Source organism: Bombus vancouverensis, chromosome 5, assembly GCF_051014615.1.
Source record: "Bombus vancouverensis nearcticus chromosome 5, iyBomVanc1_principal, whole genome shotgun sequence".
Taxonomy (NCBI): domain Eukaryota; kingdom Metazoa; phylum Arthropoda; class Insecta; order Hymenoptera; family Apidae; genus Bombus; species Bombus vancouverensis.
Genome location: NC_134915.1, coordinates 7334757 through 7456652, shown reverse-complemented (window position 1 = coordinate 7456652; position 121896 = coordinate 7334757). Strand labels below are relative to the sequence as shown.

At 34.3% G+C, this 121896-nt stretch overlaps 6 protein-coding genes and 2 long non-coding RNA genes across 22 annotated transcripts; 3 read left to right on the top strand and 5 right to left on the bottom strand.

The window, feature by feature from the left end:
- Window positions 1–1093: 1093 nt before the first annotated feature.
- Window positions 1094–67217, top strand: LOC117159676 (putative G-protein coupled receptor CG31760). Of its 8 annotated transcripts, XM_076618973.1 has the most exons (19): window positions 1095–1380; window positions 35203–35417; window positions 36200–36357; window positions 38047–38214; window positions 44906–45110; window positions 48711–48945; window positions 58118–58252; window positions 58897–59047; window positions 59327–59471; window positions 59554–59686; window positions 59917–60070; window positions 60157–60266; window positions 61164–61378; window positions 61562–61700; window positions 61781–61886; window positions 62016–62159; window positions 64513–64695; window positions 64803–65180; window positions 65326–67217. In XM_076618973.1, exons 4-18 carry the CDS (start codon window positions 38068–38070, stop codon window positions 65157–65159), a joined length of 2559 nt encoding a protein of 852 aa, XP_076475088.1. In that variant the 5' UTR covers window positions 1095–1380; window positions 35203–35417; window positions 36200–36357; window positions 38047–38067; the 3' UTR covers window positions 65160–65180; window positions 65326–67217. The 8 variants fall into 8 exon arrangements, with proteins under 8 accessions (XP_076475092.1, XP_076475088.1, XP_076475089.1 ...); XM_076618974.1 differs by lacking the exon at window positions 35203–35417 and having other exon boundaries at window positions 64806–65180; XM_033339738.2 differs by lacking the exon at window positions 35203–35417 and having other exon boundaries at window positions 66322–67217.
- A 5012-nt stretch (window positions 67218–72229) lies between these two features.
- LOC117159691 (uncharacterized) lies at window positions 72230–91642 on the bottom strand. Of its 8 annotated transcripts, none has more exons than XM_076618980.1 (6): window positions 91624–91642; window positions 81610–81852; window positions 80633–81024; window positions 76373–76639; window positions 75720–76109; window positions 72230–75345 (listed from the first exon to the last, which is right to left on the bottom strand). In XM_076618980.1, the coding sequence occupies exons 2-6, from the start codon at window positions 81827–81829 to the stop codon at window positions 75097–75099; spliced, it is 1518 nt and encodes a 505-aa protein (XP_076475095.1). In that variant the 5' UTR covers window positions 81830–81852; window positions 91624–91642; the 3' UTR covers window positions 72230–75096. The 8 variants fall into 8 exon arrangements, with proteins under 8 accessions (XP_076475095.1, XP_033195664.1, XP_033195662.1 ...); XM_033339773.2 differs by lacking the exon at window positions 91624–91642 and adding an exon at window positions 91111–91252; XM_033339771.2 differs by lacking the exon at window positions 91624–91642 and adding an exon at window positions 84934–85064.
- On the top strand, window positions 90079–92300 carry LOC143302754 (uncharacterized). Its single transcript, XR_013058549.1, has 3 exons — window positions 90079–90466; window positions 90541–91206; window positions 92119–92300. It is a non-coding gene; the product is annotated as an uncharacterized LOC143302754 (long non-coding RNA).
- A 905-nt stretch (window positions 92301–93205) lies between these two features.
- Window positions 93206–96541, bottom strand: hd (humpty dumpty). Its single transcript, XM_033339762.2, has 7 exons — window positions 96408–96541; window positions 95502–96129; window positions 95058–95386; window positions 94743–94948; window positions 94469–94672; window positions 94215–94401; window positions 93206–94135 (listed from the first exon to the last, which is right to left on the bottom strand). The coding sequence occupies exons 2-7, from the start codon at window positions 96101–96103 to the stop codon at window positions 93960–93962; spliced, it is 1704 nt and encodes a 567-aa protein (XP_033195653.1). The 5' UTR covers window positions 96104–96129; window positions 96408–96541; the 3' UTR covers window positions 93206–93959.
- Window positions 96542–96612: 71 nt separating this feature from the next.
- LOC117159715 (uncharacterized) lies at window positions 96613–98862 on the top strand. Its single transcript, XR_013058550.1, has 3 exons — window positions 96613–97084; window positions 97482–98301; window positions 98394–98862. It is a non-coding gene; the product is annotated as an uncharacterized LOC117159715 (long non-coding RNA).
- An 11289-nt stretch (window positions 98863–110151) lies between these two features.
- LOC117159655 (uncharacterized) lies at window positions 110152–111579 on the bottom strand. The gene has a single exon (XM_033339672.2). It carries the CDS (start codon window positions 111577–111579, stop codon window positions 110152–110154), a length of 1428 nt encoding a protein of 475 aa, XP_033195563.2.
- A 15-nt stretch (window positions 111580–111594) lies between these two features.
- On the bottom strand, window positions 111595–113946 carry LOC117159656 (uncharacterized). The gene has a single exon (XM_033339673.2). It carries the CDS (start codon window positions 113944–113946, stop codon window positions 111595–111597), a length of 2352 nt encoding a protein of 783 aa, XP_033195564.2.
- Window positions 113947–120388: 6442 nt separating this feature from the next.
- LOC143302709 (uncharacterized) lies at window positions 120389–121153 on the bottom strand. Its single transcript, XM_076618686.1, has one exon. The coding sequence runs from the start codon at window positions 121151–121153 to the stop codon at window positions 120389–120391; it is 765 nt and encodes a 254-aa protein (XP_076474801.1).
- Window positions 121154–121896: the final 743 nt, after the last annotated feature.

Sequence of the window (121896 nt, the reverse complement as noted above, 5' to 3'; positions counted from 1 at the left end):
GAAATAGTTATAAGTAGTATTTAATATTAAAAGAAGAAAAAGAAAGGAGAATGAAACTATGAATGTTAAAAAAAGAAGAAGAAAGAAGAATGAAACTATGAAGCAAGATTAAAACATTGGATTAAAGATAAGGTTCAAAATATCAGTTATTGGTTAAAAAATGAACTTATCAAAGTTTGAACGTGCTTTGTATAAAATCATAATCCATTTCCGAATATTGTCCTTTATTCGGTGATTAAATTTTGTCAGCAGTGCTGGTTATATAATGCGATTTTCGTTATTTCTAATTAGTTTTCATATATCTTGCAAACTATTTAATTTACTGCGCAATTAATTGTGCAATTAGAATTCTATAAATCCTACAAGAATCTTCCGACTGTCAAGGACCAATCCAGACATAGTTAAACATTAAATTAGAGTTCAATTTGCAAGGATATCATGCGTTTATAAAATTAGGAGTGGACTAATTAATGATACTATACTAGTGTAAGATAAACTTATAACTTAAGATACACCAATTAGTGGATAAGCCGTACTAGTTTGCATAAAATGGAATGTAAATATTTCAGCGTGAGAAATATCGAGAAATTGCAAAATAATTATCAGTTCTGTTGTATATGAACGAATTTTAATTCATACCATATATATATATACTCAACTGAATTAGAATAGATTAGAACGCAACTGAAAGCTGTTCTTTTAATTCAAGCGTAAAACCATTAACGAATGGTTTTTCGAAATGACTATCTATAAACAACGACTTTTATTTCGAATAATAAAAACGAACACAAAATCGATCTCCATATAGAAGAAACGAAAAAATTCTGCAATTCACCGTCGTATTGAGGGGCAACGTTTTATCATAGAACGATAGAGCTTTTCAAATCGTTTCAACGTTTTCATCTAATTGCAATCAAACAAGAAATGTGCTAGTTGCTCCAAACCACCCTATAGAGAGACGATGGGCCACGTAGCTAGGAGATCCGTGGTTATGGGCGGCGTGGCGAGGCGAAGAGAAGCGACGCAGCCCGTACCCGTGGTGAATTTCCTCGAGTGGAGGCAAAGTTTGATTTTGCGGAGGGCGCACGCCCCGCTTCCAGCTGCACAACCGACTGGCCTTTAAGCAGTCACGAACGAACCCTCGTTCGTTGCAGCCGTAGAAAACCTCTTCGTTTCTGCGCGACTTCCTCCTTTTTCTTCACTCTCGTCAGTGAAAACGAATCGCCTCGAATCTCGAGATCGCTATCCATAAATATCAGTTACGTGTGTGATATTCTCAATATTAACAGTGTGACTGTGATCCATTTTCTGTTTGGGTTTCTCTAACGTTCTATCGCTGCAAGAGATGCTGCTGGAAATAGAGGGCAAGGGCTACTTCTCGTAAGTATATTCCTATGTTACGACGCTCGTCGAAAGATGATAAGCTTAGCCAGTTTAGACGGATCTTGCTTCGATTCGATCCTCGCCGCGATTAATCCATTAAGAATTTCGTTAGTAGCGAAATTTGTCGTCGCTGGATGCAGGCGAGCTTATTGAATTAGCTCGGCAGGACGGAGATTGGGATACCAGGATCGTGAATTAGGATGCGAATACACGGAATACCCTGACAGATAGACGCTGTAAATTAGTGTTTGAGAAATCCTCGCTAATTCGGACCGTTTGCTCGAACGATATTTACCCACTCGCTCCTTTTCTTCTTCTTCTTTCTTTTTTTTTTTTTTTTTTTTAAGACCACGGATTTCTACCTTTCAATATTCGCGCGAGGGGAATAACTTTAGATCTAGTGATACGTACATTTATCGTGCATGTATATTTGTAATTTTGATGTACTTGTAATTGCTAGAAATTTGTATTTGCGTAGAACATTCTACTTGTACGTCCTTCCGTACGACACTCGAGATTTTGTCAAGATCAAAATATATTCTTCGCGTTGAAAGGAACAAGAGGCTTTTATGTGGTTGAATGGACGAACATATTTCGTAAGCGAGAGGCAACATTTATCGACATTTAACGATAAACGACCGATTGTGTCAGCTATTAATCGTGTTGCTAAGCGCGTATCTTATTGTCGATGCAACATGTTTTCTGCTTTAAATTGTATATTGATCATTATAAAATATCCGCGTACACGCGTCGCACAAGATCATTACTTTCTGATTCTGCGTGATGTGATTGAATACCAAAAATAGGTGAATACATATTTTCTAATTATAGCGATAATTAAGAAAACCTCAACGACAAGGCCTAAAATATGAAATGATATTATTACAGATCATGCTAAATGAAACGTTTGTCTCTGGCTGTGTATCGTCTTTATGTATATAGAATAATATTACATCTGAAAAATCCTCAAACCATAACAATTTTATGTATTTTAGGGTGAAACGGAGAAATTCTGTTAATTCCAGTAATTAAAATTGAATATGTTCATTCTTATTCATTGAACGCATTATTATTTCAATGCTTAATTTTAATATTTAAATAACATTTATACACCGAGAAACCATGTTACACAGAGAAAGCTGTATTATAGAAATTTACTATATTTCCAGCAATACAAACAAATAATTTCTAAGCTTAGAAATAAACATACTTAATAACTTTGTTGAATAATATTTTATGGTTTTATAAAATATTAAATATAGTTTTTTAACATTCAATTTGCTGTTATTTACTTGAAGATAGATTTTATCTGATCGAACATTGGCTTGACTTTAATTGGCTTGAAATCGTTTGTGTTATATTATTATAAGGTCATGGCTATTGTCATTATATAAATAAACATGATACCTACAACCCTTAGATACAATGATACGCAAACGATACATTATAGTCTTAATAAGTTTCAACGTTAGTATGCAAACAAGAACACAGGCTGTCTAAATAAAAACATTCACAGTGATTAGACTCCTTTGTTTTTATACGAATTGAATTAATTCTTCATAAAAATTTATGCAAATAAAATTTTCATCCCGTCTGTTGGAAATCTCCGCCTCGAACGTGAATTACAAACAATTTTTTCATAAGAAATATATGAAGATATTATATTGAAAAGACATCTGACAAAATAGATTTTCAAATGCATTGTATATAAAATACATAGAGTGAAAATTTAATAAGGATCTTATGAATTTGCGTTGAATGTGTATATGTTTGATGTTTAAATAACATATGACACAAATATGTTCTCAAACCAGAGTTTTATTAAGAAGATATAATATCGTTTACACAGTTCAGTAAATATGTTAAAATTTTGCGTTAATTAACATATGTAAAACCAAACTATTGGTCATTTACCTTCAAACGTTAATTTGTTTCTTTTCTCATGGATTTCTAATTCGCAAAAATTATCGCATATATTCAGTGGTTTATACAAATTATTTCGTACATGAAAATATGTACTGTTGGATATTGTCAAAATCTTCTAACTGAAACAAAAAGATCAAAATCTCTAAACTAGAAATTTGAAAATAAATAAAATATTTTAAATTAGTTACACGGCGTTTAAGCTTAGATTCTTATAAAAACGATCACTGGTAACAGTAACTTGCATTATCAAAGATCTATTAATCACAATTAAAATACGTCAAATGAAATAAATGCTTTTTGGACAAAAATACTAGTAGCTTTTCGTCAGGCGCTCTGCTTGATTGATCTACTATGATTTTCAAATATTCGAGCTAATTGGTGGTTTGTTGACAAGTGGTAATTTTTTCTATTTTTTCCTGTTATACGTATACTTCTCATTAATAATATTTAAAATAGATATATATTTCAAATGAAGATATTAGTCATCGATATTTATGTGACATTCGTAAGCCGTAACTACCTTTAGATGTAAATATAATATTTATAATTTATAACGTGCTGTCACACGTGCAACAATTAACCATAATAGGTTACTGTTTAATATAAAATGACATCATCCGAAGGCTTGCAAGTTTTCTGCAAATTTGTGAATTCCATATATTTCAAATAAACCATTTGAATAATCCATTAAATTAAAATTATTCTGTATAATTTCGTAAACGAAGGTAAACTAGATTTTGCATAATTCGACGTTCAGTTGATGTTGCGAAACGTAATTAAACAAATACGTGTAAAATGTAAAAAATTTGGACAAATGAAAGTAGATATTCCACAGTTTACTGTTATTATTATGAACGTTCACGTTCTCGAAAAATGTGGCAGCTTTAAATACGAAGTGTATACCTACGTACGTATGTGCAATTATTAACATGAAGATGAATATACAATTATTATAAATAAGATATACCTGTATGTCTTATTTTTCGCGTGTTACATAAAAAAATAATATCACCAATTAGAAACAAATTTTATTAACGATTGTTTCAATGACATTGATATTGTTTATCTCAAAATTATGGTACCTGTATTTTTTAAAAACCCTACCGTAACATTGTGATAACGCATTATAATAATGCGATGAATACGTTACACAGAAACTAACTAAGCGTAGATAGTGTAGCTAGTGGAAACTATCTACGTGTCAAGTCTAAGAATCATTATTAATAAATTATCATTAGATCTGCTAAAACAGTAGCGAACAGCTGCTATCGCAGTTGCGAGTTTTAAATGTCTGTTTGTATAAAAAGAAATTCGAAGTTTATTCAGAAGTTATTTAGAAGAGTGAGAAATTATCGTATAAGAAGTTTAAAAACCAACCAATTCCAACTGAACTTCATTTACCTAAGGATTAAGTTCGGCTTTAATGCAACAAAGAGACTAATCCTTGTAATTGTAGAACGACTAGACAACGGAAAAGCTCGATGAAATCCTGTTTAGTAGTTCAGTGCTTTTAAATATCATATATTTGCTCATCGCAGGTTCTACTTTTGACGTTGGCGATTCCTGAATTTCTGGTTCAATACAGCGTCTAAAATGTATGTTTCTTTGACGTAATAAATACATATAAAACGTTGTTGCAGTTACGTTATAAAAATTTCAATCATCAAACCAATGCAATAAACATTTTAATTAGAAACCTAAGTCAACGATATACATAAAAGGATCTTCATTTCCCTTAGCTTTGTAATTATTTAAAGTCTTGTACAACGTTTATGTACGTGGGGGGGAAATGATAGTCTGAAAGTTAAATCTTTACTTTTAAATCTAAAAACAAATTAAAATATACTTTATCGATCGGAATTTAATTTCAAGGGAATATTTTGCCGAAAGGTAATTAAAGATTTTATTTTTTATTTCAATGATTTTAATCGCTTCGGTTACAATGTTTATTCATCTTTATCCGCCTACATTGTAAGATTTCGGTAACGCTGTTTAAGTAAAACGAGATTTTCATTGCATAATGCCTCAACTGCTTTATTGTTTTCTGGTAGTCGAGCTATTTCCAGCTTTCCCCCTTTTGTTGCTTTATTGGCTGCCAGCCACGAGCAGTTTTTGACACTTCACAGCAGGCTGATCTTGTCTGTTATACAAAAGGAATTTAAAGAAATTAGAATGAAACACCATAAAGATCAATCGTCTATGAGAAGATTATACACGATTGATGTCAAATTGCCAATGATATTCCGATCAATAAAAGTCGATATCTTTTAACGTGTCGTTCTAACAAATCATTTTAAGCGAATCTTAGTTCGCACGAAATCGAATGAATGTTTAACATTTCAATGAGCTGAACTGAAATTGTACACATTATTGTAATTTCATATTTTGCCGATTGTCGAGCCTATCAAACAAATATCTAACTAAATGATCTAGAAAACTGACAGCTATCGCGAGAGACATTGGACGTTACGGTTATTCCACGCTAATCTCTAATTAAGGAAATCAGAAAACATTTTTATGATTTTTTAATAGTCTGGAACATTGCTGAGACTAAAATTGCTTGCTTCAAATGAAATAAACCTCGATTACGTTCGATTTTCGGAAGACGAAGATTGAAAAGATAGACATTACCAAAAAAACAAAAAAAGACAGTTTTTGTATTATACTTTTCTACCTGTCATCATTAAACCGCGGATTTCTACGCAAATTCTTCTGCTTTTTTTTCTCGCGAATGTAATTAAAGAAGCATAAGTTCGATAGAAAATTGTTTCAAGTATTACAGGGAGCACTATACTTTATATATTTCATACATTTTGTTCATACCATCTGCATCCTGTGCATTTTAGAGTTCCTATAAACGCGTAAAAATCCACCATGGCCATCATGGTCTGATTATCTTACATGCGAAATGTAGTTTTAGTTTCAAAGTACGTGGTGCATAACAGCGAAAGCGTGTTTAATAAAATTACAAGAGTATAATGTTCAACAAAAAAAAGTGTACTATCGGGCAAAAGATGTAAGACAATATTGGAACAATAAGAGTCCTTTTTTTCTTTTCCTTGCTCCTTTTGCAGCGTAACCTTAGGGGAAGATGATGAAGGGAATTAAAAAAAGGCTTACTCGCTTCTTCTATGCAGCCCTTGATTCTAAACAGGCCGATATCCATCGAGGGTCGTTCTATCCGGTCTATCGATTTTTCCTGAAATCCGTTGTTGACCTTAATAGCTGCCTGTCGTTGCTATCTCAATCCAGCTTGCCTTCGAACGACCAAGATCTCCTTAAACATATCAGCCACGAAAATTGTTCGTAAGTATAAAGTAGCTCTATTCATCGTTCTCTAAGAGATACTAAACATATTCAAACAGTATACATACTATACACATGTGAGTGTTTCGAAGCGTGCAAATATTGAATAAAATTTTTTTCTTTTTCTTTTAATTTCTTTCTCTGCTGCATCCACCGATCAATTTCAGTCATTGGAAATCACGCGAATCGACGTAAGATCACAGTTAAATATAATAACATCGCGTTAGATTAAAAAAACAATTCGAAGGTGTTTCGAGAATTTCAATACACTTGAGCACGAATTCGCAATTTGAGTCACTTCTTTAGGACTTTCGTTGATCATTACTGATGGTACATCCTACGTTGATATTCCGGACAAGATACAACCACGCGTTCAATCGAGTTTATTTCGTTTCATCTGTTAAGCAGTGGCTGGTCGTCGTTGTTAAGTAGGTAAGCATGCTTACAATTTTTAGATGATCCGCAATCTTGTTAATGCTACCGGATGTTTTCTGTCAAACGACAATGGACTGGTTTCGTAAATATCGTTTCTCATACGGTGGAAATTTGTACGTATGTTGTACGTGAAACTTTCCAAGCCTGTCCCAATGTTCTATGTATAAATCAATTTGTCTGCTCTTTAAGAGAATTTGCAGCATTGCGCGATAATATTTCTAAGTTTAGAACAGGATAGTCGGAAATAAATAAAAGACCTACCTCTTTGAACATCTCCAAGTATCGAAGCGCTGTGACCGATTTACGTTTTTGGTGCTTCCTCAAGTTTCTAAGATTACAAATTCCCCCACATTTGGTTAAGCATTGGGTGGAAAATGATCTGAAGAAGTTAAGTATTTTTTTCTACGTCAGCTATCCCGAGGGTAGAGGATATAAATACATTTTTAAAGGGCTCGTACTCAAGATAAGTTTATGCTAAAGTAAAAGGCAAGTTCGTTGAGCCAGCTCGAATCAAAAGACGCAGTTTTCACGTCCCACGCTATAGGATTTCTATATCCTTTGGTAAATCCCTTGAATGATTCAACTTGAAACAAACAATTCACATGTACCGTAAATGGTTGCAGAGATATGCGACGATATTATTATCTTGCTATTTTTGTATTAAGGGAAGAATACAATTCTCCAAAAATATATCTGTAAATTATATGCACATACATACATACATACATACATATGAAATATACAACGTTTCACGATTACATTCTTATCGAGTTTAAACGAATTTGGTAATGTTGAATCGTTTCAGGTTTATTCAAATTCTATCCGGATAATTACGACAGATACGTCACGAAGTTTCACGTATAAGATGACACACATAATATGTATATTCTTACAAGTTTTTTATAGCAAATGCTCAAGTACTTCGATGAATCATTCTACAATAAGACTCACAGATATTTATAAATATTAACGCAGAATTATTAGCAATCAATACGTCGAAGCGTTCAAATCTGGATATTTAGAAGCATGTAACAGCATATTCAAATATTTATTTTCAGCTTAATTTCGTATCCCAGTTCATATCGTGTAAATTACGAAACTAACTGCTGTAAATAGCATTCATAGAATTTACGCAGAAATCATTTTATTATCCCGTGCTTGTAGAGAGACGGTTTAATCACATTGGGGATAGAAGGTTTAAACTGAAACAGTAGTTAAAATCCAGACATCCGTCTCGCGTAGACGATGCTAGATAAAGCTTCTCATAATTCATTGGTATGATGAGTACCGGTACTTATCTAGAATAGGCAGTGTAACGCAAAAACATCTGACTCAGTAAGTCATGTCCAAAGCTTCAGTTTCTGCTGATTCCCCCAAAACCATAAAATCCTCTGAGCAAGGCCCCTGAGTCGGTCTGCGATTAGATTTCAGAATATCTCTCGAAACGTCTCACTGTGCTGCGCTTCTTTGATCAGCTGTCGAGACAGTTGATAATCGCGGACATGTTAATCCTATTGATGAAGTGAATCGCGAAAAAATGAATCTTTCTTTTTTTATTCTTCCTCGATCTGAGACTGCGTAACAACGAACTCAGAATTCATAATTCAGTACTATAGCCACTTAAAGATAGGCATCTTTATTTTTACTTGTCGCAGGCAAATCGCTCGAAATACCTGGTCGTAGATGAAAAGCGGATCTCGTACGATTATTTCGAAAGGAGACGATGCCGGGCTGAGAATCTACGTTCTTCGAAACGACGTGCAAATGCGTGGCCCATGCACCCTCACAAGGTTCTTCTCTGTATTTAATGGTAGCATCAGGGAATTTTGTATTTTTCGTTACTACCGAGAAATGAAACCTTTGCTTCAGATGTATATCGTACTCAGAAAAATTAAAGGAAGCGATACCAGTGAAACGTTATTATGTCCCACGGCCATCGCACTGCCTAAGGGTTTCCGACATTCACAATAAAAAGAAATATCGTTTTGCCAAAAGAATAAGTTTTATTGAACTGGGAAGAACGGGCAAGCCTTTTTGTGCCCGATGTCAAGGTGCCTTTTCTGTCCATTCTTATCTTCAATGGCTAACCCCATGTTAGTAGTCGAAAGTACTATGGCATCGTATGATAATCTCATTTACACATAAAACCATCCATTATTTTAGTTTTCATATAACACCTTCCAATTGAATCGTAAAAAAAATTATTTCTTAACGCGAAAAAGTTAGATCACACGTGACGTAAAATTTATCTTATCGTATTGTCATATTCACTGTTTCTGAAACGTTGACACGCCCAATTGCTATCTTACAGGCTATATTATTTTTTGGCAAGAAGGAACATTGGAAATGTCAATATCTACTATCAGTAGCGTGAAAAGCGATATCGTGAAATATTCTAATAAGAAAATCAAGGAAATTTTCGAACGAAGACAGGATGGTATTGTCACGAAAATGGAAATAATTTGGAAAGGGACAATGATTACGTTTTCATAACAATTTCAACTCAAAAATGACAATATCTCAAAACTTGAAACGTGACTATGATAATACTGGTGCAATAACGCCATAGAATTTCTATCTGGAATATCGACATTATAAACTACGCATAATTAAACAACAGTTTTGTGCCTCTAACATTTTTTATTAAGAAAATTGTAACTATAACAATGTAAATTGTAATATTCCTTACTTTAAGGAATTTATCTCTTTAAATTTTGAAGTTTAATATTGATAAATATGCCAAAAATATATTCTTTCGCATGAGAAAAGTACTTATTACATACATTTTGATCTACAATGTTGATTCTACAAAGTATAATAAAAATTCTTCACAAGAAAAAATTACAGATAGTTTCTTCGCGATAAATGGTAAATAAAGAAAAGATAAAAACAGAATTTCAGATTGTACAATTGTCACTATTATTAAGAATGAACATTTTTTCCTGAATTTATACAACACGCATCCATTAATTGATTATGTGTATCTTAATTAATAACATATATATTTATCAAGTGATAAGAGAAGTGACACTAATGTGCTTATTTGATATTATCAGTTAAGAAGACGAAGTAACATGTGATTCCAAAATTTCGAATGGTATTATATGATTACTACACATCTAAAATATGTAGATTAGTTTACTAACACTAAAGGCCTAAAACAAACTGGCAATTTTAATTAAAGCAATATATGGGCAAAGAGATATATACCTATATACATATATACGAATATTATTTCTGAGAAAATATTACTCCTATTCATTTTTTCTTCCTCGTGAAACACTGTTACTCATATTTTTATGTCAGGCGCAATTAAAAGTTGTTCTTTGATTTCAGTTGATTATTAATTAACTAATTAATCCATCTTCTTTCATGATAAATTTTTGCAGCTTATTTGTGGTAGATAGAATCGTATCATCTTGATGGATATAGTTATCCCAATCGCATTTTGAAATTAATGCCACCGTGCTATTATTTCAATCATCTATAAATTCTCGGATCAATTGCCTCTGCCACGAAAATAATACAGAATTAGAGTATATGAAATAACAATTACTATTAATTTAGATTAAAACAATTTACTCGTATTATATGACAATTATCGTCACACTCGTTTCGAGTTATTAAGAATTATTTTCTTCTTCGTGTTAACATCCTCGTAGGCTAGTTTATGATATTAAAAAAGAAAGAGAGACTATTTTTGAATCAGGATATCAGTTAAACTTGACTATCGCTATATTAAGCCCGGATATCATTTCTGCTATTATATACAGCCTGTCTGGAAATTTAACGGGATTGTCAATATACGTATTGCTGTCGATATATTATCACTAACATTCATCGTATTTTTAAAAAAACGTTCATATTTTATTCAGAATATATTTGTCCGGCATCGATACAGTGTTGGACGTATAAACGTTAAACGAACGAATATATAAGTTTTTGACGATCTGTTTTTGAAATTGTCCGGGATATTCCTGTCGCGGCTACTGCGCTTGTAATGTTTTCCTAACGAGTCTTTTATTGCAATCACCTTTTTCATTTGGTTTTTAACGTCGCATTAACTTCCCAGTTGTTAGCGACGAAGTTCGTTCTGTTTTTGAATTCCTGGGAGTAGCAAGTAGTTATAGAGCGTGAAATCGGCTGAATATGTATCAGATGAATATGAAATGAGCAAGTCATTTGCTCTTTAGCCGAGAATTCACGTAGTGTTCAACCAAGTACGCCGCGCTACGATGAACAGGTTGCATTATCATCGAAACGAAGCCAGATTTATTAAGCAAGACGCTATGACTAGTATGGTATGAGCTTTACATCATGTGCGTTCGAAGCTCATTAAATATTAATACTTGAATACTAAACTGAAAATATAAGTTTCAAGGCGACAGTAACGATTGGTAGGTAGCATTCACAGAGCAACTTGAAGAAAACGAAGTGCGTTATTTTTCAGACAGATTGAATGGGCTTATCCAAATTGGGCGTCGCATCTTCAAATTGAAATAAAACACAAATTATTTGATATCTTTGTTTCAACATAATACCTTTGTTTTAACGTAAGATTTATTTCATGACATTAGTTGAAGAGTGGAAGTAACAAAGGCTGTAAGTGGCATTTTAAAAGAGAAAACCTTTTTCTTGAGAATAATTGTGAATAATATCAGTAAATATGGAACGAAATGTTAGTGTGATAATTAGTGTGATATTATGTTACGCGATTAGTTTTTTAAATTATACTGTAAACGTCATGTTCCAGCGAATCTGCTACTTCGTGTTCGAACATGCACGTGGATAAATCTGCTCCAATTATTCTAACAAATAAGAAAATCTGTACTGGCACTTACAATCATTTTAAGGAATATATGTATCAAACCTAAATTCTCTCTTAGAATATAAAATTCTTTTTATTGTTAATTATCAGATATTTGAAATATACAAATAATTGATATATAAATATATATGATAATAACAAATTTTTAAATAAGAATACATTATAATAAGAATATTGTAATAAAGTTATATAAAGTAGTATGGTACGTTTAATGAATACATTTTGTATAATAAATAACATTTTAGTAAACAAAGCATTGTTTTCTACAAAACTTATAGTTTTGACACTTACAGCCTTATTTACTTCCACTGTTCGATTATGGAACGCAATATCATTCAAGCACCTCCCTCGGCTTTTTTCCACGATCCCAAAAAGGTTTGACTCAATTTTCCGCTACATTTTCACATAACTGGGGCTCAATTTCATCAATGGCGGCAGTGACATTGTTTTTCAGCTCGTCAATCGTCTTTGGATCATTGGCGTAGGCTTTACTTTCAAAAATTCCCACAGAAAAAATTCTAACGGTGTAGAATCGCATACTCTTGCTGGTTAATTGATGTTTCCTTTTCGTGAAATTAAGCGCCCATTGAATAACAATAAATTTAACAATAATAAAAGACAATAAATCAATTGAAGAAGATTGGTCATTCTGCAAAGTCAGAAAAGTTCAGTCAGGAGTCTCATTGTCAAACAAGTTTAGTGAAAATCATTCACTCGTTGTTAGTCGAAAATATCGATATTCAGATATTCAAGGAGATTCTGACACCTTAGACATAAATTTCAGTTTGCAAGCATGTAGTGCCACGATAACTGATAACTTTACTTCGTTAACCTTCGTCTTTCGAGCATACCTCGAGCTTTGCATAATGTACGATATCTAAGGTTGCTAGTTAGCGAAGTTCGAGTATACCTTATGACATCAGCGCTCTTTACCGTTATCAGTTGCTGTAACTGTTACGAATAAATATAATAAGTTACGTTATTTATTACTGCAATGCTTTCAGAATGCTGCAAACAGAATTAGTTAATTCACTTCGTTCTATCGACTATATTCTGAATTCGTTTATTTGAATTTACGTGTACACAGAAAAAGAAAAAAAAGCAATTGAATAAGAATAGAATGTTTCATTTGTGCATGTAATAGCTCTAATAACAGAAATAGGAGTTGATATTTTAGCTTATCAACGCTATTGTTCTGAATAGTCGCAGTGACCAAATAACGTTACTATTATATTGACCTAATTAAACATTGCACTTTGTATTAACGTTGGTGGATCTTGGTGAATATGCAATACCTTTATGAGCCAATGTATGCAAATTTTTGCGCTGTTTCGTTTAGTGTCTATCGTAGGCAGTTATCTATCGTAAACAAAAAATCCTACGGAAGTAATTCCTATAATTTCGTTGGTTACAGAAAGCCAGGAAAGTCGTACGACATATTACGATGTAATAGTAAAATTGCACGAACGAACGATTTTTATTCGAATATTATTACTGAATCTGATACTGATACAACGCAACGATCTCTTCGTACGAGACATGTTAAATTAACGAAGAGCGACTGGTTATTAAGTAGTATTGTACTAAAGTGAGAAGATGGTTAACAGGATGGCACAGAAGCAGGAGAAGCACTCCCCTATCACGCTCATTGTCACGCGATACTATATAATCCTATTTGCAGTTTAGGAACTTTCGGTTAATATGCGTGCATGTATTTATGACTGTATTCGAAGTTATCGGAACAATCGATCAGAAGTTCTAGAGATCCTCTTTATCTTGAGAAACTTTATAGAACAATAATCGCTCAAAGATAATCGATCAAATTGTCATGCCTTTACACACACCTAGCCAGCTTCGTTTCTGCATGATCGGTAGAACAAAGATAACTGCGAGTCGATCGGATTTCAAGATAATCGCAAGTTTAATATTGGATAGATAATGTGGAAAGTTCACGTCTGAGGAACTGTGTATGTCTTTGGTAACGATTCAGTTGAATTGCTTGCAATCGTCAAGTTTCAATAAAATGAATAATCCGCAATAAAATTATATCGTTGTGCGATGATAATTAAAATAAATTGAAATATAATTGCGAATTATCTATACTAAAAGTTTCCTGATTACGATTTGCACTCCTTCAGTAACTAAAGTGTGCATATGTATAGGATTGGATCTAATGAATTTTGAAAATGTGATTGGACTATTGGATATTGAATATTTAAGACCGACTTCGGACGAGCAGTTTGCGGTAAATCGCCTTAGGGACGGTAGATTGGAAAAACGAGGAAATGCATATGTATGTTTTCTTCTTTTGTGGCATAGAAGAATTTTACATCTCTGCTCTACCAGCGCTACCGACGTTAATTATGTCTTGTTAATCTCATTACAACGACTATATTAATGGGTCCATTCCGTTAATTTTAAGTAAATAAATGAAAAATTAAATGAAAATTAAAAACTCAATTAAACTCGAGCGATATAATGCCGCATCCACGCTGCTATTCGCGAACAGCTCGCGAACCATATTCGCTGACGGTGCGGGCACTTTTGTGAATTGTGGGCAGGTTACTGCAAACACTCTTCTTCCTTCTTCCAAAAGAAAGACTATTCGAGAAAGATTTTCTTCTCTTCAAACACTATGCGTGTAAAGTCAGCAACAATTTTTTCCTTAAAATCTTCTCACGTCTACCATAATGACCATAAAAAATCTTATATAATTCCTTCCATGTTTACGATAATATGAATAGCCAAAATTTCTTTGGATGGTGTTTTCACCCCTAACACCGTTTCCCAGCAGGAAGAAGAAATTGCTTCGTTACAAGCACCACATTTGCGTAGCAAAGTGACCAATTTTTGGAATTTTCGAGTTGCCGAACTTCCCTTGTTAGTAGCGCTTGAAAATACTGGTTTTACGAATCCTGATTCATGGTCACACGTGGCGCATACACGTATACGTACAAAGTTCGCGCCGAGCGAGGCGGGATTACGGTTGAATGTTAAACAGAATGGAAATGAGAAAAAATTATTAGCATGGAGGTGCTTCTGGTGAACGTAGCGTCGTAATTGGAGCGCTAGCAACTAGGTGCTTTTACAAGTATACCTCAGACTTGAAGAATTGCGGTTGAAAAATAGCTGTGACTTTCTCAACCTTACAGCCGTTGTTCATATGGACGCAGCACTTGTACTTTGAGCATTTTTATTGTTTGCTGCTTGCTATTGTTTGCTAATGTTAGAGAGTGATAGATGGTCATTCTATGCAATACTGCAGAAGAAGTTTAATTATTGTTGATATTTACACATGCATGTAAGGGGAACCATTTAAATAGAATCACCTAAAATTGACCTGAATATTTTGTCTGATATTTATGAGTTTATAAGGAAACTGTTTATAGTAACAGTGTATGTTTGAAATTCAGTAATATTTGAACAGATATACAGAAACTGGATTCTACCAAACAGACATTAAATTATATCAAATATGCAATTTTGCGCAATTATTCAATTCTTTTATTAAAAACGTAACAGAAATATACAGCAGCAAGTAAATTCTCTGTATAATCTGACATTGTTAGATATAAGGCATCTTTCTTGGCGATACCGACAATTTCTAATTTTAGCTTTGTGACTACGGAATTTGTGAAAAATTTCGGCTTACACTTATATATTTATAGCGATCTGTTCGAAACAGCAAACAGAACAACAAAGAAGAAATTCCTTTAAAAACTTTTTAAAAATATGTCAAGGTTAATTCTGTTCTTGCATACAATAAGAAATTACAGAGTAGTTAGAGTTAGATGTAACCATCATCTCACTGCTATTAGATTCTTCTCTGTGGAATAAATTAAACATATGGCTTATCACGATAAGCCAACAACGTCGCAGAATATGAAAAGGATTGTAGTTCCAAATTCAACACAAAAAATTATATAAAGTATTGATTAAAACTTTGGAAAGTTATCAATAAAGTGTAACTGTAAATATCTTCGTTTAACTATATATTACGATCAAAATAAAATATTGATAAAATTCTTATACTTGTCTTCTCATTCTAATCACAGAGTAAAATATACAAATATATGAAACATATATTTTTCTATGACTTTGAAAAATAAGTAAATGATAGGCTTGATAGACGAAATTTTATTTTTCGTTGAAAGAAATCAATTTAAAACATTTATAAAAATTCGACGGATTAAGATATCGTAACAGTTTTACGCTAAATTATAGATAATATATTTTTGTACAAGATCCCACAAAATTTGTTTACCTTATACATTCCACTCACATTTGTTTTCCGGATACAAGCAATGTTCCGCCGGATGTGGAATCGAATAACATTATAGCACTCAGGCATTTTGTAATTTTATGTAATCAACAAAATATGAATACAGAATTACGATGCTGCTTAAGGTTCCCTGTAAAAATCTTGATCCTTTGCCAAATATTTAGTTCAATAAATATTATTTATCTAAATTAGTTCTTTTTTCAAACTTCGCACGGCTTCCTGATTTGATTATCAATGTCAGTGACGAATTTATTATCTGAACAATTTACGTTTCATAGTAACTACTATGGAGTTAGTGCATCATTGATCAATCAACAATAATTTTCTGCTTATTAATTCACAGTTATATCAAGGAAGGGACGGTGAAAAATATAACTTATCAAGGTAAAGGTTTTCATGATTCATTACATACTCGTACATGCATACCAAGTGTCGTGGTTCGTCCCGTTCTAATATCATCGTACACCAGCGGAAGTTGTACTTTACGTGAAGTGCCATGCGATGCGCATGATACTTTTTCTCAAGACACTTCACGTACAACCCTCGCTGCCACCCTTTTAGATTAGTGCGGTCTGAATGAACAACACTTGCTACACATTGCCTTACACAAATTCGTGTGTAATCCACGATATAGCAAAGGGAGAATGATCGAAAAAATCTAAAAAGTAAATAAAATATTTACAGTTAGTATAACGTTTACCGTTCGAAGCTTCATTTTCCAGAATAACGATTTAGGAAATTTATCTAATACTTATATAGCAATTCTCAAACATTCGTTTTGGCCACTGACTTTATCACTGATTTTTGTTATTTGGTTTATTAATATTAATAATAAGACGAATGAAATTATACAATAGGTTTGGATATTCTTCGAAGATTGTCACACTTGATCGAATACGACCAAAAGATTCCAAATTCCAAGCCAAAAGATGGTAATATTACGTATACAGGGATGAAACAAAATGGTAGAAGCATCTCTTATAAGCCGTACATGTATATAAGAGGTGTTTCCATTACCTTGTTCAACCGCTATAGAATCCAGTAATAAATAATTATTATATTACGCAGAATAGCATTTCCTTTAAAATCACTGAAATTTTATTAAAATAACTACACGCAGTTTCTGGCTTATCGTGTGTGGATATTTCTTCTTTTTATCTCCAATAATTTGTACAATTTGTCCTAGGGGATATTCGGGGTAAATTTCTGCAGCAGGTTTCGAAATCGTATCATGTAGATGCTTTCTCAGCAGAAAGCACCCGTGCAGAAAATATATACCAATGTTCTGTCTTCGCGGAAGAAGGTTTTCTGGATGTTTCCTATGGAGTCTTCTGGATACATTAACTGTCTAAAGATATTTGCCTGAGTTATTACGATGATTCGGTAGATTTATATTTCCCTATTAGGTGAGTTATTTTCATTTCGTATTGCTTAGTTTACTTCTACTTAGTTTACTTAGTCTTTGCTAGAGTTTAGCAATGTGACCTTTTACAGGCATGTCACAGAGCTCGATTCTACATGTCCAAATTAATTTGGTAATTATTTCATAAATTAAGAGCTTGTTTTTTTTATAATTAATTCAAAGTGTTTGTCAGTGAATCAGTATAAACTTTTTCTTTCTATCCGAATTTCGTCCATTTTTTTACATATATTGTGTTTCCATGTTAAGCGTGTCTAGACTCATTCCCAGATAGGTAATTCTTGTACCTTATGGTATCGTATCGTTGTTGAGTGATACTGAAGGAGAATACTTTTCCTTAGTTGGTGTTTACTTTAATTTTCCATTGATCTTGCCGTAATTCAATCTTTTGGGCATGTTGCTGCGATATAAGAAACTGAAGAAACTGTGTTAAGATCCTCGCACAAGGCTGACATGGGAATATGCTTCAAAATAAGAACTGTAGAGAATATCTGTAAAGAAATTGATGGGATTTATCATAATTAAAATCGAATTGCCAATATATAATAGAAACGTTAGCCACTCTGCCCATTCAATAGTTTTAAATACCTAATATATTATATATTCATTTAATGAACTCTTATTATAGCTTTCTTATACCTTTGTGCAAAATTTATATTAATATAAAAAAGAAATTATGCGTTTATCATAGAGTGCATCTATTCCGTAAGCATATGAATTCATACTTGCGTGTAAAGAAAATATTGTTACGAACAATTTACGCTGTGATAGAAGAACAATTTTCGAGCTTATGGCTAATGAAAAGACATATAATACATACGTACATATAAGACAATATTTTCACGTATTGTTTATTCATGGCAATCACATTTTCTCTTCATCCATCTTACCTTCGATTTACGTTAAATCTGCATTAATTTTATAACAAATATATATTTACTTTTCTGATCCAATATTACCTGTCTTTAATCTGCAGTTATCGCCATCGACACAATCAAACAAGGAGATTGCAGACGAAGTTGCAGGTACCTCGATGTAATTAAATAGATGAAAAGGTGTAAATCGTTGATAATTAATCAGTAATCATTTAATATCACGGAGGAACATGTTTTACTATGTTGTTGCTTATCAATAAAATTGCGTGATCGTGCTACGTTTCATCTAATCGTAGCGTAATCAAGAAAAGTAATAGAAGCAGCATTATATAGTTTGCTTGCACTCAATTTCTACCACCTACGGATCTTTTGCTCTCCGTCTCCTTCTCAAGAGACCGCCGTTGTATATGACGAGCTTGCTTGCACACACACCACCTGCCGCGAATAAAAGCACGAAACGAGGCAGGAAAGCAACGTATAATATATAGTTTCAACATATACAGCAACGTATACAAAATGTTCGTAGAACAAAAGGTAAGCAAGCGTAACTTTTACACGAAAAGAAAAGTATCTCATGAAATATAAGCAAAATGAAACGTCTAATAAGGAGTTACATGTAATAATAACCATAGTATACACTTGCTTCTCCTGCTACAAGAGATCCACAAGGTAGATATAAATCAATGCTATTCCATGCCGTAATCTTGTGAACATATTATTTCATTTAAAATGCTCAAGGTTATTTTACATTACACGATATTGCTTTCGGCCTGTAGCCTAATAATTTAAAGTAAAAGACGAATTCGATGTATTCTTTTTGGGAAATTGGAACACGTTATTTTCTTTGTTTATTTCAAAAATGGTAGTTTTCTTCTTCTTGCTTTTAATAGTAAGTACCGTAATAATAGTAAGTAAGTTACCGTAAACTGAGAAAACATTAGCAAGTTTTTGTAATATTACGCTACAAAACCAAAATACTTATATTTACTTTATATACCTTACCGTGACATTACATCTTCCGTCGTTTTACTTTAATTGCCTTTAATTTATTCAAGTATGCAAAAACGGAAGATTTTTCTTCTTTGCGACTTTTAATCTACGTTAATTGCCCGCAAGTTGTCTTGAAATTAGATTGTAAGTTATAGGATATAAGCATACACATATAGCAGAATCTACGGTAGAATCACTTGAATCTCACGGGAAGAGTTTAAATCTTCGAGTTATGGAGATATTGGCTTATCGACGTTATCGAGCAAGAGAGATTCAACGAACGAAAATTCGTCTTATAGAGGCTCTATACATGGGTTAATTTTCTCAGATCAGAGATATTCAAAGGTGTAGAGAGACGTAACAAATATAACGATAGAAATCATAAATACATGCTTTCGACTTGACTGACAAAAAACAATCAGTTTGTGTGGGAGTAGCAAGGGCACGAAGAAAGGCGATACATAGTTTAGTGTGCAAGAAAACAAGGCCACGGTACTTCGAGTTCTAGAGGCAGCGGTGATAAAACTAACTTATAGGGGTAAACTTCGATTTGCAGAGGTCGAGCTTCCCTGAATTCGAGTTACAGAGATAAAATGACGCATCTAAACGTGAAGAGAATAATTCGAGTTAGAGGTAGTTTATGTTTCGATTTGTAGAACTTTTTAGAGCAGAGCGGAAGGGAACGAACAAAATTCTACTCTTACAGATATTTTCGAATTGTAGAGATCCGGGTTACCGAGGTTCTACCGTATTACGTAATTTTGTATTTTTGTATTTGACAAAAAGGTTCTTGTTTAGTACATAATTTAACAACTTCGTTACTTTATTTTAATTATCGATTAATAATTTTCGACGATTACCGTAATGTTCTAATCAATAACACGAAAGCATTGTGATAGTAACGGCTCTAATTTATATCGTATGGCTTAAACTAAACAAGAGAAGAATATTTTTTTCGAGTTTCCATTGCTCTTCATTTTTTCCATTATTTTTCCGAGTTACCATTGTTCCAACAATTATTTTTTTTTTCATTTTCTCTTTCTCTATTTTTCTTCGTATTTTCAGATCTTTCCTTATCCATAGAGCCGATTTTGTATTATATTATTATATATTATTTATTATATTATTGTATTACTTCTGTTACATTATGTATAGGTATATATAGTACTCTCGGTTATATTCGTGAATTTTAATTACAAATTTTTTCCAACAGATTATTTAAAAATGCCAGCATACCACTATTGTAAATGATACGAATATACCACAATCACTATTGTAGATATATAGATTAGACGAATAATAACGTAAAATAGAAAGCACATATTTGCATAGATATAGTATCAAAAAGTTATTTTGTCTATCTTATTTATTCAAGCCAGACTACTGTTACATATAAAGGTTGCTTTTTCTCTACTGCTCCTTCCTCAAGTTCGCTTATACAATTAGCAGTTAATTTAACTGAATAAAAGGCACTACCTAATTTCGTGCAAAAACGTATATTTAATGTATTACTTCGTGTCTAAACGATAAGAAATCATGAAAATTTACTCTTAGAGTTTCCTCTAAAGTTTCCGTTATCTACAAGAACTATATAGTATACGAAACAGTACTTTCCAGTAAGTTAGGTAGAACGTTTCTCTTAAGAGCTAACAAACTACAACTGCAAACAAATGCTACAGACACATTACTACGAACAAATGCTATTAAATTAACTTGTGAAATCAGCGTGTTTTATCTTAAATTTAAAATGTGCAACGAAGATTTACAAGAATAGCACATAGTATCATTTATGTTAATTAAAAACTACTTTGAATTTAGTTTGCAACACAGAATAGAGGAAAATTTTCATTGAATACGTATCAACGAATGGTTCACGTTCCCACTATGGGAATGAATTTAAAATGTAATTGGAAATTTAAATTGAAATTTCTGAATAACATTTACCAATAAAATAATTGGACGCAGTAACAAACGACATTATCGGCGACGCTATGTAAGAGACTAGATATATAAGAAACTGATTGATTATATTCCTTGAAAAGTTTTCGTTTCGCGTGTCGATATATGAGCACCAATTATAATAGAAACTAATTCTTTTAAAACGTTCTACTACAATTTTAATTTCTATTCAGAAAAAGACAGTAGGTAAATATTTGAAAAATAAGACAAAATTGTTTGCAATCGACGAATTATTACAAAAATAGGCTGTTCGTTTGTATCATATTTGTTAAGAGTCGGGTAATGTACAATAATATAATATCCTATAAAATTTGTAAATCCACATTCCTGAGAGACCAAGCGACATTTATACAACCACGTATATTCGTCTATAGTTATTTGCCATGTCAGGTTTTACTAATAGCTCTGAGATTTTCTGTTTCTTTTTTTTTTTTATCACTTCATTATAACACGAATTTCAGGTCTAATCATTTTATATTTTCATGGTTTCTTGCTTTCGTATCAGGTATGCTGGAACAAACTTTGTTCGTATTCTACACCCTCTGATTTCGCATCAGATTCATCTGTAACTTTCTCAACCTTGCACGCTCTCTCCTTAATGATTTTCTGATTTCGCATTGCGTTCGTTCACGAAACTTCAAACTTCATTCGAAAATCCTGACTTCATGCCAGGTTTGCGTACCATACTAACATACTGACAATCGTATTTCGTTCAAAATACTTTTCGCCTGTCTCATTCATCGTTCGCAATCTTAGATAATATCTAGACTAGAATATCGACATTTATATTCCAATTATAATTGTTACATATAGCTAAAATTCGGGATATTCAAAGAATTCGTTAAAATAAATGAGGAAAGTTTATTAAATATTTATGTAGAAGAAAAAATTGGTAAAAATTCGCCCATTATTTTTCCCTATATACGAATTCTCAAGATATGCATCTTTCATTTTGAATATATACAATTGTGCGTATCTTATCTATGAAAATTCTGTGCCATTTATGCCCAACTTTTTCAAGACGAAAGAATTTACAGTTTCGACATAATAGATAATGTGAATTTCAATTCACATTCCGCACGCATCTTCTGCTTATTCTACGATCATATTGCATTATCTATACATATTATTTCTAAAGATAGAAGATCCGTCGTTGTGAAGTGTAGGTGAAACGAAAGTTTTAGTCCCATAGTACAGAATGAAAGGAAAATAACATAAAAAAACAAATAAATGTGTGAAAAAATATTCGTAACTTTAAGCTCACAATAATTTTAGGAAAAAAGAGAAAATTATTGATAGATTATTTATGGTATTGCGATAAAGAAGGGAAAATAGGAAGTTGGATGGTAAGGAGAAAATGGTGGCGAAGCAATGCAATGGGGAGACAGAGAGAGTGAGAGAGAGAGTGAGAGAGAGAGAGAGTGAGAGAGGGTGAGACGGGGTCGTGAGATCTGGGGGCAGCTGGTTGTGCCGGTGGCTGCATCGATCGTCCCTACTGCGCGCGGCAAAGCTCTCCTCGTGCGGACGATACGGTCTCAGTTCCCTGAAAAATATCATAAATCTTGTTAACGATTCATTATGTGAAGCGGTCAATCGTCTATTTTTACCGTTCCGCTTTTAAAATAGGGACCACGTAGCACATATGTATCGTTTCAATCAATGAAAGAGTAAACGAAAAGGAGCGTTACTTAAAAAGTCGGGAATTTATGGCTGACTATAATCTCCCTTAATTTCTTCCCTCCCAGCAATTACCTGTTGACTTTATCGGATCAAAGCATAATATTTGTTCGCGTGTTTTATGGCTTCAAACCGTTAATTAAAATGATAGAAAACAAGTGTGAATTGAATTAAAGTTGTGAAATATTAGTGCGTGATAAATTAAGGAAAATAATATATTTTGCTTTCTGTATACTGACCTTTGTATTTATATAAATACACGGTGAATCTATAAACAGGCGACAAAAATATGTCAGCTGTATGATAAGGGTCAACTTAAATTTAAGAATAAATTAATTTGACCTTATAGTACATGTTTTTGGCTTTCCAGTTGTTATTATTATTGATTTTTGTAAAAATGTTGATGTGTCCGTTCGTGCTAGTGTTTTGAATGAAACAAAGACTATATTCACTAAGATGTATACTTCTGTGTAAATAATCTGGCGTAATGCTCTTTAAAAATACCGCTCACATAATGTTTTAAAGCCTATAAATTTACGAAAACAGCCACTAAACAAATTATGATTTACTATTAAGCTATTTTTTATCTTTCTCGTATTTATATATCAGTAGATAAAATATTCGAATTGCAAATACACAAAGGCTGTGCTCAGTGTCTTTTTAATTTTATGGATACAAAAACATGAAGTGATATGAATATGCAAAATCTGTGTGAAGATATACATTATGTATATTTTATTAAGAAACTATTCAAACTGTAATTAGATTTTTAACGATATGTAAGCATTGTGAAACACATTGAATTGTTACCAAGCATTAGTTTTAACAAAATTATAATAAAATCTTTTTGAAATGTAAATCGAATTCTAATCAGAACGAACTACAAAAGATATCATGACATATGTAGTGAGTAAATAATATACTATACAACTATATATGTTATGTAAGTTTTTTTTTATTATTTAACTTGTACTTTACAATTTGTCTAGTTGGTCATTTGGTAAATATGTTATGTAAGTGTAATAAAAAAGTAGTGCGTTTAAAAAATTGGTACTTAATTTCACAGTGATCTCACTATGACAAAATATTTTCAGACGGTCGTTTAATCGTTACATTAAATGATAATGTCAAATAGAGTTAGAGTAATCTTATTGTAGGAAGCTTTGTATCTTTTTTCCTATTAAAGAAAGTATCTTGAAAACTTTAGAAGTATCTTAAATATTAATGAATCTTTTATGAATTTATTAAAATCCTGATAATTCCTCATTTCTGGTCATTCAACTGTCATATAAATGCGATTATATATACGTATTTTTATTCGCTATGTTGCGTATTCCATATATGAATTATTACTTTAATTAATAACTTTATTTTCAATATGAATTAATTGCAGAAATCGTACAATAATAGTCTTTCAGATTCGCTAACGTTGGATGTATGTAAATGTCAACTACGTTTATAATTTATCATGTTTGTTAATTTAAACTTTTATTAGACTCTTTGTAAATTACATCATGTTGTCAATGGAACTGCATTGAATGTTTATTTGTTATTAACCATGTAAAAAGAAGCGTTTGTATCATCTCAAATTTTCTTAATTGTTTAAAAACTCTTCACAAATTTCGCGTGTTAATTTTTACGGCTCACAATCAATAAATTGATTGAGTTGAAAAAAGAAAGTATTTGTAATAAAACATAGTGTATGCTGAAAATGAAATATTTCTTTTATCAAGAAATGATATCTATCTATATTCTCTATGTACTCCAATAAGGTAATGTTTAAAGACTACTACTGATACTAAAAACGAGATCAATAATATAGTTGATTGACTTTTCAAACTTACTGAGTTTTAGCAACTTTAATTTCTAAATGAATCGTATGTAAAAATTCTATTATTTCTGGCAATTGTCGATCCCAGTACTAAAGTGAGGTCAGCAGAGCCGTTGTACCTGAGCGCCTTATAAATGGTAAATCATTCGAATCATTCGAGAAGTCGATGGATGGAACAAAAGCGCAGAAATTCGAACATAGTGAAATCTTCCATTTTCGACTTACTAAGATCAGAGCACACAGAGTATTTCTCTGGGACCTTTTGCGAGAGGCTTCTCGCAGCGCATTATTATATGAAGGGGAGCTTTTCTTCCACATTGCACCTTGGATATCCATATTCTTGCTCCAAAACTTGTTTGTACGTTGCCTAATATGCGCTGAACGAAGAACTGAATGATCGTCGAGTACACGAAGAGTCTGAGGCTCTTTCAAAGGCAGATTTTTATTAATTGGGCTTTTGTATGAGACGCATCCAGCGTTTAGGTACAGAGCTCGACAAATTGCCGCTTGAACCGGTTCTTTACCAACTTTTTCACAATCTTATATATACGTATATGGGATACTAAAATGCCCTAGAACTCGTTGCATACTTACGTCATTGCATAAAGTCTAGGCCACGTTATACTGTCAAATACTATGATCTGAAGAAACGCGAGTGTAGCGCAATTCTCGCTGTAAACGTAGATTTGTTGAGTACTGTGGTATTTCCGTGGCTAAAGTACCACCGGCTTAGAAGTACTTACACCTGAAAGACGGAGACACGAGTGCTCCAACTATACGCGAAGCTTACTCTAAGGCAAATCCTACCTTACACCAGCCATAATAGCACTTTGATGCTGGAATCCGTCTGTGTAGAAACAAGTCCGTTTGGAGTGAGAAGTTTCTCTTAATTTAATCATAAACTGTTTGTCGTTAGTCCTATCTATCTAAAGCTGGAACTTTAAATTTCTGATGTTAATGGAACGTCACGTAGGTTTAAAGCTATCTTCTCTTCAGCGCAGGTTCTCCGAGGAGACTCCTGCTGTTTGGAGAATCGATGCGTAACCCAGTTGGGCGTGTCTTCGAATGTCTGCCAGGTGAAATTTCATTGTCGTACCTTACGTATCATGGTATCGAAGAAAATACTATCAAAAGCACGTTCAACGTCAAAAAGGATGCGCAGGACAAATTCTCTAGATGTCCTCCATCGTACCACAGAATTACAGATTTTTCGATCCGATGTGCATGCTTGTGTATCAACGAGTCTTCATTTATGAACGTACGAATCAATTTCTCCAGCATTTGCAGCAAAAAGTGTGAGCAATTGATAGGACTGAAGAATTTGGACACCTATTATCACCCCATTTTGGATATAAAGACCACCCTGAGTTGTTTTTTATTTTTAAACGTACACTCTAAAGTCAAGGAGATATGTGGCTCTCATATTTTAAGAGTTTATCTTCCATCTTCTGTAGGATGGCGGGAAGATTCCGCCGATGCTTGTGTTTTTATATCCTTTAGAGGACATAATAGTCTTTGAGATTATTACTTTGTTCTCTAAAATCTCTCACGCCGGTCATTTACGTCTATGGCAGTCCCAAAGAGGTCAATTAATCCGAAGAAATATGCCTTCATTTGACAGAGTTTACTTAGATTACTCAATGAGCCTACTGTTTGAGAACTGAATATCTAATTCTGCTAGAGAACTCGTGCCGAATATTCTCCCGAACCTAACCGTAAATTGAAGGATCCAACTATCCTGTAGTCTTCGTCAGGTTTTCCGTTTCGAAACATTATTATAAGCTTTCATGCGAGCTCTGAGTTGGCTTTTATTGCCCGTTTAGTAGCTTACGGATACCGATGGTAGGTAGCTTCTTCAGCTCTCACCAGGGTATCTTATTCCTGCACTTTTTTTATTTCTTCAGACAATTCGCCTTCTACGAGGTGTCGGTGGCGTTATATTTATGTTCATCACCTGACAATGAGTTTCATATACGGTTTTCAGTGACTTCCATCTCTTCCTTGACTCCTTGCTCTAGTTCTTTTTGTACAGAAGCTGGTTAGTCGCTATTGAGTTCCTATAAGTTTGCTCAGACGCACATGTAAAATTGTCGTTAAGTAAAAATGTAATTAACAATAGTCCTTCACTTGCCAGCTGCTGATCTGTTAAGTTATCTTTTTAAAATTTAGCATCACTTTCCATCTTCTAGAAGTGACAAAAGTGGATCTGGTTCTTCTATCGTGGAATTAGGCTTGGTAGGGACATAGTTGAAAGGTGCTCTTGAGAATGCAAGGGTACTCTTATCTGCAAATATCAAACCTCCAACTCCACTAATCCAAGCAACGTAGCGCACATTTACATCGTATCTGACAATTGGGTTACGATTAGGTTAGGGTTAGAGTTAGTGTTTGCTGTCTTTTCGGTAGATATCGTTTATTAATCAGCTCTGTCCGATATATAAACCTTGAACTAAAGTTTCCGCTTACCTTCATTGCCGTTGGGGCGCATTGCGGCTGTACTGTCTTGTGTCGAGGAAAGCTTCAGTTTTAAGGATCTACGACTTCTACCTCTACGTCTTCTACCTCGTTAGAACTTTAGCCATCGAAGATCGGCAATTTATTTCTCAGGAGGCCACGTGCTATCCCTCGGAAGGATCTCTTGCTTATTGGTTCCTTCCTTACTATCTTCCGCCTTTCTTAAGACGGAGGTACCTAGAACTTTTCGTTGTTTGGTTTGGCCAAGGACCTCATCGATCACTTCCGGACACGACCGGACTTTCATGAAGGTGGTCTGAACACATCGCGACACAAGTTACAGTCACGTCGCCTCCGCCTCGAATCTTCGAAAAGATATACAGGGTGTCCCACGCAATTGGAACTAGTCCTATAGCGTTAAAACGATAGAAGAGAAGAATTGATTTCATCAGGAAAAGTTAGATGTTTTCGATTAACGTATGACGCGGTACACGTATCTCCTTCGAAAGTGAAGGCGTTTCGATAATTTGAAGTTTAACTTTTTAAAATGGAATTATACATTTTTTTATACACCATTCTCTGCATTTTTAATTCTTGAACTTTTACTTAATTTTTCCTACTGAATTTTCATTCTGTCTCCTACCGCTCTAACGCTATGGCTTGTTCTAGGCATACCAGGTACAACGCTCATCTTACAATCAATGACCTTTGAGAGGAACTTGAGAGGAACCTTTCCTAAGATTCCAGGAATCGTCGACCAGCATGTTAGTGTGCGGATGGTGCACTGATTTTGGCCATATATTATCTCTGCACACATTTCATAGGACATCTCTATCGAGTTAAATCCTCCCTAAATTTATCCCTGTTTGAACAATCTACTCCGGTATTAGTCGGTTTTTGGGGCAAGACCCCGGCATAGTTCCGATCCTCTTATTTTCAAGTGTCACAGTTCTCAGCTAGTGGATCCGCTGGATCTGGGATCGCATTGGACTCGATTCTGTTATTCTATACTGTTCTATACCATTCTATATTATTCTATATTATTCTATTATTGGATGATATTTTAGCAACATTCCTAGGGCGCGTATAGTTGGACGGCTAAGTCTCTTTGGCTTCCTGGCGTCCTTCTCTCGTCCCATTTCTTCGAGGAGCGAATACTTGGAAATGTGCACTCTTATGATTTTTCTATACTATGACAGATGTCGACGGAATACCAAATATGTCTCGAGCAATGCATCTGTGTCTCTGTGAGCCTTCCTCTTCGCTACTTTGTGTTGTCTGCTCCTTTTTAGAAGGTGACGTTCTTTTAGACTCTATTGGTATTGACTCAATAGGCTGAAAGTTCCATTTCAGGATGGAAGGAAGCAAATATTTCTATCCTGTATCTCCCTAGGTTAGTCGCAGATGAGTTCCTACATTCGTAATGTACAGACTCACAATTTTTTCAAGATTCTCCATACAATTTTCATGCAGCTACGAGTACTAAGGGTCAATCCTACAGAGCTCGCTGTGCAAAAGGGACGGTTGCAATTACAAGGAGGGGACGTTGAACACCCTAGGGCCATCGTTCACAACTCAATTAACCCACGAGCTATTTAGCCGCCGGTACGATCGCTTACGTACATTTGATGATTGAGGTAAGTTTACGAAGGGTCTTGATATCCTTTGAAGGTTCTTGCATCTTAGTTTTACTGGCCAGAAATCTCGGCGGATAGCTCAGTTTGATCCGAGTTGATTGCAGAATCGACCTAGCTCTCGCTCAGCTTGCAGTCATCCTTCTATTGGCCATCTGAGGATGCGTTTTGTTGGAATTCAACGAAAGCGTCGTAGAGGATAAATTAATTTGCTATGAAGAAATTCCGAGGTTACAACGCGTCTTAAAAATAAATATTTAGAAAAGTAAACATAAAGAAAGATTAATATGCAAGCTTTTTAAAAATTCTCTGCTTCAGACATGATCATCTTAGAAAGCCTGAAATCCGTTGAATGGCATAGTTATATAAATATCTGTACAGTTAGTATTATGCGAGATAGAAATTCAATTAAATCATCAAAACAAGTTAAAATTTAGGGAAATTGGCTGGAATAGTCATTAATCATTCTTCTTAACTATTGATATTTTAGAAGTATGACATTTTCTATTGAGGATCATACACGAAATTAAGTGGTAAATTTTTGTTCATTGGTAACCCCTCATATTTAGAGTGAATCAATAACAGTTACGATTTAAAATAACTCTAAAATAAATCACTTCCTGACACACTTTCAACGGTTCATTGATATGATATATTTGTTTGATATGAATATTCTATTTCGTGAGATACAAATAGAAACATTTTATAGTTTATATTTTATATTTTCTTCTCTATTCTATATTTCTCTATTTTTCGCAAGAGAAACACCAAATTTATACATATAATAACGACGATGATGATTGTGTAATTTGAAAAGTTATGATCTTAAGAAAAATGATTTATCAAAATATTTTCCATTTTTTCTTATCAATGAAAATTTATTGCCTCCAGTAAAGATACTCTGTGCGCAAACTTAATTCCCAATGCACAAACACTTATAATTTTAAGAAATTGTATAGTTTTCTTTGTCCCTTAATTTTTGGAGTATTTTATTATCTATATAAATCAAGATTTTCTTCATAGATAAAAACAAATGAATTTTCAATAATCGTACCTTAGTTGGATTTAAAAATGCGATAAAAAACAAGACGTTTAACGCGACTTCGTAATACCTTTGGCCCTGAACAGGATTCCCGAGGGCAACGGAACTAGTTCGAGGTCTCACGTCGAGGAATGTTCATCAAGTAGACCTTTATCGCAAGAACCTTGACAGTCTTTTATATTAGTACACTTTAGAATCATGTCAATTGAAATAGACCAAATGGACAGTGATTACGAGAAACAGTGAAAAAGTTTTTTAATTAATAATTAGAATTTCGAACACAAATTCAACGTAGGTAGTGTTATTCACGCAGGTAATGATAACCCAGCAATTTAAATTGTTATGTATAGTGATCCATAGAAGTAAGCACTTACTATAGAAAACTTTTACGAGATACAGTTCGAAATATCTTGAAATTTCATGAGCGCTGTAATGAGGAAAATATAGGAAAGCGTGTAGACTTTTGCAACTGATTGTAACTGTGACAAGATTTACGTGGAATCGTATCGGTTTGAAAGCGTCATTTTTTAAAGTATTTGCGGAATTTCAACTTTGCACTTATTTGAAAAATTTACACGTTTCATAGGAAAAATTGTCGTCTGTAAGTTACTATCTGTTTGTGCCAAACGACATCGAAAAGCGTCATTGTTCAAATGGAAAGACTGAGAGAATCAGTGTTCTCTTCAAAGCCGTGTACAGCCAACAAACGATATTTCCGATACAGTGACTGAGCGTTGGAATCGACATGTAGCTCTCTTAATTCTTTTGTTGGAAAAGCCAGTTCTAACCACCTAGACAAAAACTTATTAAAACTTGAATGAAACGTGCCGATGGGAAAAAGAACGTAACGAGGAATGTTTTAATCTGTTCGTCGAATCTATTACTCTTATCCATTGTTATAGTTTTCGAGATAAAACATCAATTTATAGTACTATTATTTCTCTCCGTTTTTTATGAATAAAATTGAAAGAGCAAAAGTACAGAGGCGAATTGTCAAACTTGAGATCTAATGTGATATTGTCGAAAAATAAGATTTCTATTTTATGACATTTAATTATATGATTAAAGTTTGTAATTAATTATATAAATTTATATTTCGAAGACTATCTAGTATGTATCACCACTTTCTTTGAAATTAACTCGAAAGTGTATAGTTTCTTTAACCGTTGAAGTATTAGAAATTTTGCAGTGCAACGATAATATGAAAGATAATATAATTATTTTCTAATTATTTTAAAGTGTTAACTAAAGTGGACGTAAAACGAGCATATAATTATCACTGTTGTAAAAATATCGAATAAATACTTAACGATAACGTAACTGTACAAATTAAATCACAAAGCAAGTCTATTTTCGATAACATTGTAGGTTTTGTAATAAATACACAAAATTGCCTTATACGTATTTGTGTTACTTTGAAATAACGTTACACTTACGACAAACATTTTATCGCTTCAGTAGTTTAAACTATCATTAAACTATTGCATTAAACTGTATTCAAAGTATATTTCGTAGTATATTTCGTAGTATATTCAAAGTATATATTAATTTAAATTCCTGATTTCTCTTTATTACTTCACTACGATTATCGATTTAACATTATCCAGACTTTGTTCCTTCCACTCGATTTCCGTTCTTTTCAGCACCAAGAAACTATGATTTAACCGTTCAATGAATTGCTAATTCATTCTTAGCTCGTACAATCAGTAAACACATGTATTACACATACATATATACAATAATTTTCTTGTTTCCTGACGCCACCTGTAATAAGGAATATACCATAAAATGAAATAAATATATAATATTATATAAATAAAAATCTACTGTCGATAGAAAATGTTCAAATTGGAAAATATATGAAATATCACAGAAAAGCTTGGAAAGTATGACTACTACTCTTACTAAAACTTTTCGCTAACGAAAAGCGTTTCTCTTCCAAAAGCATAACTTGTACATTCGTCAAACAGTGTAGTTTAATTTGAAGCATACCTAAACTTAGTTTTAATTTCATCATATTTCACGACAAAAGCTGTATCATAATTTCATTTTCCACCAAGTTATCCACTCGTCTTTGACAAGTGAAACGTGAGGATTTACTCAGCCTTCAACATATTCTGTGTATCCCTCTCAATAACCTGATACATATCAATACGCACGGGGCTATAAATTCACATAAGTGTGTGTGCAATATACTAGGTAAAATATAAATTTAAAAACAAAATTTCGGCTAATAGCCAGAACATGGCAGAATTTGGTTATTGCAATGAAATGAATGAAAAATTCTGCGACGTATAAAGAAGCTAACTTTCTTCTTGCTATTATAAGAAGTTAATCAGGCAAAAAGATACTAGATTCCAAGTTAGATTCAAGTCTCAATTTTACGACGAAAAAGATTTTAATAACTATAATCGCTAATTTAATATGCGATTAAGCAACTAATTCAATCCTTGATCCATTTAACAATTAAATATTCGCTCTAATCTTAAGTTACGATTATACATAGATCAAATAAAAATTTCAAAGGTTTGATAATAAAATATTTTGCTTGAAATCTATAATTAAACATCGCCTAATTGATTCATATAAACATACATCTTTGTTGACTTCGCCTTCGAAAAATTGTTGCGTATCCGATTATGTTAGCGTTTATAAATCAAAGATTATTATATAATCTAATATATATCTGTAACACAAGATATTCGAGTTTTTGTCGTCGCGTGGAAGTTACAATGTTGAATCCTTATTTTAAAAATGTTGAAAAATGTGGGATCGAGAAGAAAACGTTGTAAGTTACAGATTTTACATCGATGGTTTCATCGATGGAACTAATCGCTTACAATCCTTTAAAAATTCAATTGAAAAGTTTTCTTTACAACAGCTCCAACAGCTGTAAGAATTATAGTTGTATATTTGGATTTGATTCTCAAATAACGAGATAAAGAAAAAACGGCTTCCTCCAGGCACTACATCTCGAGAGCAGACAAGAGGCAAAAAACATTTTCAATTACGTGCAATCAACTATAAAGGTGGGAAGACTATACTTACAATTAGATGAATAGGGAAGGAACAGAATTATAACGATAAACCTCGATATATAAAAGAAGATATTTTTATATAGAGACACAAATATAAATATACCTAACTGCATATACATACATATATCATTGTATTAATATAGCTATATAGTACTATGATATAGTACTGTGATGATATGTAACTAAATAAATGATATCTAGCGTAAATATGTTATTTCAACCACATCATACGTGCCTTATGGTGTAAAATATTTAATCTGCTGTATGATTTACAGAAAGAAAACGTTAAATATCTTGAATAATTTAAGCTCTCTGAGAATATGCTGGAAATCTCCCACATGTATCCTATCTCTTGTAATTACAGTAGAAGTTTGTCTATCAGCAAATGATTTATTATTTTATACAAAGAACACAGACGTGCGAGTAATTACTTCTCAAGTTATTCTGCGAGGCACGTTAAATAAGCTACAAATTTGGGCAAATAAATCAGGTTCCAGTTTCTTCTAAAATGAAATGCACTGAATACGAAATTATTTGTCGGAAATAAGTTTGATTAATAAACAGATCAACTGAATTCAAATTTTAGGCATGCTAATCGTTAAGAAATTATGATTCGGTATTAAATTATGAATTTTAAAGAAGAACGTAATATTTGTTTAAACATTTTCAAAGTAATAGCAGATATAATTTGAATTAATAAATACGTACACAGCTATTGTTAAATCTAAGATCGGTTATAGTACAATTACTTACGAATCAACAAATAAATTTGTTTTTAGGAAATTAGAATTTACACACAATTCTGTCTTAGGAATAACAACCAGAATACTCAAAATTAGCTTTACTTCGCTATTCTATCTACTTCACTAAACAATTATGTATATAGATTTTTATAAATTTGTATAAACGTATATATTGCAGTCTTTGGATCTTTCATCCACCATAACTTATCCAAAAATATTACACCTCGATTCATCGAAGAATACGTATTATTTTGTTCCAAAATGTACTATATCAGCTTCAAATAAATTTATAGTCATTTATAGATCAAAAGTTCGTCTATCGCGAAAACTAATATACAGCAAAGTAAAGTTTAAAATTCAAAGTAAAAGTTTAAACGATTGAAAGTTCGAAATTCGTAAAATATAAGTTTTGGTACGTTCTAAGGCGAACAAACTTGTAAAACGATCCGAAGGCTATAAAATTCTAAAATTATCCGAAGTGGTACGAAAGTCTAAAATACAAACAAACTGTGAAATGTTCTAATCTTCCGTTTCTGATTCTGAAGGTCTCACACCCTTCAAAAACTTCCCTCCAAGATTAGCTTGGAGGATCGCGTCTCTTTGGTGGAACGTAGGATTAGTCAATTATATCTCGCAAGTCAGCCTCCTGATAATACGATACTTCCGAGTATACGGAAAATTGCTGCGCTTATGTCTTCTGTTCTCAAGAAAATCGACGGGTGTTTACGCTAAATTGTGTGAGAGTTTACGATGATGTTAAATGCCGTTGAGAGTGGTGTGACTGGGAAATATCATTTTGTCTTTTACGATCATGTTCACATTTCAAACAGCCAAAGTGTTCGAAAAAATATATCTATCGGCGTACTGAGTTCGCGAAAATGTCAATTCGTCCAAGATGCCCGAGTATGCATCGCAATACGCGTATGATATGGAGATACCGAATATAAAATATTCAAATTTTCCAAAGCATTAGATATCCGACGGTGTCGAATATTTTTAATAAAATTGACTATTATGAATAAGAATTAGACATTACAATTTTGTAAATTTCTAAAACTTTTGTATAATAATTAGTATATTTAAATGCACATGCATGTTCCTTTATTAAAAAATGTTCTCGCGAGCAAAATGGGTTATTTGTTCTCCATATATTTAGCAGTAAATATTTCATCGTATTTACTGTTAACGAGGAACTAATTACTTTTGTCACAGAAAACAATTCATTCTTCAATTTATATATGAATAGTTGTATAATATTTATATATCGATAATTTTAACACCAAATTTAATCATCAAATTGTTTGAACAAGCAGCCGTCAAATAATTTGGGGATCCATTATAGGTGTATAATAAATGGTAAACTTATTTTGTAAATGCAGGAGCCAGAAGTAGAAAGAGAAATTTATAACGGCGCGCAATCATATCATTGGGCGAATTGTAGGAAGACCCTCGAGGAACCCTATCATGGACTACTTTATTTAAATTAGCGCCTCTTCTAGCACGAAGCACGACACTGAAATAATTTTCACCGCGAGCACGATGTTGATATTACAACCGTGTTTCAAAAGGGAAAACTCTTCTGCTACAACATAAAGTATGTCGTGCAAAAAATAATGTCCTTCCCTAAGGGAAGAATTATATTTCCAATTTGTTTGTTTCGGTTACATTATTAAACCACCGAAACACTTTGAACGGCGTATTACGCGGAAATATTAAAAATCTACTAAATTCGGGTCTATCACGTATATTATTATTCGTGTAAAAATGAGTAAATATGCATCGACAATTTAAACAAATATTTTTCTCTGGAAAATAAAATATATTGCACTTTTATATATTCGAGACATTTTATATTGCAAATTACATTCATACGAAATGTAAAACAAATGTCTCATCAAGAATACTTCAAGAATAATTATTTTCAGTGGTTTTTATATCACAATAACTTCGCAGAAGACGGTACTTTTGATATTTTTAAACAAATTTCTAAATCGATATGAAATTTTTGTCAATCTGAATGACGTCCCTGCTCGTGTATATACGTGAAATAGTCAGTGATTTTGTATACATATGATCTAAAGTAATCTGGGTTATGGCAATTCGATATAAACGGTGGAACTTTATATCTTCAAGCTCGCATTGAGCAAACCCGAATTTGGTTGATTCCATGTAAAAGTTACAAATCATAAATAGCGTAACCAATTAACTAAATTACTAAACTCTGTTACCTAAGCATTAACGTATTCTGTAATATTTGTAACTAACGTTTTAATAAATGTAACTTGTCTTAGATATAATGACTTGTCTTAGATATCTCTGTATCGTGTTTGTTAAATAAATGTTACAATGCATAAACAAATAATTTCTGTTTAACAGAACCACCTCTTCGTGATGAACAATCGGTGAAAGTGGCAGGTAATCAAAGAAGATTAAGAAAATCATCGAGGAGAATGTCGAGGAAATCAGAGGGGGTGGATGAACGCCCCATGGATCCGGGGCTCAAACTTGGTACCACTTGAATGCAAAAGAAAAAGGTTCGTTTTTATACGAAACAGAAGTTTCCATATTCTTACTTAATTCGGTAGATATTAGTTTCTGTATCGCAATACTTAAATATGCTAACAATAAGCAAACGATTTAGTTTTACGATCAAACATCGTGCAAAGTGTCAGATTTTAATCTATTGTATTATATTATTGCCATTATTTTGAGTAATACGTTTAATTACAAAGTTTGTTTATTTATGCAGGACGTATTTACAAATATGTTTAATTAAGAAAGACAGGAAAAATAAATTGCCAAATACAAATATTAAAGTCAGGCGAAAGTTACCTATATTTTTTGAAATTGTATCAAATGCTTTTTATGCGTAAAAAGGAGCTTGAATCTACAGTTACTCTGATGACTAATTAGGCATCTTATGACTGATTTAAAACAGAGTAACTGCTTTGAAAGTGGATCAAACGACTTGAGTTTTTTTTTAAGTTAAAAGGATTAAAGTTGACTTGGTGAGCTATATAGAGTTGTATTAATATCTATAATTAATTTCTATTAATATCTATAAGTAATTAAAAAGCTTCGTGAAGCTTTCTCTCACAGAAATGTAAATATGCTTCAAAATATTTTGGATTCATTAGAAGAGCTATAATTACGATCAAGCAACTGGAAATTACTAACATCCAAAGAATTTGCCAGAAGTTCTAAATCAAAAATACGAGTAAATACTTGAAATTGTAACACTGAATAAACATACTTGAAAATTCGTTTCTGTAACATGTACTTAAATTACGTATGTATGTATAATTGTACAACACGTATCACTTAAAATATTATTTTTATCGTTAGATTTGTTACAGTTCCAAATCATCAGCACGACTCTATATTACTATATACCTTCCTCTGTATGCACAATTAACAATTTTACTATTTTATTCTAGAAGTTAATTACACTGTAACGAATTTAATAAATGTAGTCGTCTTAATCAAATAAAATCGACAGATTTCTAGTAATACGAAATTTATATTTTATTAATGTAAATTTTACCGATATCTGCAAAGTGAACTCTATATGTTTTCTTATGTTAGAAAATAATTGTATTCCTATCCAGTATATGAGCTGGGAAACTTTTTTGCTTACGTAATCCATATCAATATGTCTGAAATTGTGTCATAGTCTGCTATGATTAAGTTCAATGGTAAACTGAAAATATTCTTTGTTTACCAATGTACATCTTTTTTTTACCTGTTTTAAGTTAATACCCTTATACGTTTGTTTACAAGTCAAAGAATTTCCAATCGAGCTCTGTTTGATTATTTCGATGTCGAAGAAGCAGAGTTATCGTTACACTTGTGAGCTCAAATTAGTAACATTACTAACAATACGTTTTCTTCAATTCAAAAATTCTACATTATTTTCTCGATCATCGAATACGTGCCATTTATACAGAAATTATTATTAGTTTAATTGAAATATATATATAATATTGATTGACTAAATTATGTTAGTGAAATTTACTTGTAGTATCTCAATAGTTACAAAGCCCTAAATTGCTTCCAAATTCTACTTATAGTCTATCTTAACATTGTTCAACGTTGTGTATTGCTACTAAGCATCAAGATTACAAATATTGATTCTCTGTTTATCAGTTGTCCTTCGTTCCATCATATATGTAACTATTTCTGAACAGCGACAAAGAATAAATTGACGAGCACTTGTTTTAAAGTACAAATGAGCAGTACGCGGGATGGGCAAATCTTGGCTTTGGGCCCTGTTTCCTGCGACGATGACGACGATGACAATGATGGCGTACGTTACTGTAACGACGGCTACCTCGACCTCGGTACCGTCTCTTTCTACAACTACCAGCAGCGAGATTTTCGATACGAAAAGGGTAAAGTAGTTTAATATCTCTCAATTTCTCCTTCAGTGGCCTTCTTGTTTAACTTGGACAAACTTTCTTATGTTTCATAATGTAATTAATTAACAGGCCATTGAAATATTACGTCATTCTATTTATTAACATTTTCTCATAGGCTGCATGTTCTTTGTTCTTCTATATATTTTAAACGACGAATACTTCTCTTTCACGATCCTTTGCTCAAAGCATTACCAATTGACTCATTCGAATCTGAATACATCGTTAAATAATATCGGACTGGTACTGTACTAAGTGAGATATAACATTGACCTAACATCTAGTGAGTTGTTAATTCACACGAGTCTCTTAGTTCTCGAATCTTTCTATTATTTTCGCATTATTTCTAAACAAATCGATTCAACGTATGATAAGGCTCATAATACTGAAAAGTATTTTTTTATCTTAATTTATATTTGGTTCTATTATATTTGATAATTTAGAACGACGTGAATGCGATGACAAAATGTCACATTGGTTTTATAGAACCGCCTTTAGAAGGCTACAATATGAAACACATGATGCTTTATTCTTTCATAAAATACTGTTCGCTGAACACGAACGTTACAACAAATAGAGATCTATTGTAACAGCACTCAATAATTGATATTGTATATTCGTTATTTTCTTTATGCCCTACGTTGTTAAGGCATTCAACGTTAAAACTAGAAAACGGACGCTTGTACATTAGAATTAACTTATCTTCGTTCCTGATTCCGCTGACACAAAATACAAAGAAGAACTTCCGTAATTTAGAATGAATTGCAAATTGCTTAAATTTAGTATATAGCGTTTAATTTGATACCGAGTTCCAAGAAATAATCTTCAGAGAACAACAGCAATTACCAGATCTCACTACAGAGGGGAGAATGCGCTCGATAGGTTCTATTTCCCAACGATCTACCATTCCATTGGTTTGGGCATTCAAGCTGTCACTAACAAGATTACTGACTTCTAACTCCACTTAGCACATAGGTCTGTATAAAAAGGAATTTGCGGAACGTCAATCTCCCCACAATGCGAAAGATGCGGCAACTTCTCACAATAATTGCAGAATTCTGCTCTACTATCATAGCGATTCAACAGTATAGAATAGCAATCATGCTTTTATTTCAGCTGGAAAATGTGACTTTCTTCGAATAGCTGTATCATGTACATCAATCCTAGCAATTGTATTAAAATTGGAAATGTCGAATTCTATCATCCTAAGACTCGTGATTAGATTCAAAATTCTTGTAGTCTCGCCGTGTCTGCCTCGGTTAATTTTTACTTTAATTGTGACAAGAACTTACAACGAATATTAAGTAATTAATTATTTAACCGAGATATCATTTCTATTTGAAATACGATGGCTGCTAACGAATGGATTCGAGTTCGTTTGAATAAAATAAAACAGTTGGCTTTAAAGAGATTATTGTTATACACGCTTGCGTTGTACATATATACGGGTAACGTATGATCGTGTAAGTGAATTTTGGTTGCAATGGTGCGCTTGCATCAGGCGAATGAATATCCTTTCGTTCCTCACTCTAGCAAAATTAAAAAATAAAAGTGGAAACGCGTATCCGTTGCAGAATTCAGTTTCGTGGATCCAATCGAGCATTCTCGAATGCTCTACGGATGCTTCAAAAACGCTCCGACTGTTTTTATTGCGTAAATATCGAGCGAATGCTTTCATGACGTGTTCTTGCAAATATTTGATTAACTTTAAGTGGCAAAAAGAAAGCGACGATATGAGGTTTCCCGACTATTTTGTACAATAAATATCATCCGTACGTGCGTACAGAAAGTTCAATTCATTTTATTTCCACCTGTTATACGTACAATTTGTTCGTTCGTGTTTTCGGCCAGTGTTTATACCAACTTGCTTATTTCCCTTATGCAGAATTAAAGTCTTCCGCTGTTCGCCAAAAAAGTTTGTAATTAGTAATAACAAAAGAAGTACGTACACTTTATATGTCGAAATACACCCTCGAAATTTGTTACTGTATATCGATGGAAGTAGAAGTTAGCAAATAGATGTTGCATCGCGACCTAAGCTATGAGAATTGGAGTGTTGAAATTTATCAAAAATAGAGAGTCAAGAAAAATAACACAAATGTGGAGAAGAGATTGAGCTAAAATTATGACGCGAATTTGCAGTCGCCTGAAAGAACCGATTATATTACACCACGTAATTCTGTACTCAGAGTAAACGTAATTTTATTTGAACGTCCTTTTCCATAGCTCGAATCGACTACGACTACACGAAAGGAGGCCGATGCTCCCGAATCGATGTGTTTGCGTTAATTAGTCTAGGGTCAAACAGGGCCTAGTAGGAGCAAAGGTTCTTCCCATGTAACATATCCTAGTTGACTTCCTAGATGTTCCAATTGATTAGGGCTACACATCCTCGACCGAACAGCGAAACCAATATTCATCTGACAACATTTCAACAAGCTTATGGCGCTTCGGCTGAGTTTCAAATTAACTCACAATGCGCGCAAGTTGTGCCTTGTGTCGGTTGGAGAGGAATCGATAATCGTGAGAATGAAAATATCGCAAGTAACTGCGTTAATCAATTGTTTATTTAATAATAGCGTGTAAAATTGAAAACTAACGTTCATTAGAAATAAATTTCATTAGAAAAGTCATGATCTTATCAAAATTCAGAATTATTACAGTTCAATGTGTTCGACTAAACATTCATTTTCTTGAAATTCAGAGAGATATATACGATAGTGATATAAGCAAAGTCTATTAGTAGTTACATTGCAAGTCATTGAAATTATACTAGCATCAGATAAATGCTCTTTAACATTCAGAAATGTTGTGGAGATAAAATAATAATTTAATCAAATATTATACAAATATTCAATATTCGTTAAGAGTTAGAGCTATAAAAAATTATTAAAGGTATATTATCTTCTTTTAAACTATAGAGTAACTGCAAGTTTTAATATGTTCCATAAGTAAAACTAACAATTAATATTACGACACTAAATTTTCCTTTGTGGAAAGTTTACCAAGTAAAAATTGGTAATGCATGCATTGAAATGAAAAAAGGACAAGCAAAAAGTTCGTAATATGATAGATTAATTTTTTGGAACTAAAATAAATATTTAATACAACGTTGTATCGAATTTGTTATTATTTCTTATTTTTGTTGTAGGTGTTTTTAAATAAAGTATACTTCTACAGACTTTTTTTCTCATTTTTACTCTTAGAATATAGTTCTACCTCTTGATGGAATAAACCAAAAGCTCTCCCTGCAAGGAATCGTACAATAGAGATAGGGTAGACAAGAGCTATCACCTAACACCCTCGGCTAACTAATAACCCTCATCCATCCTGTTCACATCGCACAAGGGAAAACCACGATCTACATAAAATTGGCTTTTAAATTTTTAAGCTAGTTAGCATAATCAAATTCTAAAGTACTACAATTTTTTCTAACAATAGATTAATTTTTGTTGTAAATTTACACCGCATTTTTATCTGGATCAAAAGAAAAGGGCTATCTTTCGTAGGAAAGAGATACGTATAGCGGTTAATATTTAGTATTTGGAATTCAAATTTAAATCCAAGTGAACAGATTTCAATTTTACGAATCAACATTGAATGATCCTATTTAATATATTGCAATTTATGTTTGCTAAATTTATTTGCCTACATTTTCTACCATATACAAAAAAGTTAAACGATTATTCTGAATCATAATATCTGACGTGACAATATTTTCTTTCTATTATAAATCTAGCTAGCATTTGGTACGCGCATGTTGCAACTTGCAATAAATTTATTCTTCCGCAATGAGATTGATAACAGTTGAAGACAAGGCATAGTTGGATCGTTAAATGTAAATTCTGGAAAAAAAGATATTTCATATGCATCGATCTAATACTTTAATTAGACACACACGCACACACATATAATAACAAAATGTACATATGTATTCGCAACTGGTGTTCTAAGATTTGCATAAATATGAAAAGCAGTTTCATATTCGCGTATATCCGTTTGTAAGGCAAATTTTAGTATAGATGAAATAGAAATCTCTGTAGCAGAGGTAAGTAAAATTATGCACTGATAAATGAACAAATCGAAGTATACCTATTACAAGATGTTCAGCTTCCTCCTTGCTAGAACCATATTTTCTTACATTCTCTGGCATAAACACTCCGCTCGTCTTCAGGAGTACCACTTTATCGCTGATCTCTCTCTCCCTCTTTCATTCTCTTTGTCTGACCTTTTCTTTTTCGTTTTTCGTTCTTTACTACCAAGTGCAACTTCAATCCTTTCGATGCGTTCGGTGTGGATTACTTCAACGTATTTCTCCGTCGAGACGTACCTCTCAGGGAATTCGTAAATGCAACAAACGCTGTGTACGGGATGTATATTCCTAATATTTATCGTAGTCTGTAATCTCTAGACTATGGAACTTGCTCAGGTTTGCTTCGGCTATATCTCGCGCAAAGCGGTTTTGCTGAGTAGGCAACTAAGCTGAGCCACTGGCATAACCTTCAACTCTGCTCAGATAGTTTGTAAATTTCAAGTTTAACGACCGTCGATGAGAGGAACAGTTGTTTTCTCCCATTTAACGAGACGCGACAGAAATCTCAAGACGGTTCTAGCTCGCGTGGTTCCGCCTGGATGCCTGCATAATAACACGACTTGTTGACAAGCAACAACTGGAAATAACTATCGCTGTCGCGACGCCGGACGCCACATTCCATGCTGTAGAGAATGTCTTTCCTGTTGGCAGAGAACGAGGTATTATCATCGGCCACCCATCAGGGTTAGAGATACGAAGTTTAGCTTTTGCACGCCTTTACAGAAGTGTACGGCAGTTATTGCTTGGTTCACTCTCTGGAGGAGAAAACGACTGGGTAGCGGTGGCCTACCGAAGAGGAGAGTACGGAGAGTCACCTGGGTCCCTAAGAATGCACAGAGACGACTACCTGGCTCGACCCTTGGAATGGAAACAGCGATTGAATTATTATTGAAAGAGCACCATCGGACTGTCTGAACGTACGTGAAATACATAATATTGTGATAAGAGTGGAAAGACTAAAGAGTGGAAAACGACTGGTTGCTAGTAGTCTAATAAACCCAATAAAGAGAGTACAAGGGTTCATCTGGACGCTTGAGAATGCACAGAAAGAACTGCTTCATCCGCCGGAATAAAGAGAACAACTGGATTATCCAAGAGGAGGAGTACAAGTAAATTCTGGACGTACGCGAGACACATAATATTGTGACAAATAAGTATTATCACTTGGGTCACACTCTGGAGGAGAGAGCGGCTGGAGTATCTACCGGGCAGCTGCCAGAGAGGAGAATATAAGGAGTCTTCTGGACGCCTCATCGCAATAATTACAATACGAGGTTTCGGTTGCTTAAAATCGGACATCCGAAAGCGAAGCATTTACCGATTTTGTTGAATTTAATTGTATTTGAATTGGGCTTGTAACATTCGTAAAAATGGATAATCTTCTACGCGTGTCCTACTACACAAAGAAATATGAAGGCATTATGCGAGTCACGTGTTACCGTGTGAACGGATGCGATATGAGAATAGAAATGAGAACAGGAGAAGTAGATAAAGGGTCTTTCTACGTAGAGACCTCTTCTACCGTTGTTTTTGTGTGTTACGTTTACTTAAGTATTAAGGATTATTAAGTATTAATTAGGAGTTTTAAGAATGTGAAGAATTTTAGCTATTCTCAGAGATGTAAAAGCCTTAATCAAAGAAAGTTTTTTCTGTCAAATAAATTTGGACTTTTTAGTTTACAAAACTACGAACTATGTTATTATTATCAATCATTGCGAAATTAAGGACACGATGGAACATGAATGTCGCTTTATGTATCGAGTTTGATAAGTTGAGATTAGATCTGTGTTATATCTCACTAATCGCAATCTACTCTTGTGTAAAAAAAAGTTCTCGATAAGAACCTATTAACATACTTTCGGATCATTAATTTCAGAATTTTCACTCATTTCGTTTATTTCTTTTAAACCCATTTATTACTCAAACAATTACGCTCCTAGTTATTTTTTCGAGATCTGTTCAACTTACGTGCGCATACTACGGATTTGCTTAGATATTAATATATAATTATGTATTATATTTTTATTCATGCATGAATATATATGATACAATTACAGGGATACAATTGCAGTTTAAGGGAACAACGAAAATCATTTACATTTTAAGAAAAGAGAACTCCTCCTACTTAATTTCGCGTAATACGGCTGCGTAATATATAGCATCGAAATTGTTTGCGTTAGATAAAAAGAAACAGTTATTGGACGATACCATTAGATAATCATTCAATTTGAAATGCAGGTTATACTCTAAAACAAATATCTGTATTGTATTCATTATGTTACTGTACACAATTCCATATGAAATGTACGTATATATTTATAAATAATTTACTTGCTTGCATATTGAAAAATACTCGTAAAATTAATTTATCATCGATTCTATTAAATTTATAAAAACACATCGTGTGAAAGTTGTTCATATTTGTGTGAATCAATTTACTAAAGTGTGAAAACATACGATAATTATAATGTTGAAGGAGATAAAGAAAAATGTTTAAATTCGAAGCAAGATGTCACTTCGTTTTAAATTCTCATTACTTAATTAATACGATACATAAATTGTGTTAATTGAAAGGCGGGTATCGAGGAAGCTCTGGACGTGATAGAGGCGGCATCGACTGGATCGCTGGGTGAAGATTGTGCCACGACAGCTGGTTTTAAATCCTTGCCAGCTATCGTAGCACTTGATCCTCGACGTTACGATACAGCACGTCAAAAAGCTGACATGACAGCCCTGATGCTCCAAAATCTTGGCACTATCGGAGTATCAAGGCACAATGGTGAGTTACTAATAATAATTGCTAGAAACTTACGATGAAAAATCCTATGTAAGGTTTAAACTACAATCATTATAAAAATATTGAAGCAACAATGATAAGGAACAATTAGACAGTACATAATATTATTATCTTTTTAGTTACAAGCTTAATTACACTTTTAATATATAATACTAAACGCTATCAACTTTATCTAATATTTACATCGAATATTATCAACTATAAAATGAGTACATTATTAATATCGATAATTCGAATAAATGAGGGATCTAATATATTTTTAAAGAATTATCTTATCGGAATTCAATTTCATAATCAATTGAATCAAGTAAAAGAATATTATCATCTAATGATAGTGTTGGTGATAAACCAAAATTTCTGATTTTCCGGTGAAATCAAAATAGAATAAGTTATATGATTGTAACGATCATACAGCGAATTGATTATTTTATGTAAAAACATAGTGACCATAATGCAAACAATTTATTACAGTCACTTAAAACTCAACCTATCGCCAATAACGTCCTGGAGTCGTTACTCACCGACAATCTCAGGATCAGCTAAATCATTTAAGTCAAATAAACAATAATCGTTGTAAAATTGTCAATTTTAATGGCATAAGAAGAATGTAAAATGTCATGGACTCATAGAATATTCAATACATTCTCTGTTCTGTTATTTTGGTAAAACTTATCACGACTAGATATTTTCTCTATAATTTACACTTTGTGAGAAAAACATTGAAAGAAGTATTATTAACAAACATAATCGGCCAATGAATAAAATAAATTATGTTGCAACAGATTATCTTTCAAATATTCGTTAACCTTTCAACTGTGCGTGTATTTTGAAGAAGTATATAATATTGTAAAAATTGTACCGATGCCAATTATAACGAACAAACTTATCGAGCGGAAGACTGTCAGAGTCTTAAATAGCAGATAACACACCGTTTCCTGACTATCCTCCAACATAAATGAAGACAATAAACAGCTGGCATTTCGTATCTAAAGTATTAAAACAATTCCCAAAGAATACATCTTTTATGCCACTTTAACCACTCGCGCAGACAGTGACGGCTACAGTAAAATTCCATTTATCGCAACTCCATTTAGTGGAATGAAATTTGAAATTTTAATTAATATCCGATCAAATGAACTCCTATCGATTCAACTCACTTATCTGAACACGAACCCTTACTATATGTATCTGAATTCCCGATCGATTCAGACAAATGGAGTTTTATCATAACATTTCACAATAGATTTACAAGTACCTTACGCGTTGTTACGACACGCGTTCGATTTTTTCGTGATATTTCAGCCTTGGAAGTATTTGCATGCAAGGTAATATCTAATCTATCCTTTGGAACAATAACCCTGAAGATGTTAAGGCGAAGAAATTGTAATAAGAGTACGTACATGTTGAATAGTGATAAACAATTTACCGATAAATAGTTGATACACTAGAAGACACGTACACAACGAGCTTTTCATATTACTAGTTAACTATGATTTGTTAAATCGAAAGAAATTTCCTACGTCTCCATTCATGTGCAAAAATTTAACTAACTCGGCCAGGAATTAGTGATTGACAATCTTTGTGTTGCTGTCTCAAAAGAGAGTTACTAATTAGAATGTCTGATATCTAATCGCCTGTAGCGCGTTTTCACTTGTGAAGGGGTAGAGACGATGCTCGTATTTATGCGAGTTGAACGCGAGCAACGATGCGGAATATCCTCTAGGTCTGACACTTCTATCATTGTACTGTTACAACCGGATATATGCTTCGAAAATTCTTGCATTACGTCTCTATTGCTATTTGTAGACGAAAGAAGCGCATATCCCATACAAATATTTAATCCTTCCCCTTAAGACGAACTCAACGCTTTACGCGTTGAGCTTGAACCGAAAATTGTTCTTCAAAAGTAGCAATTTTTTAAATTAACTCGTAAATAGCATAATATAAACGAAGTGCTAATACGTATGTGCTGTTGAAACAAATAGAACGTCATAGCGATGTTTTAGTTAAATCGTAAATCTCGTAAGAAGCACCAAAAGCGAATTCACGATAGTCCCGCTTACATCCAACAATCAATGTGATAACTATACTGATATACTTGTTTATTTTGTACAAGTTCTAGTGCATCATTATAGAAAATTTTGCAGAAACCTTAAAATAGTATAAGTTTTGAGTTCATTTCTTCGAATAAATGTCTTTAAATTAGTTTAAATAATATTATATTAGATTGTTAATAATATAGATTAAATATTAGTCGTCGAGTCTCTACTTTTGATGCTGCGTCGCTTATCCAAAAATTTGTGAAATACTTAGATTCTTAAATTTGGAAAAATTGTTTTACAGGTGCGTGTTACATATTTGTATAGATTATATATAAAAGAATAAAAACATTTTTCATTTAATATTCTAGAGCCTTTAGGATGTAACTTTCTTGACATGAAATAGCTATAATACTTAATGAATAATATTTGCACGTGTAATATTTCTCAGTATTATGAAACAAACTCTGAGAAACCAAGGGAACTAAATAATAAAAATTCCTTCTTTTATTTTATAACGCATGAAACATCATTCTTTAAAATTTCTTCTCGTACATAAGAATTAGAAGGAAAAAGGACATAATGGTTTGACATTTCAAAATATGGGAACACTTTCTTGTCGTTATTGAATTTTGAATCGGCAATCTACGAGAGAAGCGTAAAATCGATTTGCCCAATAAACCGAGCACGATGACGGGCCGCATTGTCAACAGTTCAATTTGTACGGAGCCTGGTATATCAGCACCTAATCGAATTCCATCGGCTGAAATGGTAACGAGAATATGCATACCATCGAAATACATCGACTACCCTCTATATGGCTGGACTGATTTTAACCCTGGACATGGATTAATTTTAAAACGAATCCATAAAGTTTTTAATAAATCCACAGCTACAGTTACAAAAATACACTTTCTCGAAATTTTATAGATTTATTCTTCGTAGTTAAATTCTGTAACGATATTATTCGTGTCTCTGTCGCAATTCTACTTACGATCGAATCGAATAACAATCGTTTCAATGACAATAGAATTAAAAAGCCCTGCTCGGACTATATGAACACAGAGATATTTTTTATAATACTTGTTTTTATTCTGTTCGTGTAACAAAGCTAGAAGCTAATATTATTATCATTCTCTTCTATATTTTTTGAAAGAAATCCGTAATTACACGTTTGTCGCATAATCTTAAAGTTTATCACATCATTGATATTTCAATTAAAGGAATTCTTAAGGCGAAGAAGTTACGAGGAATAAATTACATAACGTGCTGTGTCCATTTTCTTTTCTTTTTTTATGAACGAAGGAATTTTGGATACTTGAAGGTCAACTTCGCTTTATGTCATACTTAAGGATTTGTTAAACGGTTATTTACATTTTTCGAAAGCATTCGAAAGTAGCTTGCATAAAATGTATCACAATTAATACGTTGGTTCCTCTAAACCAAACTATTGCACAAATAACGTAGAAGTTAATGGCTTATAGCAATTCAAGCAATCGATATATACCTGACTTTCCTATCTTATAATTCGTGGTGATATCAGTGCTTTTAGATGTGTTAGCAAAATCATTGCTGATGTCAGTGAACGACGCCGTAGAAACGAGGGTGATCGCACTAAATACGTCCACGGGTGCGGTGATTAGCGCAGTCTGGTTGGAAAGAAGCCCAGGAAGCGTCGGAGAACCGTTCAAGGTCGAGAGTCACGGACTTCAGCCAGGATCTATACCGGATCCAAATTTGCCATGGTTTGAAAACGCGGGAGCCACCACAGAACTGAGGTTCGATTTGCCTACTGTACGAATTTCAAATCCTCACGCACTTCGATAAAAATGCATGTTTTGCATGTATCAATTACGCTATCATTGCTTCTATATTTCCAATCGTTTATGAAATTTTCGATTCTTTTAGATCGAAACCACTCGGAGAAATTTAGACAATTTTGAACAGTATAGTCAGTGTACGATTAGTTTCTCCTAGCGTTTATACCTTTCACCACTTATACCCTTAAATGTATCAAAATAAATCGATTCCATGACTTTTACAAAGCAACGACAATTAAAATACGTTGTTTCAAATAAAATATCGCTTATTTATAACGATCATACATTTTTTATACATTTGGAAAGAATACGCTTCCTAGCCCGCAATCGTGTTCAGAATATCACAATTATAAAAATCTCAGATCGCGAAATAAAGCTTCAATACGTATATAATATGTACATACGTTGTGCATAGGGTTTTTTTTATCGAGGAACAAACTTTGATCAACAATGGATATAGGCGTGGCAAATGAAACAGAACAGATATAGAAATATGATATTATGAAATTGCTAAAATACCCTATCCGAAAGATTTTGATCTCTTGTTTTTTACAATGGCTATAATTTGTCGCTTTATACGAATATTACGACATGATAAATTTGATATATTTTATTTCGCAGATGATTACAAATATTCTTCAGTTATGTCTTTTGCACTGATAATAGCAGTTCAGCAATGAGAACACTTTAATTCAGAAATAAAGTTTCACAGATGTGTAATGCATTTCTCACTTACGACTTTGAATAATCCTACGTTGTTCGAACATTTGAACTTGTTCACACGAGCTTCCAAGTTTGCTCGATAAATTTCCAATCGAGTTAATTTTCCAAGATTGAACTGCTAAGCTTAAAAGTTTTTCTTTTTTATATTATGAGTATTTCTCAATCACTTTTATTAAAGCATATCGTTGAAATGGCTAACATTCTCGTCGTTTTTCTTTCTGCGTGTTATACAACCTGAACTGGTACCCAGCAACTGGATAACCAGGTCGTCGTATAATAGGAGTCCACCTATTTTTCCCCACCACCTATGATTTTTTATTCAACTATAATAGGAGTTCATGTTTGCTCATGACACATTTGCTCTTAAATACATAATAATATTGCAAACTTGTATCGAAGCGTGAGAATGTGTCATATAATGCGCGACCCTTACTGTTTACTATTTTATTGTTAGACGTTCATATAATATAAATGGATAGCGGCAGCGGTTCAGATAATAGCTCAGATAAAGTTGAGTGAATAGGGAGCTAGTAAAATTTCATTCATATTTATTTTATGTCAAATAAAATTTATATAAATGGAATTCCATCGTAGAAAATCTTGGCCTAAAATGTTCTTTATATCAAATTATTTGTAATTCCAGAAATGACCACGATTGAACTTTTCAAATAGAGAAGGTTCGTCACGATAACAAGAACATTTTCATTGAACCTGAAGATTGGAAGAGTAGTACTTTCACGAATGAGTTGAAGTTCAATTGTTTCGAAAATTAAGGGGAAGATATATACAGTTGGTAGAAGAACCGACGTATTAGAAAGTAAAACACGGTGTGAAAGAAGCTGGTGAAGTCAGTTTAATAAGTTCGCTAAGATTAAGGAAACCGTGTATGATTTAATATACGGAATTATTTCAGATAATATTTTACTGCATATATAGGAAGACTGACGACAAAAGATTGCGTCTTTCAACATAGTAACGATAATAATTATGGATATAAATATGATTATCTGCTAACAATTTTATACACTTATGCGTTTTAAACTCGATGTTAGTTTTATTTCAGATTTAAATAAGATTGAGAGCATATGCTTTGTTTTAAGATTAATAGATGATTAGTCATGCTGTTGTCAATGCACAGAATACGGCTACAGAATATTAATAATAATTTTCGAAATAAAATATGTCAAATTTATGTCATAAGATAAAGTACAGATTTCTGCTATGAAATGAAGTGGATCGAAATTTTCGAACAATACAATTTAACAACCTCGTAAGTAAGTGGAAATAATATTTTTTGTTTGACATTTGTATTGGCATATCTTCTTCGGGTTTCGACAATGTTTTTAGTAGAATACTGCGCTTTGTTCCAATTTGCAGACATGAAACTGACGGTTAACCTAAACCGAGTTTCAGGTCTGCCCTGAAGAAATAAACTGAAATGTACATGAAACGTCGAAACACAGGGCGACATGCTACAGTGTATTAAAAACACAATCGAAACCCGAAGAATCACAAATATGTAATTTGATAAACGTGAAAGTTTAAAATCTAGAATAATATTCCTTTCTTTTTCTTTTCTTTTTTGGTAATATTTAATAATATCTACTATTTATTTTAGAAACCGTTTTCAAGAAACGTAAAATGAGAAATTCATATAACTGGAAACTTTTGCTCGACACTGTACCTCTCAGTTTCATCTCCAGTCGAGAAATTTACTCTCAAACTCTGTCATAAAATTGTTGTCATAAAACTGTGTTCTAAAAATCTCCATTGAAATGTAAATTCTTCACTCTGCTTTCTCTATATACCGCTTCTTTCATTGATTTTTTCATCACTCGAAACTTAATATGAAAAACTGACAGAATATGTACAAAAGACTGCGTACATTTTTCCACAACTTTCTATTTGTAATTCGATAATTTGTAACAAAATTAAGGGAAAGTAATCGTATAACGGGAACTCAATATTAGAAATATTAATTCAATTGTTTATTTATACTAATTTATTTTAACTAAACGTTATTTCCTCTAACAACATGTTTTTTATGTTTCATTATTTAAAATAAATTCTGCTATATAGTGTGCCCGGTTTATCTCGAACCGCTCAAATATTTCGAAAAACATGAATCACACGAAAGAATATTTCAGACTAAAATTGCACTATATCGACAGCGATATACGTATCTACTACACTCTTGTGTATTTGACCTTGTGATCACCTTGAAATCTCCTGTGAAAGACTATTGAGATTATAATAGTATAATAGTAATATTTGAAACCAATCCGAAAATCTATATGGAGGTTACAAGATATTTATTATAAACATGCTATTTGTGAAAAATTAATATACAACATAAATTGTATACTGTCTAAATATACAATTAATGCTAAAAATAGCTATATTGTAGGTTATAAATATAGTGAATAATTCACTGTAATGAAATACTTTGGTGACTCTCTACCTCCTCCTCTCTCTTTCTCTCCCTCTCTCTCTCTCTCTTTTGCGAGATGTACAAATAATAAATACATATTTTATAACTTCTATATAATTTTCCAGATCTGTTTTAAATTTTACTAGTATATATAATCACATGTCTTGTTACAATGCCAATGAATTTTCAAAATATTTTGTATCATATAGATCATATTTTAGAAATGTTCGAATATTTTCCTGAGCCACTGTATATCGAAATAATATTGTCATTCTCGTTCCTCCTTGTAACAACCAGGTCCGTTTCGTTATTGGTATAAAATGTTTCTAGCGATCAATATCTGAACGATGAATTAAGCATCGTTTTTTTCTATGACACTAACATTTATATTCTTCTTGTTCCTAAACGTAATAATAATTATTCATAATTAAACATAATAATCGCAAACAAGATGTTAATGGAACGTTAGTGTATCAAAATATTGTAGGTGTAGGAAATTTTGTAAAGCATAACATAAATTCTTTCTTATTTATCAATTTTAAATATGATGATTTTTAAATAACAAATTATGACGTAAATTATAGGTAATTCTATTGTTCGAAGGTATACAGTTTTTTCAGAAAAGAACCGATTGTAACTGAAAATGAATATTTTTCCTCTCTTTTGAGTAAATATTACAGCCGATTATTGGGATGAGTTTACTCTTCTTTAATTATTGTTCATGTTGTTCGTATAAAAATTTGTCTGATGTTATTAAGTCGAACAGATGCGATCTGACTTTACGCGATGCTTATTTATTAGATATTAAGTATTCGTCGAAAACATTATTTAAAAATAATGTATTCACATTTGCACATAGCTTTTTAAGAAGCATCAACCTGCACGCACGCACACGCACAAGCACAAAACATTTTTGTTTTGCACTTCGCCCTTCATACTTGATTTTCGTTACCTCTTCTCGGTAAAGTAACCGATTTTAACATATAAGAACGGATAAAAAGATGGTTATAAATGGCGAACAGTATTGCCAACGCAATATTGTTACATACATCGTGTTTTGGTTGTAAAATTTAGACAAGAAACAGGTATACATATGCAATATGTTTTAACTTGGAAACAGTTCTACCGAGAAGAAAATAAGCATTTCATAGGCGCTCCACGATCATTCATCATCCTTCATCATCTTGTACGAGCGTCAAGTCATAGAAACTCGATACGCAACAATGAGATACGTTTTAAAAAATTTTATGTCTTTTCAAAGTGATTATCGCAATGCTTATCCAAATCATATATTGTCTGAATGTTTCAAAGTTCGTGATTTTACAATTTACATACATGGAGTATATCGAGTTAAATTATAAAAATATTCTATCGAATTATTATGAAGCATAAGTAAAATACATCTATAGCCACGATAAGATTATAAATAAGAGCATAAAATATGCATGAAAGAAACTTTATAAAAAATCAATCATTTATGTTTGTTAAGACTCGAAGTTACGTGAAAAACTATAAATTGAACATTTCGTGGAAGTTCCTTCGTTATTTACTACGACAAATCCATTGACAGTTACCCTGCTATTCTCGATTCTGTTAGTAAATTGATTTAAGCAATGATTTAAATAAATTTATTGAATATATACTAAAAAAATATAATATTTTCCCAATAGTATTAAACGATTAACACCGTGTACCATCTCTTATATTACTACATAAATTTGATAAAAGAAACATTTTTTATAATATTTTCAATGTACGAGAAATATATTTCAAGTTATATAAACTCTAATTTCTTTTGATAAAATATATACTACCGGTAGCCGACAAAATGTTTAGATTAAAATTAAATCTAGTTACAGAAATAAATAAAACACTTTCTTCTATAAGTATCATGCAACTTTGTTCGAATTTCTATACACACGATAGCAAAAAAGGAAACGAAATACTACATCGTACAATTAAAATGTTTTTATGGAATAAATAGCTCATTAACCCCTTGGCATCGAATCGTATTAAATGGTAAATCGTTATATATTTGCATGAAAAACACATTTAGCTGCAAGAGGTTAAGCTTTTATCCTCTTTACGTCTACGATTAGTAGTTTCGTCTAATTTACTATTAGATATTCTCTAGATTTATAAATCTTTTATATAATGCATATATGTTGACTTTATTTTGAATTGAATTATGAAAAATATTTTTTTTTATAGTGCAAAATTTATATCTACACATCTTTAATTAAATAGTAATCTATTTATCTTTTTCTTTTAAAGCGGTGTAAAATACTTTTTATACTATTTCTTTCTTTTTCGTGCTAATCATAATAATCGAGTTTTCGTACAACTTTTCATATATTTTGTCACTGAACTTTCTTGTCGTATTATTTCGCAACACCTGTAGCAAGTTTTTAGACAAATTTTTTAATTTATTTTTATGTGAACTATAACATGTCTCTCATCAAGATCAATTAATGACCTTATTGCTTTATTACTTCCTTTTAATCTCTTAATTGTAAATAAGGCTTTCAGTTTTGTTTTGCCGTTTTATTTATAACTTCTGTTCACAACATCTGTACCTCTTCGAGTGCAATTTCCTTTGCTCGCGAATGAAAGACCACAAAATTCTGATTCTGTTTATTTCTAATGATCTTTCATTTCACTAAAAATATCTTCAATGTAATACAGTATAAAAAGAATAATGCGAATTCACTGAATAATAATATGTATAAATGATAGTGAAATAAATAATATATAAATTATAATTTTTAGGAAGCGATTGAATTGCGAATTTTATTATTACACGATGTTGGTCTTACGATACGAATAATGCAAATAACATGAATATAGTTAAACAAATAACTTTAATACGTTATATTTATACTATTCGACGTGTTACGAGATCTGTCAATTGACACTTCTGCTGCGTCCTACTTCGTTCTTTACACATTAAGTAACAATTTTACTTTTTCTTTTATTTCGTTCATTGCGTGTTACAGATATCGTGTGCATTGTATTCAAGGGTCTTTATTTTGAAGGGGAACATAAACTCTAAAACAGAACTCTACGATAATCAATACGCTATCGGTATATCGTTAAAGGCTTTTTATTACACACACCCATGTACGGCGCCGTGGTATTAATAGCTTGTATCGTAAAACTAACCGTCGAATATAATAAAACAAAGCAATTGTTGCAAATACACTTATGAAAAATGTGTAAATACATGTACAGTTTCCTTTTTCCTGATGATCAATTACGAAGAATTTTATGTAATTTAGTTACTAATTAAACGATTACTAATGAAACGGATTTTATCTTGAGAAAAACATTAAAACCGACAAGACTGTAAAAGTTGTTTATCGCAGGTTACACGTATAAAACTTATACAGGTATACATTTTCAGTCTTCTCTTAGGCTATGCGGGTCCAATTTCTTCTTCTTATAATAACGAAAATGCTGTACCTGATGCAATCGTGTCTTCAAATTCGCGTCGTCTTCGTAAACGATAAATTGTCGCTGGTGCGCGCATAACCGTAACGAGTGTAATTTTACGCACAAACAATGCTTCTACGTGGCATATAGAACATCGATAACTTCGAAATTTCGCAAAGAAGTAGCCTTAAAGATATATGAAGCAATCATAACGCATAACTAGAATAAACTAACGTCGCCTATATGACTTTACCTTTATCGCGTACCCGGCGAATCTTTTCGAGCAATTAGAGCGACGCTTTCCGAGATGATTACTATTCTCTTAAAAGCACATTTTGGTCGAACTTGTCGTTCTTAGGACGAGAGACTAGGAGCTGCGATGAGGATCAGGAAACAGTGTACGAACCATTCTTTACACACGTGAGACATACATATGTATAGGTATGGGACACAGTGTGTCAATCTCGTGCAACCCGTACTTTCTCGCTTGTCTTGCAAAGATCAATTACCGTGGAAATACACGCGGTAGTTCCTATTTATAGAGGACTTCCTGTAGAAGGCACTTCCAATTTACTATCGTTTACGAACTTTACATGACAAAGCTATTCGCCTGCGAAAATGCTCGACAGTAATTACGGCAAGCGTTCCGTACACGCGAATATCGCCAATACGAAATAAAACAACGGGAATTCGAGGAATTCGATTAAAAAATGAAATACTTCTGAACAATACTGAACAATAAAATTGTTTATAGGCTTGCAACGAGGCATTCTTTCATCAGCTTCTGCATTCCAGTTCCATGACCACAAATTTTCGTAATCGTATGAAGGTACTAGCGAACGATGAAGTTAATGGATTAGTATATAATATACGCCACTGTATGTGCACAGATTTGTTTCCAGATTATCTCGTAGAAAAGTCACTGGACTATTCCCTGAATTATTATTATAAAGTCGTAGACGATTAACTTATCAAAATCCCAGTTTGGAAATAACACGAACGGTAACATCTAGTTGATTTTGAAAAATTGATACGTAATACGTATGCACAAATCCACGGAGAAAAATATACTCGCAACGCGGATATAACGCTGTGTTTTTTTAAAAGCAGCACTTAGGTACGATATTTTATATGATAAGCACAATACTCATTCGGTGGAATTCTTTATAGATATTTTTGTATTCTCTATAAATATTGAAAATATTGGAACCATTATGCTGTTGAATGTGAGTATTTCTTTTACCAATTCGAAAAATTCTTTTCGCTCAAATTTTGTTAATGCTTTCTATTGGAAAGATCAAGAAAAGATTTTATGTACGTACACGTTACTTTACACGAAGCTACGGTAAAAGATTATAGAAAACGAATAACAAACGAAGGGAATAATTTTTTTGATTTAGCTGCTGGACTTTCGTGTGTAGGAAACTAAAGAAAAAAGTATGCAAAAATATATTACTATAGGATCTTTTTATTTATTTGGAAATATTAGAAATTAGGAGTTCCAATTTCTATCCTATATAATAAGTTTATTGATCGATAGATCTATTTACAATGGACTAAATAGGAAACGATGGTTTAACGTGAACTAAAATAGTAATGTGCTATAACTAAGGCAACTAAATAATTAATTCACAATTCGCATTTAATAGTTTACAACTCATAACAACTCGGCAACTCAACTCTCGACTCCTAACAACTCGACTCCTCACCATTCGACTCTCAACTCACGACTATCTCAACTCGACTCTTAACTCACGACTACTCCACTCGACTCTCAACTCACGACTACTCCACTCGACTGTCCAGGTTACGACCACACGGTAAAACTACTAGGCCCTTTTGGCCTAACGGCACTTAGGCCTTCTCGCAATATTGTTTATGGTTCACCCGATGTATCCACGATACTACATTACAATTAACACGTGTGATTAAACTGATAAGAATCGATCACTGATTGACTGGGATTAAGCAAAATGAACTTCGTGGAATGATAAATTCAACTTTTTCATGTTCTCGGTCCTATACCTTTTAACAGGACAAGCAATCTTTTGAAATGGACTATCAATACCTAGTAACGTCATTCGTTAACAATTAATTTATGCCATAACTACAAGTCTGTTACGTCCGTGTTTTATATTCAGTTCCTTAATTATTTAATAAAATTTCGAGCAATGTAATATACGTTTATATAAAATTATTTTCCTGTTTACGCTTATAGAACGTGTTGGTAAAGGCTGACAGGAAAAAACTGTAACACCTTGTATATGTTGTTGTATAAGTTCGTTTATTTTACTTTCAAATTATTACAGTTCAAGTACTTGCATACGCTTGGTTGCAATGGAATATTGATACATTCAGACAATTATTTCGAGATTAGGCCGCAATTTAATGTTCGTATATACCGGATGACCGTGAAGTGCCAAGACTACGGGATGAAGGAAAGAATAAGATGTATATACAATAATGGGGTCGTTGCACAAAATACGTGTGCGTAAAAAGATCGAAGTTTCTATGGCGGTTTGTGGCGTTTGCGTGTTATCCCAGGTCACCGAAATTCATGCAGTCACCGGCGATTGAATCCTACAGGGGTTGGTGGACCATCCCGTATTTCTCCTGCAAAAGTCATCGCTGGTTGATTTCGTACAGTGTTAACATACGGCCACCAGACGCTCGTCATGGGTTCGTATCCAGTCATTTATCTTAACTTTTAATTCTTCACGTTAATAATTTAGATTTTTATCAAACTTCGTTTCATTATTCGCAATTAAATTGAACTCTGTCGTTCGATTAAAAATCGTATTAATTTCTAACGATTACGTGCGAATGTAGTATTATTTTTTTAATTATCGTTATTAAAATCGAATCCTGTTTATTTCGAGTTGAAGTTGTATACTTCATTACATTTACGTCGCAAAATTAATTGTAATTAATTAATTCATTCTATCTGATTTCAAGTACATTTTTAGACAATTAAAACTTGCGGTCGACATCGGTGTTACCGCTACGTAACAGTGTTAGTACGTCTGTTTTTTAAAACTTATTTTAAACCAACATAAATATAACGTTGTTCATAAATAATTGCAACTTCATTGATCGTACATTTGTACAGCGACTAACAACTAACAAGAGTATGAGTTATACCGTAAGGAAGATAGTATAAATACATTGCATGTATGATTTAATGTCATTAATATTCTATTGAAAATGCTCGATAAGAAAATTATCTTCGATCGACAGCCCTTCAGACTGACCTTTAATCCTCTTTACTCAATAAGTGGATCAGCTATGTTGATAAATATTAATGAGATTATATCTTGTTTAAGGATTCGAGAATTTTTAAGCGTAGATATCGATATCAGTGGGCTAGAAGTAAATCAATGTGATGCATCGTCGTTAAATAATGAGAACGAAGTTCTAAGTAATCAAATAGCATCTTTTAAAGGCACGCACAAATGTCATACCGACACGACACAGGTAAGTCTCCCCTACATCTAATTAGCGTCTCTTAGAACTCTCTGCGTCTAGCTACTGTTACAAGGCATTCCCCGTTTCATTTATTGTCTTTATCCGTTATCGTGATTCATTCTCTGAATATAAACATTATCATGCAGTCGGAGACGTTACAACGGAAATTTTCGAAGTGCTTAATAGATATCGCATTATCAGAATAGCATCGAAGCTTTTTTAAGGTTGTGGTTTAAGTCGCTCGAGTTTAAAGCTTTCGTTGCGACTGATGCCTCGTATGGTTTACAGTGTGAGTATCAGAGTCCAAATAATCGTATAAATGAAAACGGTGTCGGTGCTGGTTGGGCGAAAGGTGCATATGTATGCAAATGTCGGAAAGGTTATTACAGCACGAGCCAACATCAATCCGTTTTTGATGGAATTCTCGTCGAAGGTTAGTAGATAATTTGACTCTCGTCTACGAGAAACGCGTTATCATCGAAACTTGTAGCTCAGCTAAACCATTGATTTTATAGCTGCTTGGAAGGAAATGCAAGAGAACATAAGCGACGCGTACGTAACGGTGTTCCGCTGCTTACGTTGTGCACCAGGATGTGCTAAGTGCAAGGGACCCGAACCCTGTTTAGCCACCTACAACTGGCCCTTCCGGTATGAACGTAACCGTAAACTTCTATTTGTCGTTCGATTATCTGTCTCAAACATTTTGTAATTATCAACTTAATCGATCTTATTCTCGGATACATAGGTACATTGAAATATGAAAATGATACACATTCTCGAAATGGCACATTTTCAGACTAAGTAAATGAATTTTACGATTCTTCCAGATGTTTGTTTATCAGATAATAACATGTTTGCACGTGTGTATGTGTTTTCAGAATCTCTCTTCTATCGTTCTCTATTTTCTGTGTGTTTGGTACCATCATCCTAGTGGTCTATATGTATCAACACCGTAAGCTCAAAGTGTTCAAGGTCGCTTCGCCGATATTTTTGTCTATTACGCTTTTGGGTTGTGCTATTATGTATCTCGAAGTACGCATACATTTTCTCGTAAATGCATAAACGTATCTAACGCATCGCTCGTATGTAATATTTTTCATATTTTTTCGTGTATTTAGATGGCCGCAATATTTCCCGTTTTGGACATGTATTCTTGTATCGCCACGAAATGGACGAGACATCTCGGCTTTTGCATTTCATACACTGCATTGCTGATGAAAACTTGGAGGTAAGACGTACGAACTTCGAAATATTTTCAACCTTATCCACATAATAACACGTTCATGCAGCTATACTGTATACATATTACGAGAGATATTCAAACTAATTGTATGTTTAATCTATAATCTACGTAGAATAATCCATAATAGTACAAGACTAATTTTTCTCGAAGCGCAGTGTCTTTATTCGCCAAAATAAAATATTATTTTGATAAGATCAAAAACTGTTTTCATGAAGACAATAGAAAGATGACAACTGCTTTAGAGGATAGAATTAACGTGCCTTCGTTGAGAAATCTGTCGATTTCATAAGCCATGTTCGGAACCATTATCAGATTTTATTAGAATTATTATTATTATTAGAATAACATTATTATTCATCTTTTTCGCGAACTTCAAACAGAGAACGTTAAGTATTATTTTTGACTAATAAAACGAAGAGACTGGAATTTAAAATCCATACGTGACAATCGAGAAGTAGAAGGAGAAAAGAGTAATAAAAGATAATTAATACGCAAAAATATTATGTATAATTATCAGACACTAAACAATATGGAAGTAGCAAAAAGAAACGATACCGTTTCACTCCTTTTAAAAACAGAATCAATCTCCTTATCATTTTGTGAATGTTAATTTAATTCAAATTTATTTCCTGTTTGCCTTTTGTTTCTTTCCTCGAGTGTTTTACAGAGGCTTGATGCCTTGATTATACGAACACAAATATAAAAACTTTCTCAGAAAACAAGTAAATTTTTTTAATTCAATGGACATTTTATTATAGTTGTATAGCGTCATTATCTGTTTTATTTCTATGTACATTACCTTCATTGCAAGATGTCGTAATCAGCTACTATGATTATGTGTCATTACCGTGTATGTATAAAACAAAGTGTCCTTTTTCATAGAGTGTCTCTCACATATCGCGTGAAAAGCGCGCATAAGGTGAAGCTTACGGACAAGCAGCTGCTGCAGTGGATGGTCCCGATATTGTTAGTAATGTTAATTTATCTTGGCACGTGGACACTCAGCGCACCGCCGTATGCCGAAGTGATAGCTGACAATTATGGTCTGAAATTCTACCAATGTTCTTTCAACTGGTGGGACCATAGTTTAGCAATTGGTAATAACAAATGTTGAAGCACGTTATTGATAAAACATATTGTAACGACCTTCGAGACAGCTCGCTGGTCGCTTGTTTTAGGTTTGAATGATAAATATCTAGTATTCGTCAAAAACTTCTGCTGTTGTATCAAATAGAAATATATCGCTAAACGTCACCTACTAAATGAAATTTTCCTTTCAGGAGAAATTCTGTTCCTCGCGTGGGGTATTAAAGTGTGTTACAACGTTCGCAATGCAGAGAGTCTCTTCAACGAGGCCCGTTTAATAAGCTACGCTATTTACAATATAGCAGCTGTGAATATAACCATGATCGCTATTCAGTATGACTTTCCATCTTTTTACTATTACCTGTCCGATGTTACTGTAATTTAAAATTGAAATTCTACGACGTCTTTTGCAGTCTTTTCATTTTCCCTCATGCTGGCCCGGATATCAAATATTTGTTAGGCTTCTTGCGTACACAGCTGTCTACTTCTGTCACCATATTTCTTGTATTTGCGCCCAAGGTAATCCAATTATTCTTTCGCTGTCTCGCTTTCCCTCCTATGCGGTAAAATAGTAAAATTCAGCTTTTTAAACGATTAAATAATCGTCGTTTAATTCGATCATAAATTTATAATCTTATATAACTATAGGTGATCCGAGTTTTACGAGGCCAAGGAGATCAATGGGATAGCCGTGCTAGAGCCCGCGGTGTTACGGCCAGTTTCTCTTTAAATGGGATCGGCTTAGTACCCGAAGAAGCGACAGATTTACACCAAGAGAACGAGGAATTGAAGGTATATTGTTCTGTTTCAATAAACACACAGTGATATGTGCAAAGGAAAGAACATAATTTTAGAAAATGAGTTTATGCTTAATATGGTATGAGTAATTTTGAGTATAAGAATTGCTAGAATTCGTAGTCGTATCGATTTTAAACTTTCTTTTATCGCCATTGTACCATAGATCGATGAATTGGTCACAGAATACGTTACACGTCTAATTAAACAAATATATGTAATCCGATTTGAAAAATGAATGGTGGGCATTAGATCACGAATATACATATGTAGTAACTCTACCTAATCTACAGAGTGTTCCACATAAAGTGTTAATGACGTTTTTCCAGAAACCGTAGCAGATATCGGCTAATTTTTTTTCTTAATTTTAATGGTACAAGAAGACTGATTATGTGAGGGACAAATGATTTTTCTGAAATGATCACTAGGAAGGCAAGAGCAGCGCTCTTATTTTTTTAAATGAAATTTACGTAAACTGTTCGTTTGGATAGCTCTTGTGAAACTAAATAACATTTATTTGAACCATATTTCGTTATTCTGTGTAATTAAAGAGTTATGACGAAGGGATATTTGAAGGGAAACTACGTGGAGGCGTCGAAGGGTAATTAAAATAGACTTATTCTAAAGGAAAATTTCATTAAGCGTTTAAAATCGTAGTGCTTCGACGCCTCCGCGTAGTTCGTCTTTAAATATTTCTTTCGTCATAATTCTTTAACTATGCGGAATAAATGATTCAAGCAAAATTCAGATGTTCTAGATGAACGGAAATCAATGTGGTATTACATTAAGAAAACTCTTCGAGTAATCAGTTCTCTCGTACTATAATTAAAAAAAAAAAAAATGAATAGATACCTGCTGTGGTTTCCGAGAAGACGGCTTGTAACATTTTTTCTGAACACCCTATATAATAAGACATTCCACGAAACAAAGTAAACACTACGTGCAACATTCTGTTTAATAGTGAATAGCTTGGGAGGTAATTACACGAAAAAGATGAATATTAATGAATATTCCTCGCCTTTGGGTAATCCTTTCCAATTCTTGAATATTCCGATTGTTTTGCTACAGTTGCCTCGATATCGAGATATTTTCTGTATAAATGTTCTACCTCTATGTGCATTCTTTTTGCACTGACAATACAGCAACAAAATACCAATCTGTCCCGTGACTTTGAAAAATAATTCGCTTTTATGACAGAGAAACTTTTTGATATTTGTCTACCGCTGACACTGTGAATTCAAAATGCAGTTATTACAGTCCAAAGTAACACAATTTCTGCGTTTCTTCAGATTGTATTGCAATATAATAAAAATATATATACAGGGTGGTTGGTAACTGGTGGTACAAGCGAAAAGGGGGTGATTCTACGCGAAAAAAGAAGTCGAAAATATAGAATAAAAAATTTTTTTTCTTTTTTTTTTTAATTTTTCCATCGAGACAACGATCTACAGTGAGATCCGTGATAACGAGACGTGATAAAGTGCACGCGTACCGAGCGAAAATTCAAAGTCGATTTTCTCGAAAACAAAGCCTCAAACGAAAAATTTTTATTCTATATTTTCGACTTCTTTTTTCGCGTAGAATCACCCCCTTTCCGCTTGTACCACCAGTTACCAACCACCCTGTATATCTTAATATATGGATCGTTTATTTTGGAAGTGGTGCAAGTCCGTTTGCAGCCCGTAAATATACATTATTTTAGTTAAATTTATCTAAAAGAAATTTATATAATCAAATTACATATTGACAAATTAGTAGAAACATTGCCAGACTTGATATAATTAATTTATATTTTTGAATTGACTAATATGCTGATCTTTTATTTTCTCGAAAAAACAAAAAAAGGTACTTTCAAAATAAACGTATATAATATTAGGATGTCCGAAAAACGTGTGCTTTACAACAGTACACCTTCATACAAACGTGAAACCAAGTCTGTAAAATGTCGCAGTGTTTATCTCAACAGAACAAAATGGATCGTACGTAATTCGACAAAATAATATAAAACAAAAAACGTTATGCGTCTATTATTTCCTCATAAAACAAAAGAAACTTTTCGGAAAACCTAATAAAACACGATATAAAACTATTATTACATTATACACATACAGGGTGTCGCAAAATATATTGGGAATATATGTACACTTTATGGTCGATTGTAGGCGCCGAAACGATGAAAACAGTTTGTATTCTTAGTTAAAAACGATTAAGTTATAGACAATACTATCTTACGCCACCTGAATAATAGTGTCAATGAATTATTATGCTGATGAACCTTTCTCTCTGTTTCGCTCACACCACTTCGTGTTACGTCGCGGACAATGATTATCATCGATTATGTATGCTGCAGGAAGAAATACAGAAATTGGCAGCGCAGATCGAATTTATGAAAATCGTGCACATGGAGATGTACAATCGCCACATAAAACCGAAAGCAGGCGGATATTTTACTACTCATGGGCCCGGTCATAGTCATCCGTCCTCGGCGCAGAGTCCCATCGCCAAAAGTTCGACGGCCAGTTTCATATTGAAAGTATGTACCTAACTCGTCTTATTCGTTCTGGGCACGCGTGCCTCTTCGATGTATAGAGATTAGATACAGAGAACATATTGAAAAATACAGTCAAGTAAATTATTGAGCAGACGGCCGTGGAGCGAGGGGCGAGTGCGGCCGCGGCTGCCGCGGTCGAAGATTCCACTTTCCCTTCAGGAAGCTTGCATCGGGCACGTCGGATGGAAATTCTCAGAGAACGCAAAGCTGAGAGGGAGAGAGAACGGGAGAAAGAGCGTGAGAAGGAGAGAGAAAAGGAGAAGGAAAAATATAAGGAGAAGGAAAAGGAAAGAGAGAAAGAAAGAGAAAAAGAGAAGGAAGAAGAAGCGAAAGGGAAAGAGGCGGAAATGGAGAAAGGGAAGAACAAAGAGAAACAAGCAGAGAAAGAGAATGAAAAGCAAGACAGGAAACAAGAAGGAAATGTTGAAACCAGCGGACAGGTTTGACTAGTACTAAATAGCGAAGAGGTAAGATTCGTTCGTTTATGTTTATAATAGTTTTATTATCATTTAACGATACGCTGAATACGCTGTTGTAAATGATCCGCAAAATTATAATCTTTCGATGTTAACATATGCTAGATTGCTGACGTAATATTATGCTTTTTTATAGATCAATTATCAATGACCCTAAGCAAAGAAGAAGTTTTTATGCTTGTTTAACTTAAAGCGATATAAGTTATAATGCATATTTGAAAGCAAACTTATCAAATTTTTGCCCTTGCCCTAATTGCAGAAACTATCGGTCTTCTACTTTAGGATTTCTGTAAAGTTATCGGCCACGAACGTGTTAGAAGAATAATCTCCTCGCGGAGGTTAAAACTGCGTTAATACACACACCAAGAAAAAAAAAAGAGAAACGTGTTAAGTATTCGGTATTAATGCTATTTTCATCTACAATGCGTTGTTTTTGAATTCAAAATAATATATAGAGTAATAAACATTCCCTCGAAGAATTGAAAATTCCCCCTTATAAAGTAATAAACAAATATATCCAGCGAATGAGTTATCACTACCATTTTACATTTTTTATTACGTATTACCTTAAGTCTGTTTATTATGTATTTTAAACAAGTATCCAATGAAGAGCATACGCTGAAGAATTTTTCGAAAGTTCTCGGATTAAAGAGTACATATAAAATCGATATTTAAAGACGTATTGAGAATAGCCTAAACCCCGATTTAAAAAAACACAATGGCTCTGGTAAATGAATCATTATGATAACTAGACCGCGGACTTTTCTCCATTTATGGGAAATTGAAAAGTGGAAAAATGCAAAAGATGCACATAGCATGTAAATGTGTAGCGCGGATAAGCAAAGCTTATCATCTATTATAACGTTTAACAAGGAAAACAAATTTCCGCTTAGGTTCCATTGCTTTATTTGCATAAATATCCGCAGTCTGATAGTAACTACACGTATGTAGAATATAGAGTAAAAGTTAGAGTTAAGTATAAAAATGAAGAAATAATGATTATAGTCGGTATATAGTGTATGTATAGTATAATACCATTAAAAGGGAAAATGTGTTCCAATCCATCGCCTGCATCTTTTGCTTCTTTTGTTCCTTTATTATTAAAATTTTAATATCTAATTACTATCCGTAGATATGGTTATGACAAATGCGAAGCATTAAGAAGAATAGAAAGACGAAAACAGAATATGACCGAGGGAATGAAAAGCGAAAGAAAAAGGGGAAACTTAAATGGTACCCTTTAACGGACATAAGGCGTTCATGGTTTGTATAAATCAAAGAACTGTGTAATCAATAAATAGTGAATACTAAATCCGTATAACGTGTATAACGTGTCATTTGCTTGTGGTGGCAATGTCTCCTTGTTAGCTTTATTGTAAATTATGTACATTACCACCAAATGACACCTCGTTGTACGTAAAACAAGAAGCATACTATGTATAATGGTGAGGGGAAGTATTGTTAACAATATAGTTATACAAGATTTTTATTAATTTCGTTACTAACCGATGAACGTAACGAAATTCTCATTATTCAAATAACTATGATCGCGACTGTAGTAATATTACTCCTAGGTAAATATTATCCTGAGATACCTGTGAAGTAGAAGAACGAAAACTGTATTTCTTGTTACCAAAACGATCACCTTTGTGATTCATATTAACAAAATCGTAAGTTGTGTAGATTTACCCGATTAGCTCACGAACAGTTTAACAATCGGTTATTTTACACCGTAACGTTACATTTACGTCTAACGTTAGTTACCTTGTTTTAGAATAATATATGGTTTCTTAAAAAGGCAGTTAGGAGAATGAACAGAAAGGAAAGGGTCGTTCAATATAATTGTAATGTTTAATGTGACAGAATGTATCGATATGTGTTACTTCCGTAGCTAGAACAACAAACGGCGGCAGATATAGAAACTTTGTAATAACCATTCGACAATTATTTTTAGTTTACGTCTACAAAGCGGTCGAGTATGTGTTCCTCTGTGAAAATAAAGAGAAATAAGCGGGAACGCTTTTAAAAGATTCGATTTCTTACAAAAAGGAGAAGTAATCTCTCTCTTGAGTTACAAATATCACATACATATACGTAACTCTAATCGTAGTTTTAATTTTCCACACTGTTACCTGTGTATGTGAGAGACGCACACGAGTTTATGTCAACAAATACAATCATATCATAATTCATACCGAGTAAAAAAAATTGAAATTATCAATTGTTCGCTTTAATCCATAGCGTTATCTAAACATTCACTCGATATAAATTTCTAAAGCATAACAGCTATTGCAAGTTATAGTAATATACAGATAAGAAAATAAAAAGAAGCGTAAATAGTGTTTACATACATACATACGTACATATTTCGGACAACTCAAAAACAGGTATATTGACACGTTTACTTCTTTATAACTACACGCGAGTAAGATAATTGTACGTCAAACGTTTACTTTTCGTGTCACGAATTAAAATTAAGAGAATTTTCATAACGTACCAAAGTTACGAAATCTTCGAAATAAATTTGAAAGTATGAATTGCACATGATGAATCGACGAATTGCAAATGTCCAGGTGTAAAATTCACGTTGTTTAAAAGGAAGCAATATTACCAGCCGAAAGATTAATTATTCGAACGCAAATTAGCAGAGGCTGTAAATGATATTATCGGCGAATTTGTCGATATATCGATAATATTCACACACTCGTGAGCGTGTACGTTTATGTGCGTATACATGAGTATGTGTATGCATGCGTTCGTGTGTTCATGTTGAGAGCGTGAAAATTGCCTCGAGCGTACAAACGCACATTCCAGGTTAACGAAACCCTTCACTTTTATAAGAACGATGCGTTCCAACTAAATTGAAAATTACGATAATCGCGATTATTCGCATCGATTACGATTTTCTAATTCCACTTTTGTTTCATTCTAGTTACGATATCACATACTATTCGTACACTGTACAAGGACTGTGCGAATAATAATCGACTCGCCTCATAAGGTTATCCTATTAGACATAAATCGCGAGAAATGCAAGAGGCGTATGATAGTTGAAAGTAAATACAGAATAAAAACATCGTTGTATCGCACAAAGTATCGATAAGTATGGAGCACATAAAGCATTTTATTATATGATTGGGGTGTAAAATTCACTTGAAGATATGTCAAAAGATATATGCATTTTATACGACAATAAGATTTAAAATTTAAGGCATGTTCTTGTTACTAGTAACACACAAGCAGCTCGCAATTTCTAATTACTCGAACGATTTCTGTTTCATACATATGATTTCGATTCTGATCATTAAAAAATCTGAATACTACTAAAGTGCGCATTTCATAGCTGTCCCTGTACGTGGCAATCTCGTACTTTGAACTGTGCACCTGCTGTTACAAACAAATATAATCGAAATGCGATTTAATTTACGATACATAGATTTTATGCATTTCAATTATTTTGATGATTTAATTAATTGACTAACGATTAATTGATTTCACGAATTCTATTGCATGTTATTTATTATGAAAAGACGAAGAGATCACGGTATAAAATATGCAATGTTAGTACTATTATTAGTAATATTCAATGGAACTGCCACGTACAGGAATTGATGGTCAAATTACAATTGTACGTCAGCAGCACATTAACGTGTTGCAACGTTATTTGCAAGAGCCTGCCCAGCTTATAATCATATGTATAAATAAAACAAGTAATGGAAAGAATGGTTGTATTATAAGTCAACTTAAACAATGATTGATTTCTTTGGAAAATTTCAGTTCTCGCGATAGGCATTATTGCGTTATATAGTTGATAACCGATAAATATCAGTGTTTATGTCTAAGATATTTATCGTACACGTAACCATTAATGAACTTGTATGTTTGCTTGCCTGTTCGAATGACACGCATAAAGCATTATAACCAAGACGTTTTTATTGCAGCCTTAACGTGTGTAATATACACAGAGCGGGCAAATTTGTTTTCTATTTTCCTTTGGCGAATTCTAATTTACGTGAAATCCAAACTTCATAAAATGTATGTAATTCTAAAAAAAGAGAGTTTTGTTATTTTGGAGATTACCATGTTCCGCATATCTACGTAAATATCTCGTCATTTTGACAAATTCTATTCGACCGTATTACATGAGATTTTATATTCAATTTCGTGTTTTATCAATTTTCTAAACTTCTCGTTTCCATCAAATATTCGCATCTTCGAAAATCTTCTCTTTCATATGTGATTGAAGTATGCCGATTTTTTAATCATTGGACGTTTCGTGTGTTAAAACCTAATATATATTACATTAATTTGTCGAAGGAAAATAGCTTTGAGGATAATAACGCCAATGCAAGGCAGCTTTACCAATCGATCGATTTCGATGATAAAGATGCGCGAAGTTGCGAAGAATGGAAAGCAGGAGAAGCTAATACTAGGGATCGTCCAGATCGAATTTGTCTCGAGAAACAGAAATAGCCTGTCACATACGTTTGTGTGTACAAGTGAAATGGACGTAGTCTAATAGTAAAACGGTGTTAACTGAAAATAGCTGGTAACTTGTTATCGCTTAAGAGATTTAGAATAACTTTAAAGTTAAAGGATCGAATTGGTTGAGTCGATGAAAAGATACGAGTAAAAAATAAATGATCGTTCCGAAATTGTTGTATAACGTATTAAAATTTTCATTTATTCAATTATATTAGTAAAAAGTACTCATCGAATCATTAAAACATGGAACGTTTCAATAACAATAGGAACAACATATTTCGAAAGTACGAGCTTTATGAATTGCAATTTCCGCAATTTCCGCAACACGAACTAAGTGTTATTATTTATTTTAATAATATTTTAATAATATAATTTTGTGCGGGACTGTGTCATGGCAAGATGTCAAAATTATGTATACACTATTGCGGATAATTTTCATCGGTTCCACCTTGGAGAATGTAGTATGGATGTATAATAGATAATATTCAGAGGATAATAATAAGGACAAAATGATCGCGATAATAAAATTTAGCTAAGCGTAATGTGACGTAAATAATGTCTGCAGAAAATTTATAATCGTCTTTTTTTTTCTTTTTACTGAAGAGGAGCGTTTTCCGGAAACGTCGCGCGTTTCCTCTTCGACGCAGGTACATGAATGCAACCAATAGAATAAGAAATAGGGTGAAAGAAAGGAAGACAAAGAGTATTATGCTTTCGATGTCGTCGTTGTAACTTAATGTAAGGCTAGTTAAAGAAAGAAAGAAAACCACTTTAAAGTAAATCGATGTTAGAAAAATGCTAATTCACTAAGATTGCGTTCGCCGATTGAACATTATAGCTGCGATATCTCTCGAGGCCGATCTCGAACTTAGACGATTCATCGTCATAACACTGTTTTTCTCTTTTTCGTTTGTTGCATCAGATATAAAGACATTAATATGCAGTTTGACACTATGTAACCATCGTAAATCGTGGCAGAGAGAAGGTATATGATTATGCTAAACGGAAAGATATCCGTAATTTTCCCACCCGATCCTTGAAAAAGTCTGTGTATAAACGAGAAAACGTATTTGTAAAAATATATTGTATGTCCGGGAATATAATGATACTTGCGAGTAACAAGAAGAATAATGCTCTTTTGATGCTAGTTTCTACCTAATTTCCAACCACGTCAAATATCCCACGTTCTTTTTTCCATATAATAGTATCGGAATATTCCACGAGTAATAATGGAAGGAAAATATCCCATAAATAAGGATTCATTAATTTATGATTTATTAAAAAGTTATAAGCAGAACTATAAAATAACACTGGATTAGTTTTTCGTTCTATAGAGTATTTTCGTGTATTGCCCGTTACTAAATTTTATTATTAAATAGGATTCACATCTGTAACAAATTGAATCCATCACGATACGAATTTCCTTTAATTTCAGCGAATGCATTACGAATATTTTATCTTAATTCTTGTTGGATACGCGTTTGCTCCACGAATTAAAATCCGATAACGTGGTATCTGATAATCTAGGCATCGAAAAGTCTGATGACCTTAACCTGCTCGTTGTTGAGATTAGTTTCACTATTATATCCCTATTATATCACTATTATATCAACCCAGAAATTATTTTCTTGTCATTTCGTGTTTTTGTTATAGCTTTCAGTAATAAAGTATTTATGAGCCTGTGTTTATAGAACATCTTCCGTCTTATTTTTATTCATAGGGTATGCTAATACTTTACCCCTATCTATTTATACATTTATAGTTCTTCGAAGAGAATTTACTAAAGTTACGCTCGTATTACGTTTACACGTCGCATAAAATATAATTATCTATAATAAATATATTATATATTAAATATGTATAGCCTGCATACACTATAGTTTTGGGAGTGTGTCAGTGTAACAAAATGTTCAGTTTCTTATTTAAAAAGTGTAGTGTGACATGAGTGCATCTAATCAGACGAATTAAGAAATATTCCTACAAAAATGATTTCAGCGATTTCTCTAATTGTTCTTATTTACAGTATGTTGTTATGTACAGTAAGAGGATCTTGCTGCAACGGATCATGACAAATTCCATTTATTTTCAGTTTCAAGTCGATCGCAACATACGCAGTTACAGAACACGCAACATATTTGATATGAAGATTTCTTACTAATTAATATAAATTACAACATATTGCATTTAGCTAAAAAGAAATTTCTAACTTTCATCTGTTCTGCCCTCTACAAATATTCGTATTTTCCATGTAGGTACACACATGTATATGTGAAACTAATTTAAAGAGACAACGAAGAATATTAACATATAGCTGCAAGTGAATACAAATAGTTCTAGAGCACATAATCGTAGGATATGCGAAAGAAAAAAGTATGCTAGGTTGCTGATAATCGTTCGCTATTGTAACTGGTTCAGCTGTTTTACTTGTGTTACATATATATATATATGTGTGTGTCTTTAAACAGATATCTTTTCAGAAATTGACAAAACAAGTTTAATAGTATTTCAAAATATTAAAACAAATTAGAAGAAAAAGGTATCAATTGGAATAAACATTGGCTTTAAAATTTATTTACACATGCTACACAATATACACTGTAAGATATGAAGACTCGCGTACGACCTTCTGGACGCTGTAATTGCACCAAGTACACTCGTAATTTGCCGCGGCAGACCAAACAGTCATATCGCTGAAATAATTGCACATCGCCGTAATAAAAGTTATAATGCAGGAGGTGTAACACTGGTAGGTCGAGCAACAAGAATTTAACGAAACAAAATACAATTCGTACAACAACAACAACTGATGTTACAGGAAGATACAATTCGGATGGCACCACGTACGCTACGCAATACATTGTTCTATATAGCTGTAGAAATCAATGAAAATAAATAATTCGATTCAATTTTCATAACTGTCTGGTTCTTCCTTTTTCTATTTTATGCTTAAAACATGGAATCGATAATTTGCCATTTCTTATTGATTTATAAGAAGAGAAGAGATGAACGAAATGATACTTTGTTAACATGAAATTGGATAAACAAATGGCAAATAGATGCGGATAAATAGCGGATAAATACCGCTACACACAAACGCATGTTCTTCCATATTTTAAGCATCGAATTATTTCATCTAGAACCACCGAATGTAAGCACAATTATATATCTACTTATAAAATTACGAAAACAAAAACACAAAAAATGTTAATCAATCGAGAATTCCTTAAGAAGCTAAACTTTTGGTCGAAGAAAGGAACAGAAACGGATTAACAAGTATCGTTTGATTCAACACAAAAAGAAAGATTGCACTCGCCAATAATTCTTGAACGCTATACACATACTGGTATTTCTTTCTTCTTTTATAGTACGACAGGCACGCACACTTACGCACACGTATATTCTAATATTTGGACATTTGTACTTGACGTATTTATAATCGCATGTATAACAAAATATTCAAAGCTACATTTCTTTTTCGGCTCTGAGAATCGTTGAGCCTCATCTACATAGATGTAAGTAGTTTGCACTGTCGTACATTTAACTGCCTACTTCTCATAATTATGAATTCAGAGAAATATATCTTTCCGAATTAATTTCAATGACAATTTTATCGGCGTTTCATATTTGCACGAAAATTTAACAAAAAAAAATAAAATGTTGCTTTACTCTTCATAATACGATGAACATTTAAGAGCTCTTTTTTTCTTTTTTTAGGCATTTAAATAGATCCAACCATTGTTAGGCCTATATTTAAAGGCAAATGTTCGAAATATAAATATATTAGCTCGGCTAACGCGACGATCGAAATAATATAAGCTCAAGAAAATTTCTGTTGGGCCCCTTTAAATGTTGTAAAATTATTTCAATGATCTTATATGTATATCGCACGTATACATATTTAGTAGAATACCGAAAAATATAGCAGGAATACCGAAACGATCTATGCATATCAGAAAATACATAGATAAGACGATACATATTTACATACATATTCCCCTAAATTAATAATTATCCTCGTATCCTAAGAAGGTGAACAAATTCTGTAACTTAGGCTTCAATCAGTTAAACAGTTTCACAATGCAAACCATACCACAGTCTCGCAGCTTAAGTAATTTGGTCGAGTTTTCAACATAAATTTCTTCTCCTAATCTTACGATAGAAATATTGTGTATACGACAGTAAATCGTCGTAGAATTCGACTTATCGGTACCTAAACAACCATCTCGGAAAATGAGAGATAAGGATTGTTTATTATTTTCCTACATGGCCTGTGTTCACCATCAGTTAGTCTCGAATCTAACATAGGTGCTTCAGGTACTCTTTCGAACAAATTTCTATTTAATCTATAACAAGAATACCGCGAACCTTAATAAATAAATACGTAAGTTGTGGCAAAATTATTTGGTAAGATTCGTTATAAAGTTGATTCGCATCTAGGACGAGATTCAAGGGGGACACGTAAGATGTACAAAACGTGGTACTCGAATTTAATATGACAAAGTTATATCGTATTTTAGTGGAGAAAAATTAATCGTAATTTTTAGTAATTAAATCGTTCGTATGATCCTGCACGTTGTTTCTAATGTTAGTTATAAATGTTGTCCCTTCAAAAAGTATGTTTTAATGCGCTCAGTATTGAGTCGAATGTACATTTTTTATATATACTATTTATTGAATGCCTATTTATAGAAATTATCTTCATATGCTCGTTTGTTAACCGTCACATGAATTTTGAATGACTCGTCATACGTGTAATAATCTAATTCTCTTATACGTTCAACCAGTAATTCAAATAAACGTGTTGTACACGTTTCATTTATACGAATTACGTAAATCTCGATATCGTCTCAGCTACTTTCACAGCAGCGTAATATTAACGAATATATAAAAACGAAATAAGTATGTGGAATTCGTATAAGAGTAACAATGGTCTCACAACAATCAGTTTCATTCCATTAGCGTTTCATTTTGAAACCATAGTTTCTAATTAGCGTTGTATATAGTGAAAATGTCTCTAATACATATCGTTGCGTATTTATCTTATGTATATAAATATGAAATATAACTTGTAACCAATTTACGACCTTACTAATTTACTTCGCTAGTTCAAAGAATGCAAATTTTCTTTGCAGAAGAACGAACATCGAGAATCAAGAATTATTGCACATAAAATTTTGTTGAACTAGAAATCAAATAAAAAAGATTACTAATCATAGTATCTAAAAGTATGCTAATAAATTTCTAGCTTTTATGTTTATTCTCACGCTAGTGAACGTTTGATAAAGAGAAATCAAGAAAAGTACCTGTTTCGAATCGTTGATCGAAAATGCTCGGTAATTTCCGTCACTCCGTAGCCGTATGATTTCCTACCCATAGAAAAATACTTTTTTTAAAGTACGGGAGAAAGTAAAGAAAAAATTATTTAAACTATATCTTGACCGTTTTCGACCTGGCAACCATAATTGTCTTTATCTCTGTTAGCATCTTTGTCTTTATCTTCGTTCCCTTCTTCCGCGATATACTCTTCCTGTTCCTTCATTTTTCTTTCGTTTTCAACGGATGCGAAATCTTCATTTTTGCTCGTCGCATTCGCGGAATGGGATTTGTTTAGTAGAGAACTGAATTCGCCAAATTTCAGAATTTCTTCCATGGCGGACTGTTCTAAATTTACCTGCCACATATTTATAGTATTAGTATCTGGATTTATACCGTTGCCTACTCGCTTAAACTCTCGCTAGTTAAAATATTTTTGAATGAATTTTCACGAAAATAGGATCTGTAAGGATGGAAAAATGGTGGAAATGCAAAAAATAATAAATACATCCTATTGTAAATAAAAAGAACTCTGCAATATTCAGGTTAAAGAGAGGAATTCATTGTAAAAGGAAAAAATTATTATTTAACATTAAGATAAAAAGAAATACAAATGTTAAAGGAGAGGAGAAAGTTGAAATGAAAATAAGAGGAACAAAAGTCATCTGCGAGAGCATTTAGAAATCGAAATTGATTACAACGTGATTACGATATTATGTAAACGCGTCTAACCTTTCTCGGTCTACCCCTTTTCCCTTTAACCACCGCCGACGGTGCTGATTGACAACTCGAACTTGACAAGCTATTCTTCCTTTTTGGCCATTGTAAGTGCGAGTCCAAATGCTGCTTCAATTTGTCCTGTCTGGCAAACATTCGGGGACAAATGCTACAGGCAAATGGTCGTTCACCCGTATGAACTCTTCTGTGTCTGGCCAAATGAGAAGCTCTCGTAAAGGCTAAAGTACAGAGGTCGCAAGAGAAAGGTTTATATTGTGCTTTTTCAGACTTGGGCTGTATCGGTCTGGCTTCTTTTCCTTCGTTTAATCCTGACCTCTTCGTAAGATTATCGCCCTTCTTCTTGATAGTTAATCTTGGACTGTCATCCATGTTCTTTGACGATTCCTAAAAATAGAATGACGGTGTAATGAAAATAATTGCCTGTAATGGAGACGATTCCTAACTTACAAGAACGGTAGTAATAATTAGATTTAAGTTCAACAAATTGATATGTGTTACCAGAATGCATATTCGCGAAATCGTAGTGCCGATTCTGCCTAATTCTTATGAATATCGTGCTCATACGTTAACAGATACCGAAATACCAAATACAAATATCAATGATCTTAAACATAAAAGCAATTTCAATTGTAATCATCTTCTCATACCAGACTTTCATCTCGTTCTTGTAAGTCGTCGTTCATCTGTATATCCGGTACCGTAGGATCTGCAGATGTGTTGTTAAAATTTGGTTCGGACTTAACCGTGTTCGACGAGTCTTCGTAGCTCTCCCTCGTAGACTCTTCTTTCGAAGCTATACGCTCCTTTGATCTAAATTCTAATACATCATTGTTTCTCGTTGAACGTCCCACCGAGACCCTTTTCTGACCTTTAAATCTTGTCTCTCGCTTGTACATTGGCGGTGGCATACGTCTCTAAGTCATGCAAAGAAATTACAAAAAATTAAGATGCCAGTCATAAGTATTCTACGCTCGTAAGAGCGTGAATGTATTAGGTTAAACATAAAGGTCACTTTCTGCTGCTGTATGCATTTCAAAGAATCTTATGAAAGCGTTGCTCGTGCTAGCTATAACGAGCGAACACTCTAAAGGAGAAATTGCAAAAATTTCAAGTTAACTGACAGCATTCAATTCGCCTGTAGATTTTCTATGAACAAATGGCATACATTTCACGTAGGTCGATCGTTAAAAGAATGAAGACAAATTTTTTTCAGGTAGACGAAGCTTGTTTCTGAATATTTCAAAGAAAAATTCAATCTGAACAATAAGCTATGTATCGCGACAGTCGAGTTGTGCTCGAAGGCGACACTTTTATCGCTCTGGAAGAAAGTGAACAGTATAAATATTTTATTAGAAATTCTTATCGAATTACCAGACAGATGACAATGATAAATCTTGCATATAATAAAATACATAGTTCCGTCACTTACGTTTAGGAAAGGATATTTTTTTTAAATTAAATACTTCTTTTACGACATAACAGAATTACAGTATAACATCATTTATACAAGAAATTAGCAGAATACGTATTGAGCCTTTCTTTACCTAACCCGTATTTGGTAATCCAACTGTGAATAATTATTAAACAAATAGCAGAATGCAGAAACAAATCTACCAGATTTCTTTAGATAAGAAACCAAAGAATTTTAGACAGACCCGATAAATAAAATATTTGGCACAATTGCTGGAGGTAATAGGCTCGATTATGTACATATATAAACAGATCTTATATAAAACTAGTGAACTTACTGTACTATATTAAAAAAAACGTATTGCTCAATCTGTTCTTACTCATGAATATTCTTAATTCTTAACATTAAAAATCCTTGATAGTTCCCCATATAAATATACAGAGCTGACGCGTTCAAACTTGAAGCGCGTGTAGCATTCATTAAAATAAGCAAGAAAGTCTTAACAAACATTCATGGAAAAATCACTAGTCTGAAAATTACAAGATTTCCTGTTTCCTCATTGCTTATCGCTCAATTATTATCTATAAATCCAACTTTGCTTGCAAAACTATTTCCTCTGTAAATGAGCTACTATCACTATTTATATATAATTACTAACAGATCTCAATCTTCCACATTCTTAGAAACAGTTAATATAGTAATTACTTTTCAACGTTTCAGTCTCGGTTAAAAGTAAATACATGTAAGTACAATAATATCGCGCTCGATATAATCCTATTTATGTGTTTGCAATTGGAAAAGTTTTCCTCATAGAAGTTGTTTGTGTCTAATGTTACTACTCACTTTATCGTGCATGAAAGAAAAGTCTGTTATTTCGAAATTTCGTGCAAGAATAAACTGTAACCTGAGAAATAACCATACAAACGTACATAAACGCTGCAATGTTAAAACAACAAAATTCTGTTTTCTACTAATGAATGGCGTCATGTATTTATCTATGATTACACAGAGTAAATCACCTAAAAGTTTAAGTTGAAATATTTTCGATACCAATAATTAGGTATATCAAAAAATGTTTCAGGTAAAAATTAAATTGTTTGAAGGCGAGTGTATTTTGACGTTATTAGTTCTTCCATAGGTAGGTGCGTAAAGGTCAAAGAGGTCAACTTTGACTTTTTAAACGGACGCGTATATTTTTTAATACATTAGCCGACGCAGCTCGAGATTCTTTATAAAAAAATTATTAACTTATTTTTGTGGAAAAAGTGTTAATTGGTAGATGTTTTGACTTTCATTTTGTAAAATTTATCGTATGAAATATAAGAAAAACAAGTGCAAAAGTAGTATAGTGCCTTGCGTTTTCCCTACGACAAGTTTTACGAGATAAAAGTTAAGGTAGCTATTGGATTGATAGTTTTTCGACATAAGTAAATAAGTATGTAATTTCCTTGAAAAATTTTTCGATTTATTACGTGCTTGATAGTATCGACACCAAGCTAAAAAAAACTTAAACACTTAAATGACTCACCCCGTATAATGCTAGTACAGCGTTTATTTTGTGTCACTTGGTAACAACTAAAAAATTTAAATGATTCGGTTGATAAGTTTAAGGTAACACGTAATAGTTACGTGGCTATCAGTGAATGCACTGTACTAAGACTGTCTAGAAAACTAATCAGAAACTAGTGATTTTTGTATCCATGCTTTTTAAAATCCTTTATATGCATTAAATGTTTCACATATAAAACCTATAGCGACAGGATCAATCACGTTAAAAACGTACACAATTTAAAATAAACAGCCTCTGAAGTTTCTATACAAATGTCATTAATTTGTTAGTGGAACGAATATAGCATTCGCTATTTTTAATCATTGGAACAGGTAAACTGAAATTTCGGTTTTCCTCCTTTTATGGATAATAGTTCATTTAATCTTAATTAGATGACATTGAAATGTATCGATAAAGAGCAAAGAATAAAGAATATATTCTATATGAAAATTTTACTATCCCGATTTCTCTTTGATTATGATAAATCGCCCATCGTTAAAATCTCTTGGCACGGAATGACATTTTGTTTGCGCAATTTTTAATATATTCGCAATTAATCTTACACGTGTTTCAGAGATAATGCAACATTTAGTTGACATTAACATTTAAAAAGAATCTTCTTTCTCTTTCTCATAGTAATTCATTTACATTTGTACATGCACGGTGTCTCCGAAATCATAGCACAAGCGGTCGGATGATTCTACGTATAAAAATGAGCCGAGGAAAAAAAGAATAACATTTCTTCGTCCAAGACTTTGTTCCCAAGGAAAATAAGTTCGAAGATCCGTCAAGTGTACGTGTACTAATTGTAAGCTTCGAGGTATCCGACTTCTTTTTCTGCTCGTGTTTATATTTATAAACATGAACAATGTTATGATTTGCTTTCTATTATTGCTGCTATCTTATTTCTACGGTCTGCGTATTTGCGATGGTTTCAGAAATAAGGGTAAAAGTATTAATTTTTAAAAATCATTTTATTGACGTAACAAGCGTTCAAAATCTTGACGCGTTGCTGCATGTATAAGTCTGCTTGTCTAATTAAATTATTACCACCGCGAGCAGAGAGACAAGTCGAATGCCTGGAAACTTACAATTGGCACGCGTGCATCTGACGGATTTTCGAGCTCATTTTCCTCGAAAACGAAGTCTTAAACGCAAAAACGTTATTCTTTCTTCGTCGATTTATTTTTGCATGTAGAATCACCACCCGAGTGCACCGCTTGTGCAATGATTTCGGAGACACCTTATGTATAAACAATACAAGGTGGGACAATAACTTTAATCACCGTAAATATTTCTTTTCTTTTTAGAAATATGGAAAAATATTGTTTATGAAAGTTCTATGGTATTAAGAGACTCGTAATATGACAGTAATAATTTTTTTGCTCGTGAAGGTTTTTCGAAGATTTCGAGGCCACCCCCACTTTTTTTTTTATGACGCTTTAATTTCTTATTCCTGATAAAATAGGGTATGTTTGAAACAATTGAGATGATTTTAACGAGGTCATTCGACAAAGAGAAAAGAGTAAGCAACAAATCTTACATCACAGCAAATGTTGGAAGTGGTACCATTTGCATTGATCCCCCCACCCTCATCAATAATGGCCTGCTATCTTCTTCTTGGCATTGATAAAATTAAAAGTTTTGTAATCTCTGGTGTAATTTTATCTCACGGTATTTGTAAGTTAATGTTCTAGTTTTTTACATTCTTTTTACAGATACATTAATATAGTGATTGAACTCAAGGTAACTTCTTATCGATATACTTGTATAAGTATAAATAGTTTCGTGATAAAATATATTTCAATAACTAACATAGTTCGATTCAGGTATATATTTGGTAGATTTGCGTGACTAATTACATACGTGCACGTACAATCTATGCACTATGATAATTTGACTGTTTCACATTTTCTCTATTATTTTAATTATACCATTTGGACTTACAATTTGCGTTTCCGACGATCGCAAAGGTTCATCGAACGTATCCTCGTGTCCATCGATCACCATCGGATCGTCTTCCACCTCAATTTCTTCCACTTTGATGTGATCCTCTAATGACTCTATGGAAGACTGTTTTGGTAGAAATGGTATCACGGACGGTTCCTTCATGTACTCCGTTGTATGAACTCTCGCCTCTATGTGACACCGTTGCATCCGTGTTTCCACTCTCGTATAAGGGCTATGACTATTTTCTTGATTTCTCTGGTCACCGGAAAGACCACGGATCTCTAGATCTGTGGCCGTTTTAATCAAAGATGGCAAATGTTCTTCAGCGACATCGATCGAACCACGGTACATAAAATCCAAAAGACATTCCATTTCTTCAACCGCAACACCTACGGGATATGGTGTAAATAAGTAGAAGCCATATCAATATCTACTGCATCTACATAAATTTAAATAAATTTGCACACCTACAGTCGTGCTAAGCTCACACAACATTTACATACTCGCATCTAGTATGAATATATATTGTTTACTAGACATAAATTTCTTCGTCGCGATTGGAAAACCACTGTACAGTATCTTAAATTTCATGCAGGAAATCAATTTATTAAGAAAACCGTTTATATGTATCGATAGAAATATTTTTCAAATTTGTACTTTGTTACGCAAAAATTGTTCAACGTTGTATTTCTTCAACGTTCAATGTTGTTCTATGCTATGCTATGTTATTTACAGTGTTATTTACAGTTAAAGGAAATAAAAGAATGCAACCTTGATATACTTAATCATACTTCAAAACAGACATTATTGCACGTCATTAGAATCGAATAATTATAACGCTATAATTCAGCATTAAATTTTGTTGTTCGACGCTACTACGTTAAAAGTGAATTCACTGATATCAATATGTAAAAGAAGATCATATATTTTAGAGAATTGCGATTGTTAAACTGAATTTTACCTTTTAAGCTTACCTTTTAAAATAAGAATTGGCTGTTCACCATAGTGTTCTTTGAAAACTCTTTCAAAATAAGGACTACATGCTGCCAAGACTAGTCTATGTGCCCTTAACATTCCACCTTGACAAGCTAACGTTGTATCAGTCAAGGAACCACTCTTATAGAGTCCTTCAAACAATCCAGACAAGTTCGCTAGGTGATTGTTCCAAGTTAGGTTGAATGTTTTCTCACCCATTGTTATGACGCGTTCAGTGTTCACTGCCAAACATACCACAGTCACACATTTATTCGTTAGATAAATATAAATCACCTTTTGAAACTTTTGCATTCTTTTCTACTACAAAATGTACTGTTCGTTGATAATAATTAAATAAATAGAATTTTTTAAACAGATTTCATAACAATTTTGTCCAAAATAGTATTTCTAGGATGAAATGATGTAAACGTTAATTACATTAATTTTCATAAATCATAAATATATTACCAAATGCATCGCACATTACGATTTTAATTAGACCAATTACAATCTGTTCAGTGTTTGCAAAATTATTGCAAAGTTGGGGAAACTTATTATTTAACGTAACGATCGCGTTATTTTATGATGTTTGTACAAGAAGTTTCTATAAGCTCGAATATGATATTCTGTATCTCGAGCGAACAAATTTCTTGATATTTACCCTTTATAATAATCTAACAATAGAGATTAACGAATTTCTTAACAGTTTTCTATAATTCACGAGTGAATATTTATATTATTCCACTTTTCACACAAAATTTAGCGACATAAAACTTGAACTTGCATTTCCAGTTCTTAAAGGAAAGTGAATAGACGCACAAATATCACGTTGTAGGTAATTATCGTTCTTCATTGTGCAACGTTTGTACAAATTAATTTGTTATGCGGTGTCAAACTTTCCAGCATTATTATATCTTATAATTCTGTAAACAAAATAGCTAAGAATCTTGGCTTTGAGTACTTCTATAGTTAAGAAATTAGGTCCACAGATAAAGCAGATGTTAGCTAACAGTTGTTGCTCAAATGTGATGTACAAATTCTTTCTGTTGAAACATCAAAATAATACAATTTTCTTATGTAATAAGCAACTGTGCTGAATTTAGCAAGTATATACAATAAAACGAGGACGTTTCATACATTTCTTACAATCATACTTACAACGCTTGCATTCAAATTCAGACATGTTCTGTCCAATTATCAAGCATTAATTTTACTGCACAAATATTCATTCTGTACAAAAACAAAGAGAAGTATCTCTTGAGATTCTATTTTATGACACATTAAGAAATGAAAACAGAAGTAATACTAATTTATATTCTATACAACGTGAATCTAAATTTATGTACAAATGAAATTATGGAACATTCTGTGGCTGAAAATAAGACGAAAATTAAGAATAACAAAATTGCACTGGAGATTTCGTTTTCAAGAAAATCAGCTTTAAGCTATTCTACACGCGAAAATAATTCGAAAATATAAAATAAAGTTTGTGTTGGAGAAAGTAATTTGAATATACGTGTATTTAATGTAGAATTATTTACTCAGCCCACGCGTATTCGACAAATTTTCAAACTTCACTTTTCCTGACAACGAGGTTTCAAACAAGAAGACGTTGTTCTATATTTTTCACTTATTTTTGCGCGTAGCATAACCCTCTGCTAATTGTCCACTCGTAATCGTCTAATCGAAAATTAATAAAATGCACAAATATTTGACAAGTTTTCAAACTCGATCTTCTCAGAAATAAAGCTTCCAACGCAAACTTTGTTATTCTTGATTTTCATCTTATTTTGAGCCATGGAATCTCCCTGACTTCACTTCTACCACGAAGTAAGACCCACGCCCGATGCGCATCTATGCCAAACATTGTATCGAAATATGAAAATTTAAATTATTTCAAGCACATTTTGAAATTCTGTTAAAACGTTAAATTATTTTCTAATTCCAAGGTTCTGTACTATTTTGTATTTTAGCGAATTTATTACATTCTTCTTCAATTTTTTTAAATATCTAAAAATTATTGGCTTTAGCATACTTAAAATTTCGAATATTTCCTTAATGAAAACATTTCTGTTTTTCTTGCTGAATAAAGGTTACGAACCTTATGAATTTTTAATCATTTAAAGGAAATTTTAGTTCTGAAGATATTGAAATCCTATGTCACAGACAAAGAATAACATGATTTTTTTTGTAGAGTTCACAAGTGTTTCTTACAGCATTTTTCGATACATTTTTAAAATGCATACACCAAACATTGTAGAGAAATACGTATTTCTGCTCATAATGCTTCACTATGCAGAAGTATTCGCTATACGAAGGGCTCTTTGCTTACATAAATTTCAAACAAATAAACTAAAAAAATGTGCTACATTTATAAAAGAAATTCGTAGATTAAGATAGATAAAGGTATAGCGGCACAAATTTATGGCATAATCTGTCTATCACTAACATCGTTCAGTGTAATTGAACATTTAATAAATTAGGAAATTGACTGAATTAGAAAGAAACATTCTTCGCTTTTATTGCAATATCTAGAGCACGCCTAGCAAAACCGAATGGTTTCGCTGTCCTAAAGAAACTATAAATTCTTCAAAGACCATGCATTAGATAAAACAATATTTATAGAATAAAAACTATCAAAACAATGTCATAATGATCTAGTAATTTATTCATTAATAATGGTTTTTATACCTGTGTAATAAAAAGATGCTTGTGTTTCCTTGTACAATTATACAATTTTTATTCAATCTTACATTTGCTTCAGGATTATTAATGATAGAAACTACTTTTTGCACAAATGTATAATTTGTTAAATGTTTATTATATTTAATAGAATAATTAATGTAGAACGGTTGTGTAAGACTAAATTACCTAAACATTGTCGTATATAAAAGCAATACAAATATTACTAAATTATTAGTAAATATAAAGTAAACATTTATCCTTTTCTTGTAACGTGTTACTTTAGAGAATAGATAACTCGCAAATTAATTATAAGATCTATTTACTATTATAATTTTTTCCTAACATACTGTTTCATTATATAATCTCTGTCAACATTATTTCCAATAAATTTTTTCTCCTATTCTTCTCTGTGACTACACTCTACTACTGCACATATTTATTTGTCTTTATAGTAATACTCTTTCGGAAATCCTCCAAGAACGAAAGTATAAATATAAACCGAATGACACGCAATTAGCAATCAATAGAAGCAAGATATCTCAGCGTATTTGAAACGCGCAATGATTCTCATGACGTATTAATTTCACTAAGATGTTCCACAGAATCACTTTAATTGTTTGTATCAATGTAATATTTACGTAATAATTGGTATGTTATAGCTGTACCCGTAACGAAGTAGTGTTGATGTTTAAACATCTAACCACTGCAGAATGTTCGTGCAGTTAACGAGTTTACGAAATCGGAAGTCCACCTACAATGATCAACGCCGAGAATAATTTGTCGGCACTACCATGGTCGATTTGGAATAATGTTCGAGTAGCAATGTACTGGACTTAAGAGAAGCAGGCTTTTTAATAGATTTTATGAAATAATAATTTAAAAGCAAATTTATTGATTTTGTGTGAATTCGAATTGATTCACAGAATTTTGAAAATGAAATGCATCTGATAAAATCTGATAAAATTCGTTGTTGTTTTATATAGTAACAAGAATGACGTAAAAGTTTTCTGACGCCCATTTTGGCACTCTTCTTTACACATGTATTTATTTCATACATTAGAAGACGTGAATTTAATTTTAATACTAATTATACATATAATGTGAAGGTAAAACAAAATATGTGTAATAACTAATGAAAACGTCTATGCATTAAAATAATTTGGAAGATAAGTTTGTATCTTAAATTATATATTATTATTATCACATATATTGAATTTATTTAGTTAATTGTAAATATTGTTGTAAATATTATTTCATAATAACATATTAACTTAAAAATAGGTGATTATAAACAATTTTTGATTGTAATGGTTACTTAATTCTGTAAAATATATTTATTATAATATAAAGTATAATATAAAGATAACAATTTAATAAAAATCTGATTTGATAAATATTCACAGCTAATATTTAAATTATAAGTCCAATGAATTATTGAAATAGTTTGCACTTTTTACTAACTAATTTAAGCGATCTATTATGTTACAGAACAAATTTAGTTTGTTTATTAGTAATTAGAATATAATGCGATACATTCAAGTCAATGCAAAACTTGTTGTCTAAATATTTTCATTATTGTTAATATGCTCATTAATGTTTGTAGTAAATATATATGTTGCACAAATAGTTATCTTTCTCTCATGAAATACAAACCAGTAGCTATGAGAAATTTAAAATATAAAATTAATACAAGAGTAAAAGTAATATTTAAATTATTTTAATTGAAATAATCGTATAAAAGCTAATTAGAAAAGCAATTGCATTAATTTAATTGAATTGTACAAATTAAGATTTGCTTTCAGTTTAATGAAGTGGAAAAAGTTTATTTAGTTATTTTTCTTATTAAAGTAATTGAAATACGAAAATACCTCGGTGAAGTGATACGGTTATTAGCCAATACAATTTAAGCGACGATTTAAAATATACGTACTTTCACGGACGTACGTATAACGTGCATACATGAACAAAAAAATAGAAGGTGGATCATCAAAGATAGAAAATCAAAATGAATATTTGAATGAATATTTAATGTCGGGATCATGAAATAAATCAAAGAAGCCTGACCCGAAGAGAAAAGGTATTGAGAGTAATATTCAAAAACTCAAAAAATTCTGAAAAATAATCGTCAAAAATCAGTTAGAGGATACCGTATGCAAATCTTGAAAAAAGTGTACATACAATGAATCTAATGCAACAGTCGTCGAAGAACACGAAGAATTTTCATCTAAATTACGATAACGCTTAACACACAGTACTTGCAGTAAGAAAATTCATGCATTATGTAGAACGGAGAAAATATGGATTAGACAAGGAGAAGAACCGAGAACGACCACGGGAAATGGATTGAATTACGTATTTTCCTTGTTTAATTGGATAACCTAGTTTGAAAATTATGCAATTATGTTAAATAGAGAGATCACAAATTGGACACAAAGATACACAATTTAACGTATAATGTATATATTAATGTATATATTAATATTATATTTCATGTAACAAAATGAAAGCACGAAGAAGGCAAGCAAGAGCAAGTGAAATACGGATTTATAAGCAGAATGCATGGCTAGGTGTTCATGTTCAACATTCATACATGGCAAGGGAGTAGAAAGTGGGCTGAAGGGCAGAGTGATCTAGCGATGGTCATGCGCAGGCGTGGTACCTAGGCCCGATCCATAATTTCGTTGGTGGACCCCGTCACGCATTTGCAAGGGGCTAGGCCGTGTGTCGTCCGAATGCACCCTTTTTCCCTCTCATTTCGAACCATGTTACCATACATAACTACGTCACCGCACAGCAGACGCGGGGGCCACAAAAATCGTCGACCATTGGGAGAGAGAACGGCCCCCTCCGCGACCAAGGGAGCCGTCATCACAGATCGTTGTTCGTCACCGCGTGGAAAAATGTCTAAACGTCTGTTCATGGAAAAAAGCACACATCGGGTTCTGACCGCGTAGAGAATTTAGAACACGTTAACTAACGATACGAAAACATAGACATTTCTCCAACTTGCAGCTACTTCTATTTATGAAACGACAAATTTGAAATTTCAATCTTTCAGTTAAACGATGGAACGTTTAATGAAATTATGGGACAAGAACGTGATAAATGTAAATCTCGCTGTTCGAAATTGCATTTGAAAATATTTGGATTTTCGTTGCAATCGCTTATTTTAACAAAATCGAGTTTGAAATTGTCCTGAGATATTATAAAATTAATTAAATTCGATATATCTTTCCCGTAGATTAAATTTCTGTGCTCGTTACAATTTACGTAAAACGAAGATCATTTTTTATATCTTTATCATAAAAATTGTTGTAAATATTTGATTGTAATTTTCATCTTTCTAATTAAAAATAAAAAATTGCTTTATTTCGAGATAACTATCTGGGCATGGAGAGATATTTTTTATTTAATGCTAGCTTATAGCATAAACCTTATGATAAACCGATGTATAAAATAAAAACTATTTAGTATAATGATTTAGAACAAAAGGTATTTTGTAAATGTACCCATAATCTTTATCAGTTGTATACATATAACAATTCCATAGTTGTAGAAGAAAAATGGCAAAGATATATTATTGAAAATATTGAAACAATTAACAATGAAATAATTGAACTGAAGTCACTATTTATCATGCTATTCGTCTGGTGTGAACATTTGAAAAATATTATATAATTATGTAATGCATATTACACAACCATGTGCTGCAACTAGATAATGCAAAATAAAATAAATGTAATCTGTAGTTTATCATTAAATATACCGTACAGATTAATTTATTAATACAAAGCTAAATTTAATGTACAATTTCTCATTTTTTCAAAAATAGATGTAGATGAAAAGATAAACGTTGTTTAGTATTACCATTTTATCGCAAAAGTTAATGTCTAGATATTTTAACATTTTTCAGAAATAGAAAAATCATTTGTAGAATACAAACATACAACAATACATTCGATGTTTATAAACATCGAAGGCTATTAATCATCTGTTAAACACATCAATCTATCTCAATCTTACATCGTAAAAATTTCAATATAAGATATTGAATTAGTAATTATTGAAGTGAGATATTAATGATATATGTTTGATTTCTGAAAATCAATTTTTTTACCATATAATAATTATAAATTATATATGATAATATAAAAGCTTTTCTCGTTTGTGTGCACATGGTACTTAGTATTATTGTAAGAAATATGCTACAAGCAAAGATAATCTCTTGCATATTCGAATATTGGTATAACATTCCAATAGTGCAATATGTATACCTAAATAAGGTAGGAATCAATGCGTAAGCAAAACAAGATAAATATTCGTAGTCAAAATGACGTTAACGTAGTATTACGACTGGAAAACATATTCAACAATATGCACTGATTACGTAGTGAACAGGTGTATGCAATGGGAGAAGAAGATAACTCAACAACAAAGTTCAACCTGTGTTTTTATAAGTTTTATAAGTAGGTATATTTGCTTTTTTATCGACTACTAGAGTACGTGACTGGTAAGTTTTTCCCTCTTTCTAATTGCAGTTTTAAGAATCTCATCATTTACCGATGCTGATTTTTTTTATTGTTCAGACATTGTTTTAAATTATATAACTACGTAAATATACTACTTGGATAATTTAAAACAAGTTTCATTGCGAAGAGCCCAATGTTAACAATTTGATGTTATAACGCTGTGATAAAGGAACGATTGATATCAGGCGTGTGTAATCATCATTATAGGTACACATTGTGAAGATAAAGTTATCGAGACAATGTTTTACGTACAGAAGCGGATGTTCCTTGCTTAAAAATTTCATTGCTTGAATTTAAGCCTAAAATTTACCGTTGAAATAAAATACAACACTGTATAACTTTTTCCCTTACATTTCGGCTTAAATTACTGTAATTACAAGGATTAAACCTGTACTCCTTTTTCGTTTCCTTATGTCTGATTTTTACATTTTTACAAAGAAAGAATCTTAGTCACAAAAATAATTTGCTGATCTTCTGTTGTGTTATTTATGTAAAATTACTCGCAACACAGCTTATTAAATAAAATTACTAACGACAACGATTACTACGATATTTAAAGGAAAATTTTATTCACGTTCGAATAACTGCGACCTATGTTCGATATACGCACACGCTATCTGTATCCTCATACAAGTATAATAAACATACCAAAACTATCCACTCAACAGGCTACCAAAATAACAGCGCAGAACAGAAGCAGAAATTTTCACTGGCATTGAATTCTTTTCGCGTTACATTTGTTCAGTCTACTAATACAGTAAAGTACACATAAAATATTTTAATTCAAATCATTTATCGCTGAAAATCTGTTAAGCAGTTTTTCTTCTTCTTTTCTACCTTCCAATGGTACATGATACGTTTAATATCTAGCGCATTTTGGCTCGATCAAACAAAAGAGCTTTTATGCGAATAACTCTAAATTTTGAATCAATAAGTATCATTTACTTCAGTTGAAGCGAAAAAATTGAAATTAAATACACTTATTGTATGCTTTAACTGTTGTTTCCAGACATCCTTGTGATAATTGTTACTTAATTACCTATCTAATATTCCATATTTCATCCACATATGATGCAGCATATGATAAGCTTTTCATTCAGTTAAACAATCGTGAATATCTGATTTTGTAAAATTCAGAGTAAATAATGCACATTTCAGTAATGCCTATTCATTATGATTTATTTGAAATTACGTATCGAGGTCACTGATTCCCGTGACTAAGGTATCCAAGAATGCATAAGATCTCCCGTGGCTGGTTAGAGCGCTCTAGAACGCTGAAGATCAAGAGAGCAAAGAGTCGGTTTAAACCGTGTGCCCCGTCCCAACGTCGACTCTATTAATACCCGCGCCTTGTCGTCGCGTCTCGAGAACGTGTGCACCGATATAGAGGCATTAATACGATGAGACTGTCCTTTTATTAAAAAATCTTCTGGTCTTAAGAACGAATAAACTGAACAGAAATTATGTTCGTGTTGATCTTGATACGAGTATATACGAAAAAAAAAAGTAACAAATCGTAACAGTAAGATTGCTAAAAAGAATCGAGGTGATTTTCATATGTTAAATGTGAAAATAATGAAACATATTAAAAGAAGGTTTATCGTTCCATCAAAATGGAAACATCAACAGTCTACTGTTACAAGTAATTAAACGAATTTACACGTTTGATAGAATTATGCGTTTGATTGCGACAAAGATGCTTTTTCTTTCTATAAGCTGCGTTATTCCATGAAAAAATTGTAAACGAGAAGGTGCGATCAGGTTATCGACTTGAGTACGAGACATGACAAGGAAGGAAGGAAAGGAGTTGCAGCTTTAACAGGACATATCGTAGATGTCGTACAAGTGCATTCGCAGTCAATTATGTGATCAGCTACAACCATTCGCTTCATGAAGCTATTAGGAACAAGTTTAATAGAATCATCGCATCGTTCCGATGTGCGATGAGTTATCATAAACAGTACGAGTAAAGGTATAAACTGTTGCAATTTTAATGGAGTAGCCTACAGATGTCGTACGAAGACTTAAGCCCAATCGAAGTCAGCGCAAATATCTAATCGACAGTTTCGCAATGTCATTTCACCCTTGTAAAATTTCTATCGTTGGTTCGACTCGATAATTGATTCAGATCATTAAACAACCTGGCGTTGCTCAGCGATTTGCCAAACGTGTCTTAAATTAAACAAGGGATAGTCGGGAGTGAGCGAAAGATAAGCGTAAAAAATTATTTCACGTAGGTAGACGGATGCACCCTAACCAAAGGCCATTTTCTTCGGATTCACTCACCTTTGATTGTACGAGAGGATGAAAGTTACGGGAAGTCTTGTGAGATTAAAATATCACCAACGAAATCAATCGACGAGTACAATCCAAGAAGAGGAGGTAGGTTAAAATACACCGCGGCAAGTTTTCACTTTTTCCTTTTTCACAACCACCGTACACCCTTACGTGTTCCCCGAAATAACCAGTTTCGAGCGAAAACGCGCACCGCGAAAAAAAGCGTACGCGAAGAACGTACACCAAGTAAAGAATCGAGCAAGCTATTGAGCTCACTCTGCGAGGGGCACGGCACGTGCTGGGGCTCCCTCGACCGAGTCGCGACTGATATCATTTCCAGCGGGGGACTGTGGGGTCGCCAGCCAGAACCCCACCAGGGGGTCTTCGTGCAACCCCCACGCGGTGTCGTAGTAGTCGTGTTCGCCGTCGTGGTTGTAGCTCGTTGTCGTGGCTCCACCGTTGCTAGCCTCTCGAAACCCCCTTTGCACGTACAGGGAATAAGGGACCAGGATGTATACGTACATCATGGGGAGAGAGACCTCTCTCTTCTTCTCGCACATTGCGATCCTGTCCGCGTCGGTCTCTCTTGCACTCTCACTCCCTTGCTCCCACGTACCATTCATTTCCGTCTCGTTTCTACGCGCACTTTTATCGTATATGTTTCTCTTTGTTTCTCAACGAGCTTCTCTCTCGTTCTCAACTCCTATCCTTGTTTCGCGTAACGTGTTAGGTCGAAGCGTTTGTTTCTCTTTCGTCGTTCTCCTAGCTTCGCCAGTTCCGTGTAAAGCACACGCAATATCACACCAACACAGCTATGGATCTTCCTCCCCCGCCCTTCACCGATGGTCCCCTCCCTTCGCGCGAATCCCTTACCCCCTACGTATCCAGCAGCTTTATCCACCCTGAACCCTCCTATGTACGAGGGTTGCTTCTCGGCAGCCTGATCGGACGTTCGCGAGAAGGGACTTTCCCCTCTACCTCTCTACACCGCCCTAACCATGCTTTTTCGTATTTCAGATTTGAGGTTGTTTTATTCTCGAGAAAAATTCCATCGTCCTGTTTTATCTCCTACAGTCTACTTTTGAGACTTTACCTGTTATGTTCTGTGAAATTCTAAAATATCGCATGATCACAAATTGCCGTGCATCTCTTTCAGGGGAGATTAATTATGTACTTGATAATTAAAATTTTTAACATCACTTCAGTCACATCGTTGTATTTATTTTTATTTACATATTAATCGAATTCCCTTTTTCGCGTTCTTGCTCGTTTCATGCGAGGTAAGATTTGTTCCATTCTCACTTTACGGCTAACACTACTTTCAGCTATCTTTAAGAGTACGATAACGATTGCGATAGCATTATAAAGAAATTTGGCTTTGAATCAAGAAAGTCAATTTTTAAATGGAAGGTAAAGGAAATTCCTAGTATACGAATGTCGCTTTCACCAATACCATTGGGGGCAATATTATCAGTGCATTATTCGATTCGAAAATTGAACTCGCATAAAAGACCTTGGAACATGAAACTGCTCGTTGAAGAGAATCGCAATACGATGAGCACAGACTGCAATGGGTACTGACGTAATCATGACATGGATACATATGTACTCGTGCTCAATGTATGCGTAAAATATACAATATACATATGTTCACGTAAACTGTAATAGATTGCACAATTTGTAACATGATCAATAAAATTTTAAAAAATTTTTCATGCAAAATAAAAATCTTTCACAGTATAATTGAAATATTAGATAAAATATAAATTTAAATATTATATTTCTAAATAGTCGAAAAAATATTTCTATCTTTATTAAACTAAATATTTACCGAAGACAAATAAGCAAAACAATACCTTATTACAATAAATTGATTGTTCACGCTCGAGGTGACCGGGCGACCAATTCGGGGGCAGCGAGCGAATATCGATTCGTTATTTTTAGGGGTAGTCCATCCGCGAACCCCACCTTCGTCGCGCCCCCGTTTGAAAATTTGTCTGTAATGAATTTTTGTTACGTATATTTTCGCAGGACCAATATATTCTGTGAGTAGTTAAACAAAAAACACCAAAAGTGAAGAATATCAAATAAAAATATAGCAACATTATTTTTATACGATTTTTATTAACAATATTTTTTTGTAAATTTAATACAATTTTTAGATATTAAAAACATTTTTACCGATAAAAATTAATTTTATTTCTATTAAAATTATATAAGTTATAATAGTTTATTTATTTATTATTTTCTGCACATGTTTTATATAAAAACTAACTTGCATCTTCTGTGCATCTACAGTGCATCTACAGTGCATCTACAGTGCATCTACTGTAATTAATTAACAAATATAATTAGATTGAAACAACGGTAAGATAGAATATAGTTTTAAAGTATTTAAATTTTATAGCGACTTTGTTTTAAAACAGATCGAATAAACGATTATCATTTATTGTTAAATATTTATTACACAGTAAAATAACTGTTTCATTAAAAAATTTTCACAAATTATGGTTATTCTACTGATTTTAATATAGTGCCAGTTTTGTAAATGATCTGTTATACATTTAATCATTATTGTAGTCAATGTATAGATTTCAATAGCAATGGTAATAATTATTACTGTCCTAATTAATATTATGTTAACATCGGATGATCCTTATATTTAATATTTTAATTTGATGTTCACTGGCCCAATGAATTTTAAATCTCCAAATAACTTCGATTAATTGATTTCATTGATGATTAGTTTTGAGAATAAATCATATTATCCTAATATCTAAATTTTTTTCTTCAAACTAATTAATAAATATAATCAATTAAAACTTTGCTATAATCTCCTATATTATTACAATTATTTGTCAAGACCATGTATACGAATTATTTGAAAATTTAATATTTTCTATAATTTGAATATTTGTTGGGTTAGGACTACAAAAATCCTTTAATAACTCGCTACTGAATCCACAATCGCTCAAATTCTCTTTACCAAAAACATTTTCTGGAATTTTTGGTATATTTCCTAATTCCATTTGTTCTGTGAAAATACAAACATTATATACTGTTCATATGATTTTTATATAAACAATCATAATTTTATGGAAGAAAACATTTACCAAAATTATTTTTCATTGCTGAAAATGAAGTTGTTGAGTGTAACCGTGCACAACTTGCAGAATATTGTTCTAACTGACTAGATTTCATTAAAGAACAGAGTGAAGGTAAGACATGTGGTAGGAGGGGTCCTTTTAATTCCAGAGAAAAATATTTTTCACTGTCAACACGAACTATGCTTTCTTTAACCTGTAAAAAATGAAAATAATTTATAACTCTATTATGTATCACAACTGTAGATATAAAAATATTTTACCCTAATTGGCTTTAATGTTGCACCGTGAAAAGCTACTGGTGATAAAAGAGTTGGAGGTACTCCTGCTAAAGGACCAGTTGTTGTAATAGCAGATTTACAATTAATTAAAAAGTTAAATAAAGCTTGTGACTCTACACCTTTTACAAAAATCAAGGATTGTTTCATATTGTCCAGTTCAGTTTCTTTTTCTAATGTCATTCTTGCCTAGAGAAAAATCTTAAAAAATTAGTATCGGTATAGAAATAAAAAAAAATTGTACATGCTGTAAAATTACTTGAGAATTATTAATTTTACGAATTTCAGAATTTTCAACTCCTAAGCTCTGTAGCCATTCATCTTGTGTTTCATCTTCCTCATCATCAAGATTTTGATTCTCTGTATAGCTCAATGATGTAGCTGAGTCTGCTGTATCACATCCTGAATCAGTTACATCTGATTGCCGTTTACAATCTTTTCTCAAAGGCATTGTATATTCAATTTCTATGAAACATGTGCAAATGAAAAATAAAATGACGTCAAAAATTTTCACTACATATTATAATTTATATATATAATTCATACCTTATAATTATATATATATAATTCATACCTTCCTGTTTTAAAGACTGTCGAAAGCCACGTGTTGTAGGTGTCACAAGTGCATGAGCTTCAGAAATTCCACAAATTCCAGCAGCGCGGAATAATACAGTAAAATTGGTCGCACAAACATAAAAATATGGACATTGTCGTGCTCTCAATAAATGAAAAAGTGACCTAAAGCTTTCACTCCATTCTTTGTATAAAGCTTCTTTAATGAGCATGTTGTTTACTATCATAGAATTACTTGTTAAATTTGCACTTACTTTCCCAGTAGAACGAGGAAATAACTCCAACCATGGTAATGAAGGGTGCTGCCATATTAAACAGCATTGGTGTAACCTGTTTAACAAATATTTTAATTGATATATATATTTTTTTTAAATTTAGTAAATATTTAATATATATATATATATTTATTTATTATATTAAAATATACAAAATATATAAAAATTACCTTGCATTTGGACTAGTATCTAAAGTTGAATGTTGTTCACTAATATCCAAACATCTTACGAAACCAGTAGTACCAGAAGCTTCTTCGCTAGTTTTCAATTTACAATTCCAAGGAAATGGTTTTGGAGACATAAATCTCATTTTAGTTTTTAAAGTCCAATCTATTGGAATATATTTTTCACCTTTCGGTATTTCTAAATCCAAAATATTCTTACTTGCTTCCAATTGTAAAAATGCATTGCTAAATGTTAAAGAACAATCATTTATTGAGTTTTCTGTTTCACTCACTTTTGGAACTTTTATTTTTAATAATTCAAATAGTGTATTATCATTACTAGCTTCTATGTCTGGAGGTGTTATATTAAACTTTTTATCTGTTTCATCTTTAATGAAAGGATTCTTTCGCTTTTGACCTACACAATGATTGGACACAATATTTTGATTATTGGATTTTTGTGTAGGCTCTGATTCTAAATTTTTTTTATTAATGCGTGTATTGTTCATACGTGCTTGTAGGGCACGCTTCTTCATTTTTAAACGATGCAACTGCATTACTTCGTCTGGTCTTTTCCATTCTGATTGCAATTTATTTCGATCCTCCATTAGTAATGGAAATGAATTTTGTCATGCTATCATATAAAAAAAATATAAATGATAATTAATAATAATGGCAATAATAACGTTTAATATTAAAAGATATAAATATAAAAAAGATATAACATCAATATCCTTCTATATATTCTTAATATAATGCTGTAGAATTTAGCTTTTGTTATGTTCTGCACATTATCTATGGTTTTACTTGATAGGTTAAAGTAATAAATGTTTTATATTTCTGTTTATTTACGATGTTTTAAATGATTCTCGACAATACTGAAAGAAGAATTATATGATAGAATATACACACCGTTTCTTAAAATCTTTTTATCAATCTGAAGATACTGTCAATTGAATAAAGATTCCCTCACTTGACACTATAAACAAGGCGGCCCCATGCACATTAGAAGAGTTTCAAACTTACTATAACCTGTTATAACGTACTAACAGCCAGTACCTAAATAGGACATACATATGTACTACATATGTGTCAGAATATGTCACACGTATCGGAATATAACGTATAATTACGATTGTAGAATAGATAATAAAATCACAAATTATAATACAGACATATTTATAACTTTACTGTACTTTAAACGATATTTGAAGTAGTAAGCTGCATTTGATCCGTCTAGGGATAAGAAATAAGCAGTTATTACATATACATACATATATATACTTACGTACGTTGTGTACGTTATAGAAGTTCATCGACTCCTTCAATCGCTACTTATCATTTCTCATTCAAATAATAAAAGTTTACTTAATCGAATATAAACTAAATTAACATTCCATTTTTTTCAATACATTTTTTTCAATAAATCTCCTATATAAATAAGTACAGTAATGTTCGGCTATGTGGCCAATGATCGAGATCAGGAGTAACGGAATGGCCATATATCTGGAGAGATGACTTTCCAACAATTGGACCAAATTATCCGACTTGTGTTAATTGTACTGTGTTGTACCGTGTATGAATCGAAGGTAAGGATGAGAAGCAGGCAGTGCGAGTGAGAAGATAGAATAAATAGAATGTAATATGACACAGTCGACGTGCAGTTTAGAGTGAGGCTTGAAGTCTTTTACCACTTCTACTTACATATATATACGTATATTTCTTTAGTTTAAAAAATTGTTCAGTAAATACAATTATAAAAAAAATTAAATCTATTAGCAACCAGACGTGGGCATTATTGAAATAAAGTATTTACAAAATGATTATTAAAATTTTTTTGTAAGCTTATTATAATCAATTCCACATTAGGAGTTTCGAGTAACACAATATAAATAACATTATTTAAACTTAACACAACATATCTTTAATATATCTAACTTAATTCTCTTGGCAAAAGATTGATCACTTTTTACACTTTGTTGCCAGATTTTTCCAGTGCATCCTTATCATCATCCACAGAATTCGTCGTCCGAAACCATAACATGTGACGTAATATTCGTTACCAATGCTATGATACCTTTAAAAACAATTATTAATACATTGTGAAGAGTTCTTTGTGCCAGTAAAAATTTTTTATGACTTTCAAATATTGTCAAAGTGAAAAAAAGATTTCATAATGGCATCTTCAGGAAAGAGATACACAGTGACTGTGGGAAAATGTTTATAAATTCTGCAGAAGTTAGAAGAGTGTTTAAGTATCGATGATTTTGCTATCAAATATAGTATAAGTCAAAGAACCATAAGAAGATACAAGCAGCAATCGACATCTATTCGTGAATTGAGCGAAAATCTCAAGTCTCAGTCTCAGAGGCAACGGGCATCTTCGTATGAAGATATGGAAGCCCGATTATACGAATGGTTCTTAGTAAGGTGAGTGTTAGGAGATATCGTACCAAATGCATTACTACGGAAAAAGGCGAAGGAGCTTGAAAATGAATTTGACAGTTTATCAAATTTTACGGCCAGTCAAGAATGGCTCCAGCATTTTAAATCCAGATACGGAATACGTCAAGTATCCAAACATGAAGAGAGAGCTGATCCTGATGAATTAGCAACACAAAACTTCACTGAACAATTAACAGAAATTTTGCATAACGAAGATCTTAAGGAAGACGATATTTATAACATGGACGAAACAAGTTTAATGTGGCACAGAAAACGTTAACCCATCGAGGTGGATGATGAATGGATGGCAGTAAAATGGGAAAAGATCATGTAACTGTGGCATTTTGTGCCAATTCCACAGGTACACATAAATTACCGCTGCTTTTTTTCATAGATATGCCAGTCCGAGAGCATTTGAATTTTTTCTCATCTGTGATATTAAAAATTGTATAGATTTTATTGCAAAATCACGGAGCGATGTAATACCGAGAAGTATTAAAAATGCGTAGAGGAAACTTTTGAAACGTCAATCGTCGTGTGAAAATTTCGAAGCGGATCCAAGGATCAAAACTCAAGACTAAATTTGTAAAAATGAAATTTTGAATCCAAAAGAGATAGCAGAGCGGATTACGGAATGCGAAAAAGAAGAGTCTATTGTACAGAATACAATGGAATCATCAAAAGAAATAATAAACACAGAACTAGAAAGTAAAATAGAGGACAAAGAAATAGTCCACATGTTTTATAATCTGGAAAAATAGTTCCTAACAAAGAACCTGATTATATTGCATTCCATACGGAGATTTTAATAGATATCTATAATAATAAAAGATAATTTAAATATTTTCAATTTATTTACAATTTCTTATCTTTATTTCTTTATATTTATTGTCATTATTATTATTAAACGCTACAAATACAGTCTGATTACACACACATATATATATATATATATGTATATGTATTCTGTCAGTTTTTCAAAATCTTCCACTTCGTCAATTAAACATTGCCCATTTAACTTTCAATTAATACAAAAATTAATACAAATGTAAACGTGTTTGGTATTATTTTAATTGTACGACTCTCAATAGTTTGTCTAAGATCATCTCGTAACAATATAAGAAAAAATAAAGAAAATTATATTTTTTGATATCAGATCGAGTTACGTCAATGCAATACATATCTCACACCGAGGTTTGCCTCGAGAATGTCTCCCGGTTGTGTCCGGACAAATTTCTGGTCATATATTCATGGTATACATATATACACAATACATTTATGTGTCACGCGAAGGAAAATATATATTATAAAATATATATTATATCTTATATGTTAGAAAATTTCATATTTACATATAATTGTAAATGTAGATTCATACTTAAAATTTTAATTGTAGATGGACAAATGCAGTACATATGAAGTGAGTTATTGAGACAAATTTGCGAAACGGTATTGCCTTCTCACAAGCTAACATGTTAGTGCGATTGCTACAATTATTATTCAAATTGTTTTTTTGTAAATCAATAATGTAATATATGTTTTTATTAATTTTTTAGGCCAGTCTAATATTGAAATCATCGAGCCGTTTCGAACCCGCCATTCCGCTGTTGATTATTACTTGTTAGTGTTTATAGTAACTAAGATTTACGAAAATGGTTTAAACGAAAAATTTACAGTAATAAATATAGCAACTGAACCAATTACACAAAAATTCTCAAGGAAAGTGCTATTTATTTTTAAATAAAATTTGAAATAATAAAAATTATCATTGTTACTTCCTTGATTATTGTTTTAGAAAGCACAAGTTTTGAATATTCAATAATCATAGCAAACGATATTTTTAGAATAATAACATCATAAGAAATAGACCTTGAAACAAATTAATCTTGTAGAGCAGTCATTCTCAAAAGTTGCGCCCTGTCGTAAATTATAGATACGCTTTCTCTTTTTTTTAATCGCACAGTCATATCTGCTATTGTAAATTTTAAAGTTTGTATATAAAAAACGCCAAAATATCTGTACCTTCCCTAAAATGTGCTATGATTAAAAAAAAGTTGGGAACCACTGTTGCAGACAAAGGCAAGGTGTTTACTTCAACACAGAATTTTCGGTTTATATCGATAGACCTTACTCAGTAGGACGTTAGTCCAGAGCTGCTATTCGCAGTGTTAAGACATGAAGCGAAGAGTGAAGTGTCAGCAAGCATCGGTGCAGAATTGTTAATACGAGGTATGGCAACCAAACTTAATAGGCGAAGATGAAGATTAAGAAGAAAATATTGTACATAGCTTGATTGATTTTCGATAAAAAACAAAATCGTTTCTTTCCGATTAGAAACACGTTATTTGATTTGACGAAATTAAAATTAACAGAATTTCATATAATTAACGCTCTTGGCCAAGGACTCAGAAAGCGAGAACTTCGTTCGTATTAAGCAAATATTGGAATCAACAAACAGATCTTTGTCGTATTCCTTTCTTTTCAGCGCTTTTTATTTTTTTTTTTTAAGTCATCCTAGTTCGACTAATGTTTTTTATTTTTCTTATACATTATATGTATAAACGAAACAATTAAAACAAGTTCCATAGAAAACCGGTAACGACGGCATTTTCTTACAAGTTCACTTATATTGGTAAATTTTCCGTATAAAATCTAAATCAGTTTATATCGGTTTACACATACGAAAACTATAAATTCGAAATATCGATTTTCGAGTGTATGTTGAAACCGATTTGTCCAACACGTATTTAATTTTGTTACTTTCAATAGACGGTTCTTATAGACTTTTGTAAGCTAAACACGAATCTCCAAACCGTTTTTTCCTAGAATTCAGTTTTCGGAAAAATTAATTTTAAAAAACATTGCAAATCTTCGACTTTGGAAATGTTTTGTGCTTTTATAGTTGCCATCAGTTGCCACAGTTTGTGCCATCGAGTTGCTGTTAAAATGAACAAATGTTGTGTACTGTCCCGAATAAAATGATATATTTTGCTATTGCATTATAACCATTTAAACATGTTTAAATAATGATCAAAGCGAAAAGAACACCTAAAACATACCATTCTTTGCTTACATTTCTCAGTTTATTTCAAAAACTAAAGGTCTAGGAGAAAATCTCACCTTAGCACACGATAGAGCAAGCATTTTTGCTAAAGGAAAACACCAAGAAAAACTAAAAGGTTATGTTCTAATTTCGATGTAAAAACGAAATAGTTTGGCAAAACATGTAGCGGTAACTAAAGGTCGAGGTTTAATGGTTTCGTTGTGCTGAGCAACAAACAAGGCAACCGTAAACATTGTGTATCATTTCCGTCGCCACGTATTTTGCTAAATTTTTCGCTTTACGTTGGAATCAAAACATGATCTTAAATTTTTCCTGACGCTTTCCTTAGCAAAAATCTGCCTTCTCACGTGATACGGCTAGATTTTCTTCCAGATTTTCAGTTTTTGAGATAAATTGGTAAATGTAAGCGAAACATGCTGCGTTTCAGGTATCTCTTTCACTTTGATTATTATTTAAACACATTTAAATGGTTATAGTGCAATAACAAAATATGTTATTTCATTGGCTGTTATCGTAAAGATCCACAAAACATCTTCAAAGTTGAAACGCTTTGCAGATTCGTGTTTAAGTTATAATAGCGTACGAGAGTCACTTACTGAAGATTGCAAAATTGAAAGAATGTTAAAATTTAGTGAACGTTATCAACTACAGATTATCGGCGCATGGCGACATTGGCGACTACTTCAATGATGGCGACACTATCGACCAACGAAAAATAGGCGCACAACTCGCACAAGCACGGGGATTTCTATGCATACGTAGGTGAGCGTCCTTTCTTTGAAAGTATACTTTCGTTGATGGCATAACTGATCCTCTTTTCTGATCATGAATAACATGAGATGATCATGGGATTGAAACATGTTATGAATAATAAATTATATAATTGTTCTTCAATATTGAATGGGTTGTGCTATGTTTAGGTAAACAATGTTTCTTCTTTTAATTGTCCATGAAATTTAAATGTACATACTCTTGATAAATTTAAAAAGAATTTATCATTTTTAAAATTTATATAACTCAAAAATAAATACATATCGTTGTTTAGTATATACTGATATATATTTAAATAAAGTCACTTTCAGAAATATTATAAATCTCGGTTAATCGTAAAAAAAATTAGGTTTATCCATTGTTTTTTATAAAACGTTATTTATTGTACTTTAAAATTACAATGCTGCTAATTTAATCAATTTTTGTAAATGATATTGTAATATACCATAATTGGGAACATGTTCAATTATCACTTCTAATGTAATCAAGGATATTTGGAAAAATTACATACAATAAAAGGATCACACAATTAATTTATTAATAATGATATAAAGTTAATTATGTAGTTATGCTCAATTTATCCAGAATATACTAAAGCACGTATTATGTTTATTCTTCAACATCTGCACAGCAATCCAATAGTCTAACTTTTTATGCATCAGAAATCATACACACTCTGCTTAGCACGTTCGTCGCCACGTCGTACATATCGGTGCGACGGGTATACTTCCGTGGGGGCTCCGTCACCAACGTATGATGACGCTCTTCTTGTTCGAGTTAATTAAATATACAATATTATATATAGGTTATACAACATAAAAATATTAAATCCACATTGTATCATACTTTTTATTAATTTATTAATAAATTATTAATTTAAAATTGATAATTAATAAATATTAATTTTATTAATTTAAAATATTACATTATGCCATATCTCATGGTATTCGATAAAACATTCAAAACACATTTGAGATGATTTTGGGCACTTCGAACAATATGTTATAGTTATTTTCATGTTCTTACTTACTTCTTTACTTGAGACAGTTTGCCTCTTCTTCTTATAACATAGGGTGCATCCTTCTTATAGGCTTGCCCTCCTGATTCTTACGTATCTCCAAATGATGGGCCACCTTCGTCGTTTTCTTCGGATGGTTGTCGGGCACAGTATTTTCTGAGGACCATTCGGAAACGAGAATTTCCCGAAATTTTCTTATCGGTATTTTTTGTTTGTGGCTGTTTGGTACACAATATGAGCATTTACTATAGTTGTTCCTAAGAGTAAATGTAGTGTTAATTTCCGATACCACTTGATGCTTTTCCGTATCGTAGTGGCATATGAGACCATCTGGTCAGTTCTGTCGATACCAATTTTTCTATTATTATGTGCTATTACTGCCAATGGTTTCTGTTTCGAAGGACATCTGTGATATGTAGAATTTGAACTTGAAATCATAATGGGTGCATGTTTTGTTGATAATATTCTAACATTTCTTCTATGATATTCTATCATTTCACCTTTCTTCAACTGCTATGACGTTACAGAATGGGGCATATATTTTTTGTTGTGCCATACAGTTCCAATGACATGCGTCCTAAAATTTAAAAATTTCACTGCTAACAGATAGCTTGTATAAAAGTTGTCGACAAACAAAGTTCGTCCTTCATGTAGCAATTTATTTGCAAGTTCAATGCAGGCGTTTTCAGCTATGCCAACTTGCTTATTTCCGGTGATTTCTCGTCCAGAATATACCTTTACAGACCATGTGTAACCTTCGGCGGAACACAGTTTATTAACTACAATTAACAATTAACAACTAACAATTAACTAAATCATAGTATTCAGTATGACTTGAATCTCTGGAGATAGTCTTTTGTTTCTGCGACCTCCATAAATCTGTATTTCCAAATACACAAACAAATATTTCTTTTGTGGATTTTTTGTCAACTATACCTGCTACCCATGCTTCAACCAAGCTCAGTCAGTGTTTATATAAGCATCCATTTCTTCATTATAACTTGAATCATACATTAATTTTATAGAACTAGTGTAAGACAAATATTTAAAAACACGTAATGAATATTTGTAGCGTGTACTGCCTTGACTGTTCTGATGACTTAAATAATTTACTAGGAAGAATACATCCAGCTAAGTTTCATTTGCTACATATACGTAATGAAGTTTCAATTAAATTTCTATACATGCTTCAATTGTTTATCTATATTTTCTGTTTGGGTTCTAGTTTTAGATTTATTTCCATATGAATATCATGATTTCTGAATTCTAACTGCATATTTTTCAGCACAGCCTTTTATGTAATTTTTCTGACTTAAAAGCATTTTCATTTTATCTTTATAATATTCCACTTCAATTCCTAAACATTGATTTACTAGGTATAAATCATTAACTTAACATTAACTTAATTTTTTATAGTTTTTATATTAGTACTAGAAATCAATAGATCATCTACATATAAAATTATGGAAATCTTATTTCTATATATTTCTTCTATATAGAAATAATAATCACAGTTCCATCTTTTAAAGTTTGTGTTGTTATATTTATATTTAGAGGTAGGATCGCGTTAGTTATTACTTTATTAATCGGATGACAAACACCACACTTCTCGGAACCAAAAAAAACCTTTATTGCGCACACTTGGAAGGGACACGAACGAATGAGCGAAAAGGAAGTCTTAAAACTATCGATCTGGTCTATCGACCGTGTCTAGTAATATCTTCTAGTTACTCCTTTTTGTAACTAGCCGTCAGCATATAGATGGCGAGCGAGAACTCACGTTGTCATTTTCAATAGTTTGAAATTATATAATTATTATATATGCTATAGTTTATATATGAAATCGTGAAAATGACAGCACTCGTGCCAATCCTGTGGACTTTCTCTGTAAAAAAACATACTTCGTTTATTTTGATTTTGTAATTATCAGGAGGGTGAACGTATACCTTAGACTTAACTTTAGAAATGGCGTTCGAACATCCATTTGCTTGCAGATTAGATTGGCATGAATCATTAACTTTTCGAATACATATTTAATGTAAGATAAATTTTGAGTGCTCCTTGAAACCTTTTTCGCGGTTTTACAAATTGTAATGACTCCTGCTATTTTGAGAATTTTCATTTTCATTATTGGTTTTAACAAAAAGTATTCGATTTTTTATCCTTATCAGTTTAGATGAAATTCTATCGTTCTCTAACTGTAGCACACAGTTAACTTCTTTTTCATTGTTTTAACTATATAACCAATTGCATACATAAGAGATTATTTCGGTGCTATATTTGCAGTATGACTATTCATTGGATCCTACATAATCATGCTCAAAAGAAACAATGCTGAGAAAAATTTTCTATATTTCCTTTTTATACTTTTCTATGTCTATTTTCAAATGATTAATAGTGCGCTGTCTGTCCTTACGAACATTATGTTCAATATTCTTCGAAATAAGAAATCCGGAGATGTAAGACACAAATTCCATTATTCCTTGGGAGGCAATTCTACTTTTCAAAGAATTCTCTAACCATCTCCGTTGTTATTGATGCCAAGCCGTGTGCATTAGTGTTCCATCCGACTGTATGTAGCGATATTTCTCGTTCTCTTGAATGATTTATCATGCATCGCTGTTGTGATCATTACCATAAAAAATGTAGCCCATTTAATATCGGTTTTGTGAAAGTCAAGCGAAAGTTGTCCTGGGAATCTTTTCCCTGATGGGTAGTCTTATGAGGTCGTAGATTATATTTAACTCAATTTCTCAGAATGACTGTACTTCAGCTGTGCCAATGCTGCTCGTTTCTTCGCGACAAAACTGTGGAAACATATTGTTTTGTGGCGAAAAACTTCATGTACGTCTGGTAGGTTTCGTTCCTTGGTACGAATGCGGTTCGAAGACGCCTTGTTTCACTCGTCGACGTCCTTCTTGGCGCCTTGCCACCAGATTGTGGTTTCTCTTTACAGCAGGAGCTGCAAGCTTCGTAGGGAGTTCTCTCCGCTAATATTACCGATATCTCCGTATACTGCCATGCTATTGATAAATTCTTCCACAGTAACGCGAATCTTCTTTTGTATTGCGCAAAGCTCCCTTGCTGATTCCGGGTTTCGGATTGAAGTCTGGAGAGTTGCTCTTCCGTCATCTCGATAGCTATAACTCTTCTTGGGCTGATCTGTGCGGTTGGTTCCCGCGGTTTAGCTCTCATACTCTCTTTCGTGTTGGCGGATTTCGCGGGTCTTTAGTTAGATGCCAGTTATATAACGTTATCACGGTAGCTCGTGGAAAGAATGGAGAAAGGGTTGCCAGCATGGGACGCTCGTTTTACGTTTGAAAAATATAAGAAGTCGTCGACTCTCACTTTCCTGTCTATAATAAAATGAACTGAAACATGTGTATATTTATTAGATATAGAAAAAGACACAAAATGTTCTGTATTTACATAAACATTATGTATTTACGCACTTATTTTGCTAAAGCCAATATGTATCCTATTATAATATAGGTGTAAATACTACATAGAGAATTACGTTTTACGGTGATATAGTTTTATCACGCAGTTTCTACTACGTTCGAAAATAATCCGGGAAATGTGGGTGATTGATAAAATTATTTATTTCCCACAACTATCCTCTATTTTTGCAAGTCGATGGATTCTTTTCAAAGAAAGTCTTGAGGTAGTTGTCGACAGCTTCTATGAAACCAAAACTCTTATCATTCAAATTATTCTGCAGAGGCCAGGATGAGGTCGATAAGATGATCATTTTTTATATGAAGATTTTGTTCTATTGTTTGAGTTCACCGAAGAGGTTTGTACTATGATACCATTATTGAACGCCTCTGTATCGTAAGCAGCCCGGACAGATGCTAGCGATTGTAATTTTGCAGACTTGATCCGTTCACTACCTTCTTGACTCATTTCTGATGTTTCCGCCGACCGACTGTAGCGAATAATCTCAAAAATCCTGAGCTCGTCTGTCTACGGAATACTAGTTATATACGCACACGATAAGAGATTAGGATGTGTGTCCTCTCTCAGAGGATAAAGATCAGGTTTCAACTAGGTCATCCTAACGATAATTGGCAACTAATGCAGACGCGCACGCTACCGCGGATATACAATTATTGGTAAAATGTATAGTAGTAGTACGATAATTTTTGCGAATTTGTTGAAAACTATAGTCGATCGATACTTTCATGTATAGGAAAAAGTTGCTCAAATCGTTAAGTTTTGCAGGGCACTAAGAAATCATTGAAATCGATGAAAAAGTATCTTTTCTACAGTTTTATCTATATACATTGTTTTTGGCAAACGCCAAATGGGTTTACATATTTTTCTCACTTATTACGGCTTTTTTTCTTTCTCTACTGCCTTAAAATTCATTTCTTTAAGAGTCCCTCATACGGTCCAATGACCGCAACGTACTGCTACGTTTTCTATTAATTTTCTTGCTATTATAGCAGACTACTTTTTACACATTTCACGAGCTGAAATTCCTTTCTTCAGTAAGAAAATGATCGCATCTAGTTATGAAAATTATCGTATTTTGTAATAGATTACATTGTGACGAAGCTTCTGTCACGTAATAAAAGGACGAAGTTTTATAAGTAAGAGAATGAGCAAAAGTTCATTCGTATGCTTTATTAACTGCAGGTTACAAACTGAGGTTACTGTCTAAAGGACCGGGGTTTTTATTTCTTTATTATGACTCATATCTTATGGGTAGGAGTCTGGCTGTTGTCTTTTGTCTTAGTTATCATAATGCTGTTATCGACATATCCGATGTCAGCGGAATGCCTGCGTCTTGGGTGATCATTACACCTGTTTCCTGGGTGGTCGTTACACTTTCAACTTTGATACGTTGTCCCTAACGATTTACTTAAAATTGTTGTTAATGTCTTGACAAATATAAACTATGCTTGATCTTCATAGGTATAGTTTTAAAATTTGCTGGCCTTGATAAGGACCCATAATTTGATCTACATTTATACTAAATGCTGAAGATGTTCTCCCCATTTGTTTAAACAAATCCTTTAATTTTCTGATAATAAACATCTCTTTTTTTTATTTATTTACATTTTATAATTTGTCCAGTAGGACATTTGGTAAAATATTATTGCTTAGTGGTATAATAATATAACATGTGGATGGCTACCCCCATTGGGATACCATCTTCGAATTTAATTGATTTATTTCTTTAGTGTGGTGAGTGTTTGTATGTTAGGTTATGTCCTTTGTGAGATCTGTTGGGTGTTCCCTTTTTAGTCTTCTTTTTATGTTTGTTGCGCTGACCGTTTCCGCTGCCAGCCGGTTCGGGTGCGTTGCTATTCTTTCTCTGTACTTTCTTGCACTTCTGTTAATCTCCTCCTTGACCGTTGGTATTCCCAGGTCTTTCCGAATGTCCTCGTTTCTAACGTACCATGGCGCGTGTAAACACATCTTGTAATTGCCTAGATCCTTTAATTTTGTTAATGGTATTCATCAAGATGCTTAGGTTTACGAGCGTTTCTTATCTATCTATCTCTATGAGCATTTGTGCATTTTGTGTATTTTCTGCACATGATCTTTTTGCAATATATATATTGGTTCGGGGCGTGTATCGTATCTTCATTAGGACAAGCCATCGTTGTTCTGCAATGGAGATTATATTTACAATTATTAACAGAGTTTGACAATTAAACGTGGTGATTAGACACTCTTGATATCAAAGACAATGTTCTTAGGTTCAATAACGAATCCACGGTCAACGGGAAAACTCTTTGTACAATTGAATATGTTTTGGAACACGAAGTGACGTTAGCTGTGACGCACGGTATCTTTCTGACTGACTGACAAGACGATGTGTGTAAACTCTCCAAGGTGATCACAAGAATAAAAGACTGATACGATCACATTTGTCAATTGCATATTGACCGGGGATATCAACAAAATTCCAGGCGCCGTTACTAGGCAGACCCGCGTAGAGCCGTCTTTGCTCCTGCCCGGCGCTGGTTTGTTAATACAGCGTGTGTCCCTCAATATTGGTACTTCTTCTGTTAAGTAAAAACGTTCATCCCGTGACCGTGGCTACGTTCAGCGACCAGCTGTGTTACCTCGAGCCCAAGCCCACTGTTACAAATCTCGGGCAAACATAATCAGATCGTATCACAACTACTACTTCTAAGATCTATTATTTAAGTACAGCTATAATAAATAGTTTAGACCAAAGTATTGGGGATCATCCCAAAATTCCAAAAGAAAGGCCCGGTGTCCCTACATCTCCGACATATACAACAATTATTGCCTCTATTTTCTTTGTAGTAGCTCACTTGGCAACTTTTTCGCACTTCTGACGTTGAAGGTGACAGAAATGAAGTGTCTAATCTTTGGTGTTACGTCGCGTAACACTCTACCTAGCCGAGGCCACACACCGTGGGCAAGATGGCAACCAGATGTCTTCGGATACTGACTGCGTACCCTCAACAGTCTCAAGTACCTTCCATAAATCTCATAGATTTCCTAGTAAAGGTCCTTCAAACCAAACAAACGTCTGTTTCTGAAGAATTTCCAAAGACTATTGTCTATCACGGCTTGACAAGGGAAAGTTAGTTTTTCTCACGTATGATGTGTTACGACCGTTCGCGGAGAGACGCGGTCGCGAGGAAAACGCGTCAGCGAGAGGCGTAAATTCTCGCTACGATTCGGTGAATCGACGCCGCGAAGTAGTCGTTCCCCTGTTTCGGTTAGGATAACAGAGGTGGTTGATTGAATATGACACAGTAGTAAGTTATATTTCACCGTTTATTCCACAACTTGTAACGAGGATAGTTACACTGGTGCGTGTGTACGAGATGATTGAGTGACTGATCTGCGGGTGTGTCTACCCGCTCGAAGGATGTTGACCGTTCGAAGGATGTGAAATCAGTGCCTCTTGGGAGACGATGCTGTCTCGGAGGAAGGCTAAGGATCGGTGTGTCTAGCGCACGGGACCATCGGATTTGTTGGTGCCGATGTTATTTAGGAGAGTGAGGGAGTAGGCTTCGTTTTTAATTGGTTAAACGAAGGGTCTTAACTGCCCTCGAGAGAAAGTGGTTAGTGGGAGAAAGTTGCAGCGTGCGTGAGAAAAAACAACTTTCCCTTGTCCTGCCGTGGTAGACAATAGTGTTTAGAAATTCCTCGGGACCAGATGTTTGTTTTGTTTAAAGGACCTTTTCTAGGAAATCTATGATTTATGGACGGTGCTTAAAATTATGGAGGATACGCTGCGAGTACCCGAAGACATCTGGTTGCCACATTGCCCGGTGTGTGGCCTGGGCTAGGTAGAGTGTTACGCGACGTAACATCCTCCCCCCGTTGAGAGGGCACCGATCAAGTGATATGGTATGCTGTTGTCAGGTGGATCTCTTATCCGACTTCGGGCTGTCAATCGAACCAATCGGTTCGGAGTCGTCTGGAGTCGTTCTGCTTGGTAGTGGTACCATCCGCTTGATGCTCCGTTCGAGAGTACTCGTCGCTGTTCGAACGATAGCCGTGCGTATGATGCCGTCCGCGCCGGGTTGGGCCTTGATGATTCTGCCCAATGGCCATTGCATCGGGGGGACGTTGTCTTCTCTGAGAAGGACGATGGTGCCTCGTATGTCGTGACCGCCCTTGCTCCATTTGTTCCGGATGTGTAGCTCGTTGAGATACTCTCGATGCCACCGGCGCCAGAAATGTTGTTTGAGTTTCTGAATATGTTGCCAGCAGGAGAGACGGTTGGATGGCGTGTCCCTGAAATCTCGTTCTCGGAAACTTGTTAGTGAATCTCCGATGAGGAAATGGCCGGGAGTGAGAACGAGGAGATCGTTTGGGTCAGAAGATATCGGCGTCAGCGGACGGGAGTTGAGGATAGACTCGATTTCGATGATGAGGGTGTTAAGGTTTTCGAAGGTCAAGAGCTCGTTACCGACGACACGTCGGAGATGTCGTTTGAAAGACTTCACTGCAGCCTCCCACAGCCCGCCGAAGTGAGGAGAGTTGGGAGGGATGAAGTGCCATTCGATCCGTCGGTCGGCTAAAAAGGACTGGACCTGTGCCTTGTGATCGTCGGATTGCAGGAGATTTCGGAGTTCTTGTAATTCGTTGTTGGCACCAACGAAGTTGGTACCGTTGTCGGAGTAGATTGTCACACAGAATCCGCGGCGAGCGATGAATCTTCGCAGAGCGGAAATGAAGGCCTCGCTGGTGAGATCGCTGACCAACTCGATGTGGACTGCCTTGACTGCAAGACACACAAAGATTGCTACGTATACTTTGATTTTGCGTCGATTGCGATCCCTTCGTTCCTTGATGTAAAATGGTCCGCAGTAGTCAATTCCGACGTTGGTAAATGGCCGAGACTCTGTGATCCGTGCCGCTGGAAGGTCGCCCATTATGTAATCCACTGGAGGGGGATTGGCTCTGCAGCAACGGACGCACTTCTTCAGCGTGCTCCAAACTTGACTGCGGCCGTCGATAGGCCAATAAGATCTCCTTAGGGCGTACAAGGTAGCTTGAGTTCCGGAGTGGAGATTTAGGAGGTGTTCATGCTCGATTATGAGCGCGGTGACTGAGGATTTGGGTAGAATTATTGGATGCTTCTGGTGGAAAGGCATTGGTGAATGACTGAGTCGGCCTCCGACGCGCAGCATCTCGTCCTTGTCCAGAAATGGATTGAGTCTTTGGAGCTTCCCCTTCACTGCCGAATTTCTATCTGTCCGGAGAGCACGGATTTCGTCTGAAAAATAACAGGCTTGCAATAGTTTGATTAATCGGTTATGTGCATTGGTCAACTCGTGCATGGTCAGAGGTTTGCCTCAATCCCGGGCTTGTCTCCATCGAAGGCACCGAGCGGCAATTCTTATAAGCTTGGGCCAAGAGGAGAATCTCCCCAGTATGCTGTGGTCCGCCGGAGTCGCGGACAGACAGGTTGCCTTTTTCTGCTCCGGTGTTTCGTTCAACGGTACTGGGTTCCACGCTGGCCAGTATTCTTCAGGTTGATGAAGCCACCCTGGTCCGTGTTGCCAAATGGTTGTTTTCAGGAAGTCTTCGGGTAGTTGACCTCGAGATATGAGATCTGCCGGGTTGTCGGTAGTGGGGGTGTGGCGCCAATCTGAGGCGTGAGTCTTCCGTTGGATTTCTGTCACACGGTTAGCGACGAAGGTTTTCAGCGTATGGGGTGATGTGTTGATCCAATGTAGAACGATTGTGGAGTCAGTCCAATAAACGGTCCGAGCAATGTTGATTGTTAAGGCTTGGAGGACCGTGTTGGCTAGTGACGCGAGAAGGAGTGCTCCGCTCAGTTCCAGCCTTGGAATGGTTAGTGACTTGAGCGGAGCTACCTTCGACTTCGCAGTGAGGAGACGTGTATAGACATGACCATCCAGGGTGATAGTGCGAAGGTAAACGCATGCTCCATATGCCCTTTCGCTGGCGTCACAGAACCCGTGTAACTCAATTTCCGCTGCGGGATTGATTATCGTTTTACGTGGAAACTCCACGTTGTTCAATAATGGCAGCTGTGCGTAATATTTGCTCCATTCCGTGTGCACGTCGGCCGGTAAGGATTCGTCCCAGTCAATTTTTAGTGTCCAGAGTCGCTGGAGCAACATCTTAGCTCGAACAATTACTGGTGCCAGCAATCCAAGAGGGTCGTAGATCTTGGCGATTTCGGAGCTGATTGTTCTCTTCGTAATTCGAGAGTCGGCATGATTGATTTTGACGGAATATAGGATCGAATCGTCGAAGGAATTCCAAACAACACCCAGTGTCTTGAAGGTTTGCGATTCGCCTAGTAGCAGCTTATCGTTTATGTCCGTCTCGGGAAGTCCTCGTGGCAGTTCCCGGTCGTTCGATGCCCATTTCCGAATGTTCAAGCCGGCTAGCTTGAGCAGTTCTGTGAGCTCCGTTCTCAATGATTGTGCCTCGACCCTTGTATCGACTCCTGTGAGAACATCGTCGACGTAGAAGTCTCGCTGTAAGACTGTCGCCGCTCGTGGATATCGATGCCCCTCGTCGTCCGCCAGTTGCTTGAGGCAGCGGATGGCTAGATACGGGGCCGCTGAGAGCCCGAATGTCACGGTGTTGAGTTGATAAGTGTCAACTTCTCCATCCGCATTGCGCCACAGGATTTGTTGGAATTTCCGATCCTCCGGGCGCACAAGAAATTGGCGATACATTTTTTCGACATCGCCTGTAATGACGTATTGGTGAGATCGAAATCTTAAGAGGATGAGAAATAAATCATCCTGTAGTTTCGGTCCCGTATGAAGTACGTCGTTTAATGAAACTCCGGTGGTGGTTGGGGCCGATCCGTCGAACACGACTCGGAGTTTCGTGGTTTGGCTGGACTCCTTGATCACGCCATGATGTGGCAGAAAATATCCGTCGTCCGTGCAGTAGCCCGAGGTAACCTTCGTCATGTGCCCTAATGCCAAATATTCCTGCATTACGGCATGATACTCGGCTTCGAAACGCTTATCTCGTTGGAACCGACGGCAGAGAGATGTTAGTCGTTTCATCGCCATGGCTCTGGAGGATCCAAGCGAAGGAGTCGTCTCGTTGAATGGGAGAGCGACCATGTATCGCCCTTCGTGGGTGCGTTGAACGTGATTCCGGAAATGTTCCTCGCACTGTCGTTCCGCTTCCGAAATGTGCGCAGTGGTCGGTCCTTCGTCGATTTCCCAAAAACGGGCGAGATCCGCCTGCAAGGCCGTCGTGGACGCGTGAAATGCGTGTGCGGGTGATTGCGAGGCTGGGCCCCCCCCCCCCCCGATGACCCATCCGAACCGCGTTTTTTGCAGACGCAAGTCGGTCCCGTTTGCTTGACTGATGTCAAGTTGGCCGACACACAGTGACGCTAGTGATGGCCCGGCGCTCAATAGCACGTCGATCGGAGCAGGTCTGTGGAATCTTGGATCGGCTAGTCGTAGATTTCTGGGTATCTGTATCGTTGACCGATCCACGGGTTGATCTGGGATCGAGGTCGATATGGTCGGTATGATGAGAAAAGTCCAGATGCGTTCGTATGTGCCGTTAACGGAGGTGATTGTGGCCGTAATGTAACGTTTCGAGGTCGTCGATAATGTGTTGAGTGTTCCGATTGGGACCGAACATTTCCGTTGGTTGAGTCTTAACGAATTGGCGAGTCTCTCGGCGATGAAGTTCATGCTAGCGCCGGTATCTAGCAGAGCTCGGCAGCGGAACGGTTGAGATCTATTGTCCAGTATGTTGACCTGCGCAGTGACTAACAAATCGTGGTGGAGTGATCCGGAAGGAGGCGAGGTCAATGAGTCTGTTTTCGGTGGTTCGGTCCCTAGCAAAGCCGTTTGAGGACGTCAGGGCTCCCCTAGTTGTTTAAGACTGGGGGAGGTATTTGATCCCGATGCCGTCGTTCGCGATGACCGAGATACACGTTTTGGGGAGGTTCGCGGAGACGTTCGGGGAGACGTTCGGGAAGACGTTCGTGGAGACGTTCGTGGAGACGCGGATGCCCGTCTCGATCGGTGTGACGACCGCGGGGTCGGTGAACTAGGCGGAGATCGACCGTTGGATGACCGGTCGCTCGACGATCGACCGCTCGGTGTTCGGCTCACACGTGTCCGTAATCTACTGTGACCATGCTCTTGATGTAAATAAGTGTGGTGTCGCTGTCTACAGATGCGACATGACCCGGCGGAGCACTGATTGAGCGCGTGTCCCTTGCCTAAACAATTCGTACAGAGCGACGCCCGTTTGGCAGTCTCGAGACGCTCCTTGGGCGATTTCGCTTTGAAGACCTTTTTTTCTAGGAAATCTATGATTTATGGACGGTGCTTAAAATTATGGAGGATACGCTGCGAGTACCCGAAGACATCTGGTTGCCACATTGCCCGGTGTGTGACCTGGGCTAGGTAGAGTGTTACGCGACGTAACATGATGCAACCTTGCTCCCACTAACCACTTTCTCTCGAGGGCGGTTAAAACCCTTCGTTTAACCAATTAACAACGAAGCCTATTCCCTCACTCTCCTGACTAAAATCGTCACCAAAAAATCCGATGGTCCCGTGCGCTAGACACACCCATCCTTAGCTTTCCTCCGAAACAGCATCGTCTCCCAAGACAGTACTGATTTTACATCCTTCGAACGGTCAACATCCTTTAACCGGGTATACACACCCGTAGATCAGTCACTCACTCATCTCGTACATACGCACCAGCGTAACTGCCTTCGTTATAAGTTGTTGGAATAAAGGTGAAATATAACTTACTCTACTGTGTCATATTCATTTAACCACCTCTGTTATCTTAACCGAAACAGGGGAACGACTATTTCGCGGCGTCGATTCACCGAATCGTAGCGAGAATTTACGCCTCTCGCTGACGCGTTTTCCTCGCGACCGCGTCTCTCCGCGAACGGTCGTAACATTTGGCAAAATATGAACTCTGGATGTTACGACCGTTCGCGGAGAGACGCGGTCGCTAGGAAAACGCGTCAGCGAGAGGCGTAAATTCTCGCTACGATTTGGTTAATCGACGCCGCGAAATAGTCGTTCCCCTGTTTCGGTTAAGATAACAGAGGTGGTTCAATGAATATAACACTGTATAGTAAGTTATAAATCAACGTTTATTCTAACAACTTGTAAAGAAGATAGTTACGCTGGTGCGTATGTATAAGATGAGTGAGTGACCGATCTACGGGTGTATTCCCAGTCAAAGGAAGTTGACTGTTCGACGGATGGAAAATCAGTTGTCTTCGGAGACGATGCTGTGGCGGAGGAAAGCTAAGGATGGGTGTGTCTAGCGCACGGAACCATCGGATTTGTTGGTGAAGATTTTGGCTAAGAGAGTGAGGGAAATAGGCTTCGTTGTTAATTGGTTAAACGAAGGTTGCTGGACTAGGAAGGGTCTTAGCCGCCCTCGAGAGAAAGTGGTTAGTGGGAGGAAAGTTGCATCATATGTGAGAAAAACTAACTTTCCCTTGTCAAGCTGTAGTAGACAATGGTCTTTAGAAATGATTCGGAAAACAGATGTTTGTTGGGTCTGAAGGACCTTAGCTAGCGAATTACTGGGATTAATGACGGGTCTTTAAGAATATTGAGGGTACGCAGCGAGGATGAGCGGACATCTGGTTCCCGTCTGGCCCGCGGTGTGTGGCCTGGTCGAGGTAGAGTGTCGCCCGATGTAACACTGGATATTTTCGATCCGGTGCACTCTTTACATAATATCCACGCGTTCATCACTGCCAAATCTAAAATATTGAAAAAAACTTGAAGGGGTCATCGGAAACTCCCTGCTTTCACACTATATTTGTGTTCCTTCTGGTCAACGAGGTCCACACCAAACTTTGTTTTATTATAAAAAGCAATGGTTTCTGAAACACATTTATAATTGTCTGCTACTTGTATACCTGTATGTTTGGTGCTTAGAAGGAGGACTTTTACGTTAGGTTTACTTTTATACATAGTAAGCGTGCAGTTTTATGATTTACATAAATTTGAGGAAAACAAAGTCGTCTTATCCTTTTTTCCCTTGAGCATCGAGTTTCATCTTTCCCCATATAAGGGAAACCATTCAAAATATATTTTGTTTGGACGGCAACTGCTAACTAAAACTTAATGTCAAATTTATGAGGCTTATTCAGCATATATTGCGTAAACCTGCATCGGGCTTTCGTTGGAAATAATTGTTCATCTATTGAGATATTTTCATATGGCTTGTAACAAGCCTGGCTATTACTTCTAAATCTGTTCCATATTTCGGATATCAGCGCAAATTTATCTGTTTGTAATCTTTCGGAGGCTTTCAATGATCTCGCTTCATATGCGCCCTGGGCATATAGAATTCCTAGAAAACTCGGTAACTCAGCAACTGTGATTGTCCAGTCTTTTTTCAAAACTCGATGCGCCTCGGTTTCAGTGTAATCTTTTATGTGTTCCATTATGTGTCTGGCAATTATCAATTTGAAAGCACTAGTTACACAAACCATAATATTACCCCCGACACAAACCCCCGACATAGTATTTCCCTTAAGATAGCCAGTAGGCCCTGCGATATCCTTGAATATCATACGAACGGGCGTCCTACCTCTAGATTCGCCTGCTTTCAGTTTTATCCACTGTGTCAATTGCAATTTCAATTTCACCCACTACATTTTGGGATGTGCTTGGAATGTTCGTCCTTTCATCCTCGGAGTCAGAACTAGAAAAAATACTAGAAAAAATAGAAAAAATGAATCGTTGGATAATTTTCTCATACAAGGATGCTTATCAATATCTTTTTGTTTACATGTTCCATGCCTCCTTATATTTATTTTTAAATCGTCGTGCGGATTGTTCTTGTCAACTTCGTTGTTCGAGTTTGATGCTTCAGCTCATTATGTTTGTATCTAATGCAGTTTGTAACACTTGTGGTATTTGCTACTCTTCCAAGACCACCACAAGAAATCATTGATTAATATTAATTAATACTTATTATACTGATATCTCCTTATACCGATCTTCTTCTATTTCATCGTAAAATGTCTAAAAATAATAGATAAATAATAAATAAAATAAAAATAATAAATTTTCTTCTCGATATAATAGTAACAATCTCCTTTTATTTGCTATACTCAGAGAACAATTACACACAAGTAAAGTAAACAGAACAAAACACGAATAAATAGCGATTGCCATCTTTGGCCTTCTTCACATTATCGTATATTCGTCGGAGACTACAAACGACTCCACGTTCGCTTCCAGTCCACGTGTGTGGGAAACAATGTGTATCATTCAGTATTGATAGATTGCTTGCTATTCTGTAATTAATTAAATATTAAATATATTAAATTTATATAATATATAATAATAGTAATATATTAAAATAGCGCTCGCTTTGTAGTGTCTTCGGTATGGCAACGCAGACTTTAATCACGACGACCGAAATTGCACTTTTCGATATCTTGAAAGAAAAAGCAAGTTGTCTGAAGGTCGCGCCGGTTACTAAGTACCCAGAATAGAAAAGGACGTCTTTCTTATTTCAGACGAAGAAGCGACGGCGAAACGATGTAATTCGCAAGACTAATTCTATGGGGAAATGAAGAATGTTTGGGTGCCAGGTTATGGATAGGGAAAGGTGAACATATTACGAAGTAGTCTTCTTCTTGATAGACATCGTGATATCAGTAAGAACGGAGGACAATTTAGCTGTATTCAACGTAGTCTTGAAGAGAATTCCGGAATTTTACGACTCGATAGTAATTGATTCGACTGATGAAGTTTGCATGCGATAGAATAAATCGTCACGTCTCTCCGGCTCGTTTCTCTCCCCTGGGATCCTTGGAATTCATTGTAGTATATAAATACTTTCCGTTCTCGATTTTCTAAGGGATCGATAGGGAGCGGTAAGCTACGGCGCTTTCGAATTTCGAGAAAAGATTATTGCAAGTGAGGATAGGAAAACTTTCCAAAGATGTGAATTGGACGAAGTCATTGTCATCATTCGAGTCGTAAGTTTCATTCGCTCAGAAAGTTAACGACTGCAAACGAAATAAACATTTTATCAATGAAAGAAATAACAAAGAAAGTTGGAGCTTGTTTTGACAACATTGTACTGTTGTAATCTGTACATAATTTGTTAATAATGTACATAATGCAGTTAATAATGAAATGCTGAGTAATAATATATAACAGTTTATTATTATTATTACTTAGTCCGTGCCTTTCGGCTTTGGACAAGCTTTCGGTTTTACATCTCGTTTACCTATTACGCTTCTCACATTCTATCAGTCTAATAGCGTTATCACCTTATTGCCTCCTCCCTTATATCTGTCTAAACTCTTTTTCTTGTCTATCTCTCTTTCCTTACATATTTACCTCCCCTCTTATCCACTCTATTATATTGCACTCCATTATATATTCTGTCTCTAAAACTATGGCAACTTTTGGGCTTTTGTCTCCTTGCTGTGCTTCCTTATTGTCGTTCCTCCCTGTCTTGTACTGCCCTTTTTCTTTTCCATTATTGTCTTCAATTCTATTAGTCCTTCTCCAGTCTCGTTTGGTCTTTTTTTTCTTATTACTGTTGTGGAGGATTGATCTGATTCTGGTTGAGCAAAATAACGAAAGCGAATTATTGCCGTCGCAATCCGTTAAATATATTTTCGAATAAATAAATAAATTACAGACGAATTGTGAGTCCGCTGGTACAAGTATAAGTTACGGAATAAATACCCGGTAAATACTCGGAGAAACTTTGTAGATCACTGCTATGCTTGTTTATACGTTAATACTCCTCGACTCTGTTCGGTGAACTCTCTCGCTCGTGATTGCGTCTGTTTATTTATACTGGTCAGGGGACAGTCGGAAAATTTGAACTCGACTGCGTTTGACGGTTGAAAGTAGCGGTGACATTCTTTTGCTCGGAGTTCATTACTCGTTACAATACCTGTGATCTAACGGTCTTGATACTCCGAAGCAAAACAACAACAGGTGTAATTCCGACCAATTGCGGGGAGATGTAATCGCGAGGAGAGACGTCAACGGGGGTCGTAAATCCCCGCTACGATTATAACAATCGACACCACGAATTGATCGATCCCCTGATTTCCGTTGAGATAATAGGGGTGATTGAGTTTGTATAACACTGTGATTCACAGAATTATAAATTATATATTTCCAACACTTAGATTACACTGACGTAGAGAAATAAATAGTTAACAACTTGTCGCACGAAGATGCGATAGATATGTACGCTAGAGCAGGGCTCTTATAATGGAAATTAATGTATTAATGGACTTAGCACTATAATATATTTAGGAAAGAAGATGTATGTTCGACAACACCGAAAACCGACAAAAGATTTGCGTGAAGTATGCGACTCTCGCGCTATGTGTAGACTGCCGCGTTAGGCGTTAGTTTTTAGACTGTCTGTCGCTCTTTTTCTAATACGGAAGAAAAGTTCGGTGTGGGTGTGCCCCTGTGCCTAAAGAACGCGGATTCGTTGTTCCCACTTTCGTTAGGAAAAGTGAGGGTAACGAACCGCGGTGTCGATTGGTCATGACCTGCACTACTGCTCGAAGGGATGAGTAGGGAGTCTCCTACCATCGTGGTGGATAGATGACTGTGTGCGTGAGAAAAACCTAGCTTGTTTTATTACAGGGCTATTCGGATTTTCCTAATGGGTGCATACCCGCTTTCTCCGTGTTTTAAGTGCAACTAATAAACCCAAGGACCTCTCTAAAAACCGACTGTGTTTCGAGAATATTTTTAAGCTTTAGAAATTCTTCAAGACAAACGGATTGAAGACACATGGCGAAACAATACAGGGAAATGAAAGTTATGATGGGTCCTTAGGTTTATTGAGGGTCGAAGTGACGTTACGCAGGTTGGTTGTTGTCCGGTCGCGCGGGCTGGCGTGCAGATGTTTTAGGCGGCGTAACATCCTCCCCCCGTTGAGAGGGCACCGATCAAATTCTGGCTGTGGAATCAGGTACGTCGTTGGTGACCTCCTTCGCTCCGTGTGGACGTTCGGCCTCGTCTGGATCTGGGTGGATGGGTAAGGGGACCAGTCTTTTGACACCGCGGTCCAGGATGCTTGTTGCCGTCTGCACGGTAGCGGTCCGGATGATTCCGTCGGCTCCTGGATGGACCTTGATTACGCGGCCCAAAGGCCACTACATAGAGGGCACTCCCTGAGGATTACTACGGTGCCTTCACGAATGTTATGTTTGCCCTTGTCCCATTTGTTGCGGCGGGTTAGCTCATTTAGATATTCTCGATACCATCTGCTCCAGAAGTGCTGCTTAATCTGGTGAATGCGCTGCCAATTGGATAGCCGGCCTGATGGAACTGTCCTGAAATCACGCTCCCGTAAACTGGTTAGTGTGTCACCGATTAGAAAATGTCCGGGAGTGAGGACAGGAGGATCTTTCGGATCGGATGAGATGGGAGTCAGTGGGCGTGAATTGAGAATGGCTTCAATTTCGATCACAAGGGTGTTGAGGTGCTCAAAGGTCAGGAGCTCCGTGCCGACCACGCGGATGAGATGGCGTTTGAACGCTTTAACCGCGGCTTCCCATAAGCCGCCAAAATGTGGTGAGTTCGGAGGATTAAAACGCCATTGTATTTGTCGATCGGCGAGAAAATTCTGTAGCCTATCCTGGTGGTCGTCGGACTGCAATAGGGTCCGGAGTTCTTGCAGCTCCCGGTTAGCCCCGACGAAATTGGTGCCGTTGTCGGTGAGGATCGTTGCGCAGTATCCTCGCCGCGAGATGAAACGGCGTAGCGCGGCCAAGAAGGCGTCGGTGGTTAGGTCGCTGACTAACTCTATGTGGACCGCCTTTGTCGCCAGACAAACGAATATGGCGGCGTACGTCTTGATTTTACGTCGGTTCTTCTGCGCCTTCTGAGAGTGCGCCATACCTGGCTACGGCCGTCGATTGGCCAATAGCGCAGTCTCACCGCGTATAGTGTAGCTTCTGTCCCTGTGTGATGATTGTTCCGGTGCTCTTGCTCTATAATTAGCTCTGTCACCGGGGATTTCGGTAGGATGATCGGGTGTTTTTGGCTGAAGGGTATGGCGGAGTTGGTTAGTCGTCCTCCTACCCGGAGTAGCCCATCTTCGTCGAGGAAGGGGTTTAATGGCTGTAGTTTCCCTCCAACGTCCTCGCTTCGATTTTTCTGGAGGATCCGAATTTCAGGCGCGAAATGACTGGATTGTAATATTTTTATTAGTCTGTTGTGCGCTGCAGTCAGTTCGTCTGTGGTGAGATGGGCAGATCGGTGTTGCTTATGTCTCCATCGAAGACACCGGGCGACGATTCTTATTAGTCTTGGCCAAGACGAGTAACGATGGAGGAGTGTATTGTCGTTAATATTCGTCCTCAGACAGATTGTCTTTTTTTGCTCCGGGAGGTCGACTACCGGTGTCGGGCTCCAGACCGGCCAATAGTTTTCGCTTTGCAGGAGCCACCTTGGCCCGTTTTTCCAAATGGGCGGACATAGGAATTCCTTGGGCGTCTGGCCTCGGGAGATGAGATCCGCTGGATTATCGTCGGTAGGCACATGACGCCAGTCGGAGATATTGGTCTTGGTCTGTATCTCAGCGACTCGATTCGCCACAAATGTTTTCAAGGTGTGCGGCGAAGACCTGATCCAATGGAG

Bases quoted from the DNA above. Each gene is read 5' to 3' on its own strand.
- LOC117159676 (XM_033339738.2), top strand. From the start codon at position 38,068: ATGGGCAAATCTTGGCTTTGGGCCCTGTTTCCTGCGACGATGACGACG. The intron at 58,253-58,896 runs GTTCGTATCCAG...ATCTTGTTTAAG, and splicing joins CCACCAGACGCTCGTCATGG to GATTCGAGAATTTTTAAGCG. The intron at 59,687-59,916 runs GTATGAACGTAA...ATGTGTTTTCAG, and splicing joins ACCTACAACTGGCCCTTCCG to AATCTCTCTTCTATCGTTCT.
- LOC117159691 (XM_033339771.2), bottom strand. From the start codon at position 84,991: ATGTTTAAACATCAACACTACTTCGTTACGGGTACAGCTATAACATAC. The intron at 76,640-80,632 runs GTAAGTCCAAAT...TGCATGACTTAG, and splicing joins GATCGTCGGAAACGCAAATT to AGACGTATGCCACCGCCAAT. The intron at 76,110-76,372 runs GTATGAGAAGAT...TTCTATTTTTAG, and splicing joins AAGAACGAGATGAAAGTCTG to GAATCGTCAAAGAACATGGA.
- hd (XM_033339762.2), bottom strand. From the start codon at position 96,103: ATGGAGGATCGAAATAAATTGCAATCAGAATGGAAAAGACCAGACGAA. The intron at 94,402-94,468 runs GTAAAATATTTT...CATTTTTTACAG, and splicing joins CAACATTAAAGCCAATTAGG to GTTAAAGAAAGCATAGTTCG. The intron at 94,136-94,214 runs GTAAATGTTTTC...GTATTTTCACAG, and splicing joins AGCAATGAAAAATAATTTTG to AACAAATGGAATTAGGAAAT.
- LOC117159655 (XM_033339672.2), bottom strand. From the start codon at position 111,579: ATGCACGAGTTGACCAATGCACATAACCGATTAATCAAACTATTGCAA.
- LOC117159656 (XM_033339673.2), bottom strand. From the start codon at position 113,946: ATGAACTTCATCGCCGAGAGACTCGCCAATTCGTTAAGACTCAACCAA.
- LOC143302709 (XM_076618686.1), bottom strand. From the start codon at position 121,153: ATGGCGCACTCTCAGAAGGCGCAGAAGAACCGACGTAAAATCAAGACG.